This window comes from Callospermophilus lateralis, chromosome 7 (assembly GCF_048772815.1).
Source record: "Callospermophilus lateralis isolate mCalLat2 chromosome 7, mCalLat2.hap1, whole genome shotgun sequence".
NCBI lineage: Eukaryota > Metazoa > Chordata > Mammalia > Rodentia > Sciuridae > Callospermophilus > Callospermophilus lateralis.
The window spans coordinates 42,216,007-42,360,185 of record NC_135311.1 but is presented as its reverse complement, the minus strand read 5'-3'; the positions used below and the strand labels follow the sequence as shown (position 1 = coordinate 42,360,185).

The 144,179-nt window shown below is 43.3% G+C and overlaps 3 pseudogenes; 2 read left to right on the top strand and 1 right to left on the bottom strand.

Moving 5' to 3' along the window:
• The first annotated feature begins 48,640 nt into the window (after positions 1-48,640).
• On the top strand, positions 48,641-53,636 carry LOC143404226 (kinesin-like protein KIFC2; annotated as a pseudogene).
• An 845-nt stretch (positions 53,637-54,481) lies between these two features.
• On the bottom strand, positions 54,482-55,990 carry LOC143642009 (forkhead box protein H1-like; annotated as a pseudogene).
• Positions 55,991-69,104: 13,114 nt separating this feature from the next.
• On the top strand, positions 69,105-94,593 carry LOC143404225 (ruvB-like 1; annotated as a pseudogene).
• The last annotated feature ends 49,586 nt before the right edge of the window (positions 94,594-144,179 follow it).

Genomic DNA, 144,179 nt, shown 5'->3' with positions numbered 1-144,179 from the left:
TGCTCTATCTGATGTGTGAGGGGTAAAGATTTTCTTCCAGGACATAGGCTGTCAATTCACCTCACAGATTGTTTCTTTTGCTGAAAAGAAACTTTATAGTTTTAGTCCATTGGATTTATTCATTCTTGGTTTAAATTCTTGCCCAACAGCAGTCTTATAAAGGAAGTTGGGGCCTAATCCCACATGGTGAAGATCAGAGCCTATTTTTTCTTCTATTAGATGCAGATTCTTTGTTTTAATTGCTAGGTCCTTGATCCATTTTGTGTTGAGTTTTGTGCATGGTGAGAGATAGGGGTTTAATTTTATTTTCCTGCACATGGATTTTCAGTTTTCCCAGCATCATTTGTGGAAGAGGCTATCTTTTCTCCAATGCATGTTTTTGCCACCTTTGTCTAATATAAGATAATTGTAACTTTTTGGGTTAGTCTGTGTCCTCTATTCTGTACTGTTGGTCTACAAATCTTTTTTATGCCAATACCATGTTTTTTTTTGTTTGTTTGTTTTGTTTTTTGTTACTATTGCTCTGTAGTATAATTTTAGGTCTGGTGTACTGATGTTACCTGTTTCACTCTTCCTGCCAATGATTGCTTTTGCTATTCTGGGTCTTTTATTTTTCCAGATCAATTTAATGATTGCTTTTTCAATTTTTATGTTGTGGATTTTTTTCTTTAAAACAATATTGTGTTTACTCCTTCTTCTGACACACTGCCTGATGTGAATTACATTAGGTTTTCTGAGAGCACTCGGCTTAAACTTCTGAATGTGCCTTATTCTGTCTAAATGATACTTAACATATAGTTTGTGTCTTTCTATGATATTTAGGCATCCTGAAACACATGTGTGTTTCACAAAATAACAGTAAACATCAAATAGAAAATTAAACTTCATGTTGAGTTTCTAAATTAAAACTTTGAAATATAAAGGGACAGTTCTCATCCTGCTTTTCTTACATCAGTATTTTTGCTCATCAGAGAACATGGGTTCTTGAGTCCTTAGTGCCTTCAGGGTAGCATAATAATCAACATTAAAATCTATAATCCTCTTTTCCTCCCTGGAGAGACTGGAATGCTCCAAGAGTGAAAAATTTTCTTAACTGTCATAAACTGAGTATTTGAAACCCAGTGTTATTTCAAGTTAAACTCAGGTAGTGTACAAAGAACTTCTGAAAACATTTAGTGGAAGCTACAAAATGAGAAATTCAGACGACAGAAAAGTAGACATAGGGAGATAGAGATGCAGATGGAGAAGGAGATGGAAAGAGAGGGAGAAAAGAGAAAGAAACATAGGTGAATAAGAGGAAAGGAGAGAAAGAGGAAAGAAGAATTAAAAAGAAGTGTGTGTGTGTGTGTGTGTGTGTGTGTGAACTTATTTGTGTACATCCTCATAACCTCATGTATTTACAACAATGCTTCTAAATTTGATTTAGAAACATGTAACTTCATATTGAAATTATCATTAATTCTTATCGTTTTTGCTTATGTGAGCTGCTAACAGGTAAAGTCCATGCCTCATTTATACTATCACAACAACTGAATTCATTATGCTGAATAAGTAATTCTTGAAAAATAGCTCAACTCTAAATTATGGGGTTTTAGTTATATGTATTTTCCTTTTGTCTACATAGTGCAGCCAGAAGAACAACACTGACCGCCTATTTCACTCTACGGCTTTCCAGTTGTGAGCATGGGCAACTTGATAAACTATTGTTTCTTCTGAACACCATTCATAAAGTGAGGCTATTTCTGGGTGCATGAGTGCACACCTGTAATCCCAGAAACTCTGGAGGTTGAGGCAGAAGGATCACAAGTTCAAGACCTGCGTCAGTAAATTAGTGAGGCCCTAAACATCTGAGTGAGATCCTGTCTCAAATTTCAAACAAAAGTAAAATGAAAAGGTGTAAAATTTCAAATAAAGTAAATTTAATAGTAGAAAAAAATGTGTGGGGATGTGGCTGAGTGATTAAGCACCTCTGGGATCAATCCCCAGTACCCAAAATTAATTAATTAATTAAAGTCTATTAGAAAATTGTATTTTTTAAAGAGAGAGAGAGAGAATTTTTTAATATTTATTTTTTTAATTTCTCAGTGGACACAACATCTTTATGTTTTATTTTTATGTGGTGCTGAGTATCGAACCCAGTGCCCCACACATGCCAGGCAATCACATTACCGCTTGAGTCACATCCCCAGCCTAAAAATTACATTATAAAAAATAAGGTAATTACCCTGTTCAACCTGAAGAATTGACCTGAAGATTAAAATAATATGTTAGCCTTTAGAACAGTAAGTGATTATTAAATACTGTTACTATTAAAAACAACATTAAAAATTAAAAGCAAATTAAGCCAGTAAATAAAACAATTATTCCTGTTCATAATGATTATTTCTTCTTTGTTAATTGAATAATGACACAAGTAATATATTGAATTCAAAAATTATTCTTTAATTATTCAAGTCTGTTAATTTTTTTATTATATTTAATAATTTTTTATAACAACAAAACCATACCATCAGTCTCTGAAATGCAAGCTCTGTGACAGTGTTGGATGCACAGTAGGCTTTCCACTGCCACTGAAAGAACAAAAAGACACCATCTCTAATGCACATAAGATTTTATCTTTAATAACAAGAAAATATCATGATTTGTCACTTGAAAAATGTTTATAATTTTCCTGGCACCTTAAAAAATATTTTTAGATTTTTTCATTTAAATATTGATATGACTTTCATGAGTAGATATTTAAGATTCCTAAGGTGAAAAAAAACTTCCCTGCATTTATATTCTTAAATGTATCACTTCTATTTCCAATTACATAAAAATTACTGTCACATGTTTCCATTGCCACATGTCACTGTTTCAATAGGTTCATAATTTTGCAAGATATCAAAACTATGATAATTACCTTGCTGTTGTTCTTAATTTGCATATTCTACAAATTTTAGATTTTGCTGGCAAATGAATGCAGTTTCATCTACCCATACGTATATTAATTTCCTCTTAATCACAATATTATTGAGGATTATGAATGATCAACTGATGTTTCTGAAAAAGCATTCATTGATATTCTGTGTTTACCATATAAGTCATTCTGTTGGGAAGAAAAAAATATGACTTTTTATTATAATACAATATTTTAAAATGTTGTACATTGTGGAAAATATCAAAATTGATTTCTTGCAAGATAATAGCATATTTTAAAATATATGTCATAAATAATAAAATTGTACTTTATTAGCTTTTCAAATAATGTAATATGTGTAATATGACCCTAAAAAATATTTCTTTTTAGCATATTGTTGTGAATATAAAAAATATTTATTTTAGGAAATGTAAAAACTTCAGGAAGACATCACCAGAAAACAAAAAATCTCCCCAATTACAGTCAAATATAAAATCAAATTTATATTTTGTTATAACCCTTATTCTATTTTTGTTTTAATATATACATATGTAAGAGGGGAGGGGAGGGGGGAGGGGGGATAGTAGAGGATAGGAAAGGCAGCAGAATACAACAGACTCCAGAATGACAATATGTAAATCAATGGTTGTGCAACTGAAGTGATTCTGCAATCTGTATATGGGGTAAAAATCGGAGCTCATATCCCACTTGAATCAAAGTGTGAAATATGATATATCAAAAACTATGCAATGTTTTGAACAACCTACAATAAAAATTAGTTAAAAAAAAAGTTACTGGAAAAGCAAAAAAAATATATATATATACATATGACAAAAATAAATTTCATAAACATGCATAATATGTAATGATTATATATTTACTCTTTAAATTTGATATTAAATATTCCCCCCTTACATTTTGGCAAATGTGTTTATTTCTGAGAAGGTACCCACTGACCCCCAGCTTACCCACACTGTGAGTACTGCAGAATGGGTTATGTTATGGAACAGTCAGAAGTGGTGCCACCTTCACCTGTAGGGACTATCAAAGGGTCAGGGGTTGGAAGAAAAGGCATCATCCAAACAGGGTATCTATTTTGGTAATGATAGCATGGTTGTGCCTCTTTGTTTCTTCATCTTGTTGCTTTGCAATTTATCCACTTTCAGGTCTAGCACATGACCTAGCTTAGCCCCTTCAATGAAACAGTCTTCTTCTTAGGCCTTGTAAAATCACAAAATAATTTTTATTGGATTTTCATGCATTAACCTAAGCATTTTAACATAGAATATGACTTTTGAAAGAACAGTAACACATTGGTTGACTTGTTTTAAATGAAACTTTAATGACTACAGTAGTGTTATAATTCCAGGAGCAGTGTGATTTAGTAAAAGTTAATACTTATTTCCCATGCACATTGAGACAAATAATTTAATTATAGTCAGTTTCCTCCTCTGTAAAATATTAATGTCAACTTTGTAGAATTCACTTTTAAAAATTAAAAAAAAAATGGCTAGGCATGTTTGTTCACAACTATAATCCCTCTAATTTAGGAGGCTGAGGCAGGAGAATAACAAGTTTAAGGCCAACCTCAGCAACATAGTGAAACTCTAAGCAATTAAATGAGGTCCTGACTCAATAAATAAATAAATAAATAAATAAATAAATAAATAAATAAATAAATAAAAATAATTAGAAAAATTTAGGAATATAAGATCCAAGATTGTATGGTGATCCTTTTTCTTTCTTATATGTCATTTGTGCAGCTAACACCAAAGTATTTTCTTAACAAGCATCCCATCTATGTTCCTATCAGCCACAACAAGAATGAAGGGAAGTAATTCTCAAGAATTCATGATGCTTTGTTTGACGTTGAAAACAAAATGAGCCCTTCCATGGCCTGGGAAGAAGTAGAGACAGATTTTTTTTATCTGCTTCATGGTACAAGCCACTGCAGAAACTTTGAGACAAGTAGCCTAAGAAAGATCTTCTGATACCCTATGTTGAATTGGGTATAGAACTGGTATAATATTTCCATAAGTGTATTGATAAATTAAGAAATAAAAGTGGGATATTTTGTCTGTGTGTGTGTGTTTGTGTGTGTGTGTGTGTGTGTGTGTGTGTGTGTGTGTGTGTGTTTTGCCTTGCACCTCATTTTTTCTCCCCGGCGATCAATAAAGAAGAAATGAAAGATTTTAATTATATAATAATGCAATTTTGAAATTGAAATTTGAACTGACTATTGAATGTAAAGAGAAAATATTAATACATTAAAACAATGACTATTATCCAACAGTATTAGGAAATCAAGTATAGTACAGCCCTTTAAGATCTAATCACTTTATTGCACACAGGAAATAGCATCAATCTATTATTGTGCACATGGGAAAAGCGCATGAGGCTGCTTTGCCCTGAAGCCTTGACCTGCTTCTTAGAAAATTCCTATCTAATCATGTTTCTAGTAAATGTAGTCACTCTGTACCACACAGGACAATTACTTTTCTATTAGTATTATTGTATACATATATAAATAATCAAATGAGCATTTGTAAATCCAACAAGATATATTAAGAATGGATCATTTTCAATACTTTAGTAACCCATATTCTGCTGACTGTGTTAAACCTAATCGTTTTTTAAAATTTTATGTTTAACTTTTCTTCCTCTCTCTCTACCTTCCTCTCTCCCTTCCTTGCTCTCCCTTCTTTAGCTCTACTGGGGATTGAAACATGAACTCAGGGGACTCTACCTCACTGAGTTACATTCCTGGTTCTTTTTATTTTTCAGTTTGGAAACAGGTCTCCCTCAGTTTTCCAGACTTGTGTTTTTTTTTTTGAGAAATATGTGAATTGAGTACCAGCACCGAACCATTGTAAGCTGAATAAAGTGACCATGTATTTGCTTTTTATTCTTCTGCTGGTTGCCAAAAGTTGAGAGAATATCTTCTTCTTATCACTATGGACTTCACATTTCCTATGGAACAGATATGACAGAAGATGAAGCAAAGGAGGTCTCATTAAGACTCATTAAGACTAATGAAAGTGTCTGAACTGATGTGACTTACCCTTATGATTTTTATGACATCATCAGCAGTGACAATATTAGAGATGATTTCTGTCTGATCCTTAACACCAGGGATAACTTTGCTATTTATTGCAGTACACCTGAAAAAGCCCAGTGTAATTTGTGCAAAGTGAGAAAGATCTTTGTAGGCAAAAAAGCAATCCCTCATCTGGTGACCCACAATATTCACATAATTTTAACCCGGATTTTCTAATGGAAGAAAATGGCACTGTTCAGACTGATTTGAAGTACTGACAAGAATACTAAGTCCAAGAAGTTTGACACTGGATTTCTGTCTATAGTCCCTGAAGGTGTTAACCCTTGAAGTCCTGATGTGATCAAAATAGAGATACGTACTGGCTCTTTTGTTTTATTAATTTTTATTGTTGGTTGTTCAAAACATTACATAGTTCTTGATATATCATATTTCACACTTTGATTCAAGTGGGATATGAACTCCCATTTTTACCCTGTATACAGATTGCAGAATCACATCAGTTGCACATCCATTGATTTACATATTGCCATACTAGTGTCTGTTGTATTCCGCTGCCTTTCCTATCCTCTACTATCCCCCTCCCCCTCCCCTCCCTTCTTCTCTCTCTACCCCCTCTACTGTAATTCATTTCTCCCCCTTATATTTTTCCCTTTTCCCTTCACTTCCTCTTGTATGTAATTTTGAATACTCCTGAGGGTCTCCTTCCATTTACATGCAATTTCCCTTCTCTCTCCCTTTCCATCCCACCTCTCATCCCTGTTTAATGTTAATCTTCTTCTCATGCTCTTCATCCCTACTCTGTTCTTAGTTACTCTCCTTATATCAAAGAAGACATTTGGCATTTGTTTTTTAGGGATTGGTAGCTTCACTTAGCATAATCTGCTCTAATGCCATCCATTTCCCTCCAAATTCTATGATTTTGTCATTTTTTAATGCAGAGTAATACTCCATTATGTATAAATCGTACTGGCTCTTTTGATATGAATCATGTGAGTGATGCCACCTGACTTGTCAACATTTTGTTATTGACAAATGCTACAAACCATGGATTTTTCTACCCCAAGGAACAGCAACCCTTCTGCCCATTCTTAAAGAAAGAGACTGATGGCCAAATAAAGCATTCGGTAAAATGATTTCTATGTGGAATGTTGGAGAACTTGCAATTTAAAAATAATACAGTATGATTAACTGCAATGATAAAAAATATATATATTCCTGAGAAGAAGCCAAAACAATACTTACCCCAAGCCCAAAGCAAAATTTTATGCATCTCTGTGTGTGTGTGTGTATGTGTGTGTTTGTGTGTGTGTGTGTGTGAGAGAGAGAGAGAGAGAGAGAGAGAGAGAGAGAGGGAGAGAGAGAGAGAGAGACTGTAAAATTGCATAGCTTTATATTAGCTAAAAATGATCATGGTTTTTACTGTAAAGTTGCACCATCCCTTAAGGAAAAAATTATAGAAGAAAAACAGAACATTTCACTACACAGCCACCGTAATTCACATATGAAAGTAGCAAGCATAGCTTCATTCAAAGAATTTTATGCTGATGCTCAAAATTTCATAAGTAATAATAAAATTAATATAAATGGTTCTCTATTAAACTTTAGAACAGAACTTTGAAATAAATTGTCCAAGAAGTTTTGTGCATGTGATGTTTTCTATTGAATAGTTTGGCATCTGCCAATATTGACTTTTCTCTACCAAGGAAAACTCTGCCACTCCTGAGAAAAGTGCCCCATCCAGAGCCAGATCAACCTATTTTCTTTGTTAGATCAGGTCATAATTCTTTGCCCTTAAGTTCTATGATTCTCATTTTCCCCTCTGGAAAGTGTATTAGTGAGCAGTCCACCCACACCAAGAACAGTGCTCCACTAAACACTGTTTCTCAGAAGGGGAATTTTCAGATCCATAACCATAAAGGATGACTCTGTTTATTAATTACCACACAGCACCATCTTCAGAGGATTCTGTTGCCAGAATCAACTAAGAGCTGTTGATGGAATTCTTTGTCCATTAATTGATTACATGACTTGTATCACATTTTGGTCAACAAATAATGGCTTTGTAAATGTTTGAGGAGACTATTATTATTGTAATAATAGTTAAACATTAATTTGGTGGGCACTTCTTATATGCCAGATGTTGAGTTCCTTGACCTTTTAAGTACTGCAAACATAACCTTTCTAAGGTTGCTGAGGCACCATCTCCTTCCAGTTGACAACAGGTTTCCAAAATACTCCTTTGCTTATGGAGTTAACAAGGGCATTCTTTGTTTGGCTAAAGCTACTGGCCTCAAAGGATTCATAATTCCTCTTCACCCAAAGGTTGAAAGTTTCTCTAAAATATCTTAATTACCTACTTGAATGCCATTAATTTTGTCACTGAGAGTCCATTTCTATCCTGCACATATCAGCTAACAGACCACTATCTTTACAAATTAAAATCTATTCCAAACATTTACCAGGATATTTATGATACTGAGTGCATTAATTTAGTTTTTCTTAAACCAAGACACTGAAAATTGTTGTAAGAGGCTGGGATATAGCTCATTTGGTAGAGTGCTTGCCAAACATGCACAAAATCCTGGGTTCAATCCCTAGCACCACAAAAGAATTAAATAAAATTGTGCTAAGGACAAAGCATTTTTTGTAAATTAGAGGATCATGAGGAATTGATTTGGGATACTCATAATGAAATATAATTTATGTATCTTTACAACCTTTAATTTGTAAATGCATCTGGGAAAAAACTATTTTAAATGTGTTAATTGACAGATCATACTCATGTATAAATCAAAAGCTCAGAAAAGAGGGCTGAGAATGTGGCTCAAGTAGTAATGCGCTCACCTGGCATGTGCAGGGCACTGGGTTCAATCCTCAGCACCACATAAAAATAAAATAAAGATGTTATGTCCACTGAAAACTTAAAAATAAGTATTAAGAAATTCTCTCTCCCTCTCTCTCTCATTAAAATAAAAGAAAGAGGAAAAAAAACAGTACTTTCCTCTCATAAATGATTACGGGTCACACTTATTCCCTTTTAGGACAATTTACTACTTTATTTATTTATTTCATTTTTTAAAGGGATAATTTGTTACTTGCTTCTTGTTTTTTTCTAAATTGTTGTTGTGGGAATTTTAAAAATATGAAGTGGGGGATTTGTATCAGTATAATTTAAAGAAGAAAACTGAAATCATACAGTGAACTTAAAACAGAGGCAATTTAATGCCAAGAATTGGTTGCACTGGAGAAGAGTTGAAAGCAAAACCAGACAGTGAAACAAGCCAGAAAGTAGCATCATTGGGGATCCACAACCACCCAGATGGGAGGGAGAGCATGACATTACCTAAACACTGGGCCAGTGTGGTGGACAGACTCCTGGAGGAGATTGTGTCCTGTACAGGAAAAAAAAAGAAACCCAGTGACTTCTTCATTTTGTCACTGAATATTCTAGCAGCTCCAGTTAGAAACTAGCTTATGGATAAAACTGGGCAATTCAGACCTCAGGGTCAGCCTACCAGTGAAACAAGGGAGAGTAGAGGAGATGCAAAGAAAGCTTCTGAGGTCTTACAAGTCAATGCCTTGTGCAGTCAATTCTTATTAACACTGGATACCCTTCTATTTATTTCCCATTCAAATAGATGGATTAAAGAAAAATGAGGTGCTATCTTTGACTAATATTAAGAATGCCTCTAAACAAAATAAGTTCTTGATGAAAGTATACAATATTTATTGCATCAATTGTGGGAGAAAAAAAGGCTGCCATCTTTCTTTCAGGCACAGTGCTAGGCAGAATTGCGTAGTGGAATTGACTGTCAAAAGATGATAGGACAGATTTGGAATCATGAGCTAAGGTTTCCTGGCATTGAAAAAAAAAGAAATGTATTTCAAGTTATATATCAAAACACAACTGTCACTTCAATGCCTCCTTGTTGTCTTTTATATGTGTGGGTTTTATAAATTTAAATCTTCCTTGCTAGATTCCTTACATATTTTTGAAATTTACTAGATATTGGAAATTCACTTTCCTCCTCCTGCCTCATATAACTTTAAGAAGAAGTGCTCAGGAAAGGTGACCTCTGTCCAATGCTTTCAGCCTCCCAGTCCTTAGGTGAGTGGCCCTTCAGGTGCTTTGCTCCCATACCACAGAAAGCTCTTGGCTTGCCTGGATTAAATCCACATCTGTGTCCCTGAGAGGGAGGACTAAGAATTTCTTAAGAAAAAACAAATAGTGCTTCCTAACCACTGGGAGAGAATCCATCACAGGTGGGTATTTCTTTGCTCATTCTATGGCTGGGAGCTTTCTTTCTTCTGTGCTGGAAAGTCAGAGTAAACCTGAAAGGAACAGATAGAGAGAAAGGACGGACAGACATTTCAGGAGGATAGAAAGGTTATTATAATGATTTTTTGTTATTCCACTTTTGTTTCATTCTGTTTCAGTTTTGTTTGGCATCATCTTGTTGGGTTGTATTATAGTAGAAATATGGGATCAAAAATTAGTAAAAAACAAACTGAAAGAGTGTTACAAGTAAATTGTTAGAGGAAGGAGGCATCCCAGTAAAATCAAGAGCATTCAGGGCATATGTTGATACAATACAAAAATGTAGCCCATGGCTTTTTAAGGATAATTTGTTAAATATATCACAATGGAACTATCATGGAGAAGATTAAAAAAAAATAGAAAAGAAAAGCCCAGGGACTCTGCCAGTTGACATACTGCCATTGTGGACGTTCTTATCTTGTTTGCTTAGCCCAAAGCCTTCAGTACAGACAATGGTAGACGAAGGAGAAGACATATTGATTCAAGTAAAATAGAAGGTCTCTCAAGTTAGTCAGACAGAGAAAAGATTCAAGTAAAAGAGAAAGTCTCTCAAGTTAGTCAGACAGAGGAAATGATTCAAGTAAAAGAGAAGGTCTCTTGAGCTAGTCAGACAGAAAAAAAAATTCAAGTAAAAGAGAAAGTCTCTCAAGATAGTCAGACAGAGGAAAAAATTCAAGTAAAAGAGAAGGTCTCTCGAACTAGTCAGACGGAGGAAGAAGGTTTAGAGCATAAAAAGCCATCAGGGGAAAATTTACAACAGGAGACTGCTACTAACACCTTTCAATCACCAGAGGGCATAAGTGTTCAACCCACAGCACCACCTCCATATGCTGGGAGCCATTATATAGTTGATAGATGGGATCCTGAGACAGAACCTCAAATATTAACATGCCCTGTATTTGAGTAGGCAGGAGTGCAGCAAACTCACCATGCTTTAGATTTCAAAACAGTGAAGCAGCTAAAAGAGGCTGAAACAACCTATGGTCCTCACACACCCTTCACTGATAGCATGGTTGAATACATTACCAACTTGAACATAATGCGAGCACATTGGACTAGTATGTGTAAAGCTGTGCTAAATAGAGGACAATACCTTTTTTGGAAGGTTGCTAATGAGAAATTTTGCAAGGAGATGTCTAGGCAAAATGAAACAGCTGGTTATCCTCAGAGAAATTTAGATATGTTGTTAGGAAAGGGACCCTATGAGCATCAGCAGCAACAAATTGCATATGATCCTGCCATATACTCACAAATTGCTGCAGATGCGGTTAGGGCATGGAAGATTTTACAAGGACATGGAGGTTTACAAGGTCAATTATCTAAGATAATACAAGGAGCTAATGAAACTTACACTGAATTTGGAGATAGGCTTATTTAAACAGCTACCAGAGATTTTTTGAATACAGAACAAGCAATGCCATTAATAAAACAACTGGCTTATGAGCAAGCAAATCGTTGGTGCAGAGAAGTAATTAGACCATGGAAACATGAAGATTTAAACACATATATTAAATTATGTAGACACATTAATGAACAAGGGCAAGTCTTGGTAGCTTCAGTACAACAGGTTTTAGATGCCAGGCCAAAAACATGCTACAATTGTGAACAAACAGGATATTTTAAAAAGAATTGCCCCATAGGAGGAGGGTTTAACAAAACTAGGTATCAAAGGAGTGGAATACTGGGTATTTGCCCAGTATAACTTTTTTCAGGTAAAATCTCCATTGCAATGTTTAAAAACTCTATTATCAAAAAATAGAACTGATCAGTAAAATATTAACCAAGGTCTGTATGAGCTCAAAAAACAAAATAGAAGTTCATGATGTGGGAAAGGGCAATAATAAAATAGATATTGAAAAAAAAATCCTGCTTCTGTCGCAGATGTAAAGATAGCCAAACTGGAGTTCTGGATATCAGCTGTTATGGATTTGAGCCAAATCATCTTCTTTTTGGTCTGTAGACATCGCTTTAGTTAATCTCTCTGGAATCCAAATTGGCTGCTCTTCTCCCTGTGGAAACACACAAACAGACCCTGAATCCAGATAATTACTGCGTCAGGACTTTTCCATTGTCCTGTTAGAATATCCTTCCATAGTACCTTAGGCTTATGTACATTTTTTTGACACATATGCCTTTCTGCAGCACTAAGCCCTGATGAATCCAAATTTAAAAAGTTTAGAGTAAGAAGGGTTATTTTAAGTTTATCTTTGGGGAATATATATCCCCTTTCCCAATTCCCTGTTTTTGCTTTAATAAATACATTTTAATAGTTTGATGAGCTTTTTCAACTGTGCCTTGTGGATTGTATGGGATTCCTGTAATATGAGTAATGCCAAATGATGAGCAAAATTGTTTAAAAGAGGTAGAAGTATTACCCGGGCCATTATCTGTTTTTAACTGTTTTGGAATGCCCACAGTGGCAAAATTTTGTAAGCAATGAGCTATAATATCTTTAGTTTTTTCTCCGGCATGAAGGGAGCCCATCAAAAATCCGGAAAAAGTATCAACTGTAACATGCAAATATATTAATTTTCCAAATTCTGGCAAGGGTGTAACGTCCATCTGCCAAATATGGTTAGGTATAAGTCCTCTAGAATTGACTCCAAAATTAACTTGTGGTAAAAAGGTCACACAATTTTGACATTGTTTTATTATTTGTCTAGCTTGTTCCTTAGGTGTTTTAAAACTCTTTTTTAAAGTATTAGCATTGACATGGAACCTTTTATGAAAATTTGTAGCTTCTTCTAGTGTAGAGAAAATATGTATGTCATGTGTAGTTTTATCTGATAAATCTTTGCCCAAACTAAGGGCTCCAGGAAAAAAGCAAAGAGAAAACAGTAGAGGAAAAGTAAATTCTACAAGCATCTTCAAGGGATACTATAGCATTAACTATACACTGACTACCGGAAAATAAATTAAATACAGAATCTTTAAACATCACTAAAGCTTGTAATACTGCATTAAACTCTACCTTTTGAGCTGATTGTTTGGGTACTAAAAATTGAAAAGTTTGATCAGGTTTAACTATTGCTACTGTACCATTATTTGACACATCAGTGAATATATTTGGAGCATTCATGATAGGTGTTTTTCTTGTCATTTTTGGAAAAATTACAGGATGCAATGACCAAAAAGACAATAAAGGATTAGATGGTAAGTGGTTTTCAAATAAAACATTAGATTTGCATATGATTATTGCCCAAGTATTTAACTCATTAGAAAACTCATCAATTTGATCCATAGTATATGGAGTAATAATTTTATTGGGAGAAATTCCAAACACTCCCTTTGCTGCTTTTATTCCTTTGACTATTAATTGTCCTACAGCCTCAGAATACCTAGTAAAAATAGTGTTAGGAGAATAAGATAAATTTATCCATAATAATGGACCTTCTTGCCAAAATACTCCTGTAGGAATATTTTTTAATGAAGGCACACTTATATCAATTATATCCAAATGCATATTTTTCATATATGTTTCAATGATTTTTAATGAGTTTCTTGCTTCAGGTGTTAACACTCGGGTTGAATTTGGATCTGATGGAATTTTAGGATTTCAAATAAAGGTCCCAACTCTCCTGTTGGTATGCCTAGATAAGGCCTTATCCAATTTATGTCTCCTAATAACTTTTGAAAGTCATTAAGTGATTTGAGTTGATCTACTCGTATTTGAATTTTTAGTGGACAGACCATCGTTGAGGATAATAGAACTCCTAAATAATTAATTGGAAAATTTAATTGTACTTTGTCTATTGCTATCTCTAGATTATAATTTTTTAATAAGTTTGTAAGTGTGGCATAACATTCTAGCAATGTGTTTTTATCTTTGTGTGCTAATAATACATCATCAATATAGTGAAATATTTGTAGTTCAGGATTTTGATTTTAAAGTGGCTGGATTACTTTGTTAACATAAATTTGACACATAGTTGAGCTGTTAGCCATTTCTTGAGGGTGTACTTTTCATTCATATCTCTGATCAGGACCTTCATGATTCAGTGCAGGAATAGTAAATGCAAAACCTGGACTATCCACAGGATGAATTGGAATTAAAAAAAAATGTTTAATATCTATAGCTAAAACATACCAGGTTTTTGGCAAAGCAGACAATTTAGGAATCCCCAATTGAGCAGGTCCCATAATAACCATCTCATTATTACTGGCTCTTAAATCTTGTAATAATCTCCATTTACCAGATTTCTTTTTGATGACAAAATGGGAGTATTATGGGGAGATACAGAAGGTGGTATATGTCGTTCTGCTAATTGTCGTTTGACCAGGTCATGACACGTGAATAAAAAATATTTCTGTTATGTGTTGTATGTGTAATATTATGTGTGCACACTTGTGTTTTGTGCTATATTTTTGTATGTACATATGTCAATATATCACATATCATGAGCGCTTATGAAAAATGGATCCAAATATTTTTTATTCACGTGATTTAAATGATTTAATTTAAATTGGGTAAACAGCTTTTGAGGATTTTTTAAAATATAAACAAAAAGGAGGTTGACAGATTTGATGGTTTACTTTCACCTTTTCTTTTCATTATATTTAATAATTATGTTCAAGGTAATATAAATTGTTCAGAAAAATTTTTTCTATTAGTGCCTTCTGGAATGTTACATAATTTTTTCTTTAGCCATTATTGCCAGAATTCTTATCTTTATCCCAGTGCCAGTGAAGACAAAGATAAAACCAATCTATAGCTTCTCCAATAGCTATCACTGAACTGCTTGCAGAATTTGCCTCGACTATGTATCACTTTTATGCATTGTGAACTCACTTTTATTCACTGTGAACTATCTGTTGGTGCAGCGACTTGTGGTAGTGTTGGGGTATTTTTGCTGATGGTGTCATCGGTGGTACAATTTTTCCAAAAGTAGCTGTCAATTGGCTTGGTGTATCCTCCCCCCTTCTGCTTGTGATGGCCATTAAGCTAAAATTTGGGGGCCAACAGAGGTGAGGCAAAGAACCTCAACCTCCCCCTGCTCGTACAAAGACCTATCCACAGGTGTGGCTGTATGCTGGGCCTGGTAGTCAATGATGGGCAAGATCAAATTGCAATGTTACCAACCTAAGACAGGAGGCTGACACCTTGAAGTCAGCTCATCCGATGACAGGTAAGGACCATATGTAGTATTGGGCAACCTAAGGCAGGCATGGTCCCTAAGCCACATGCTTGTTGTTTAAACAGAGAGGGGGAGATGTTGAGAGCCACAGCCAAAGGGGCCCAAGCAAACTTCCAGCTGCCAGCAAACGTTCCAGTTACCACCTGATGATTGGCTCACAGTGGCCCCAGCAAACTCTCAGCTGCTAGCTGATTGGCTCCTCTGTGGGGATGCTCATTGGGCTTTTTCTCCACCCTTTCAGACCACCGAGATGCTCATTGGGGGACTTTTTTGCTTCCTCCCACATGACCCAGCCAATTGGCCTCAAGAGCAGGAGGAGTGGGCTGGTTGTGAGGCTTGCGGGAAGCCAGTGGTGGCAGTTGGGCTTTGAGGGAATTCCTGAAGAACTCGTGTGGTGTGGCATGTGTGTTCTAAAAATAAAGTTTCTTTCTGCTTGATAAGTGGCTCATGAATTGTGCCAGCCAGACTGCAGCAGCAGCTCTAACCCAGGCAGGAGGGAAGCTGAGTAGAAAATGGGCATGAGAAGATGTTGATTTCCAGAACTCTCATAGCCTGCCAGAAGCCAGAGAAAAGGGGACTCTGAACTAACAGTATATGAATACTTATTTGTTGAACCCCAGATCACACACACATGTTAATTTTTAAAATTATATTATTTCAAATTTCTAAAAAGAGTTTAGAAGTGTGGAGGTGGGAAACAAATTCCAAGCTTATTTAATGGATCCATGTGATTTGGGACAAACTCTTATGTACATGTTTTCTAAAATGATGGAACAGGGAGTTAAAAAGTACTGAATTCAGGTCTTGATTCTATCCTCCTACTGGTGGTCTTGGATTATGGACTGTACAGTCATCCCTGTCTCATAGCAGAGCTGTGTGGTATAATTTGACTTTGGGTATTGCAAGTCTCTCACCCTGTGTCTGGTGCTGAATAAATGCTAAACCTGAAATATCAGAAAAGAAATGAAGGAGGAAGTGTGGGAAAAGTAGAATGACAGAGATGGAGAAGGGAGATGAAGAGGAGGAGACATTGCTGAAATTGTTAAAGAAAAGCAAATTCATGTCAAACAAAGTAAAATTCTGCTAATCATTCCAGAAAATTCTAGCTAGCTACCTATCGAAAAGGCAAAATCTTGTTCTTCACATAGATTAATTAATTATTAAATCTCTAGTACTCATCTAATGAAGGGATGGAAAATTCTATTTAAGAATATAGGACCAAGAATAAAAAGATATAATAAATCAGTAAGAGGAGTTTAGAAGTATTGTATGCCTACACAGTTGACAATTCAGATGAAGTGAGCAAATTTCTTTAAAAATATATGAACAAAGCTGACAAAAAAATAGATGATATAAGTGGCATGATTTTTCTTAAAGATAATAGAACCACTGTTTTAAAACAACCAAAAAACAACAACAAAAAACTCACAAAAAATTTAGTGATGTATTTCAGTGAATTCTTCCAAACATTTAGAAAGAAATACAAATTTAGGGAAAGTCTTTCAAGGAATGTAAAATGAAAGCAACCATTCCCTACCTATAACTTTTATATGTTAGTCTTCAAAGGTATTATAAGAAATATAAACTATTATACAGAGTCTCAGGTAAATATAGAAGTAACATTTTAAAGTAAGTTATTACATCATCAAATTTAGTTACACATCTAGGATAAAGATGCTATGATCAGATGGATTTTTTTTCATAGAAAAAGTAACTTAACATCAGAAAGTACAATGAATGCAAATAACCACAATAACAGGAAAAGCAATTGATATGATTAATTGTTAGTACATGATTAAAATTATCTATATGTGAACTAAAAAAATAGTGAGATGATCTAACAAAAAATGCCTGTAAAAAATCACAGCCATGGGGCTGGGGATGTGACTGAAGTGGTAGCGCGCTCGCCTGGCATCCTCAGCACCACATACAAACAAAGATGCTGTGTACGCCAAAAAATAAAAAATAAATATTAAAAAAAATCACAGCCATGCATCATATTTAATGAAGAATTTAAAAAATTTTACATGGACTGGGGATGACAGGAGGGTACCATTATCACCAACTGAGTGCGGCCCTGTTCTAGATGTCTCCATCACTGCAACTAGACCAGAAACAACTCAGGAAAATTAAATCATGTGAGGATAAGAAATAAATAAATCTTCTATAATTTATAATTTGTAATAATACAAATTGCTATCATAATTTGTTAAATTGTGGTGTTGGTGTAATGCTTGTGTGATTATAAAATTTACTCAAATGAATAAACAATTAATTAGAGAAATTAGGAAACTATGTAATTAAGTCTATTCCTACAAATAACAGAGTGCAAAATAAAATACAAATACATATAAATTTTATTAAGGTTCAAATACCTAAAATAAACATAATGAAAGATGTACAACTTTATGAACATAAAATACAGCAATATTGTGTGTGTGTGTATATATATATATATATATATATATTCCCCCCCCCCCCCACCTTGGGAGTGTTCTGAAGATTTACCCCAGGGTCACTCAACTACTGAGTCGCATCCTACTCTTTTTTTTTTTAGAGTGTAAAGTAGAGGCTTTATTAAAGAACAGCAGAAAAGACTTCTCCAAGAGGTGGAATCTGTAGAAGGGTGATTTCTTCCCCTTTTTATAGGTAAGGTCTTTATATAGTTTTCCCCATTCCTGTCCTTTGTTCTGTTATCTTTCTCTGATGGAATGTAGGTAGGAAGGCCTGAAGGGTGGGGCACAGGTGGGCCAAAGAAGTAATGTGGGCAGAAAGGACTTTTAGGTGAGCATCTTCAAGGTTGCTGGGAGCTGTTTCACTGACATTTCTTTGGGATGGGCTCTGGGCTTGGGAACATTAACATTCCAAGAGTTTTTTTGCTTTTCCTGGACTTCATTCTCAACATGGCCTTCATTTTTTATTTTAGTCAATATTAGACCCAATTTACCTAACTACCTATTTTTAAATCTGGCTTCATTCCCCCCTCTAATTTTGGGAACTCCTTACTGCTATAAGGAAAGGGGGTGAAGATCATTCTTACTTCTTCAGGCTGAAAGGAGGTGATGTTGAGCAAGCAGTTTCGAGTCCCCTTTTTAAAACTCAGGTCTATCAAGTGGCCCATGATAGAAGTCCGATTGAGGAGTAACAGGCTGGAAGGCCATTTGAGTGATGGGTAGTTTCTGTGTAGATCTCGGTGGGACCTCCAATCTGTTACCGTTGTTAACCAGTGATGAGTACTTGCTTCCCCAATGTTGAAGAATAACACCAGAGGAGCATGCCAAGGCAAAGTTAGAGTGAAAAGTAGAGGTTTTATTAAAGGACAGCAGAAAAGACTTCTCCCAGTAGAAGAAGAGAACACAAGAGGTGGAATTCCCTACTCTTTTTTTTATTAGAGACAAGGTCTCAGTGAGTTGGTAAGGCTGGCGTGGAACTTAAAATCCTCCTGCCTCAGCCTACCAACCAGCTGGGATCAGAGGTGTGAGCCACCACAACTGGAGTTGAGAGAAAAATGTTAGACTACAAACTAATGAATAGATATCCCATATATGTGGAGTAGAAGACACAATCTGGTTTTTCTATTTAAATGGACCATTCCAATTAAGGCTCACAAGGAGTTTTTGTTTTTTGCAAGTATATGGATTTTGAGAAGCTGAAGTTAAAATCAATGTGTGGCAAAGTCTCCTAGAGGAAGCTTTATAATCAAGAATATGGTAGTGATCACAACACATGAGAATTAGTACTGCATTTATTTAGCCTTATCACCTCAATTTTTTTTTGTGCCCAAAAGACATAAAAAAAACTCTTACCACACTGTGAGAAACAACAGTGTAGAAGAGAAATAAATTCTAGTAAGATTTTGGCATAAAAATGTGTCTTAAAGATCTTTGTCAGAATGGGTGTGGTATTGCATGCTTGTAACCCCTGAGGCTTGGGAGGCTGAGACATGATGATCTTGTGTTCAAAGCCAGACTTTGCAATTTATTTATTTTTTTATTTTTTTTATTATAGTTGTTCAAAACATTACAAAATTCTTGACATATCATATTTCATACATTTGATTCAAGCAGATTATGAATTCCCATTTTTACCCCATCTATGTATTGCAGATTCACATCGGTTACACATCCACTTTTCTACATACTGCCATACTAGTGTCTGTTGTATTCTGCTGCCCTTCTGATTCTCTACTATCCCCCTCCCCTCCCCTCCCCTCTCCTCCCATCTTCTCTCTCTAACCCATCTACTGTAATTCATTTCTCTCTCTTGTTTTTTCCCCTTTCCCCTCACTTCCTCAAATATGTAATTTTGTATAACAATAAGGGTCTTCTTCCTTTACCATGCAATTTCCCTTCTCTCTGCCTTTCCCTCCCAACTCTCATCCCTGTTTAATGGTGATCTTCTTCTCATGCTCTTCCTCCCTATTCTGTTCTTAGTTTCTCTCCTTATATCAAAGATGACATTTGGTATTTGTTTTTTAGGGATTGGCTAGCTTCAATTAGCATAATCTGCTCTAGTGCCATCCATTTCCCTGCCAATTCCATGATTTTGTCATTTTTGAATGCAGAGTAATACTCCATTGTGTATAAATGTCACATATTTGTATCCATTTATCTATTGAAGGGCATCTAGGTTGGTTAAACAGTCTAGCTATTGTGAATTGTGCTGCTATGAACATAGATGTAGCAGTATCCCTATAGTATGCTCTTTTAAGGTCTTCAGGGAATAGTCCGAGAAGGTCAATAGCTGCATCAAATGGTGGTTCTATTCCCAGCTTTCCCAGGAATCTTCATTCTGGTTTCCAAATTGGCCGCAGCAATTTGCAGTACCACCAGCAATGTACAAGTGTACCCTTTTCCCCAAATCCTCGCCAGCACATATTGTTGTTTGACTACAAAATGGCTGCCAATCTTACTGGAGTGAGTTGGTATCCTAGGGTGGTTTTGATTTGCATTTCTCTGACTGCTAGAGATGGTGAGCATTTTTTCATGTACTTGTTGATTGATTATATGTCCTCCTCTGAGAAGTGGCTGTTCAGGGCCTTGGCCCATTTGTTGATTGGGTTATTTGTTATCTTATTGTTTATTTTTTGGGGTTCTTTGTATACTCTGGATATTAGGGCTCTATCTGAAGTGTGAGGAATAAAAATTTGTTCCCAGGATGCAGGCTCCCTATTTACCTCTCTTATTGTTTTTCTTGCTGAGAAAAAACTTTTTAGTTTATCTAAGTCCCATTTGTTGTTTCTTGTTATTAACACTTGTGCTATGTTTGTCCTATTAAGGAATTTGGAGCCCGAGCCCTCAATATGTAGATCGGAGCCAACTTTTTCTTCTATCGGATGCAGAGTCTCTGATTTGATATCAAGCTCCTTGATACATTTTGAGTTAACTTTTGTGCATGGTAAGAAAAGGGGATTCAGTTTCATTTTGTTGCATATGAATTTCCAGTTTTCCCAGCACCATTTGTTGAAGATGCTCTCCTTTCTCCATTACATGTTTTTGGTTTCCTTATCAAATATAAGATAGTTGTAACTTTGTGGATTAGTCTCTGTGTCCTGTATTCTGTAACATTGGTCCACCGACCTGTTTTGGTACCAGTACCACGCTGATTTTGTTACTATTGCTGTGTAGTTTAGTTTGAAATCTGGTATTGCTATACCGCCTGATTCACACTTCCTGCTTAGAATTGCTTTTACTATTCTGGGTCTTTTATTTTTCCTTAAATATTCCATGATTGCTTTATCTATTTCTACAAGAAGTGGCATTGGGATTTTGATTGGCATTGCATTAAACCTATAGAGAACTCTTGGTAATATTGCCAATTTTATGATGTTTGTTCTGCCTATCCATGAACAGAGTATATTTTTCATCCTCTAAGATCTTCTTCTATTTCTCTCTTTAGGGTTCTGTAGTTTTAGTTGTATAAATCTGTTTACCTATTTTGTTAGGTTGATTCCCAGGTATTTTATTTATATTTTTTGAGGATATTTAAGTGCGGTGTTTTTCCTCATTTCCATTTTAGAAGTTTTGTCGCTGATACACAGAAATGCCTTTGATTTCTGTGGGTTGATTTTACATCCTGCCACTTTGCTGAATTCATTTATTAGTTCTAGTAGTTTCTTTGTAGAACCTTTTTAGTGTTCTAGGTATAGAATCATGTCGTCTGCAAATAGTGATAATTTAAGTTCTTCTTTTCCTATTTTTATGCCTTTAATTTCTTTTGTCTGTCTAATTGCTCTGGCCAGTGTTTAAAGAACTATCTTAAATAGAAGTGGTGATAGAGGTCATCCCTGTCTTTTTCCAGATTTTAGAGCAAATGACTTCAATTTTTCTCCATTGAGAATGATGCTAGCCTGAGGCTTAGCATAGATAGCTTTTACAATGTTGAGGTAAGTTCCTGTTATCCTTAGTTTTTCTAATGTTTTGAACATAAAGGGATGCTGTACTTTGTAGAATGCTTTTTCTGCATCTATTGAGATGATCATATGGTTCTTATCTTTAAGTCTATTTATGTGGTGAATAACATTTATTCATTTCCATATATTGAACCATCTTTGCATCACAGGGATGAATTGTACTTGGTCATGGTGCACAATTTTTTTTGAAGTGTTTTTGTATCTGATTAACCAGGAATTTATTCAGGATTTTTGCATCTAGGTTCATTGGAGATATTGGTCTGTAGTTTTTTTTCTTTGAGGTATCTTTGTCTGGTTTTGGAATCAGGGTGATGTTGGCCTCACAGAATGAAATTGGAAGAGCTCCCACTTTTTCTATTTCCTGAAATAACTTGAAAAGTATTGGTATTAATTCTTTTTTAAAGGTTTTGTAAAACCTCATTGTATACCCATCTGGTCTTGGGCTTTTCTTTCTTGGTAGTCTTTGATTGCTGCCGCAGTCTGCCTGGGCACAAAATCACGAGCCACTCACATCTTTGTAGATTCAAACAGCAATTCTTTATTCCTGATCTCACACCGGCCTTCTACAAACATGATCTGGGGAAATCCACGTTCTCTGCCCAAATCCACACCTCCACTGGGCTTCTGTCTCCCAGAAATACTGTCTGAATCCCGTGAAAACTCAAGGGGAACTCAGGCAGCAGGATATGCCCTATTTTCAGCAGGAATAACCTTAAATCTGGAACCGCCCTAAACCCGGATTGTCCTAAACTGGGAACACCCTAAATCCAAAGAGAGCCTTAAACCCTGATCCGCCCTAAACCCGGATCCACCCTGGTCCTTGAGCAAGGTCACCTTACATGTAATGTCACTGCAAAATGTCCATTCCTTCCTCTAAGCAACATGGGGTCCATTTCCACAAGTCCTTTCACTAAGCAACATGGGGTACGCTGGCAAGGAAATTGTAATACCTACTTGGCTAATGGCTCTCAGCATCTCTCTCCTTCTGATTAATTAAACAACAAGTAAGGTGGCTTAAGAATCGTGCCTGGTAGGTTGTCCAATTCAACATATGTTTCTTACCCATCATGGGAAAAACTGACCTTTAGGCGTCACCCTCCTGTCTTAGGTTGATACCACTGCAATTGGATCACACCCGTCACTGACTACCGGTCCAGCATATAGCCATTGGCCCCCAAATTTTAGACCATCACTAGCAGAAAGGAGGAGGATACAGAAATTCCATGACACCAAGCCAATTGACAGCAATTTGGGAAAAATTGCATCACTGGTGACACCATCAGCAAAGATATGCCAGCACTACCACAATTAACATGGGCTGTGCTGGAACGGAAATAAAAATTACATCACTGGTGACACCATCAGCAAAGATATGCCAGCACTACCACAATTCGTTGCACCAAACGATAGTTACATAGTCCAGCAAAGTTCTGCAAGCAGTTGAAAGCGGAGGAATCTATCAATATGTTCGTTTCCTCCCAAAGTAAGTTGACTCCTTGATTGAGAATTACTTGTTGAGTTATATTCATTGATGCATCAGTTTATACAGTTTATTGTGATAGCTATCATAGAAGCTGTAATTTGGTTTTATCTTTGTCTTCACCGGCACTGGGATGAAGATAGGAATTCTGGCAATGATGCTTAAAAGACATTATCCTGAAAAGAATTATTTAATATAATGAAAAGGAAAGGTGAAAGTAAACAAACAGATCTGTTAACCTCCTTTAAAAACAATCCTTAACAGCTGTTTACCTAATTTAAATTAAGCCATTTAAATCCCGTGAATAAAAAATAATAATTTGGATCCATTTTTTCATGAGCGCTCCTCATATATGATATATGGACATATGCACACACAGACATACAACAAAAAACACAAATGTGCACACAAACGTGCAATATATAACACAATAATAAAGGACTTGTAGCTTTACCTAGGTGAAATCTCCATTGCAATTTTTAAAAACTCCAGTCAAAAAAATAAAACTGATCAGAAAAACATTAACCTAGGTGTGTATGAGCTCAAAAAATAATATAGAACTTTATTATGTGAGAAAATGCAATAATAAAATAGATATTGAAAAAAGTATCCTGGTTAATCACTTTCACAGAAGTAAGTATAGCCAAGCTGGAGTTTTGGGTATCAGCTGTTATGGATTTGAGTCAAATCATCTTCTTTCTGATCTGTAGAAATTGTTTTAGTTAATCTCTCTGGAATCCAAATCGGCTGCTGTTCTCCCTGTGGAAAAACAGAAACAGAACCCCGACTCCAGACAATCACTGGGTCAGGACCTTTTCATTGTCCTGTCAGAATATCTTTCCAAAGTACCTTAGGCTTATGTACATTTTTTGGATATATATGCCTTTCTGCAGCACTAAGTCCTGATGAATCCAAATTTAAAAAGTTTAGAGTAAAAGGGTTATTTTAAGTTTATCTTTGGGGGGTATATACCCTTTTCCAAATCCCTCTTTTTGCTTTAATAAGTACGTGTCTGTATCTAATAGTTGTCTTAGATTTTTGCATTTTCTATCTGAAATACCTTTACTTGACATTTTCAACCATTTTCTATCTTACTTCTATCTTCTAGGTTTTTCCCCCCCCTAAGGTTTGTACATTCACCCTTAGTTGCTTTTTTTCCTCCTAGTTTTCTTTTGTTTCCTATTTTGTGGGTTTAAAATTTTTGTCTTTCTACATCTTCTCTACCTTCCTACATCTTTTCTATCTTTTTACATCTTCTTTATCTTTTTTTTCTTTTTAACTTTCTACACTTCTTTTTTTAAAATATTTTTATAACACCTTAATTCTTTTTTTTAAACATTTATTTTTTAGTTATAGGTGGAAACAATACCTTTATTTTATTTTTATGTGGTGCTGAGGATCGAACCCAGTGCCTCACGCATGCTAATTGAGCACTCTTTCCTCTGAGCCACAAACCCAAGCCCACAATACCTTTATTCTATTTATTTATTGTATGTGGTACTGGGGATCAAACCCAGGGCCTCACATGTTTTAGGCAAGCACTCTACCACTGAGCTATATTCTGCCCAAAATACTCTATTCTTTATCCCCATTATTTGATTTCCCAGCAGAATTTGACAAAGTTAAACCTTCCTTTGGAAATTTGCTTTCTTTTCTGGGCTCCCAAGACATTCACTCTAATAGTTCTTTTCTTTCACTGTCCATTTCTACTTTTTTTAAAATTAATTCTTATTGTAGGTTTTTCAAAACATTACATAGTTCTTGATATATCATATTTCACACTTTGATTCAAGTGGGATATGAGCTCCCATTTTTACCCCATATACAGATTGCAGAATCACATCAGTTGCACATCCATTGATTTACATATTGCCATACTAGTGTCTGTTGTATTCTGCTGCCTTTCCTATCCTCTACTATCCCCCCTCCCCCCTCCCCTCCCCTCTTCTCTCTCTACCCCCTCTACTGTAGTTCATTTCTCCCTCTTATATTTTTCCTACTTTCCCCTCACTTCCTCTTGTATGTAATTTTGTATACCCCTGAGGGTCTAATTCCATTTACATGCAATTTCCCTTCTCTCTCCCTTTCCCTCCCACCTCTCATCCCTGTTTAATGTTAATCTTCTTCTCATGCTCTTTGTCCCTACTCTGTTCTTAGTTACTCTCCTTATATCAAAGAGGACATTTGGCATTTGTTTTTAAGGGATTGGCTAGCTTCACTTAGCATAATCTGCTCTAATGCCATCCATTTCCCTCCAAATTCTATGATTTTTTTTCATTTCTTAATGCAGAGTAATACTCCATTGTGTATAAATGCCACATTTTTTTTTTATCCATTCGTCTATTGAAGGGCATCTAGGTTGGTTCCACAGTCTTGCTATTGTGAATTGTGCTGCTATGAACATGGATGTAGCAGTGTCCCTATAGTGTGCTATTCTTAGGTCTTTAGGGAATAGACCGAGTAGGGGAATAGCTGGATCAAATGGTGGTTCCATTTCGAACTTTCCAAGAAATCTCCATAATGCTTTCCAAATTGGCCGCACCAATTTCCAGTCCCACCAGCAATGTACAAGAGTACCCTTTTCCCCACATCCTTGCCAGCACTTGTTGCTGTTTGACTTCCTAATGGCTGCCAATCTTACTGGAGTGAGATGGTATCTTAGGGTGGTTTTGATTTGCATTTCTCTGACTGCTAGAGATGGTGAGCATTTTTTCATATACTTGTTGATTGATTGTATGTCCTCCTCTGAGAAATTTCTGTTCAGGTCCTTGGCCCATTTGTTGATTGGGTTATTCGTTATCTCATTGTCTAATTTTTTTAGTTCTTTGTATATTCTGGATATTAGGGCTCTGACTGAAGTGTAAGGAGTAAAGATTTGTTCCCAGGATGTAGGCTCCCTATTTACCTCTCTTATTGTTTCTTTTGCTGAGAAAAAACATTTTAGTTTGAGTAAGTCCCATTTGTTGATTCTAGTTATTAACTGTTGTGCTATGGGTGTCCTATTGAGGAATTTGGATCCCGACCCCACAGTATGTAGATCATAGCCAACTTTTTCTTCTATCAAACGCCATGTCTCTGGTTTGATATCAAGTTCCTTGATCCACTTTGAGTTAACTTTTGTGCATGGCGAGAGAAAGGGATTCAGTTTCATTTTGTTGCAAATGGATTTCCAGTTTTCCCAACACCGTTTGTTGAAGATGCTATCCTTCTTCCATTGCATGCTTTTAGCCCCTTTATCGAATATAAGATAGTTGTAGTTTTGTGGATTGGTTTCTGTGTCCTCTATTCTGTACCATTGGTCCACCCGCCTGTTTTGGTACCAGTACCATGCTGTTTTTGTTACTATTGCTCTGTAGTATAGTTTGAAGTCTGGTATAGCTATACCGCCTGATTCACATATTCTGGGTCTTTTATTTTTCCATATGAATTTCATGATTGCTTTCTCTATTTCTACAAGAAATGCCGTTGGGATTTTGATTAGCATTGCATTAAACCTATAGAGAACTTTTGGTAATATCGCCATTTTGATGATGTTACTTCTACCAATCCATGAACAGGGTATATTTTTCCATCTTCTAAGATCTTCTTCTATTTCTTTCTTTAGGGTTCTGTAGTTTTCATTGTATAAGTCTTTCACCTCTTTTGTTAGGTTGATTCCAAAGTATTTTATTTTTTTTGAGGATATTGTGAATGGGGTGGTTGTCCTCATTTCCATTTCAGAGGATTTGTCGCTAATATACAGGAATGCCTTTGATTTATGCGTGTTGATTTTATAGCCTGCCACTTTGGTGAATTCATTTATTAGCTCTAATAGTTTCTTTGTAGACCCTTTTGGGTATGCTAGGTATAGAATCATGTCATCTGCAAATAGTGATAATTTGAGTTCTTCTTTTCCTATTTTTATGCCTTTAATTTCTTTCATCTGTCTAATTGCTCTGGCCAGTGATTCGAGAACTATGTTGAACAGAAGTGGTGAGAGAGGGCATCCCTGTCTTGTTCCAGATTTTAGAGGGAATGCCTTCAGTTTTTCTCCATTCAGAATGATGCTAGCCTGAGGCTTAGCATAGATTGCTTTTACAATATTGAGGTATGTTCCTGTTATCCCTAGTTTTTCTAGAGTTTTGAACATAAAGGGATGCTGTACTTTGTCGAATGCTTTTTCCGCATCTATCGAGATGATCATATGGTTCTTATTTTTAAGCCTATTGATGTGGTGAATAACATTTATTGATTTCCATATATTGAACCAACCTTGCATCCCAGGGATAAATCCTACCTGATCATGGTACACAATTTTTTTGATATGTTTTTGTATCCGGTTCGCCAGAAGTTTATTGAGGATTTTTGCATCTAGGTTCATTAGAGATATTGGTCTGTAGTTTTCTTTCTTTGAAGTGTCTTTGTCTGGTTTAGGAATCAGGGTGATTTTGGCCTCATAGAATGAATTTGGAAGTTCTCCCTCTTGTTCTATTTCCTGAAATACCTTGAAAAGTATTGGTATTAGTTTCTCTTTAAAGGTTTTGTAAAACTCTGCTGTATACCCATTCGGTCCTGGGCTTTTCTTAGTTGGTAGTCTTTTGATGGTATCTTCTATTTCCTCAATTGATATTGGTCTGTTTAGGTTGTCAATATCCTCCTGACTCAATCTGGGCAAATCATATGACTTAAGAAATTTATCGATGCCTTCACTATCTTCTATTTTGTTGGAGTATAAGGATTCAAAATAATTTCTGATAATCTTCTGTATTTCTGAAGTGTCTGTTGTGATATTGCCTTTTTTATCCCGTATGCTGGTAATTTGAGTTCTCTCTCTTCTTCTCTTCATTAGCGTGGCTAAGGGTCTGTCGATTTTATTTATTTTTTCAAAGAACCAACTTTTTCATTTCGATTTCTTAATTTCAGCTCTGATTTTAATTATTTCTTGTCTTCTACTTCTTTTGCTGTTGTTTTGCTCTTCTTTTTCTAGGATTTTGAGTTGAAGTATTACATCATTTATTTGTTGGATTTTTCATTTTTTAAGGAATGAACTCCAAGCAATAAATTTTCCTCTTAGAACTGCTTTCAATGTGTCCCATAGATTCCGATATGTTGTGTCTGTGTTTTCATTTATCTCTAAGAATTTTTAATTTCCTCCTTGATGTCTTCTATAACCTATTGATCATTCAGTAACCTATTGTTCATTCTCCAAGTGATGCATGATTTTACCTTACTTCTTTTATCATTAATTTTCAATTTCATTCCATTATGATCAGATAAGATGCATGGTATTATCTCTACTCCTTTATATTGTCTAAGAGTTGCCCTGTGACATAATATATGATCTATTTTTGAGAAGGATCCATGTGCTGCTGAGAAAAAAGTGTAACTGCTTGATGTAGGGTGGTATATTCTATATATGTCAATTAAGTCTAGGTTATTAATTGTGTTATTGAGCTCTATAGTTTCCTTATTCAACTTTTGTTTGGAAGATCTGTCCAGTGGTGAGAGAGGTGTGTTGAAGTCTCCCATGATTATTGTATGGTGGTCTATTAGACTCTTGAACTTGAGAAGAGTTTGTTTGATGAACATAGCTGCACCATTGTTTGGGGCATATATATTTATGATTGTTATGTCTTGTTGGTGTATGGTTCCCTTGAGAAGTATGTAGTGTCCCTCTTCATCCTTTTTGATTAACTTTGGCTTGAAATCTATTTTATTTGATATGAGTATCGACACTCCTGCTTGTTTCCGAAGTCCATATGAGTGATATGATTTTTCCCAACCTTTCACCTTCAGTCTATGTATGTCTTTTCCTATCAAATGCGTCTCCTGAAGGCAGCATATTGTTGGGTCTTGTTTTGTGATCCATTCTACTAGCCTGTGTCTCTTAATTGGTGAGTTTAAGCCATTAACATTTAGGGTTATTATTGAGATATGGGTTGTTCTTCCAGCCATATTTGTTTATTTATGTTACTAAACATGGTTTGTTTTCCTCTTTGATTATTCCCCCCCCCTTTACTGTACTACCTCCCGCTGTTGGTTTTCATTGATATTTTCCATTTCCTCTTCCTGTAATATTTTGCCGAGGATGTTTTGAAGAGATGGTTTTCTAGCTGCAAATTCTTTTAACTTTTGTTTATCATGGAAGGTTTTAATTTCATCTTCCATCCTGAAGCTTAATTTTGCGGGATACAGAATTCTTCGTTGGAACCCATTTTCTTTCAGTGTATGAAATATGTTATTCCAGGATCTTCTAGCTTTCAGAGTCTGTGTTGAAAGATCAGCTGTTATCCTGATTGGTTTACCCCTAAATGTATTCTGCTTCCTTTCTCTTGTAGCTTTTAAAATTCTCTCCTTATTCTGTATGTTGGGCATCTTCATTATAATGTGTCTAGGTGTGGATCTCTTATGATTTTGCACTTTCGGCGTCCTGTATGCTTCTAGGATTTGGGATTCTGTCTCATTCTTCAAGTCTGGGAAGTTTTCTCTTATTATTTCGTTGAATAGATTGCTCATTTCTTTTGTTTGGACCTCAATACCTTCCTGTATCCCAATGACTCTTAAGTTTGGTCTCTTTATGTTATCCCATATTTCTTGAATGTTCTGCTCATGGTTTCTTAACAGCTTTGCTGAGCTCTCTATGTTCTTCTCCAATTGAAATACTTTGTCTTCATTGTCTGATGTTCTATGTTCTAAGTGTTCTACTCTGCTGGTAGTATTCTCAATTGAGTTTTTAAGTTGGTTTATTGTTTCCTGCATTTCCAGGATTTCTGTTTGTTTGTTTTTTATAACCTCTATCTCTCTGAATAATTGATCTTTTGCTTCTTGGATTTGTTTATGTAATTCATTGTCGAAGTGGTCGAAGTGGTCTTTCATTGTCTGATTTTGCTCTCTAATGTCTTCCTTGAGACTCCAGATCATCTGAAGCATGTATATCCTGAATTCTTTATCTAACATTCCATCTGCTGCAGATATTATCTCTTCTAAAGTTGAATTGACCTGCATTGCTTGTGGTCCTTTCTTTCCTTGTCTTTTCATACTAATCGCGTTTCTTTCTGCTTGGTGAAACTGTTGTGTTATTGATTTATCCCCCTATATATTTATATTGCTCTTGTATAGCTGCAACGTCTCCCTTGCAGGCTTTGGCGGTGGTTCTGCCCCTCCTTCAATTGAGGCAATGTGTGTACCACGCTAGGAGGCCGCTGTGCCTGTACTTTTGATGGGCCTGTTCTTTCGGTGGTCACAGGTCCGCCTACCTTGCAGGCGTGAGCAGCGGCTTTGCCCCTCCGCTGGCCACTAGGCCTGTTCTGTCTGTCGGTTGCAGGTCTGTCTACCTAAAAGGCGCTGGTGGCGGCTCTGCCCGTCCCCCAACTGGGGTTATGTATCTGGCGGGCCACTGGGACTGTTTTGTCGGTGGTCACGGTTCCACCTACCTTGCACACGCGTGGAGCAGCTGTGTCCCTCCGAGAGTTGCTGGGCCTGACCTGCCGCTGGGGTGGCAAGTGCACCTACCTTGCAGGCGCAGGGGTGGCTTTGCCGCTCCGTGGGTCACTGGGCCTGATCTGCTTGTGAGTTGCAGGTCTGCCTAACGTGCAGGCGCCCGGCGGCTCTGCCCCTTCCGGAACCGGGGCGGGGCGATGTGTCTGGTTGGCCGCTCGACCTGTTCTGTTGGTGGTCACGGTTCAGCCTACCTAGCAGGCACGTGGGGCAGCTGTGTCCCTCCACAGGTTTTTGGGCCTGACCTGCCGGTGGGTCGCAGGTCTGCCTACCTTGTAGGCTCGGGGGGTGGCTCTGCCACTCTGTGGATTGCTGTGCCTGTTCTGCTGGTGGGTCGCGGGTCCGCCTACCTTGCAGGCACCCGGCCGCTCTGCCCCTCCCCCAACCGGAGCTATGTGTCTGGCGGTCCACTGGGCCTGTTTTGTCAGTTGTTACGGTTCCGCCTACCTTGCACGCGCGTGGAGCAGCTGTGTCCCTCTGAGAGTTGCTGGGCCTGACCTGTCTGTGGGTGACAAGTGCGCCTACCTTGCAGGCCCGGGGGTGGCTCTGCCGCTCCGCGGTTGCTGGGCCTGATCTGCTGGTGATTCGCAGGTCTGCCTAACTTGCAGGCGCCCAGCAGCTCTGCCCCTCCCCCAACCGGGGCGGGGCAATGTGTCTGGCCGGCCTCTGAGCCTGTTCTGTTGGTGGTCAGGGTTCTGCCTACCTAGCAGGCTCGTGGGGCAGCTGTGCCCCTCCGCAGTTTGTTGGGCCTGACCTGCCGGTGGGTGGCAAGTGCGTCTACCTTGCAGGCCCAGGGGTGGCTCTGTCGCTCCGCGGTTGCTGGGTCTGATCTGCTGGTGAGTCGCAGGTCTGCCTACCTTGCAGGCACCCGGCGGCTCTGCCCCTACCCCAACCGGGGCGGGGCGATGTGTCTGGCCGACCGCTGGGCCTGTTCTGTCGGTGGTCAGGGTTCTGCCTACCTAGCAGGCTCGTTTGGCAGCTATGCCCCTCCACAGTTTGTTGGGACTGACCTGCCGGTGGGTGGCAAATGCGCCTACCTTGCAGGCCCGGGGGTGGCTCTGCCGCTCCGCAGTTGCTGGGCCTGATCTGCTAGTGAGTCGCAGGTCTGCCTACCTTGCAGGCCCCTGTCGGCTCTGCCCCTCCCCTAACCGGGCCGGGGCAATGTATCTGGCCGGCCTCTGTGCCTGTTCTGTCGGTGGTCAGGGTTCTGCCTACCTAGCAGGCTCGTGGGGCAGCTGTTCCCCTCCGCAGTTTGTTGGGCCTGACCTGCCGGTGGGTGGCAAGTGCGCCTACCTTGCAGGCCCGGGGGTGGCTCTGCCGCTCCGCGGTTGCTGGGCCTGATATGCTGGTGATTCGCAGGTCTGCCTAACTTGCAGGCGCCCGGCAGCTCTGCCCCTCCCCCAACTGGGGCGGGGCGATGTGTCTGGCCGGCCGCTGGGCCTGTTCTTTTGGTGGTCACGGTTCAGCCTACCTAGCAGACACGTGGGGCAGCTGTGCCCCTCCGCAGGTTTTTGGACCTGACCTGCGGTAGGTCGCAGGTCTGCCTACCTTGTGGGCTCAGGGGGTGGCTCTGCCGCTCTGTGGATTGCTGTGCCTGTTCTGCTCGTGGGTAGTGGGTCCGCCTACCTTGCAGGCACCCGGCGGCTCTGCCCCTCCCCCAACCAGAGCGATGTGTCTGGCGGTTCACTGGGCCTGTTTTGTCGGTGTTCACAGTTCCGCCTACCTTGCACACGCGTGGAGCAGCTGTTTCATTAGTGCCTGGGCACACTGTCTTTGTTTGCCTCCCTCAGGCCCTAAGTTTGTAGAGCTTGGGGCTGAGAACCCCCAGCCAATTTGCTTACCTTCTGGTAGCCACGCCCCCGTATCTGGTGCAAGAGACCTCAGTTGTCAGCACTCGTGGGAGCGGTAGCTGGGAGTCCCGCGCCGCGCGGCTCCCGCCGGCTCCTGCACCAGCGCTGCCTCCAGGGTTTCTTGACTACCATGCCGGCAGGTCGCTGGGCCTGTTCCGGGCGCGGGCGGCGGCTCTGTTCGGCCCCCGCTCTAGCTGGGGCGACGCAACACCACGCCGGCGGGTCACTGGGCCTGTTCCGGACTCCGGCAGCGGCTCTGCTTCGCCCCTCTGGCCTCCACCGTATTCAGCAGGACCTGGACCGAAAAACAGTTTCCGCGGGTTCTTTATCCCTGGGCCAGAGCAGTTCCGGGAGCCAGAATTCGGCCTCTCCGGACTTGGTGCATGCTCCGACAGGAGCAGGCTCCAAGAAGCAGTTTCCGCGGGTTTTATAGCCCTGGGCCAGAGCAGCTCCGGGAGCCGGAACTCCGCCACTCCGGGCTCGGTGCGTGTTCTGATAGGAGCAGGCTCCAAGAAGCAGTTTCCGCGGGTTATTTAGCACTAAGTCTGAGCAATTTGTCTGCGAGACGCAGACAATTGTCAGCCTGAAATTACCTGTTCTATAGCAGAAAGAGCTGCAATCAGTAGAAAACAAGGATGGTGATGTCAGCTCTACAAGATGGTGGCTGCTGGCTTCCTCCGTGGTCTGACCGGTGTGGAGAACCGAACTGGACCGTTTCCTTCCCCCGTCTCCAACGCAGAATTCAGCTCCGAGCTCAGCAAATGCCTAGCTGGCAGGAGCCCACAGAATCAGCATCGCTGTATCTCTGCGCCACCAGCCTGTCATTTCCCAGAGCGCGCCGCAGACTCCAGCCGCGGGGTGATCTGCCGAACAAGCAGCGCTCCATACGGACAGATCGCTCGCGTTTAAGCCCCTGAAGCTGATCCTAGTGCGATGAAAATCCTTCCACTAGCTTTTGGAGCATCCCAATTTTGCTGGAAATTCCTAACAAGATAGCTTTTAGCCGTTCTAACTCATCATTTTCCCTCACAGTGACGCAGTACACGGAGTTACTGCACTCCCTTCGCGGCCATCTTGCCTCTCCCAACTTTCTACACTTCTGTCTTTAAAGTTTTTCACTTTAAATTTTTAATCTTCTTTATCTAAATATCTTTTATCCTATTATCTTCCCAATTATATGTTTTTTTTTCATGAAGGCATCTTAACCACCTTCAATTTAACCTTTTAAAGCCTTCTAATTATCATCTATACTGTACTTTTTAATGTACTTTTTCAGCACCTACAGCTTCACTCTTTTAAACGAGGCTTATATTCTGTTTCAATCACTTCAATGTTAGTTTACATGGCTGCCCTTCAACTAAAGGCCTTTTTTACTCCATTAAGAAGCTTTGTCTCAATATGCCATGTACAAATACCTTTTTTCTTTTTTCTACCTTTCTTAAGCTTTTAAAGTAAGTCTAGTTTCCTCAAAATCTTTTTAAATGGCATTTTACAACTTTTTACTTAACCACACAGAGATTATCTCATCTAGAAACATTTCTTTTTCTTTTAACCTTTTATATTAAAATATATTTCCACATCTTGAATCTTTTTATATCTCTTTTTTAACCATTAACCTTTTTTATAAATTCACATTCTGAAACAACCCTTATAAAATTTCTGAATTTAGACAAATTACTCCACTTTAATAAGATGAAATACTTTCATGTTTTTATGGTACTATAATACTGTAATTGATACCCAACTGAAACTGGTTATACTCTTTGTATATAAATTACACATGATAGAATCTTAACTCTTAGTTACCTTGTTTCAGCAAAGACACAGACCAAAGCAATATTAAACTTTTTTCCATTTACCAATTTATGAAAACACACATAATGTTTAAATATATTACCTTATGGAACTTAATAAGTAAAGAGTACTTGATTTTATATTTAGTGGTTGATACTTTAACACTTTAGCTTTTTAAATTAATTAGATGTCTGTAAAAACCAAGATCTTAGACAATTGTAGTAAACAGAACTAGCCATCTCTTTCTTGTTGAAGAAATGTCCTTCCACAGGATACCATGATGGTATATTTAACAACTTCTCTTTAAAAAGACATGGGCTACATTTTTGAATTGTATCAACATATGCCCTAATTATTCTTGGTCTTACTGGGGTGCCTCCTTCCTCTAACAATTTTTCTTCCTCGGAGGCGAACAACTTCAAACCTTGAGTCAACTATTTTCCCCAGTTTGCCTGAGAAAGCTCTAGGACCAGGCAACTTGAAATAAAAACAAAATAAATCACAACAAGAACACATTGTTTTTTAAAATGGTCACCTATTAATTCGCCCTCCTTAGGGGCTAGTAATTTCACTTACCTCCTCTTCAGATGTTCCCTGCACAGGGCGTCAAATGCCGCAGACTTGCTGGGCACAAAACACTCACATCTTTGTAGATTCAAACAGCAATTCTTTATTCCCGATCTCACACCGGCCTTCTACAAACACGATCTGGGGAAATCCATATTCTCTGCCCAAATCCACACCTCCACTGGGCTTCTGTTTCACAGAAATACTGTCTGCATCCCATGAGAACTCAAGGGGAACTCAGGCAGCAGGATATGTCCTATTCCCAGCAGGAATAACCTTAAACCTGGAATCACCCTAAACCCGATTGTCCTAAACCTGGAACGCCCTAAATCCAAGAAGAGCCTTAAACCCTTATCTGCTCTAAACCTGGATCCGCCCTGGTCCTTGAGCAAGGTCACCTTACATGCAATGTCACTGCAAAATGTCCATTCCTTCCTCTAAGCAACATGGGGTCCATTTCCACGAGTCCTTTCACTAAGCAACATGGGGTACGCTGGCAAGGAAATTGTCATACCTTCTTGGCTAATCGCTCTCAGCATATTACTTCTTCTATTTCATCCAATGATATTGGTCTGTTCAAATTGTGTGTATTCTCCTGACTCAGTCTGGGCATATCATATGACTTAAGAAATTTATCGATATCATCACTATCTTCTATTTTATTGGAACATAGGGTTTCAAAATAATTTCTAATTGTCTTCTGTATTTCGGTAGCATCTGTTGTGATATTGCCTTTTTCATCCCGTATGTTAGTAATTTGAGTTCTCTCTCTTCTTCTCTTCGTTAGCATGGCTAAGGGTCTGTCGATCTTATTTTCTTTTCAAAGAACCAACTTTTAGTTTTTGTCAATTGTTTCAATAGTTTTTTTTTGTTTTAATTTTGTTGATTTGTGCTCTGATTTTAATTATTTCTTGCCTTCTGCTACATTTGTTCTTGTTTTTCTCTTCCTTTTCTAGGGCTTTGAGATGAAGTGTGAGATTATTTATTTGTTTTTTTTTTCTTTTTTTGAGGAATGACATCCAGATGATGAATTTCCCTCTTAAGACTTCTTTCATTGTCTCCCATAGATTCTAATATGATGTGTCTGCATTTTCATTTATCTCTAAGAATTTTTTTATTTCCTCCTTTATGTCTTCTGTAACCCATTGATCATTCAGTAACATATTGTTCATTTTCCATGTGATGTAGTATTTTTCCTACCTTCTTTTATCATTGATTTCCTGTTTCATTCCATTATGATTAGATAAAATGCATGGTATTATCTCCACCCCTTTATATTTACTGAGGGTTGCCCTATGGCATAATATATGGTCTATTTTTGAGGAGGATCCATGTGCTACTGAGAAAAAGTATATCCACTTGATGATGGTTGATATATTCTATATATGTCAGTTAAGTCTAGGTTATTGATTGTGATATTGAGTTCTATAGTTTCTTTATTCAACTTTTGTTTGGAGGATCTGTCCGATGATGAGATAGGTGTGTTGAAGTCACCCATAATTATTGTGTTGTGGGCTATTTGATTCTTGAACTTGAGGGGAGTTTGTTTTATGAATGTTGCAGCACCCTTATTTGGTGCATGAATATTGATAATTGTTATGTCTTGTTGGTGAATGGTTCCTTTTAACAGTATATAATGTCCTTCCTTATACCTTTTGATTAACTTAGTCTTGAAGTCGATTTTATTCGATATGAGAATGGCCACCCCTGCTTGCTTATATGAGGACAGTGTGCGTGGTATATTTTTTCCCAACGTTTCACCTTCAGCCTGTGTATGTCTTCTCCAGATGTGTCTCCTGAAGACAGCATATTGTTGGATTTTTTTTTAGTCCATGTTACCAGGTTATGTTGCTTTATTGGTGAGTTTAAGCCATTAACTTTTAGAGTTACTATTGATATACTGTTTTTACTTCCCGCCATGCTTGATTATTTATCTTTTTTTTTTTTTAATTTGGTTTGTTTCTCCATGATTAGCTTTCCCCCCACCCTATGGCTTTACTGAGGGACCTCCCACTGTTGGTTTTGGTTCTTGTTTTTCATTTCTTACTCGTGTAGTGTTTTGCTCATGATGCTTTGCAATGCTTGTTTTCTGGCTGAAAATCCTTTTAAATTTGGTTTATCATGAAAGATTTTTATTTCGTTGTCATACCTAAAGCTTAATTTTTCTGGATACAACATTCTTGGTTGGCATCCATTGTCTTTCAGTGTTTGAAATACGTTGTTCCAGGATCTTTTTGCTAATCTGGGTGTCAGCCTTCTGCTGTATAGACATGTTTTCTAGTAAGGGCTTAACACTATTTTGATATGTTCAAAGATCACTTTACTTTCATCTGTTTAGAAATCTATCTGATAGCATTGGGATTGTTCTGCTTATGAAAACTGTGTCTCATTTTTTGTGAATATCGATTATTTTGATCAAAACTGTGTGATTTCTGAATAATTTATGTTTTGTACAATTCATGATAAGTTGGAATAGAGGATAAATTAAAAACCACTATTCCATACTCAAAATTCCAAAATTAAACTCTGCAAACTAACTTTTAATTGCTACTCTGAAAAGTAAGCATTGAATCTCTTCATAATCACAGAAGCTAAATATTCTGTTTTTCCTTACTGTGGCTGTGCTCAGATGAACCTAAAGTGTGGTCTTAATTTTGCTTTAACAATCTGTAGTTAAAAGGTCAATCTTGGTCATTATAATATGAGTATACAAGGAAAGAAGATACAAATATTATAGAAAATAATATATACATTCATATCAAATTTTTTGAATTAAAACTGAGGATTTCTTCTTTCAGAAAAACACTAAAGAAACAAATTGAGTGCTGACTGCCAGAGGACTGTTTCTTACCTCTGAAGCTATTGACAGATCTAGTATTCCAGTGATGTGCCCTAAAGTGAGCTCTGGACTCATTGCCTGGATCATTTGCATCTGCAACAACTCAGTCCTACAAATATGACAAAAATTCCCATTTGGGTTTAATTGGATATATATTTTATACTACCCTCCTAGGGATATAAGAACTGTTAACATTTTTCTACAAATAATTTATATGAAAATCAAATTTCCTCATCTTCTCTGACATTATATAGCTTCTAAAATTATTAAATGTCATTCTCTCTCTCTTCCTCACTAGACCTTTTGAAATGCAAAGCTTCTGGGTATCTTAAAGAAACCAGAAAGTTCAGCCTTTGGGACTTTAGTCCACAGAAGTCACCAATGATACAGTAATTGTTTTATAAAAGGGAATGTTCCTTTAATCAGAGGCTTTGATGGTCTCTGCTCATTGAGAGGATCTAATATAGAATTGAATCCATGATCCTATGGTTTCTCAGGCAAGCTTCTGCTCTGAGTTCTGCCTATATCTAGGGTGTACTGTGATAGAACAGAAAGTTTCTTCTGTCATGTATTATTACTCATCTCTGAAAAGCCTTTGGAGAACACTAGAATATAAGTTTGGCCAGGACTCCTGGCAGTCGCACATACTGGGGCTTGAGGGAGAGTCCCAGGTGATGACAAACTGGGACACACTCGCGTGTGGGTTGCATCTGAAGACTTGGAATTGGCTGGAGCCTAGGAAGAGAGGTCACATGTGAACAAAAGAGGGGAAAAAAATGACCCACGGCTGAGTCGGGAGGGCCCTTCCAGTGCACAGTGGGGAGATGAGGTCCAGCTAGGGAGAATGAAACCCGCTACTGGTGACCCTGCAGGGCAGGGGCCCAGGGGGGAGCAGTGGTGGCTGTGAAGTGTGGCTGATTGACACACTGACCCTGACCAGGCATGGGTGAACAGTGGGTGCAGGACCACCCACCAGGGCCAAGGCCCTGATTCTTGATCCCTGCCCTTCCTGCCTTCCTTCTTCTGTTTGTGGCTCCCAGAGCATCTTCACTCAGTCACCAAGCTGTTTCCCACCTTCAAATCGCCCCTTTGCTCCTGAGGGAAGAGGCAGGGGCGTCTGCTGGAAAGTGGCTCAGCCCATGGTGCAATTCCAACACAGGGTTCCCATAGGTGAGCTGGTGCTGTGTGGGGGTGTTTCCTCTTCCCCGTGAGGGATGTGACCCAGGGAGGAAGGCCGTGTCTTTGGACGTGTCTCAGTGGCCTCTAGGCGCTCCAGTTCAGCGGCTGCTACCCTCCCTTCTAGATGCTCGGGCTAAAACCTCCAAGTCCTCCACCACCGCCCTCTCACCGCACGTCCACCCACAAGTAGATCCTACAGGCTCTGCCATCAAAAGGCCTCCAGTGCAGCCCTCTGCCTACCACACCATGATTTCCTGTCCCCTGCAGCCACCCTGACCCAAGCCACCTCCCACATGTCCAAAAATTTTCCTCTGGGCTCACCTCCCACTTTGCCCCACAAGGGTAGGTCTTGTCACTGCTCCAGGGCCTCCACTGCCTTCCCATCTCCATCAGAGCCTCCGGGGCCTCCACTGCAGGACCCCAGGCACCTACGCCCTCCTCACCGCCACCCCATGCCAACTGCAGAAGTCTCTTCTTCCAGAGCTGCACACACTGCCCTCACTTCTCTGGATCTCTCCTCAATGTCAAAAGGCCACTCAGCACCACCACATCCGCCTGGACACAGCAGGCCACCTCCCTTCCGGGCACCCTGGCATCCCCCTGCATCACTTCCCTGAACATAGGTGAATTTGCTTGTTTGTGTCCTTTAGGTGTCCCTCTCCCCTACTGCAATGTGAGTCAGACAAAGAGCCTGACTAACCCATGCATTGCGCATCTACCCCTAGCTGCAGAAGAAAACCTGCCATGGACTTCCAGTGTTGAGGTCAAGTGCAAGCACATTAGATGATTTGGGGATGAGCCCTCAACCAGCATTTGTCAGAATCTAGGCATTTTATTGTGGAAAAATATTTCTGTTAGCAACTCAAAATAAAAATGCTGAGACATGTGTTCTTTCCCATGTTGACTAGAGTTGAAATTTAGTGAGGACAGCTCCATTACCCTGTATTCAGTCAGCTTCTTTACTGATTCACTAATTCAATTCATAAGGATGCCTGCAGAGCCACTGAGAACCTGCCAGGAGAAGCAGCTGGGGATTGTGTGGGAGTGAGACTGGCCCTGATAATACCTTCCTGAGCTTCCAGGCTAACAGGTAGGAGCAATTTGTAAGACTCACAAAAATACATTCCTGATTGCAAATTTTGCTGAGGGACAAGCAGAAAGAGCACCGGATGCACAGAGGGAATTGATAAGGGGAGCTCTCTCTGAAGAAAAGTGTTCAACCTGAGATCCCTGGCGGTCCACGTCCCACTGCCACCTGGGCCCAGGCTGCAGTCTGTCACAGGTGCTTGCCTAGTTGTGCCTTGCAGCTCATTTCTGGGTCTCTGGATGTCCTTTGCCTGGCTAAGGTGGCACTTGGTTCTCCCAGGACTCTGCTGCAGAATCCACTGCAGCCACCTTCTCAGAGTAAAAATAGCATCTCCCTCTGCTTATGGAGTTGGGTTGATGAGCAACCTGTTTTTTTTTTTTTCCTTTTTCTTCTTGAATATCCTTGTACACTAATTTTCATTGGCCCTTTTTGGTAATTAGTCAGAAGGGGCTGATTGGTCAGGGAAATCTGAAAAGTCACCGCAGGCAAGAGCACAGAAGACCATGATCTCAGGGGGAATGGAAAGACTCCTACACAGGCGTGGGCAACCCCAGCAACTGTGTGCTATTGAAGGCCCTGTCCCATGGCTTGTGTGTGAAGGTGGGCTGACAGAGGACTCCAGGCAGGTGCACCCTCTGCTCTGGAGACTCCTAGATATCTGTCCAGAAGGAGTTACTGAAACTGAAGACCAGTGGCCATGAATTGTCTCTTTTCTCTAGCCTTCATCTGTTTTCTGTCTTTGTAAATGCACATACCTGCTTGGAAAGGACGAGAAGCTAACGGTGAAGACCTCCCTCCCACCCAGGGAATACTCTTAGAAATGGATGAAGGGCTACAGGAGACCAGTGCAAATTTCATCTCCCTCCTCAAGCTCAGCTTTCAAGCCCAATAATTTACCTGTAAAGCAAACTGCAAATTCACCTTTATTCTGTGTATCCTGATACTCACAGTGGGTCACTGGATAACACAGCCTCTGTTAGTAACCCAGCCAGGGTGTGCTAACAAGGCTCTGGTTAAGGTCAGAGTTGAACTGAGACCTGGGCTGCCTCTCATGGACAGAGATTCAGTCACAGGCCACTGTGGTTGTGAAGAGTCAGCATCCAGTGAGAAAGCCAGGGCCACAGGGAAGAAGGGTGATTTAACCCCTGCAGGCACTACCGCTGAGTCCTTACTCCACTGTCAAGCTACTTATCAATGAGTGGATGGTTTCGATGAATCTGTGGGGACTGGGCCCTGTCACTCTTGTGTCCCCAGTGTCTGTCCTGATTCCCAGCATGAACTCAGTGTACCCTAAGTGTCAGGCAGGTGAGTGAACTCTGCACCCCACTGCAATCAAAGAAGCGTCCTTTCTCCCTGCTCTGAACTCCACGCTGGGCATCCCCCAGATCCACTTTCCAAAGCAGTTCATCTAAAACAAAATTCAAAGCCTGCCCACCTCTCTCCTCTGTTTGGAAAGCCCAATAACTCCCTGAACACCTGGAAGAAAATCGAGCTCCTTAGAAAAGTTTTAGTCTGGCCTGGCTGCCCCCAGCCCCATCCCACTCCTGGACCCCTGCCCCATCCCATCACCCTCTTGAGGTGCCCTGATGGTCGGTACAGTGGAGCCCCAATTCTCCTGTCTTGTCAGCCCCCAGGTTCTAAGCTCCTCCTGCCTTGCCCCACCCTCCAGGGATCCTCCTTATCCTGCAGGAGATTTTGGGCTGTGTCCACCCTTCCCAGTGCATGTGCCACTCTCCAGAGAGGAAGGGCTTCTCATTCCCTTTGTACCCTCCACCAAGCCAGCCCCATCACATAATTAAAGTTGCCCCACAGAGGAGAGCTGAGAGCTAGCCCCTGCTGAGGTCTGAGCACCTAGAGCCCTTTGTGCCTTCCACTGTCCAAGTTCCTGCCCAGTCTCTCCACCACCACAGAGCATCGTCTTTGTCCCCACGACATTTGTGTGAGCTGCAGGAAACGGGGATCAATAATTATTTACAAATTGGATAAAAACAAAGCTGTACCTCCTAGCCAGCTGCCTGATGGCAAGCACAGCTCTGCTCTCCGAGCTCACCATCCACTCAGACCTCTGCTGAGGAAGTGCCCTCCATGCTCATCCCTGCCCACCGCTGCCTGCTGTGCTCTGGCTCAGAGAGCCACCGAACACACACCAGGATTGGAACCTGCTTCAGGGCTGATCATGAACGATGCTGGGTGAAGGGGCATCTCCTTCCATTTCTGCTCCAGGATGATGGTCCCCTTTGGTCCTGGCCAGCTGGTTCTGTGACCAGGTGAAACTCCATCCTGAAACCTCCATCCTTCCCATTTGCTCCAAAGCCCTCCCTGAGTCTCTCCTTACAAGGACAGGTCCAGTGGTAGAGCTGGCTAGCTGAGCACTGGGGCTTGTGCCCCACCCAGGGAGGGTAGTTCTAGGATGTGCTGCCCACCAGGGACCATATTCCTGGCCCCCTTGTCATCCAGCACTGGCCTCCTCTCTGGATCTTGCCAGTGGTATGCAAGGGAAAATGCCAGGGCCTAGACCTGAGAGCAGGTGAGCCTTGCTAACCCTCTACCCTTCCACACTCTGGGTGCAGAGAACATCAGGTCAGGGGGCAGTGAAGCTGTGGAGGAACAGGTCTGGGAATTTCCAGGTGGACAAAGCTGCACAACAGGTCTTACACTGTTATGTGGACCACAAAGAGTTCCACTGTCCGAGCCTTTTCTCTGTTGCCCATTTGTTGCAGCAGCAAGGACCATCGTGTCTGACATGCCACCAAATTGAGCAGTGCACAACACAGACGTCATTCCCAGCGCCCTGCCATCCTGTCAGTCACTCATCACCAGGTCCTTCTTTCCTGAGAAAAACTGAGGTGGATGAATGAGAGTCACACGGTGTGGGTAGATTAGGTGGGTTTCACTTTTACATGATTGTAGAGGGAGTGTGGGTTTTTGTTCCTGGGCATTGGGAGCCCACTGGAGATTATTCATCAGTGGAGTTTCATAAGGTTTCAGCTTTTATAAATGCAACAACTTTTTGAATGCTTTGACTACCCTGTCAGGGCACAAGAGCAGGTAATATGGTTGGAAGTAGTAGTAGTGGGGACCGAGAGATGAACTCAGGATTTATTTGGGAAACAAAAGGGAATGGGACTTACCTTTAAGAATCAAGTGAGATAGACACAGGAAGGAGAGATCAAGGACACTGCTGGAGTCTTGGTTAAAGGTCGAGAGGACACTCCCGATATGCACAGGAGAGGGAGAGAGAGGAAGAAAATGGGGGCAGGGGACAAGCAAGTGTCCCCTCTGGCACACCTAGTGGGAGTGTTGATGGGACACTCAGCTGTGAAGTAGGAGTGCTGGATAGTAGCCCGTGGCTCATGAAAAGAGGGAAGGGGGGAGTGAGATGTGGGGATTCTTTTTGAATAGACACTTAGAAGCCTTCTCTGGCTGAGGTCTCTGTGGGAGACATGTCTATGCAAAAGGGACTGGAGATGCAGCCTCTAAAGACCAGAGGACACAGAGCAGCCAGGAGGTGGCAGGAAGCAGGAGGATGGGGTGGCACAGACCCAAGAGGAAGCAGCAGGTCAGCTGAAATGCCACTGAGAGGCCAGGGGACAGTGATGCTGGCCCTGGATTCAAAAGAGGGCAGTCACGAAGGCTGTGCCATTGGTATGGGGAGATGGATGCCTGGCTGCTTTGGAAGCTGAGACATGGACCAGGACATTGGAGGGACCTGGGAGGAAGTCCTGCTGAACATGAGATGCCAGGGCCTCGTTCAGTGCCCAGTGGAGGCCGCGGCTGCAGGGCTCCTCCAAGTCAGAGTGAAGGGGAAGGAGCAGGAGGGGCTGGGCAGGGCCAGGCAGCGATGGGACACAGACCCCATCTTTCCCCACCAGGGGTGCCCGGGGACCTGTGGGTCAATCTCAGATGAGGAGAGTGAGTGACAGGTTCTGGGTAAGAAGTCACCACAGCTGACCTTGACAACTAATTGTCGACATGTAGGACACGAGGGCTTTACATTTTTAAATTGAAGTCCCACCAGTGTTTTCACCGGCTCTCAGCAATACTGTGGTCCCTGATTCAGTACTTAAGGAGCCTTTTGCAGGTGCCAAGTTTCTCTGGATAACCAGGACCTCCAGTTCCTTACTGTGAAACAAACAAACAAAAGAAACTTGAGTAAAGGAAGTGTCTTTGACTCCTGACATTTTCTCTGAGTCTGAATATCTCACTTTCTACTACCTTCCCTTATTTTTCTCTCTTGGTCCTTCCTTTGTGTACAACCATGGAATCTTATCCAAAAAGTGTTTAATCCAAGATGAGTCATGCTCCACCCTCCTCCTCTCCATCCACAAGAAATCTGTCACTTTCATAGACTTTCCACAAATGACATCTACAAAAAGTAACTAGGCCAACTACTTAGGTGTGTCTTTGTCATTTCACTTCTTCTGTCCCACATGCCAGAGTCCTTTTCTTTTCTGGATAGGGATATTCCATGGCTCTCATTATTTTATCCATCACCCCTTGTCCCCACCAGTGCCCAGTTTCCCAGCTGCCCTGATGTGGATGGGTAGTAAGTGCTTACAAAGAGCCAGCACCCTGAAGCCACTCAGAGCAAAACTTTTTCCTTTACAACATGAGTCGTATTTTATAATAAAACCTAACTGATTTCAACCAACTGAAAAAAATCACTTGAAATATTGCATATTTTAAAGTAGTGAAATTTATCATACTCATGTCTATAAGTTCATTCAGTTGTTTTAATTAATAGTATTAAATTGTCAGTCTTAGCTTAAGATCACACACACACACACACACACACACACACACAATTAAAAGTAACTTGAGTCCTTAACAACTTTGATCTTTTAATCTCTCTTTAAGAATTATCAAAAATCTTCTCTATAGGTATTGATTTTATCAACACTTTTTATTAATTGTTAATGGTATGGTCATATTTTAAGTCTGCAACATGTGCAGACATGAATGCATTGAAACATAATAACACATATGTGTATGTTTTAAATAACAATTTACAGGGGCCTAGAGGCCCGGAGCCTGTGGGGAGTAGCCGTCTCTGAAGGCTGAGACAAGAGGATCTCAAATTCAAAGCCAGCCTCAGCGATGGTGAGGTGCTAAGCAACTCATTGAGACCTTGTCTCTAAATAAAATATAAAATAGGTATGGGTATGTGGCTCTGTGGCTGAGTGCCCTGATTTCAATCCCTGGTACTCACCCAACCCCGAAAAAAAGAAGGATATAGAAATGTGTATCTTCTTTTTGCAAGTCACCTTTGAATAATTTTTGGTGCTAAAAATTAACCAATGTGCTGACATTTTTATATATTTCCTATTTTATTGCCTATGAGATGCCATCACCTTTAACATTCATGCCATCACCTTAGAACATTCTTATTCTATGTAGCACTCAGAATAAAAATTGCTATGTGGTTACAACATGTCAATTTTAAGATTCCATTCATCTGAGATGTGCATCTTAAAAATCAATGAAATGCCTTAATTATAAACCACAGAATTGTATGGTAAATTATTTGTTTCCCTTCTAGTTAACTCTTATGTCTCTCAAATGTAAAATTCCATAAAGGCATGCATGTTTTGTCCATTTGAAAACATATCCTCCATGCTTAGAAACTGGAACATTTTCAATATCTTTGTAATTCATTATTTATTTAGTTTACTTGGGAAAATTTGAATATTAAAAAATAAAGATTTTTAATAGTATTTTTAACAGTACTGACCTCTTTTACTCTGGAATATTTTACTTGCTCAAAATAAAAAAAATAATTATCTTCAACTTGTCTGACTTCTCAGGTCAAAGAGATTCAATATATCTCTAGACAACTGAAAATTTATTCTCTTCCGAGAAGTCTTTCCTTACATGTTTGTTTCCACAGCACCTTTCAATAGTAATAAGCAACACACACCTTATTTTTTAAAAAATCAAATTAAGCATTCTTTTTAAAGAAGTTGAAGAAATTTTTATTACATTGTAGCTAGCTTGAGCTAAACTTTATTTTAATTCTTCTCTATCATAACTAGCAGTTTTTCACATGAAAAGATAATTTGTAATGTTCCATACCATGAGGACTGGTATATGTACATCTATCTACATTTTCCAAATTTGCTAATATGAACACAAGTATAAAGGGTTATTTTAAAACTGATTGCAACTGGGTATGGTGCTGCTTCCTTGTAATCCCAACAATTTGGGAGGCTGAAGCAAGAGGATCCCAAGTTTGAGACTACTTCACCAGCTTCATAAGATCCTATTTCAAGAATGGGAGAAAGGGTTGGAACTCAATGGTAGAGTGCCTCTGGGTTCAATCCCTAGTAACCCACCCCTCAATGTGATGACACGAAGGTATATTCTACTCAACTCAGACCTGGTATCGTACACACTGCTGTTACTTCACAAGTCTGTTCTCACATCAAACAGCTATAATGATTCTAGTATTTAGTTGTCAACATTTTTAATTTGAACTCCCATTAAACACAGACCAAATTTTCTGACAGAAATCAACCTTGCCTCCCAAGATTCTACAATAATTGACAAAAGTGTCACTAACCAAGATCATGTCCTTTCTTATATATCAGACACTTCAGAAAAAAATAATTTTCCCAAAAATAAAGTTGTTTGGCACCCCTTTCTTGTTAAAATTAAGTAGATAATGGATAAGTCCTTAATAGTATTCTCAAAGAGGTAGAACAGTCCTTAAGGAAAATTTTTAGTTACCAAAGAGATTGAGGGACACCAATTTAGTGTTTGGGGGCATTTAGTATTTGAGGGCCAGGATCTAGGCTTCACACAATGTTTGGGTGGGATTGTTCTGTTTCATCAAGATTTACCCTGGTCACAAGAATTTTGATCTTAAAATGGTTTAATCAAGCCCACTTTAAATGAGCATTACTTTAAGACACAATATTTAAAAGTTTTTATAGGAAAACTCCTTGCCTCTAATTATGTAAGACAAAGTAATAAGGGATGCTTCAGGAGAATAAGTAAATTGTCTGAAAATTAGTGCTCATTTCTTCACACTACACATTTTAACTCAACATAAATTTAAAATTATAGTGAATATACATAGACTAATATATATGCTAAGAGTATGAAATTGCACATAAATCTTACCCCAATAATCCAAAAATTTTAATCTTGTTAATTTTTACTTGTTATTACTATCAACTGAAGGAATCCATTACTGTTCTTTCAAGTAGCAGTACCTCGAAGCACAAGACACAAAGAATGTGCTCCAACATGGTGGGGAAAAAAAGGGATCCATGCAAGGGTCATAGTATGACCTTGGTAGACTGAGGCAGCCTGTAATTGACCTTGGCATGTTATCCCTAGTTTAATCTAGCCTCTCCTTTTTATTAGCATAAATAAGATTGTCCCAATACTAAGTGTTTTCTCCCTAGTTTCCATCTTCATCTCACTGTTTGTTTTTCTTATTTGAACTAGATCCTAATACTTTTTTTTTTTAACCAACTCAAACTTCTTCATTAGCAGCAGGTGCAAGCACTTGAACACATGCTCTCTTAAGTGGGACAGCAATGCATGTCATATATTGTCTCCCTTTATTTCTCTTCTACATGTTAGTGAAAGTATCACACACACTTTCACTTATGTGTGTAGGCAGGTTCTGTTGTTCAGGAACCTCACTGCTCAGTAGCGAAGTGGGCTTGATAAACATTCAACACCAAGGAGGAGCCTTGGTTCTGGGGTTAACAACCAACTCTTCCAGACTAGAATCTCATGCTTCAAGGGGAATCAAACTTTCCTTTGCCTGAGGCAAGGCTGCGGTTTGGCTCCAGTATTCCAATATTGTTGGGCTAGTGTCCCCACACTTGATGTACAAGGGTCACTCTAAGCCCACCAATGCCCTCTCCTACAGGGCCAATAGATAATTTAGGGGTGGAAGACCTTTTGGGAATCAGACAAAAGGCATGGGAAAAAACCTGTCCCAATGAACTCACATACCATGCTGCATCCAATTTCACAGTTGGTCCCAGACACACCCTGGGCAGCCACACCAGGACCCAAGGGTACAGGCTGCGGGCACTGCGGGGAGAAGGACTGGAGGAAAGGAAGGGGCGCAGGCCTGCATAGGTGTTGGAAGCCTATCCCAGCAGTGTGACTTTGGGCAGGGCTCTGCACCTCTCTGAGCAGTCAGAGCATGGAAACGCACAAGTTAATTGCCTTTCACACAGCAAAGTGGAGCTGCCATGGCCAGCAGCACAACCCGTCCACCCTGGGAAACTGAGGTGTGAACTGGGGTCGCTGCCGAGTGCGAGGTCTGACTGGCCAGGGGGGCGGACCTTGCGAGGTGCGGTAGCGGGAACGCCTGTTTGAGTGAAGCCCGGACCACACGCCTGCCCCTCAGCCGGCCTTCCGCGCGCGCGGGATCTGGATCTTGGGTGCGGCCGCTGCGAGCATGCGCATGGGCATTGCGGCGGGCGAGTACGGAGTCCGGGCGCGGGGACACCTGACAAAGGGCGGCGGGTAGCAGGGTCCTCTGCCGCGCGCCCAAATACACCTTCTACTTGCGTCTCATCTACATTATCTACAGCCTTTTCCGCAGGGATGGAGGTGCTAAGGCGACCGCAGACCCTGGGGACCCCGCCCAGGTGATCAGTGTGGGCCTGCAGCACCGGTCGCCTCCCACCAGGACATGGGATGGTGGCAGGCCTGCCCACCTTACATCCTCAGGACGCTGACCCTGAGGGACTCGGCGGTGCAGAGGACCCTTCTCTGAGTCCGGGCATTGGGAGCTTAGATCTTGGCACCAACCATTCTGGCCCAGTTTGGGGAGAAAAGGAGCCCCACAGGGTGTCTGCCTCCTTCTCAGGGACGCCCCCTGCTCCCTTCCTAGAGAGTCCACTGCAAGACCAGGGGTCGTCGTCGCCCTGACCAGCTTACGCCAGAACTGTGGACCGAGCTGACAGGCCTGGCCGGTAAGTGCAGGCCGGAGTGTCTCTGGGTCCTGGAGGGATCCTCGCTGTCTGAGAGAGGGAGGGATGCCGTGACCCCATTGGGAGGGAAAAGAGGCCCAGTCTCCAACGATGACTTGAAATGCCTCCTCCTTCTACTACCTGGCCTAGGGGGCAGCTCCAAGTCTGAGAATGGACCTGAAGGGGGAGCAGAGGACCGCCCAGCCCAGGTGTCCCTGGAAGGGGCACTTATGCGCCTTGCTGAGTTCCTCTCAGTCCAGTTGGGGGCAGAAGAGAGCTGCAGGAATCCTTCTGAGTTGGGCAAGGTGAGCAGGGCAGAGGAGCTCTCCAGCAATCACTTCTCTTTCTTTAGCCCTGTGACTCCCACAGTCCTGCCCCATTCCATTTCTGCTCTTAATCTGCTTTTCTTGGTCCAGGGGACTGAACCTAGGACTCTCCACGGATTAGCTGCATCCCTGCTTTTTGTTTGTTTGTTTGTTTGTTTGTTTGTTTTAAGACAGGGTCTTACTAAACTTCTGAGGTGAGTTTCAAACTTGCCATTCTGCCTCAGCCTACCCAGTATATTGGATTACAGATGTGGGACACCATTCCAATTTTCTTGCCCTGATTCTTATCTCCTCACAGCCTGGGGAGTTCCCTCCACTGTTGACAGTGACCAGTCAGCTCTTGGCTCTTCTGGCATGGATTCTGAGCCCCAGGGGGAGGCAGGTCCTGCCCCAGGGGACTCATCCAGCCTCCAACGTGCAGCCCCCAACTCCAGATGGTTTGTAAAGGGTATCTTCTTTAGAGGAAGGGAATCCCATTAGAATGGTGGCGTGCAATCTGGGATTCCTAGCCCAGCTTTGCTTCCCAGAATTCAGGCCACCTCAGTACTAACTGAGCTTGCCCCTCTCCAGGAGCCCTTTCTCAAAAAGACAGCCCTTACCAGGACAGACACCATCCAAGGGGAGATGCCAAGTGGTGAGGTCCAGGGGCAACAGTTGCCTCAATTGGAGGAGGAGCGGAGAGCTTGGTAGGGGCTGGAACAGCTCATCCTTGGACAGGTGAGGGGCCCAGAAGCATAAGGGACTGGAGGGGGTGAGACACAGAAAAGGAGTTTCATCCCACTCTTCTGCAGCTGGAAGAACTGAGGCATCAGCTGGAGCAACAGGAGGAGGAGCTGGGCACACTGCGCCTGGGAGTGATGAGGCTGTTGGAGCAGGGGCTGGGAGAGGGCAAGAGGTTGCAGGACTTTCATATGGTTTCTAAGTACAGCTATCTCAGGGGGCAACAGACTCAGAGAAAAGGGTTCAGCATCTCATATTGGAGAATGGGGCCCTGAAACAGAGCTTGAGCCTCACTCGGTACCTCCTGCTGCATTGGGGCCCAGGCCTTCCCACCAGAGCCCCACAGGTATCCTGCTTCTTTGTTGCTCCTCTTTGTATACACCTGGCATCAGCAACAGTGCCCAAGCCCCCTTAGGTCTTTGAGTTTGCTGAAGCAGTGGGCTTTATCAGGGAGTCATCTCTAACAGGCAGGTCCTGGGGTGGTCTATGCAGAGCAAGTCCTTTAGAGAGGCTGATGCATCTGGGAGAACCCCCACTTCATAATTCTCTGAGTGACCAATTCTAGGGAAGTAGAAGGACTAGGGAAAGGAGTTCTGCCTGGAGTTGGGAGGCATGAGTTTGTCTGTGCTTGCCACTCTTGACTTGTTTTTCCATCTGTGAAATGGATCATGGAATACCCCTCCCTGAGTTCACACCTGACTTAATGGCCTACCTGGCTCCCAATTTCTGCAGGAGGAGGCAGAGGCACTGTTGGAGCTCCAGGGCCAGCTTTAGGAGGCTCAGGACACCAAAGAACCCTTACGAGTCCAGGTGGGCTCGGGGCCCAGGGACAAGGAGGGCTGGGACACTGGGAAGGGGGCATCTGGGACAGGGCCTGGTAAGTGCCTGTTTCCTTAGTGATGGGGGGGGGTTCGGTAGGGCAGCTGGGGGTGCAGGAGGTGCAGCTGCAGGGCCTTCAAGGGGCCCTTAAGCAGCTTCAGCAGGATACGGAGCAGAACTGCAGATGGGAACTACAAAAGATGCATGGGCAGGTAAGGTTTGGGAGCATGTGGCTCATGGAAGACCCTGGGTTCTGAGCTTTCCCTCTCAACTGTTTTCCCGCGTCAGGACTTCAGACCCAGATGGCCAGCCTGCACCAGGGCTGTGATGACCTCAGAGGACTGGTCAGCACCTTTACCCAGAGCTGTCAGGGTTTGTTGTGTGAGGCCCAGGGCCAGGACAGGAACCCTCTTCTCTTCACATCATCTGTCTTTCTGGGTAGCCTGTTCACTGTTCTTCCAGTGGAGTTCCTAGTATTTCTAGAGCTTCCTGGCTCTAAGGAATGCTCATACTTGAGGGTCAGTTGTAGGCTCTTAGACTAGAAGAACTCATTTATGACTTATGATCTCATGTCTATCCTGTGCAAACTGATAGCTGCTGAGAAGCCTGGAAGGATAGATATGATTTCCTTGTCAGGCCAACCAAAGGATGTCCCTAGGGAACCAGAGCCACTGAAAGTTGTAAATCACTACAGCTGGGGGCTACAAGGGCTCTTTATTGCTCCCAGCATTTCACCCAGCTTGGAGACTCTGGGACACCTGTCTTTGTCATCCTCAAATCCATGTTCCCTCAGTTATCCTGGGCCTTGGAGGCATTGTCAGCTGGAGGGGCTGGGACTCAGCTCCCTAAGGGGCAACAGAGGGCCCCCAACTGGATGCTGAGGGTGGCTGCTGGAGTTTAAGTGTATGGCATACTTGGGGAGCAGAGCGGCAGGGAGGCCGGCTGGAGAGAGTGGAAGCTTTTTATGCCTCAGTGGTGAAAAGTCAATCTGCTGACCTGATCTCCACTGCAGGGAATATTTGGGTGCTATGTCAGCTGAGACCAGGTACACCCTGCAGCCGGGTGAGTGTGGAGGCTGTACCAGGGGGTACAGTCACCACCTGCTATTGAGGGCGCCAGCATCATTTCCACCTGGACTGGGTCTTCCCTCCAGATGCCAGGCAGGAGGAGGTGACAGCCACCCTTGCAGGTATTCTGACCCTTTCTCAGAGTCTCCTAGAGTCCAGAAAAAGCTCATTTCCCCTTCTAGTCTGTCCACCTATAGAAGGGAGGGTGAATCAGTTTTAGCCTAAAAGGGAAGGGAGCAGCTGGAGGGTTGGGGAGTGGCAGCCCATCTGGATACTAAGAAAAATGAACCTATCTGAGGTTTACAGTTACTGCTCATGTAGAACTGGCCACAGAGTACAGCTGGGTGCCACAGTGTTAGGAACAGTGCCATGACCCACAAGTGATGCCTCCTCTAAGGCTTCCATGAGAGATCACTGCTCCTCCCTGGGGTCCAGGCTCTTTCCAGCTGGGATTGCATTAGCCCTCCTTGCTTTGTGGCCCTAATGCAGGTGGGGGGCCATGGGTGAGCAGGCCAGTGTCCAGCCCCAGCACTCCCCGACTCCCTTGCTGAGATCTACTATTTACCCTGGCCCAAGACTCCTGCTACCCTAGAATCCTGGAACCAAACTCTTCTGGTCTCCCCAGGGACCTTCTGGCCCCAGGACCTCCAGAGCACCTAGCTGTGAGGCAGGGCCCAGCAGGACAGGGGGGAATCCAAGTAGCTGGCCTCATTAACTGGGACGGGCCCCAACCTAGAGACTTTGCATCAGGTAAAGATGCCCTCTAAGGCCCCTCCTCTTGCTCCCATCTGGGATTGGGGACTGTGTACCAGCCGCGCCTCATCCCTCCTAACAGATGTTGAGCCTGGGAAGAAGTAACCGGGCCACTGCCGCCACTTCCATGAACCCACGCAGCTCTGGATCTCATGCTCTCATTACACTGACGCTGTGTGCAGCTTCTCCACCGCTGTGTGCAGCTTCTCCACCGAGCGCCCCAGGCACTGCAGATAGCAAACACTGCAATGCCTGAGCTTTTGCAGGGTTTCCAGTGTGCCTGAAGTCTGGCCTCCCTTCATGTCGGGCTCGCTCACTTTTGCAGGCACGCTGCACCTGGTGGACCTGGTGGGATCTGAGCGTGCTTGGAAGGCGAGGGCTACTGGCACGCAGCAAGGAGATCCCAACAGTGCCCAGACTATCAACCGCTGGCTGCTGGCGCTGGGAGGCGTGATGTCTGCATTGCGTGCCCGCCGGTCCCACATGCCCTTCCGCGATTTGCAGCTCACCCATCTGTTGCAGCCTGCGCTTGGTCGGGGTATCACTGTTGTGCTGCTTCTACAGGTGTGCGCCATGGCAGCAGCGGGTGGGGTGCAGGAGGGTCATTTGTGTGTGAAGCACTGCCGGCTGCCCCACAAGCACTTTTCGTCCTCAGATCTCTACGCGGCCTGAGGATCTCTGGGAGACCATCTGCTCTCTCAAGTTTGCGGAGCGAGTAGGTCATGTGGAGCTGGGACCAGCCTGGCGCCGCAAGGCACCACGCTCCTCCCTCAGTACCGCTCCTCGCTCAGTACCTACACCCCAGTTACTTGGACCCCCTGCACTCCTACAAGGTCTCCTGTCAGGGCTCCAAGCCCCATCCCTGACAGCGGCTCATGCTCTGCCCTAGGGCCCTCAGGGGACCTTCCCCTCTAGTCTTGGGTGGAGGCCCTGCACAAGAGACCTGGGGATATAACTCTGCTGGCAGAGGCAGCAGTACAGTTCCTACATCGGGTCTCCCAAGACAATCTTCTGGACTTCTGGGGGCCTACTTCTCTCCAAACTTCCAGAGTTGTTTCCCAAAACCCCAGCCAGAGAAGATCCTGGAGAATTGATTTTGCCTCACCCCACTGGGTCAGAGGCCCTCAACTCCCTCCTTATCACCATTTGCCATTATCACAACACACAGCAGGGGATCCCAGAGCCACAGTAACCAGACATGACTCTGGCCAAGAAGTTTCCCAAGTCACCACCTCTGCTCCAAAAATAAGACTAGGCATTAAAATGCTGTAAATTCTTTTAATGTTACACCACTACCACCACTTCAAGTCTATGTAGGGTCCAGTCTTTATTCCCTAACCCTTTATCCAAAAGGTGCTACCTCCTCAGACAGTTGAGGGATGGCAGGACTTCAGGCTGGACCAACCATTAGGTGCTCCCTCCCCTAGCCTGGAGCCAGGAGGGAGGTGACAGATGGTGATGGATGAATAGATAGATGGGCTAGGCCTGAAGATAGAATCATGATTTGCTACTCCAGGTTGAGTCCTGCTCCTTTAGCATTGCCCCTGGGTGTAGGGGGAGACAGAGAGGCAAGACTGACCATGCCCAGGTTGGCGCCCAGCTGAGTGGCAGCTTTTTCTGGAGCAGCCCAATAAACATTGTGGACTCTCATTAAGCAAGGCTGGAGCCTGGTGTTAAGACTATTGGGGCTACAGACATCTTCCTACTTTGGTTCCCCATCAAGGAGGTGAGGAGAGAAGCAACCTCTGCTCTAGAAAGCTTCAGAGGCTGTACCAGGAGAGCAGCCAGCCTGGAGCAGGGGCAACCATGTCACGAGGGTGGCTGACCCACACATCATAGATGCTCTTGTTGAGTGACACTCCCTGGAAGAGAGTGTCTAGATCCCAGAGCAGCCTTGGGGACCCTTGGGATTCAGAAGCCACCCCCACCCCCAGTATGCTGGGCTGGTTGAAGGTGGACACCGGGGACAGGAAGTGGATGGTAGTGGGGCTAAAGGCATTACCACATTGGGTGTGTAGATGGGCAAGTAGGAGGTGGGCAACTGTCCCCACAGGGAGGCCCTGCATCCCCCACTGGACAGTTGGAGGCGTTGGAGGTACTTTGCAGGGAGTGCAAGGGCCAGGTGCTGGGCTCTGGGGATAAGCCTGAGGGCCCAATGATTGTCCCCTGGGATGTCTCCCTCTCCATTCCTGTGGGCACTGGGAGATGGCAGAGGGGCCATAGAAGCCTCTCAGAGGAGGGTAAGTGTGGAGTAGGCACCACCTCCTCCCCACTGCAGCTTCTGACTGCCTGAGTTGGGTTGCTCTGTCCAGCCTGGCTGGACTGTTGGGGCCAGGGTGCTCTCTCCCCGGGGTCCCCTAACAGGGACTTGAAGCCTTCGCTGGGTGGTGTATGGAGTGTGGGCGGCTGGTACGTCTGGCCATGCATCACGTAAGGGCTCAGGTCTTTGGGGTATGCTCTGCGGGCCTCTGGGTTCTGCAAGCGGTACCACATGGCTGTGTTCCGCAGGCGTAACGCGTCTGCTGGGATGAGGCTCACATCCACCGCCCAGAAGTTGCCCTTGGCCTGAGGTTTCGCAGGGTCCTTGGGCACCTGGGGGGTGGTAGGTTTGGGTGGGGCCGCCCAATTCAGGATGCTTGGGGCTTACTCGCCCGCCCCGCCCCGCCCCCGGGCTCAGACCTTCAGGGTCCCACCTTTTGGAAGCACGGATTGGAGGAAAGGTTGCGACGGATGGAGTCCTTCCAGCCCTTGTAGTCATCCCTGAAGAAAGGGAACATGGCCTGGACCTGACAGATGATCTGAAACCGGGGGTTGACCGGCGCAGTGAGCCGAGGCAGGGGCAGCACCCCACCCCTCCCTCAGAGCCCTGCTCAGGGGCACCCCCCTCAGAGGAAACTTATGCGCCAAGGGAGATGCGGTGTGGAGGGTCCGAAAGAAAGGTCGCTTTGAGTTCCTGGGCTTCCATGACTGGTCCCACTGGCAGAGCTGGGTGGGCCAGGTTGGGGTGGAAGCCACATCTGAGAGTGAGAGAGTTGGGGAGCCAGTCTGGGAAAAGGCCCACTGCGGGGCATGAGGAAGGCGGGGGAGCCTCTCACCTGGGCCAGCTTTAGCCTGCGGGAGGGTGCAGCCTGGATTACTAAGGCGATCATCGCCAAATAGGTGTAGGGGGGCTTGTCATGCCGCAGGTATTTCTTCTTTCTTCTCTTGGGGGGCTGCAAGGCTGGCTCTGGATCCTGGGGCCCCAGGCGGGAGTTGCTACAAGGCCCCATGAAGGGGAGATTGTAGGCGTGGGTAGGGGCCTGGCCTCCTGGATGGCCATCCCACAGGATGGAGCCCCAGCTGCCGGCAGCAGGGACTGGCTCAGGGGTGCAGGCTCCAGGTGCCGGAACCATCTCCACGCAGCAGTCTCCGTGGGCCTCCGATCCAGATGGGCCAAAGGAGGGCAAGTGGGAGGCCAGCCTCAGCCCTTGATAAGGCTCTAAGCAACTCAGCGATTCCCTGTCTCTCAGGAAAGAAGAATCAGGGCTGGGCTGTGGCTCAGTGCACCCGGAGTCAGTCCCTGGCTGCATCAGATTTGCTCCACGTGGAGAGGGAGGCAGAGACCGGAATGTTGGGGCCGCCAGCCCAGGGCCAACTGGAGCCCCAGGAGCTGGGAGGAGCAACTGTCCCTCTTCCTGGTTGTACTTTGGACCTGGAGCATCCCCTTCCAGCCCAAAGGGCGCATGCATTGGAGTGGCCCCTATTGAGAGGTTGCAAAGCCTTTAAGAGGTGGAGCCTGAGCGGAAATAGGTCACTGGGGGCGTGGCCTAGATTATGGGGACCCCTCCCCCATGCACATAAATGTCCTCCTGGCCTGGGCTTGCGGTGAGGGGCCCTCTTGTCCCTGCATCTGGGGCGTATAACCATGGCTGAACTCTCCAGAACTGTCAATCAAGGTGAACCTTTTTTCTTCATAATGCGATGGTCTCAAGTGTTTGTCACAGTGACGGAGAGCAAACCAAAGGCAGCTCCCTTGTCCAATCCTCCTCCCTGACAATTTTTTGTACCAGGGATAGAAATCCAGGGCCCCTGGAACCCTGAGCCCCACCCCTAGCCCTATTTGGCATTTTATTTAGAGACAGGGTCTCCCTGAGTTGCTTAGGGCCTCGCTCTTGCTGAGGCTGGCTTTGAACTCTGGATCCTCCTGCCTCAGTCTCCCAGGCCACTAAGATAACTGGTGTGTGCCACCATGCTGACTGACCCCTGACTTTTGTCTGAATAAAACAGCATTTCAAAAGGCCACTTGCCCTGCGCAGTGCTAGCCAGTCATTCCCATGGCTCGGGAGGCTGATGCAGGAGGACTGCAAGTCGGAGGCCAGCCTCAGCAATTTTTCAAAGCAACTTAGCGAGTCCCCTGTGTCCAAATAAAATTTAAAAATGGGCTAGGAGTTTATCTCATCTGCGAAGTCTTTGCTTAGGATGTCCAGCTTGCTGGGCTCAATCCTCAGCCCTCAGGGTGAAAAAATAAATAAATAAATGAAAATAAAAAAGCGAACATTTTTTCTGTGCTATAAATGTCACACCCAACAGGCTGCACTTTTCAAAGTGTTGCCTCCTCTGTCAACTCCTAGCTCAGTCCCCAGCCACAGCAACCGTGCTAAGATGGATGGGTGACCGCATGGGACGAGGCCATGCAAGGTGCCAGCCTCGTCTGGGCTCCTGCTCCGGGGTCCTGGATTTACCTTTCAGATCCAAAGGGGCCCCTCGAGGCGCTGAATGGAAACAGTACCTCGCGCCCCGTGCCGCCACGCGCAGCCGGCCAAGTGCTAATGTGCAGCAGATGCCCGGCTCAGCGAAGGCCCTGATTGTGGGACCCAATTCATAAGGACTTACTTTCCCTCGGCAATAACAACGCCATTAAACCCGCCTTTACAAGCAAACGGGATTCTGTTTTCTGTCCTCTCTTTTTTTTTCACAGACTGAGTCCCAAGAGGGAGTCTCGCTGCCCCAGATGCAGGGGAGCCTCCGCCCAAGGGGGTGCTGAGCTCACAGGGGCTGCAGGACAGGAGCACTCTAGGCTGCAGGAACCACTTGGGTCTGATTGGCACTTGCTGGGAGCAGATGTGGTCCTTGGGGTCCTGGATCAAAGAGAGGGAACAGTCCCTCCCTGAGCCTCCCAGAGGGATGGGGAGGGGCCAGCTGGATCCAGCTCAGCTCCTGCAGGAGGGCAGGGGTGACCCCGCTGCGGTCTGTATCCAGCAGAGCAGGACCTCCTGTCGTTGGAAGGCATCAGGCACCCGGCGTGTCACGAGGGGATCTGAGGCTTGGCCAAGCCGCCCACATTGGGCAGCAGCTGAGGGAATTTTGCATCATGGGGTTGAAGGTCTCAAAGCCAATTCGCCAGAGGTACCTGGGGCATTAAACATTTAGTCCACCTCATTCTAGTTCCAGAACATTCTCAGAACCCAAAAAGGAGACTCCATCCCCAAATCACTCCTCGTTCCCTTCCCCCAGTCCCTGGCCACCTCAAACCTGCTTTCCGACCCGAATCTGCCCCATCTGGATAGTTTGACCAAAATGAAGTTGGGTGTCCTTTGGTGTCTGTTTCTCCGCGGAACATCCGGTTTCCAAGAATCTCCTACCCTGTACCAACCAGCAGAGACCCATTCCTTTTCATAGCTGCATAATATTCCACTGTGTGCATGGACCACAATAGATTTATTCATGGATGCCCACTTTGACCATTGTGTGTTCTTGTGGTACAAACCTGGGTGTTCCAGTCTATGCTTTCTTTGTGTGTGTGAGACAGTATTGTGGCCTTGGTCAGTCCCCAAATGAATGATCCACATAATTGCATGCCCATTTTTAACCATAAAAAAAAAAAAATCACTATAAATATGTTTGGACGGGTCATCTGTGACCTCGAGCTTCCCTTCCTCTTGGGCACATACCCAGCAGTCGGACGGCCATCACATGCAGTAAGTGTATATTGAACTTCATGTCCAGTTTCCCATGTTCTCCAGTTTCATGCGCCATGTTGGATCTCCACCCAGAATCATCCCAGTTGGTCTGTTTCCTGGTCCACACTCGGTGTTGTGTGTGTTTCCATTTTAGCCATCCATGTGTGTGTGTGTGTGTGTGTGTGTGTGTGTGTGTGTGGGCGTGTTGAATTCCCATTTCCCTACAGAATAGGGACACCAAGTGTCCACCATCCACAGTCATCTTCAAAGAAGAAGCTCCTCAAATCCATTGTTCAAATCTAAGGGTCACGAATGGATGTTCCATTCTTTGTTGTGAAACGTGGATAGTTTGAAGCTACAGATTTGCATGACCATCTGTGGCAAAGATGGTGGTTTATTCTAGTTTGGTGATGATGATGGTGATGATGATGTTGATAATTGCTTTAGAGTCTTCCAAAGAAAAGCCCACTCCATTGAATTTCCACAAATACCTCCCAAGTGGTGTGGTTTGGGTCAGTCCTGTTGCACAGGTTACAGGAGAACAAGGGGACTTGGTGGCTCCCCTGATTCCGGCCATGCCTCTCAGTTGACCAGACATTTGGGGAGAAGTGTTGGGTTCTGGAGGGAAAATTAAAAAAAAAAAAACTTGGGAGGAACTTGGCCTTCATGGCAGGTAGAGGGGTGGAGAGAGAGAGAGAGAGAGAGAGAGAGAGAGAGAGAGAGAGAGAGATGTGTCCTGAGATGCTTACCCCCAGGGGACCCGCGGTGGCCTGCAGGCAGGGACAGGCTGCTGAGATCTGCAGAATGCCCACCCGCTGGGACCGAGTCATTGAGTCATGGGAATTCAAGCAGCCCAGGGACATGGTGGGGAGGATGAATCTTCCCATTGACATTCGCAGGGGCAGAGTCAGCCGAGGAGTGGCACAGGGCATAATCTACACTTCTCATAACGTTGCAGACAATTAAAATAAAGATTCCATAAAACCAGGGACAAAGGACTCCAGGGACCAAAGGGCTCCGGAGCCCATGGGGGGTCAGCCTGGGTAGTTCAGGGTGGATATGGCACAGGTGCATCTGGATCAGGGGGAGGCGGTCCATCCTTCACCCTCCCTGTTGGTGGGTGATTGACAGGCCGATTACAATAGAGTCTTGCAAAGATGCCACCAGATTAAAAAAAAAAAAAATCTACATAGGAGAAGAATAACAGGATCTAAATGTATAAACTATGCAGGATATTCTGGGGGTACGGTCCTGAATGTGTCCCGGGTCCCCTGAAAAACCACTGAAAATCCCCAGCATAAATGCAGAGTTAGAGAGACAAATTGACCCTTAAAACAGATACATGAAACCATACTGGAATTTGAAACAGGTTGGGAATTGTGAACAGCCTGGAGAGGCCACATTTTTCTTCCTTCAGGGGAAGTGGGAGAGACTTTGAACTGCCTGTTGTTATGTAAATTAGAACTGAGACCTCCCCAAGCAAGCCTGATTTAGTGTAAGAATCTTACTTCCAGGCCCTAAAAACTGGCACCCCAGCCTGGCAGAAAACAAATTTTCCCTTGCAGACAAAGTGGTAGGAACCCAAAGTGGCTGGAACCACACCTCCCCCTTCCCCCCAAAAATACAAAATGGCTCAGAGAAGGGATAGTACAAGCACCTGCTTTATCTAGGCTACTGGTTTGATAAAGTTGATACTTTGTTGGGGGTTTTTCAATCTCACCTTGACCCCTGACCTGCCCCTCTCAAGAGTTTGTGAAAGATGGATGCTGCTATTTCTCCCTGAGATTTGTGAATGTACAAGTTTCTACTTTCTTTGGGTTTAATCCCCTTCTTGAAATGAATCCTGGCTTCCTTCATTTCCCTAGCCTTTTTTTTTTTTTTTTTTTTAGCTGTGGGTGCCTGACATTTCTATCTTATCAGAGTTTTACTTACTTCCTTAATTTTTTCCCCTTTAATATCATTCATTTCAAAATGTAGTACTGCGTTAAAATGATAATGATGATGATGATGATGATACTAACAATAGGCTGGGGATTATAGCTCAGTTGGTAGAGTGCTTGCTTACCATGCACAAGGCCCTGGGTTCAATCCCCACATGCTCTCTCTCACACACATAATAATAATAATAATAATAATAATAATAATAATATCTACTTTTCATTGGGATTTTTGTTGCTTTGCCTCCTGTTCTTTTTATTTTCCTTTATCATTTAAACACTCATCTATTTTTATGGTCCTAGGGGTGGATGGAACTCATGGGAATAAGGGAACTGGATGAACCACCTACATCCATAGGCAATGTTGGTGTCCCCCCTCCTACCCACCCCCCTAACCCCCACTGTTGTTGTTATTTTGGAAGAGGGGTCTCTTGCTGAGTTACCCAGGCTTGCCTTGAACTTGAGATCCTGCACATTTAATTTAGATTCTGAAGATACTCTAATGTCCAGTTTATAGGTGTATGCCACTCTGCTCGGCTCACAGGATCCTTTAAAATGTGCTTCTTTGCCTTCTAACATTTGACGGTATTGATTGTTATGTGATTCATTTTTTTTTTTTTTTGCTTTCTTTCTTTCTGTTTTTTATTTTTTTTGGGGGGGGTTGGGGGTTGGGGTGGGGGTGCTGAGGATTGAAACCAGCCCTTTTTATTTGATTTTCATTCTATCAACACTATTACCAGTACTCTGCCTAATACTTTACGGCTACTGATACTCTTAATTTTTACACCATGTCTTGATCAGTTACCAAGAATCTCACTAAATTGCTGAAGTGGGCTTCGAAAACTTGGAACGCTTCTGCTCCACTCAACCTCCCAAGAAAGGCAGTGGCCAACATGCCTAACCACCAGCTTACTTTTGTGGTGTTCAGAGAAGAGTTGTGGTGTGATTTCATCTTTTAGACTTTGTCGAGATTTGGTTTATGTTCCATTCTATGGTCAAGTTTGGTAAACATTCCGTATTCACTTAAAAAGATTGTCTACTGTGTAGTGGTGGCCTTGCAGTGTTCTGAACATGCCCATTAGATGTGGGTTGTTCGTTATGTAGTTCTGCTGTACTTTGTTACTGATTATTTATTTATGGCCTATGTCATCAGCTGCTAAGGAATGAGTGTTCTTGTCTCTTTGCCATCATTGATTTATCCATCTTTTCTTTTAATTCTCTCTGGTTTTCATGTAGATATTTATTTATTTTTTTCTAAACTTTTATATTTTTTTAGCTGTAGATGGACACAATGTCTTTATTTTTATTTATTTATTTTTATGTGGTGCTGAGGATTGAACCCAGGGCCTCACGAATACAAGGTAAGCACTCTACCACTGAGCTACAATCCCAACACTCATGTAGGTATTTTGAGGTTATTGAATGACTTGCACACTACCTTAAGATTGTTTAATGCTTCCTCAAAGATCTGACTGTTTATCAATGTGCTATGTTCCTCCTACGCCTGGCAGTGATTGTCTTGTGTGTACCTTGAAGTCATACTGAAAATAAATAAGTGACTGGGTTCAGTGGCCTATGCCTGTCATCCCAGAGGCTGCTGCTTCTTCTTCTTCTTCTTCTTCTTCTTCTTCTTCTTCTTCTTCTTCTTCTTCTTCTTCTCTCTCTCTCTCTCTCTCCTGAGGCAGGAGGATAGAGAGTTTAAAGCCACCCTCAACCAAAGTGAGACACTAAGTAACTAAGTGAGACCCTGTCTCTAAGTAACATACTAGATAGGTAGGGCTAGGGGATGTGCCTCAGTAGTCAGTGAGTGCCCCTGAGTTCAATACCTGGTTACAGGCCTCCTCCAATAAATAAACAAACAGATAAATAAATAAATATCTTTATTTTGTTTATGTAGGTGATGATGATGATGATGATGACTTTAATGTGGTGCTGGGATTGAACCCTGTGCCTCATGCGTACTTGGTAAGTGCTGTACCACTGAGCCACAACACCAGACTGACAACACCATGAAGTGCCCTTGCTCAGACTGTGGTCTCCTGTGTGACTAGGGAGGGCAGGGATTGGGTCCACTTAGGGCTGCTGCTTCTTAGATAAAACAGTGCCAGTGCGTAATATGTGCACACAGATAAAAATGAAGGTAGAGATGGCAAGCTTTCTCCACCTTTATTTATCCCAGAGCATGTGGTGTTTAAGTCTAGGGCAACAGACCATGCTTTTTAGCCAAGGAAGCCTCTCTTAGAGTCCTGTTAAAGCTTCTTATTACCAAGTGCCTAAATGTAAAATTTGGCTGTTTGACCCAGTGCAAAATGACTTGTGGTTCAAGATAATGTTCATATTTTAGGAATAACAACAACAATAGCAGCAACAAAAACATCCCCCTCCCCTCCCACCCAAAAAAGGAAATAGATAGATCAATAAAAATAAAAATACAAAAAAAGATAAAATGGCCAGACAAAATAGAATTCCACAAGGAAGAATCCTTTTTTTTATTATGATTAGTATTCTTTTTTTTTTTTTTTTCTGTTTCATAGTAAGTTGTCGGTGGACAGCACACATTCTAACGATTTGTTCCTTTTTGTATGCCACTCTAAGGCTCAAACTCTGTGCTAGGCCAGCCCTCTGCCACTGACCCACAGAACAGACAGCCCTTAGACAAGAAAGGATTCTCAGAGGCTGCGTCAGGCCCTCTCTCTTGGAAAACCCCAGATCCCAGCCGAAGGTGACTCGGGGCAGCGCGGGACAGCCCTTCCTGGTCATAGCACTGCCTGCCTCTTGCCCACAGCACAAACTGCACTCAGCCACCATGACCACAGGGACCCCAGGACAGAGACTCCTGGCAGCTGGCAAGCAGAGCCATCTACACCTACAGGCCACCTGTGTGGGGACCTTCAGCGAGCACTATACTGAGCCCTCTGGAGTCGGGGACTCAAAGTTCTACATCACTCTTAGCATGTGTGTTGTGGGAGGTCACAGTTGAACCCCCTGTAGAGGGAAAGTGTGCAGGAGCCTCACGGGGTTATGCAGGGAGTTCCCATTCCACCAGCACCTCCAGCCTAGGTATGTCCCTGAAGACCCAGAAACAGATGCTTGAATGAAGACGTGTGTGCACATTCACAGCACCACTATGCACAAGGGTCAGAAGGGAGAAGTGACCCAGTAGTCCACTGAGGAGGAATGGGGAACAGGATGAGTCCATCCACATGATGGAATATTACTCAGCCCTGAAAAGGACTGCAGCTCTGACATGTGCTTCAAGTGGGATGGACCTTGAGACATGGTGCTCGGTGAGAGAAGCTGATACAGAGGGTCACATTGTGTGGACTCCGTGGGCAGGACCTATCCATAGCAGGCCATCCAGATACAGGCAGTGGGCAGGTGATGGGGCTGGGCAGGGAACTGGGTCACTGTTGGACTGCAGGTGCCTTTCATGGGTAAATGGGCTGTTTGGAAGTAGAGGCGCTTGGCGCCCAGTGCTGTGAAGGCACCTGATGTCCTGATCGATCCTTAGCAGATGGATTTGAGCACATCCAGCACAGCTACAGCCCATGCTCAGGTTCCAGCTCTCAATGACCCAGCACCAAGTGGAGGCAGAGAGGCCAACCTCAGAGACACCAGTGTCGGCCACATGTTCTGGAGGCTTCAGGTGACCGGTGGGGACTTTGGAGTACACACGGGGGCATTACAAGCTGAAGCTGAGTGACCCTGGACAAAGTGTGGGGCGGTCCCTGGTTGGGACCGCATCCCAGGGCCGCAGCTGCAGAGATGACTTTGAGGTGGCCACATTTATTGTCAGCTGTGAACAGCGATCAGGCAGAAAGCGCCCTGCCAGAGCCGAGCCTGGCTTGATCCCAGGGACGGAGGCCTGGCTTTAGCTCCGCTGGATGGTGGGGTCCCCCAGCCAGCGAAGGGGTGGGACGGGAGGCCCCTCACCCCAAGGCCCATGACCTGTGGGAGGAGAAGGTAGAGGTGTGTCCCTGGGTGTGGCTGAGTCTCCCGGCAGCGCCAGCCACAGCAGTGCCAGCCACGCCAGCTTCTTAAACCTCCTGTAAACGTCTCTGTGCACAGCAGGGCATGTGGGGCCTCGGGAGGGCTGTTTTCCAGGTGGACAGATGTCCCCATGGATGCTGCCAAGCCCGCTCCAGTCCCGGAGGTCAAGATGTGTTACACCTGGCACAGCAGACATGGCCGGGAGCCAAGATGACCCTGGCAGGGAGATCCCACTGACTTTGGAGATGTGTCCAGCCTGCGGCTCCAGCAGCAGCTGCTCTGAACTCAGGCTGTCGCCTGCAGAGGTCACGCACAGGTTGGAGTAGTCAGCCCCGCCCCCCCGAAGCAGCAGGACGTCACCCTAGACACTGGCATCTCCAGGGTGCACAGGCGCGTCCCTGAAGCCCAGCCACTCGCCTGCTGCAAGATCCCAGGTGGCCGGACTGTCCCCACTCCCCAGGGGGGCCCTGGGCCTGCTGGTTCTCCCTGGCACCTGCAGCACTTGATCCCCAAATCTGCCCTACCTCATGCACTTCAGGGGTCAGCAGGGCCACCTGGAGCCCAGGAGCTGGAGAGGCAGGAGGAGTCTCCCTGGAGCTAGTGGAGGCAGCTGGACACCATGGTAAGAGGTTGGTCCTGTCCACATTTGCACCCCAGAACCTGTGAGTGGGTGAGTGGGACCTGGTGTGGGAACAGGGTCTCTGCAGAGGTCATTAGTGAAGGGTCCTGAGATGGGCTCCTCCTGGGTCAGGGGGTCCTCATGCAATGGCAGTGTCCTCCCAAGAGACAGAGGAGGGGACATAGACATAGAGGAGGAGCCCTGTAGAGACAGACAGAGACTGGAGTGAGGGGACACCACCCCAGGGCCACTTGGAGCCCAGGAGCTAGGAGAGGCAGGTGGAGCCACTTTGGAGCCAATGCAGGGAGCTCAGCCTGGGAACCTGGTCCAGCCTGCGCCTTCCAGGGTGGGAGAGGACAAGGTCCTGTAGTTTTCAACTGCTAGTTTTTGGTCATTTGCTACATCAGCCCCAGTGTTTCCTGCACTGGCAAAGTGCTGAGGGTCCATTCTGGCACTCCCGCCATCTGCACAGGTCCCCCTGCAGCTGGACAAGCATGTGGTGCTGCCCTCCCACTCCTGGACCGTACCACATAGCACCCCATGGCCCCTCCTTGACTGACTGCCCTGTGCGCATAGCTGTCTTGGGATCCATGTGAATCACCCTGCCTCCATCAATGCAGGCTATGCAGAGTGTCCCATGGTGTTCACGTACAACCCATCTGGCATGCCTTGCTCTGGCTCCAGTTGGCACATCAGCCATGGGTTTCCTGCAGCAAGAAAGACAGAGGTGCATGGCCCCTTGCTGCCCAGACAGGAGATCACATAGTGTGGCCTCAACAACTGGAGGGATTTACTGACCAGGTGGGGCATCTGGGACCACAGGAGGGGACTCAGAAGGGTGCAGGAAACTGGCCACAAAGGCCCTCCTTGGTGAGGGTGTGGGGGGCTGGCCACAGAGACCCCACTCAGGGAGGGCCTGCAGGGATTGCCAAACAAAGTTAGCTGGAGGATGACCTGGCCATTCAAACCCTCTTTCTGGTTTTTTATCACTTGTTTGCTTCAAACCCAAATGCCCAAACCCCCGCTCAAAACTGAGTGCTTTGCCCCCCTGCTCAAGGCTGAACACTCAACCTGACACTCAAGGCCAAACACTTAACCCTCTTGTGCTAACAAGGCAGCTTGCAGACCCAGAGACCCCATTAGATTTGGGCACTAAAAACTCCCTCCTGATGGGCCTCTCTCTCTTTCTCTCTCTCTTGCATGCTCTTTCTCTTTTTCTTTTTCTCCTCTGTTCCACTGCTGCAATAAAGCTCTCTTGGTCCCTCTGAGTGTTGTGGTCATGTCCCGTCCGGCAGGACACATCAACGTGGGCAGTGAACCTAGATGGGGAGGAATGAAGGGACAAGAGACACAGAGAGATGACAGCAAGACAGTAGTTCTGATCAAGCTGCAAACTTTTATTGTTCACACAGGGGTATTTATGGGCTGGGGATGGGGAAGCTGTCTTATCGGCATTTGCTAGAAGTCTTCATAGGGTGAGATAACGCAGGATGCTTCAGGAAGACAAATGGCCATAGGATGTCTCATGGAGATAGATGGCTGCAGGGGTGTCTCAGGCAAGATGTCTCTCAGGGTCTGCTTCTTGTAACTGTCAGGCTATTCTTTGAAGGAGAACTCCCTTTTGGTCCCTGGCACTGTCAGGCTATTCTTTGAAGGAGAACTCCCTTTTGGTCCCTGGCATGGTCACTTCCCTTTCAACTGGGACCTTGCTTCCTTAGAGAGCCTCCAAGGTCGTGGCCAGTGCCCGGCCAGGCATCACTGAGACTTCTCCATAGGGCTATTCAGCCCTTCTGGGTTCTCCCCTCCACAGGCGCTGTCATGGGCAGCGTGAAACTGTGCTCCTATCCTACTGCAGAAGAGTGCCCGCTTGCAACTGGGAATCCACGGGGGCTCACCCAGGCAGTCTCACTGAGAGCACAGGCTTGGGCAGGCAATTCAGAGGGGGGGAGCAGGGGAGGCCCTGGAAGCTGTGGGCAGGCACATGGGGTGCTGGGCAGGGCTCTACTCACAGGCATCCTGTAAAGAACAGACTGCTGAACCCCGAGCTTCACCTGCTGACCCGACCCAGCCTCGCACACCTGGCCTTGTCACCCAAATGTTCACAGGCATCAGCGCCCCCTCCCCGCGTCTTCTGCCCTCTGAGATGGTCTGGGCGCCACTCCTCCAGCGTCCTGTAGGCTCCTCCAGCGGCCTCTGCCCACGTGTCACTCCAACGACTGCAGTGGTGCCAGAGGCCCTGCGTCTCTTCTGTCACCACTGCTTTCTGCCAGCAGGATTGCCAGGGAACTCGGCAAGGAGAGGATTTTCGCGGAAGGTGCTGCTCTCTTACAGGCTTATGCCAAGGGTTCCTCCCACTGTAGAGGAGGGCGGTTCGGGTGTGGGGACCATCCCCGGCACATTCGCCCCAACTCAGTGTAACTTTGGTGCCCAGAGTTGACCCGGGGGTGCTACCTGTGGAGCCACACTGCGGTCCTTTTTGTGTTTATTCTGAGTCAGGGTCTGGCTGAGCTGCTGAGGCTGGCCTCGACCTTGCAGTCCTCTTGCCTCAGCCTCCAGATTCCCCAGGATGACAGGCCTGTGCCACCGCGCCCCGACAGCCATCCTTTTACCAGTCAGGTCTACTTTTGTTAACTGGCAACTGTACCAAGTCCCAGCACTTACAGTATATTTTATTATTATTATTTTGCAGGAAAAAAATGGCTCATCCATTGGCCACCGAGTTTAGTAATGAAAGCTGGGGGTTTGCACTCCACTGCCTTTAAGCTGCTGGACCCTAGAGTCATGGCCCATGGTCTCTCTGGAGCCTGAGCAGCTACAGAAACCTGCAATTTATATGAGCTTGTGACTGTGGCCTCAGAGCCACTTATTAATAGAAAGGGCCAAAGAAAAGCCTCTGTGCCGCAGCCTGGCTGGGCACAAATCACCAAGCCACCACAAAGCACTTGTATGTTCAAACAGGAAACTTTAACTTTTTTTTTTTAAAGAGAGAGTGAGAGAGGAGAGAGAGAGAGAGAGAGAGAGAGAGAGAATTTTTCAATATTTATTTTTTAGTTATCGGCAGACACAACATCTTTGTATGTGGTGCTGAGAATCGAACTCGGGCCGCACGCATGCCAGGTGAGCGTGCCACCACTTGAGCCACATCCCCAGGCCCAGGAAACTTTAACATAATTGCCAGAACTCCACCAGCACTCTATGCACACTCCCCAGGAACTCTCTCTGCTCTCCCCCGGGTTCCGTGCCTACCCCACTCAGACCTCACACCCCTGAACTCCAGGAGAAGTCCAAAGTAGCAGGCTGGCGCTGGAGACAGCAGGAACCCTCTCCCACCCCCCCCCAGCCCAGCCACCCTATTGCCAAACAGCAGGGGTCCATATACATCTGAATACACAGCTTAACATAACCATCATCATCTCAATGGCTCCCTGGCATCACCTCTCAACCACTCCTTTCTGGCAGAATGCCATGAGTCATCCTGACTCTGCTGTGGCCCTCAACACCTCTGGTTTCTTGTCCCTGTCTCTTTGTTTGGGGTGGGGTATGCCAGGGATTGAACTCGGAAGCCCTCGACCCCCTCCCCAGCCCTATTTTGCATTTTATTTAGAGACAGGGTCTCTCTGAGTTGCTCAGGGCCTCACTTTGACTGAGGCTGGTTTTGAACTGTCATCCTCCTGCCTCAGCCTCCTGAGTCCCTGGGATCACAGGTGTGGGCCACTGTGCCCGAGTGGACTTTTCTCTCTTGCCTCCACTGTCGCAGCACCCAGAGCTGTGCCTGGAGGGTGCTGGCACTCAGGGTTGGTTGGACAAGTCTCTGTGTATTATTTGGACCAGGGACTGCATTTTTTTCCCCACTGAAACACAGTAATAGTGACCATTTCTCCCATCTGTGCTGCAGGCATGTGGTGTCATAGTAGAGTTCATCAAAAGCAAGAAGATGGCAGGAAGAGCCGTGCTGTGGGCGGGACCTCTGGGAACTGGAAAGGTCCTTGTGTTCTCATTGATTTCTGCTGCCCAAGAGGAGGATCTTCACTTGGATCCTCATGAAGCCAAATGGAATTTACATCTTAACTAGTCTTTGTTTAGCGACATGGGTCACATGTTTGTTTAAGAAAGGAATCTGATCTCAAACTCATACTTCTAGAATGAAAATCATCCTGGCCAGAGAGTGGGGAAAGTCCTGAGAGGGGTCTGGTCACTGGAATGGCCCTTGAACTCTTTCAAGTCTCCTTTGCTTGGAAAATGCATCTCTTTTCCTTTTTTTTTCTATTCTTTTTTTTTCTTTTTCTTTTCTTTTCCTTTCTTTTCTTTTCTTTCTTTCTTTTTTTTCTTTCTTTCTTTCTTTCTTTCTTTCTTTCTTTCTTTCTTTCTTTCTTTCTTTCTTTCTTTCAACCAGTGATTGAACTTGGGGGCACTCAGCCAATGAGTCACACCCCTATTTTGTATTTTATTTAGAGCCAGGGTATCACTAAAGTTGCTGAGGGCCTTGGTAAGTTGCTGAGGCTGGCCTCCAACTTGTGATACTCCTGCCTCAGCCACCTGAGGGGTAGGATTATAGGTGTGCACCACCGCACCCAGCTGAAAATCCATTTCTGTTGATCCAGGGCCTTGTAAAAATTTGTGATGGGCTGTGGCTGTGGCTCAGTAGTAGAGTACTCACCTCACATGTGAGTGACCCTATGTTCAATCCTCAGCACCACATAAAAATAAATAACTGAAATAAAGTTATTGTGTCCAACTACAACTAAAAAATAAATATCTAAAAAATTTAAACAAAGATATTATGTCCATTCACAATTAAAAAATATTAAAAGATCTTCTGTGGCACATTATTGGAGGGGTAAAAATGAGTCAGCCAGTATTTTTTCCGAATGCAAACTTTGCCCATCACTATTTTGGCTACAGGCATTATTGACAAATAACAGAAATGCACTTTTGATCTTCAAGGGGCTTCTAGTGTTTTCCAGGCAGAGAAACAGGAAGTCTCCTGATGGCACAAAATGGCTCAGTTGAGTCTGAGCTTCAAACTGCTGACTGATTTTAAATGCTGGAATTGGGCAGAGGGTTTGACAATTCCCCTTCACATTTGGGCTTTCCAGGGGACAAAAGAGGACACATGGTGGAGTTTGTTGGGATATACAAGGGGACTGATCAGATCCTCAGGCTTCCTAGAACTCCTGGTCTGAGCATGGCTTGTTCTCTGGAAGGGCCTCTTGGCACAGGAGAGTTGGAGCCTGTGCTCTTGTATGTAAAGAAGTGGGCTCTTTCCAGGTGTGGTGGCCTCTGCCTGCCTGTCATCTCAGTGACTCTGGAGGCTGAGACAGGAGGATCACATGTTGGAGGTCAGCCTCAGCAGTTTTACCAGGCTCTAAGTGACTTAATGTGACCCTGTTCAAAAATAAACACCTTAAAGGTCTGAGCTGCATCTTGGTGGGTATTGATTGATCAGCTGGGAGGCCTGGGGCAGGCTCCTGACCTTTCAGAAGCAGAAACACAATCAGCTGTGAAATAAAAGCTTGAATTCTAATTTTGAAGTTGTACATATGGTCTTGTCAGGGTGTGTTGTGTTGGTTACTGATGGTGGATGGAGAAGTCCTGTGTCTGGGGGAAGGTTTTTGAGGCTGAAACACCAGACAGTGTGCACTTACAGGAACATTAGCTTGTCCAAGTCGTGTTCCATTTTTTTTTGGTGGGGGGGCTTGCTAAGAATTGAACCCAGGAGCTCTCGACCCCTGAGCCCCATCCTCAGTTCTTTATGCATTTTATTTAGAGACAGAGTCTCACTTAGTTGCTTAGGGCTTCACTTTTGCTGAGGCTGGCCTCAAACTTGTGATACTCCTGCCTCAGCCTCTTGAGCACCTGGGATAACAGACATGTGCCACTGCACCAGCATGATAGCTGTTTCCTTCAGTGCTGTTTTTCTCAGTGTTATTTGGTACTTTTTGTCTTCCAGTGTTGCTCTTTAGAAGTCTCATTTTCTCGGTTGGAACCTTTCTTTCTGGATGTTTTGGAGGTACTTTTTGATAGGGTGCCCTTCCCTGATTTCCCTTTCTTGATGTCCACAGGGCTTTCTGAGTCCACTGTTTGGTGTCATTGGTGTGGACACTCACCAGCTCTGAATCCCTGAGCTGTGAGCTATTCCTGTTCTCTGTGTGCTCTTTCTGGAAGTCCAGTTAGGTGAGATTAGCTCTGCATTGATTTTCAATCTGGGCTGGTTTTGCCCCCCAGAAGATATTTGCCAGTATCTGGAGAGTCGTCTCTTGTGGTTTTCAAAACGTGGTGGGGGGGAGTCTAGTGTTAGAGGCCAGAAATGCTGCCAAGCAACCTGAACTGCAAGGCTGCCCCCAAAACCAGAGGAAAGACTGAGAAATCCTTTTTTTTTTCTTGGGGGGGGACTAACAGAGATTTAACTCAAAGATGCTTAACACCTGAGCCCCGTCCCCAACCCTTTTTATTATTTATTTAGAGACAGGGACTCCCTGAGTTGCTTAGGGCCTTGCTAAGTTGCGGAGGCTGGCCTCCAAATAGCCATCCTCCCACCTCAGCCTCCCAAGCTGCTGGGATGACAGGAATGCACCCCCACAGCCAGCTCTCATTTTCTTAATCCATAAAATACAAGTTAGTGGGCTGGGATTGTGGCTCAGTGGTAGAGGTCTCGCCTAGCATGGGCGGGACCCGGGTTTGATCTTCAGAACCACATAAAGATAAAGGCATTGTGTTGTATCCATCTACACCTAAATCAGTTATATCTGTTCAGTCACCTATAACAGTTCAATATTTATTGCTAAGAGGAGGAGTGCTTAACTTTATAATGGCTTGATTTTTGAGCATTTTTTAAGATTTATGTTCTTCCCCTAATTTAGGGCTGGAACAAAATTAAACTTGTTCCAAAGGAAAAAAAATAAAAATAAATATAATAATGTTACCCTGTTCAAAAATAAACAACATAAAGCTCTGGGATGCATCTTGGAGGGTATTGATCGATCACCTGGGAGGCCTGATAATATTAAAATATTTAAAAAAATACAAGTTAGACTTTCAAGATGACAGGCTATGGGAAGATCAGTGAGATCTATAGAGCTCCGTAGGAGAGGGTAGGTATATGTGCTTTTCTTCTATAATTTTTTTTGAAATATCATATTTTTTTAGTTGTAGTTGGACACAATACCTTTGTTTTATTTATTTATTATTATGTGGTGCTGAGGATGAAACCCAGGTCCTTGCACATTCTAGGTGAGAGCTCCAACACTGAGCCCCAGCCCCAGCCCCAGCCCCAGCCCAGCCCCTTCCATGAGCTTTTAATTGGAGAAAGCTGGAAAGAAATGGAGCCATTCTTAACCAAGTATTGGTCCTATTTGAATGGAAGGGTAATGGTCACCCCTTCAGAATTAGGTGGAGGGAGGCAGGAATGCTGTTCAGTGGGACGTGGTCACTGTCTTTGACACTGGAAACTGAGAATGAAAAGTTGGGTACTCTGAAAGAACAGGGAAGAGACATTCTGGGTAGAAGATGGACATAAAAACCAGGCATTGTGGCTCACACCTCTAAACCCAGCAAATCAAGAGGCTGAGGCAGGAGGATCTCAAGGTGGAGGCCAGCCTCAGAAGCTTAGTTTGACCATATCTCTAAATAAAAAAATGCTGGGCATGGGTCTCAGTGGTGGAGCAGCTGCCTGGCACATACAAGGCTCTGGGTTCCATTCCCAGAACCATTAAAATAAAACAGGTGGGCAGAGCCACCTGTGGCCTCCCCTGGGCCTCGTGGTGTTGGAATCGCATCCCTCTGTCTTCTGTCCTAGACATTTTCCCTTTGCTATTAGAATACATGCTTTGGGCTTCCAAACTCAGGTGCCTAAGCATTCAGGCAGCAATGTAAGCAACGTGACTGGCTCAAGCCCAAGGATGTGGTGCCCTGTCACTAAAAGAGGGCCACTGGCTCCAGATCAGATTTTTCAAAAGAAATCAAATAGCTAGATTTCTACACAAAAGTTCCTAGGGTTCAAAAAATGTCAAGAGCTGGGCAAAGTGGCACATGCCTTTAAGCCCAGTGACTGGCTCAGGAGGCTGAGGCAAGAGAATAACAAGTTTGAGGCCAGCCTCAGAAAAAGCGAGGCCCTCAACAACTCAGGGAGACCCCGTCTCTAAATAAAATACCCTATAGGACTGGGGATGGGGCTCAGGGGTTGAGTGCCCCTGGGTTCAATCCCCCTACAAAAAAGCCAAGTTTAAAGGCACATCTAAGACTACGTAGTCCCAACAAAACCATCCTGTGGGCAGCGAGTTGGCTCCTTGTAATCTAAACAGTATTTTAATTCGCCAGGTGAAGCCATGCAGCATTAGCACTACTGTGTGCTCAAGACCACACTGGAAAACAGAGAGAATATCAAAACTAGAACCAGCCTCTTCCCCATGGGCTAGTAGATTTTGCCAACAGTGTTCACTTATCGTCCCCCAGGTCAGCTGCTCAGAGGTGTCACCACGAGGGCATTGAAAAGAAAATCTAAGGGGAACCTTCCCTGCACCATATTTGAAGCAGTAGCTCCAGCTGGCCTTGTCCCAGCAGCTTGGGAGGCTGAGGCAAGAGGATCAAAAGTTGGAGGCCAGCCTCAGCAACTTAGTTAGGGCCTCAGCAACTCAGGAGGCTCTGCATGGCCCACACACCTGGGGTCTGACCTCATTCTCATTTCAGAGATGAGGAAGAATAAAATGGCACTGAGAGGCCATGTCATTTCCCAGTCCTAGGCCAACTTGAGAGCATTTGCTTTCCATAACTTGTTATTTGACCAGATGTCTGTTCCATCTGGTTCTCTTTAGTATCTGCCAATCAAAATTAGGTTACTGAGCATCAATTTATAGTTGATCATAGGGCACGGTCAGGGGGACCTTGTGCAAACCAACGCACTGCTTCCAGATTTGGCCTCATGTATCATCCACTATTTGCTAGCCTTTTAACATAAAATGAAGTCATGTAATAAATCCTTCCTGATTTGTTAGTGTTATTTATTTATTTATTTATTTTGTTCCCAGGGATTGAACCCAGGGGTGCTTACCCCCTGAGTACTATCCCCAAACCTTTTATATTTTATTTAGAGACAGGGTCTCATTGAGTTGCTCAGAGCCTTGCTAAGTGGCTGAGGCTGGTCTCCACCTTGACATCCTCCTGCTTCCGCCTCCTGAGACTCAGGGATCACAAGTGTGGGACACCATGTTCAATCTCTTCAATTATTTTTTTATAGATGTCTTTGAATTATGTTTTCAATACTATAAAATGAAAACCTTTCCTTTCTTGCCTCTGTAGGCAGCCCCGGCCCTGGTGATTGCTCAGTAGCTGGGGAGTAAGGTGCCTTTCTGCCCCATGGTGGGGAGCAAAGTTTACTCCATGAAGATCAAGAAGACAGAGTTGCTGATGAAGTACTTCCACAAGGCCATCGGAGTGACAGATGGCTGTTGCTTCTCAAGTTATTTGAATCCTTTCATCTTAAAAATGCTCATGTTCTTTTGGTGCTGTTGACAAGACAGGCAAGAGTAACCAGCCATCCCAGCAGCTTGGGAGGCTGAGGTAGGAGGATCACAAGTTGGAGGCCAGTCTCAGCAATTTAGTGAGGCTCTGAGTAACTCAGCAAGACTCTGTGTCTGAATAAAATATAAAAAGGGCTGGGGATGGGGCTCAGTGGTCGAGAACCCCTGGGTTTCATCCTTGGTCCCAAATAAATAATAAATAAAAAATAAATAAATAAACAAATAAATAAATAAAAAGACTAAGAAGTCTATTTGGGGAGCTTTTGGTTTAATGCTGAAAGAAAGAAAATGCAGCGGGAGGGTGAAGCATTTGGAAGTGGGGAGATGTCATGTTTCACCCCCCACAGCCATCTGATTTCCTGGTGGCTGGTACTCTGTCTTCCTGTGGTGCCTCTCTTGGGGACTAGCTCTGCCTCTTTATCTTCCCCAGCAGGTCCCTGTAAGCACTCAACTATGGGGCTCTTTCTCTTTCTCTCTCTCTCTCTTCATGTCTCTCTCTCTCTCTCTCTCTCTCTCTCTCTCTGTCTCTGTCTCTCTCTCTCTTTTGGGACTATGGCCTCTGAGCCATCCCCAGCCCCTATGTGACACTATTGCTGAACTGAAGAGTTCTAATTCTGAACTTCTGCCCAGAAGCTAAGCTTTGTGTCACCTTGAACTTAGGCTTTTTATTTTTATTTTTTAGTACCGGGGATTTAACTCAGAGGCACTTAAACCCTGAGCCCCATCCCCAGCCCTTCTTATATTTCATTTAGAGACAGGGTCTCACCAAGTTGCCAAGACTGGCCTCCAGCTCTCAATCTTCCTGCCTCAGCCTCCTGAGCTTCTGGGATTATAGGTGTGTACAACCACACCTGGGTTTTACTGTCCCGACCGGCAGGACACATCAACGTGGGCAGCGAACCTAGATGGGGAGGAATGAAGGGACGAGAGACATGAAAGGAGACAGCAAGACAGTAGTTCTGATCAAGCTGCAAACTTTTATTGTTCACACAGGGGTATTTATGGGCTGAGGATGGGGAAGCTCTCTTATCGGCAGTTGCTGGAAGTCTTCACAAGGTGAGATAATGCAGGATGTTTCAGGAAGACAGATGGCTTCAGGATGTCTCAGGGAGATAGATAGCTGCAGGATGTTTCACAGGGGGGCTGTCAGGCTAAACTTTGAAGGGAATTTCCTTCTAGCCCCTGACATCTCCCACTTTCTTATATAAAATATTTGACCATACCTTAATGGCCATGTTTTTAGGGGGTGATAGAGGCTCTGTTCCTCTAGGAGGCCTTAGAATATTTCCTGATCTGAGCGAGCGTCTTCAGTAGAAGATTTTGTGGTGGCCTTGGCATGTTTTTGGAGGAGATGGCTTTGAGGGGTGGAGCATGCCAACCGCCATCACCAGAGCGTGTCACTCAGAGGTCTTGGGTTTTGGGATCCGTGGATCCATCCTCCTGCGGTCCTTCCTGCACCCTCTGCTAATATGGCCTAAAGTCTTCACTCCATGGGTGCGCCCCCAATCGGAGGGGCCCATGGAGGAGGGAACCCTTATGGCAAGGGCAGAAGATGGTTGGTCAGAGCTGATACTTATACGTTTATATAAGAAAGAGAGATCTGTGGGGATGTAAACTTAAGAAATAAGCCTGAGAGAAGGGTAGAACATTCTTTTAAATGTTGGCAGCACCGTCTTCCATCTCCAAACGATGATAGTGAACCTGTATGGGCTAAGAGGTCAAAATATTAATCTCTTCTTTAATAAATTGTACCAGCCTCTTTATATTGCAGGGTCCTATGGACACCATTAAAAGTAAACCCAACAAAGGGCCTAATAGTGGAATAAGGTATGGTAGAAATCCATTAAGCCCAGTCCAGAGGGGATTTTCAAATAGTTCCCTTTGTCTCTTTTCTAAATTTTCTTGAAGCTGCTTAATTTTAGTCCGTACTATGCCTGATTTATTGGCATAAAAGCAGCATCGTTCCCCTAAGGCCAAGCAAATACCTCCCTGGATAGTTGTCAGAAAATCTAAGCCTCGTCTGTTCTGAAGGACCACTTCTGCCAGGGAGTCTATTTGGTCCTGTAAATATTTAATGGTTCCTGATAGAGTTTGTACATCATCTATAAGTTGTTGAGATAGGCAACGGTAAGAGTATATAGCCATGCCTAAGCCAGCGGTACCTGTGCCCACAGCAGCTGTTATTCCAAGGCTGGCAAGGAGTGGTAAGGCCTGTATTGCCCGCCTGTGTCTTTGACTAAGGTGTCTAGGCTAGGAATGGGTAGAGGTTCATCTCCTGGGACAATAGTTATATCAGAAAGTAATAAGGCAAGAACACAGTGCTTGTGCTGTGGCAGTTTGAGGCAAGAAGGTTGTTGGTGGGGAGGAGATGGAAGTGGAGAGAAGGATGGTCCCACTTCTCACTGTGTCCCCATAGGTCGACCCTCCCAGGGCTGCGGATAAAGGAGGCCAAGGAGGTCTACGAGGGGGAGGAGACTGAGCTGACACCATGTGAGACCGAGAACCCCGTGGGCGGCTATGGCAAGACCATCAGCCACGTGATCATAGGGCTCAAGTCAGCCAAGAGCACCAAGCAGCTCAAGAAAAGTCCTTCCTGAGCCCTGTCCTCAGCATTGTGGCACCGGGCAGGTTGTGTGACATCTGTGTCCCTCTTTCCTTGGCCTCTGCACTGCTGATGCCATATGGGATACTCGGGATAACACTGTGTAGTGTAAAGGGACACCTCATGGAGGGCTTGGACATAGGTCCCTTCATGAGGTAGCTCTCTCTTTTCTCATTGCTCCTGGGAGTTGTGTGGTTAAGTCAAGAAATTGCTTCTGCCATCTCGTCACCCACATGATGACCATTGGCCAGCCAGGCACAGTGGAGAATGCCTGCCATCCCAGCAACTCAGGAGGCTGAGGCAGGAAGGATCACAAGGTGGAGGCCAGCCTCATCATCTTAGTCAAGGCCCTGAGCAGCTCAGGGAGAGCCTGTCTCTAAATAAGATAAAAAATGTGGCTCAGGATGGGGCTCAGATCTAAGTCACCCCTTAGTTCAATTCCCAATACTGCCCCCTCACCTCCCCAAAAAGTCAAAGTGGACATAATTTTGTTTCTTTTTCTTAATGTTTATACTCATCCACTGTTGTTATGATTGATTCACACTAGTTCTGTACCTGTTCCCTGCTACAAAGATAGGTCCCGTGCTGCTGGCTTGGGGAGGTGTTTTACATGTGGCTCCTCACAGCTGTGTGCCCATGTGCACAGGCACCTTGAATCTAATTTTTCCTGTTTTTCAGATCAAGGCCTCAGGCTCAGGATGAGGCTCCACTGTCATCCTGCGTCCACTGCTGGTTGAGGGGCAGGGTGACTGCAAGTCCTCTGGTGCTCGGTGACCCCTGTGAGTTCTGTGAGCTCTCTGGGGCTCAGTTTTTTATCTCTAAACCACTCTCCATCCACCATAGAATCTCTCCATCTTTCCCCCTTTCATAATTTGATTGTTCTTTGATTCTCTGAGGTAGTTTCTTGGTCACTGCTTTATGGAGATCATGAAAATATCACTTCTCCCAAGAGCTATTTTTCTGTTTCCCAACAGGGCCTTTATTGATAGACTCAACCTGATCTTTTCTTAAAATTGGGAGCCATCTTGCCACAAAGCAATGAAAAGATAATTTCGGCTTTACTATAAATTACTGCAAATTCTGAACCTGCTTGGAATGCCTGCCCATGCCTTGAACTCACCCATGCCTGGCTCTCTGACCAGATAGCAGCCCTCTCTAAAACTTAGTGACACCTCATAAATATTGGCCATCCCTGGCCAGACAACGACCCTCTCTGAGGCTCTAATGGTCCTCATAAATTCTGATGTTGGGGCCAGCAAAAAAGAATGTAAACTATCATTAGTGTGATGCTTGTCAGAGTTCTGTTATCTGTAACCCCACTTTGTGTAACTTTCTGGGCTATAAAGCTGGGCTGACGGAAAGCTGGGGTCACTGTCTTATTCCCACGGTTTTGAGAGAGAGAGGCAGCCCAGCCGGTTGAAATAATAAGCTTTCTTTAATTTGATTTTAATTGGAGTCAGTGGTCTTTTTTTGAGTCCTGGTTTAACATTCATCTCAGGAGCTTGGTTTCACAAACCTCTCTCTCTCTCTTTAATCTATCATCACATCCTGTCCACCCTGGATTAATGAGGTTCTGAGAAGGTGGCCCTTTCTCAGGAATAACACCTTGAGCCAGTTCATCTGGAAAATCAACCGTATAAAAGTGCCTGAGAGGAAAAGAGAAAAATTGTCCTCTTTCACGTTGGAGAGAGAACACAGGAACAAAGTGGAAACTTGAGCCATCCATGAGTCTACTTTGACCAGCTTTTCAAAGAAAAAAGCCTAATGGAGAAGAGGAAAATTGTCTTCCAAATCAAAGGTGGTACCCACCTCTGATCCCAGCAGCTCGGGAGGCTGAGGCAGGAGGATCATGAGTTCAAAGCCAGCCTCAGCCAAAGCAAGGCTCTAAACAACTCAGTGAGATCTTTACTCTAAATGAAATGCCAAATAGGGCTGGGGATGGGGCTTGGTAATCAAGGGCTCCTGAGTCCAATCCCTGGTACCCCCAGCCCCCCCAAACCCAATTCCTTCTGGGCAGTCTTCCAACATGGATGAGATATTGGGATAGAAGGACATCAGGTGCATTGTGTGGAGTAGTGAAGTGTCTGAGTTTGAAGGAGACTTACGAATCTTGGCCAAGGGGCTCCCCAGCCCTGTTCCTCTGCACAGTGCCCCAAGGAGGCCAGAGTGGCTGGGCCCTGGCAAGCTCCTGGCAGATCTGTTGGGGTGGAGTTGTGAACATGATCCACCAATTTTAAGTGTGTGTGGCCCAAAGGATTTTCATGCATGACATAGTTTACACTCACCATCTTAATTCTAGAACATTGTCATGACCTTCCAAGGAACCTCATTCCCATGAATGGCCACCTACTCTCCCTCCCCCTGGCCTTTGGCCAATGCATACCCACTTTGTTTCTGGATTGGCCTTTTGGGGTCCCCCTCCTGCAGAGGGAGCCCTGCAGTGGGTGTTAGGCTGTGTCGTGCCCATCGCCAACCCCCTTTGACTCTGGACTCTGTCTGGGACAGAGCTCAGGTGTGTTTCCACATGGTGGCTGTCTGTAGCAGCTTCTCTGGAAGCTCAGCCTCAGGACCTGTCTGCAAGCCCGGTCCTGCAGAGGCTGCTGTACTTGCCCAGTGCACACCCCTGGGGAAGAGCAAGGCCTCTTAGAGCACTGTCACCCTGAGATGTGTGTGCACAGCCACGGAGGCCAGAGCTGCTAGAATTTTCTTTTTTGTGGTCCTGGGTCTCAAACCCAGGCCTCTGGCCATAGTGAACTAGTGCTCTGCCACTGAGCTGTGCCCCAGCCCCAGGGCCTAGCTATGTAGTCTAGACTGGCCTCCACCTTGGTGATCCTCCTTCCTCAGCCTCCTAACCCAGACAGTTTGAGGGGATTCCAACTTTTGTTTCCCCTTCTGAGTTGGACTCCTCTCTGGGTGCTTCTGGGTGCTGTCACATAGAGGAGGAGAACAAGGCCCAGAGAGCCGGAATCACGGGCCACGTCAAATGCAGCCTTAGGTGGCTAAGCAGGAAGCTCTGGTGTCCCTAACGCAAGGAATGGAGGTGTAGTGGTGCTCCTGGGGTGGCCATGGGGTGTGGCCATGAACACATATCCCCTCTAAGGGCAGCCAGGTCCCTGTGAGAATGCTCCTAAAACATTGCATCCCCTTAAGTCAAGGCAAAGAGGAGTAGTGGTGACCTTCTCTTGTCCCCTGCAGGCAGACACAGTCACCCTCAGGTTCATCTCCTAATGTGCTAAGCCCCCAGTCCAGGCTCTTGTGTCCTGCCACATACCCTCATACCCACCCACTTCTAGCGTCGCTGGCTACCTCAGGTGTCTGTCTGTCTGTCTGTCTGTCTGTCTCTCTCTCTCTCTCTCTCTCTCTCTCTCTCTCTCTCTCGTGTTTAGTCCTGTGAACTGAACCCATGGTGATTAAGCAGGGAGCCAGAAGCCTGCCCTTTTTATTTTGCTTTGTATTGTTTTGAGAGAGTCTCCCCTTACTAAGTTGCTGAGGCTGGCCTCCAACTTGGTGATCCTCCTGCCTCAGCCTCCCGAGTCCCTGGGATGACAGGTGTGCACCACTGTGCCTGGCCCCCCAGGTCTCTTACGTAAAGCTGCCTTCCCCTGGGGTCAGAAGGAACTGGAACGTGCATCATGGTGGTCTGAGTCCCCCTTTGTCTGGTTTGGTTTGGTTTTTGCTGAACCCTAGCATTTTTGAAAGTTTTAGAAAAAGTTGAGTGGAGGCTAGGGACGTCATCTACATGGAGGCCAACAGCGGGGCTGTGAAGGTATGCTCCCCGGAGACAGCGCCACGCCTGAGGGTCTGCCAGAGGGAGACCTGGGTGACCAGGACATCACTTTGATCAGCGGGGATGGGTGGGGGAAGGTCAGCAGCTGTCCCTTTACCTAAGTCAAATTGGCTTTTTACTGTCTTCCTCTTCTTGTGACTTCAGCAGGCAGAGTGTTCAAGACCCAAACCCTGTGGGGGATAGGGACCAGACAGCCTTCGTCCCTTCCCACTGCACCAGGTGGCATGTTCCATCTTTCCTTATCTCTCTGGTGTCCCTCCCTGAGTTCTGAGTCTGGGGACAGCACCAGGTGGCTCCTCCTCTTTCTGCTGCTGTGTCCCATGGTGGCTGCACCTCCCTGGTTCATGGATGAGCCTAAGGTCTCGTGTCACCCATAAATCACCACCTAGAAGAACCCGGGCAACCAGCTCCAGTGAGTCCCCTGAATGCTCCTTTATCAGGAGTGAAAAGAAAGGGGAGAGAATCTTCCAGAAATTCTCAAGTGTTGCCTGGGCAGGTCTGTGAGCCCAGCGTGGCACCAGGCCACGGGGCTCAGGTGGAGGGCACTGTTGGGGGCCCTCTGTGGGCAACAGGGACCTTTCTGTCACTGAGCTCTGTGTGGTCCCAGTGCCCCATGGTCTGCTGGCAGAGGCAGCACAGGTGAGACTCCTAGGCCACAGAGTTCGGCCTGGAGGCCAAGGAGGACATGCCCTGCCCAAGGGCAACATGCACAAGAAGAAGGAGGTCATCTAGGACAGGACGTTGCATGACCTGGATGTGGCCCATGCCAGGCATCAGGGGCAGGCCCTGCTGGTCCAGCGCATGCCCAAAGTCATAGGCACCAGTGGTCAGGGCCATGCTGTCCTTCTGGAGGCCCTTTGGGAGGCTCAGCAATGAGCGCAACATGAGCTTCGGCCCCTTTGTCCCAATGTCCAGATGCCATCACCGCTTATCTCTGGGCATTGTCTGCCCCTGGCCGCCTGCCAGCCTGCTGGGGGCTGCTCTCCGCCCCGGGCTGGGGGTTCCTGGCAGAAGCCTTCACAGGGCTTCAGGCAGCCTCACAGAGGCTCTGTCCTTTGCAGAGCCCGAGCCCTGAGTCTTCCACGTCCCAGCTGGCGCTGCTCTGGGCCCCGCTGGACAGAGAGTCAGGTTTGCTCTTCATTCTGATGGGGCCTCCTCCTCCCAACCAGGAACAGGCTTTCTGCTGGGAATCTGGTTTTTCTTTTGACCCTTGGAGCTTTGCCTGGGAGAGGCCAGAGACTCTTGGGATTGAAGTTTCTTAAAGACATGTGCCACCACACAGGACTCTGCTTGATTCTTGCAGGTCAGGGGAAACCTTGAGGGGATCCCTCTGAGTTCAGGAGCCCTTCATCCTTCCCAGAGAGCTGTGCTGGGCTTGTCCACCTCAGGCTTCCAAGTTGAGTGACATCAGGGACCCGAAGGAGGCAGGAAGATGGGCTTTGGTAGCTGCCTTAGAAAGTCCTCTCTCCTACAGGGGGGACAAGACGTCATGTCCATAATGGGCCAGTTGATGAAGCCAAAGAAGACAGAGATCACAGGGAGGATGTGTGGCAAAGCCTGAGCCTGGAGCCAAGTTGGGGCCCTGCCTCTGACATGCTCCTGGCTCTAAGCGCACCCCCACTGTGTGGCTCTGAGTCTTCACTTCCTTTAGAAACCATTGCCACACTGCGTGCCCTGGCTCTGCTGAGGCCAGCATCTTCTTCCTTTGAGGTCCCAGAAAGGTACCAACTTTGACACCAGACTGTGGGTCTCCCTTGCTCCTTTGTGGACTTTTGTTTTTTTTTCTTTTGATGCTAGTGATTGAACTTGGGGGCCCTCGATCACTGAGCACCATCCCAGCACTTTTATTTTTGATTTAGAGACAGGGCCTGGCTGAGTTGCTAAGGCCCTTGCTAGGTTGCTGAGGCTGGCCTCAAACTTGTGATCCTCCTGCCTCAGCCTCCCCAGATGCTGGGATGACAGGCATGTGCCATCGTGCCTGGCTCATCTCCAGTTTTATGTCCTTCTCAAGTCCATTACCACTTTACTCCCTGAAAATGTAAGTTCAACATGAATCCACTGTTGCCTTGAGGCTTCCCAGCAGCCTAAGCTCCTCTGTGAGTTGCCAAGAGCAGATCTGTCTCTGAACTCGGTTTTGACAGCCCTGCATCATGGCTCTGGGTGAGCATCAGATCCTGGTTCTTTGGGAACAGCTCCATCCTGATGACAGGGGGCACTGATTTGGAAGGTGAGGGCTGAGACCTGAGGTGGGTTTGCTGTTCTGTAAGGGCTGATGTTTCTGGGTCCAAGGCTGGGCCTGCTCTGACCCTCCTTGCTCAGGTTTCCTGGGGAGAGAAATCTATCTGTACTTGATGGAAAGTTAATTAACCTGAGCATTGTCACACAGGGCCCCCAAAGGGCTCCTTGACTGAGTGCAGCAGAGGAGAATCTGCATATGAAAACACATCTCCTTGGGGCTCCGAAGTGGAGTATCTTGGCATCAGGCTTTGGGATAGATGGGGCAGCTCCTGGACACTGCACCCCACACAGCACCATGGAAGGCTTTTTGTGGCATTTGGGGGTGATGATGCCTGTTTTCTTTTTTTTTTTTTTTACATGAGGGTACAGGGATTCAACTCAGTGGCCCTTTACCCCTGAGCCCCATCCCCAGCCCTATTCTGTATTTTATTCAGAGACAGGGTCACAACTCAGTTGCTCAGGGCCTTGCTAAGTTGATGAGCCTGGCCTTCAGTTTGTGATCCTCCTGCCTCAACTTCCCAGGCTGCTGGGGTTATATGCATGTGCCACCACACCTGGCATAATTCTTGTTTTCAAATGATGACACCAAACCTGGAATGGGTCCACTATCCAGCCTGGGGTCCAAGAGCCAGTAGGAGAACCAGGCTGCAGGTTTGGGTCTACAGGGAATTGAGGTGGGGAGAATAGAGCAGGTGACATTTGGCTTGGACCCTGTCTGAGGTGAGATGAACAAGGTGGTGAACAAGTATGTCAACCAGGGAGTGTCCAAGCTGGTCCTCAGCGTGCTGTTTGCTGTTTGTGAATGAGGTGGACATGCTGGACATCGAGGGCTTCACCTCCCTGCACCGAGCTCTGGAATCTTCCATCACCCCCATCGTGATTTTTGCCTCCAACCGAGGCATCTGTGTTATCAGATAGGTGCTGCCAGCTGTCCCTGCTCCCCGGGTCTGTCCCCACCCATGATGTCACAAGTCAAGATGGAATGAAGGGAGTGCATGTTGCTCCTGGGAGGAGACATCAGGGGGACTGAAGGCCATAGCTGCCCTATCCCTGATTGGCAGGGTCTCCGTGGGATTCTGAGGCTTGACATTCCTGTGGGGAGCAAAGGCCTGAGCAGGTGGGGCCGCTCTGGTGACCTGAGTGTCAGCTCCCTCACACTGGCTCCCGGAGGCCAGCAGAGCCTATTTCATCTTTAATGAGGACACTGAATGACATTGCACCTTGTTCCTTGTCATAGGTGGGAACACAGGTTTGTCTCTGAATTTGTTCTTCTTAGCTCCCTATGAGAACAGCGTGCATCCCAAATGTCACTTACACGGGGTGTGATTTTTATTCCTTGGCTGACCCTGCTGTGGGGTGTCCCCGGTTGTGTTCCTAAGTGAACATGGGAAAGTGGCGTCCATTCATCCCGTTGTCTCTTCCAGTCCCTCCCCTCCCTTCCCTTTGTCTCATCCAATGAAATTCTATTCTCTTCTCCCCTATTGTGAGTCAGCATCTGCATGTCAGAGAGGACACTTAGACTTTGGTTTTTGGATTTGGCTTACTTACTCAGCACGATCCTCTCCAGCTCCTTCCATTGACCTTCAAATACCATCATTTTATTCTACTTTATGGCTGAGTAATATTCCACTGTGTATAGGGACCACAGTTTCTTTATTCGTCCATCTGCTGAGAAGAACCTAGGCTGGTTCTGTAGCTTGGCTACTGTGAGTTGAGCTGCTCTAAACACTGAGGAGAATGAAGGTCTCTCCAGGAACAAAACCAGTAAGGACAGTAAGATCTTCTGGGAGACACAGTGGGGCCTCTGGCCCCTGCCTGGCCTCAGCCTGCCTTTGAGTATAGCTGCTTCAGGCCGTGGGGAGAAGGGGACTGGTGCAGAATGGCTTGGACAGATCTTTAGCACAGTGGCCCTGCTATCTGCACCACAGCTCAGGGACACTCCTCCCAGGGCCCCTATGCTGGAGGCCTCCCAGCCTCCCCTCAGGCCCAGCACCTCAGTGGGCAGGTTGTGCCCTTGGGGTTTTCTGTCTTCCTGGTTCAACAGGAGCTGGGCCTGGGCCTCATCAGCACAGTTGGCAGGAGGGCCTCTTCCACCCCAGCAGCCGAGGGCCATGGGGACGACTCCCTGAGAATGCATTCTAGGGTAGGAATTAGAAAAGAACCCTGTGGTTCAAGTGTCTCAGTATGGCTGCAGTCAGAAGTGACCCCCCCATTTGCCCAGACTGGCTGCTGAGTGACAGATAGTGAGAAATTCAGTGGTTCTCGATGAGAAGCCCTATCTCAGGAGCTAGGGTATCACAGCACCAGGCCACCCACAGGTCCCTGCCACTGGCTGCTCCCTTGCCCTTGGGATCTGAGACAATGACCCAGGCTCATGGGCAGCATTGTGTGGTTCCCTCAAGTCCCCTGATGTGACTGAACAAGATCAGGGTGAAAGTGCCTCCCACAGCCTTTGGGGCAGCTGGTGTCAGCCTGGCCAGCTGCTGGGGGAGCTCAGGGCACACTGGGTGGCATTGGGGGCCGGGGGCACTTCAGCCACCACCTGATACTGTAGGAGTCCTTCACTGGGTCCCCTTACTGGACCCCCTCACTGGGTCCCCCTCACTGGGTTCCCTCACTGGGTCCCCTCACTGGGTCCCCTTGCTGGGTCCCCTTGCTGGGTCCCGCCTGATTGGTCAAGGGCTCCACATGGATACATGGCACCCTCTGCTGGGGAGCCCTGCTCACAGCCCCCCAGGGTCCCTGGCCTGGCCAGCAGGTGTCTTCAGAGGGTGCTGCTCTGAGCCACAGAGAAAGCTCCATGGGAAGGTGGCTCTGACCTGAGAATCCGCCTGTGGGGATGGAGCCACGTGGTCTCCAGAACAGGACTCTGGTACCTAGTCCCTGGGTCATGGTTGAGCAGCACTGAGGGACGTGACTGCTGCCCCCTGACACCAGGAGCAGGGGCTGTGCTGGTGTCCAGGGAGTGCGCAGTCCAGAGGCAGGCTGTGCTGTGACCAAGGCTGGACTGGGCCAGGAGCCGGGGCTCTGGGCAAAATAGGGTTGGGGTGGGGGCTGAGGAGTATCTGGGACATGGGCACACTGTGAGCGACTCCTGACCTGCTGCCCACAGGCTGCTCCCAAGGGGACCTTCCAGCTTCCTGCCCTGCAGACCCACGTCTGACCCTGGGGCTCATGAGGGACAGGGGGAGAAGGGACAGTGTTGGCTGGGGGCTTCTTCTTCTGGCTTTCCATGTGGGCCCTTAGGGGCAGTGGGATGTGCTGAGAGCCCGTGGGACTGTCCTGACTCGGGGACCTGCCCAGTACAAAGCCAGCAATTGTTCGCCCCAGCAGCACCTGGCTTCAAGGCTCACCCTCCACCCAATGCATTTAGAGACAGAGTCTCACTGAGCTGCTTATTTAGCACCTTGCTTTTGCTGAGGCTGGCCTCCAGCTACGATCCTCCTGCCCCAGCCTCCCAAGCTGCTGAGATGACAGGGGTGGGCCTCTGCATCATCCAGTCATTTTAAAAAGTCTTAGGTGGTGAGTTTGGATGGCAGCCTTGGCCTCTTCATTTCCTTCTGTGTGGGGCTAAGCAGGGAGCCCAGCGCCTCCCGTGCTAGGCCAGTTCCAGGCCATAGGCGTCAGGCCGTAGGCAGTGGTGTGGCCTGGTCCCAGTTGGAAGCTGTGGTCCGGTCCCAGGTGGGGCTTTGAAACAGCCTCTGGAGATGCAGCTCCTACACCCTGGAAAACTCCAGTAGCACTTAGTGTGTCTACAAAATCCCAAAACTGCCACCACAGTCGGTTTTAGAACGCTGCAATCCAAATCCCCCGTTAGCTGTTCACAGTCCCTCTGCTGCTGTGTCCCATCCATCACCCTGATCTCAGGCAGTGGGAGGCTGCTTTCTGTCCCTTAGACTTCTGTGGCTGTGGGTGGGGTGTCACTGACAGGCTTCACCCCTGTCCTCCAGGCCCTTGAATCCCCCATGGCTGAGGAGCACCCACTGCATGGGGCCTTTACCAGCTCATGGGTCTGTGCACTTGATGTCGGGTGGTTTGGCTGTTGGAGTGATGCTGTCGCAGATGTGTGGGGACTGCAGTTTCTTTCCTTTGTGTCTGTGTGGAAGGGTGGAGCTGCTGTGTCACATGGCACCTCTGACCTTCCAAGGAACTGCCAGAAGAATGGCTTTATAGCCACACTCCTACCAGGAATGTCTGAGGGTCTTGGTTTTTTCATGTGTCACTTGACATATGTTACTGTCCACCTTAGATGTCCTGGTGCGTGTGTGGTGGCCTCTCACTTGATTTGCATTTGCCAAGGACCAGCGAGACTGGATTTTTTGTGTCTTACTGGCTATTTGTATATCTTTGAAGAAATATCTCTTTGAATGTTTGGCCCCATTTTATTCATGTTATCTTTTTATTATTGAATTGTAAGAGCTCTTTATATATTGTGGATACTAGACCATTCCATGTGTTTGATGTGTGAGTATGTTTCATTCTTTGAGTAGTCTTTTCAGTGTTTGAACAGGGTCTTTGACATAAATGAGTTTTGAATTTTGATTTAAAATTCCAGTTGATTGTGCTGGAGGTGTATGTGGCTCAGTGGTAGAGTGCTTGCCCAGCATACCTGAGGCCCTGGGTTCCAGCGCCAGCACCACATACATATACAAAAAACAAAGAATTGTAGTTTATCTGCTTTTTGTGTGTGTGTTTTTGGCCTCATATTTAATACATCATTGTCCAGCCAAGAGCAGTGGCATACACCTGTAATTCCAGAGGCTCAGGAGGCTGAGGAGACTGAGGCAAGAGGATCATGAGTTGGAGGCCAGCCTCATCAAGGCCCTAAGCAACCCAGTGAGATCCTGTCTATAAACAAAAATTAAAAAGGGCTGTATCTGGGGCTCTGTGGTGGAGCCTCGCAGCAACAAACAAAATCAACCAAATAGGGGTTTTCTGGGGCCACTTGAGTGTCAGTGTATTACCTGTCCCTGGCTCTGCTTTCCTTGGGTCACCCCTTCTCTCTCTGTGGCTGTCAGTGCCCCCTTCCCAGTTCCCAGTGTTCAGTGTCTTGTCTCAGACAAGCATAGGTGATAGGACTCCTCTTGGCCTTCACAGCGTCACCGAGGACATCCCCTCTCCCCACGGGATCTCCCTGGACCTGCCGGACTGCGGGATGATCATCCACACCCTGCTCTACTCACAGCAGGAGATGAAGCAGGTGTGCCCCTGCCATTGTCCCCTCCCACCTTCACTGCCAGCCCCTCACCACCCTGGGCAGCTCCTTTTACCCAGAGCCTCTGTCCTCTCATCTGCAGGGTGGGTTGATTACAGGAACATTGTCTAGTGTCCCAGAACCTCCGTTCTCCTGGGTCTTGCCTGTTCTCACTTTTAACCCCCTTTGATTAAGTTTGAGGGAAAGAATAAAAAACAGGGACCTGACAACAACCAGGGACTGAACCAGGACCTTCGACTCGGAGCCTGTCCCCAGCCCTGTTCTGACTTTGATTCAGAGACAGGGTCTCACTGAGCTACTCAGGGCCTCACTTTTGCTGAGACTGGCTTTGAACTCAGGATCCTCCTGCCCCGGCCTCTCAAATGCTGGAATGACAGGCCTGTTCTCTTAGCCCTGCTGAAAGGCTTTGCTGGGGCCCCTTGTAGCAGTGGTGGCCTGCTTAGAGGGTCGCTTCCTGGAGTGCATGCTGACCTGGTCACCTGGACCCCACCTTGCTGGTCTCGCAGGTCCTCTTCTGTGTCCAGGCCCCAGCATGCTCGTCCTCCCTGGATCCCTAGCTCTGTCCCTCTGGACAGCCGGTGGGCGGGTTTGGAGATGGCTGTCCCAGCACCTCTCGTGAAGGCTGCAGGGAGGACTGGGTGTCCCTGGTCCCTGCACCTCCACCCCTGTAGTGTTTTGATGGCTGTAATTGAAGCCAGGACTACTTGAGAGCTTGTTAATAGAGCTGCCAGAGTGACAAATCCCTGTTGTGTATGAGGCTCAAAGCCCCAGTGACCTTGGCCACACCACATGCCACCTCATTACCCAGCCTTTATCACCTAGTCCCCACAGGACGAGTGACAGGTGTCACCATGACAGATGGCATGGCCCTGCTGATGCCATGCAGGCTTCCAGGTACTGGGGACACTTTCTGATTTATTGGACTATCACGTTCACCCTGGCAAATAAAAATTTCTCCTCTAGGTCCCAGGCTGTGGAAGGAGGCTGGAGACTTGGGGCCAGGGTGCTGGGACAGAGGGGCACACCAGGTACTCTTTAGTCAGTGAGCCAGACACTGGCTGTGCTGGTGGCCCGTGTCCCCTGGAGAGTACAGCCAACCTCCTGCTCCCCAGTCCACCAGCATGAGATGCTACACAGAGTCATTTTAAAGCACTGTATAAAGGGGATATTTGGGCCCTGTCACTTTTTTTTTTTTGGTACAGGGATTGAACCTAGGGTCACTTAACTCCTGAGCCCCATCCCCAGACATTTTTCTATTTTATTTAGAGACAGTGTCTCACTGAGTTGCTCAGGGTCTCGCTAAGTTGCAGAGGCTGGCCTCTACCCTGCAATCCTCCTGTCTCACCCTCCTAATGCTGAGATTACAAGCGTGTGTCACTATGCCTTGGGTCCGGTCACTGTTGATCATCTTTTTTTCTCCTCTGAAGGATAATTAAGATCTGACCCAGATGGAGGGGATCCACATCAGTGAGGAGGCGCTCAACCACCTGGGGGTGACTGGCACCGAGATCACTCTGAGGTAAGGTGGTGGCCTCTTGGGCCCATGTGGAGGCTGCCCAGGGCTTAGGCTGTCTCTGGGTTTCCAGGTGTGACAAGTCCTGGGACACTGTGGCCTAGACTGCTGAGAGGCTGTGGTGGCTTGTGAAAGTTAGATTGAAGATAGGGGTCCCTCTTGTCCTGAAGTTAACACTCCCTCTGCAGGAGGTCACTGATCCTGACACCATCCTCTGGGACAGGAGATGTACAGAGCCAGAGCCTGGGCTCCGTGGGGGCCTCACCTGCCCAGACCCTCCCCTGGCTCCTGGTTCCTATCCAGATGCATGAGGACAGTGTGCTCTCAGACCAGGGAGGGTGTCCCCAACAGTCTGCAAGGCCTGTGACCCATTTCCTTACCCACCACATGTACCTGTGGTCCAGCTGAGCCTACAGCTGAAGCCACCTTGGCTGGGTAGTGGCTTCACTGACTTTTGACCGCTCTGAGCTGGAGACATACCGGGACCTTGATTTTGTTGATTTATTGTGACATGGGGCTGAGGAGCAAATCCAGGGCCTCACAAGTGCTAGGCAGGCGCACTACCACTGAGCCCCATGCTCAGCCCTCTTTTGCATTTTATTTAGAGGCAAGGTCTTGATGAGTTGCTCAGGAACTCACAAAGTTTCTGAGGCTGGCCTCCAACTTGCTATCCTCCTGCCTCAGCCTCAAGAGCCCTTGGGAAGCCACTGTACAAGGCTTGGGGAATTTCTAGACTAGGGTTAAGATGTGAGGACCAGCACTTATGTCACGCTGGTGGCCTCTCTGATAGGGCTATGACTGTGATGTTTCCACTCATGGAAGCTCTGTCCTTTGCTGGCTCCACAACAACCAGCCAGAGCCTGGAGGGGGCCCAGCTGTCAGAGTCCTGCTGCCCTTGGACCTGTGAGGTACTTCCTCTGAGCCCGGCTTGACTGATGGCCCAACTGTCCACTGCAGGTATTTGGTGCAGCTGCTGACCTCAGCCAACATGCTGGCCAAGATCAATGGGAAGAACAGCATCGAGCAGGAGAACGTGGAGGAGATCAACTACCTTTTGTACGACACCAAATCCTTGGCTAAGATCCTGGTTGACCAGCAGGACAAGTCCATGAAGGGACCCGTGTGGCAGTCGACAGGATACTGCGTCCCCCTGAGGGGAAACGTGCATGGCCTAGGACTGGCTGGCCCCTCACCTGTGAGGTCTGCAATGTTGTCTGTTCTATCTGAAGAGCATTGTTTTTAATTATAATTTTTGGGATTGCTTTAGTGGAATCCTCCCTCCCCAGAGGTGTTTTTAAATAAAATCTTAAATGTCATTTGGATGACACAACCCATCCCCTTCCATCTCCCTCCCTCTCCCTCTTTTAAACTTTTTTTTAGGGGCAAAGAATAACTGGGATTAAAGTCAAGGGCATTTTATTCAGAGACAGGGTCTCACTGATTTGCTCAGGGCCTTGCTGGGTTGCAGAGACTGGCCTCCAACCAGCGATTTTCCTGCCTCAGCCTCCCAAGCCACTGGGATGTCAGGTGTGGGCCACCATACACAGCTGGCCATATCTTAATTATCTACTATTGTTATATATATTTCTTCCAACATGGCCTGGCTTGAGGCCAAAGGTGTGAGTTCTGGGCCCTGTCCCCAGGAAGGGTGCCTCTGTGTCCCCCACTCTGTGCTGTTGGTATTTCTCTCAGGTCAGGCCCTGGGACAAGCTCACTGTGACACAGGGGCCAGCAGGGCCAGTGTGAATCCCGAGATTTACCTCCACCTCTGCCCACCATTTCCTCATCCACTTGGTCCCATGTACCCACACCTTGGCATCTGAGGTCTTGGGGGCCAGAGTGCAAGGACAGAGGGGGACACCAGGTACTATTTATTCAGTTCCCCGTGTGGGGAAAGCCTCCATGTGCTCATGCACACTGTGCTCAGCCTATTGGGGAGGAACCTTCTGGAATGATCAGGTTTCAGGGGCTGCCCCTCCCACTCACGCAGTAGCCCTATAACCCTGAGATGATCAGTGATGGGGATATGCTGAAGGGACCAGGAGCCAACAGAAGGCTCTCAACAACCCAGATGGACCAGCCTGAGCAACCAGAGAGAGTTGTCCTGCGTTGTCACCCAGTGCACAGTGACATTCCCAAGTCATGCTGATGTCAGAGGAACTTGGTCACAGGGGGCTGGGCTCTGCCACCTGCGGGTTCCAAGTCACTGAGGTAAATGTGCAGCCACCGAGCCCAGGACACCGCCCTCCACAGATGGACAGGAGAGGAAGAACCATGATGGTCTGAAGCGTCCCCTCAACCCAGCCAGGAGTTGGAACTCAACGCCAACTGGACGCATCCACAGCGAGCACATCTGCAGACACAAGGGTAAGGTGGACTCCCCACACCTAGGGTCCCAGTCAGGCCATGAGCTCAGCTGAGGGACATGAGCAGAGCAGCTTATATGTCCCCCCCCCAAACTTTTGAGGTCATCAAGAACAAGGGCCATTGAAGAAAAGGTCACAGCCCAGAGAAGCCTCTTGAGATGGGATACCAAGGCCCCTGGCTGGGATTTTAGAACATAAAAAGGGGCATCAGGTAAAATGGAAGATGGTGGTGCATGTGGTGACTGGGTGTCAACTACAAATGATGATGGATGACACACAGGAATACACTGCCACCGTCACACTGCTCTGCAAATCTAAAACTGTTCTAAAATTCTAAGTTCCCCCCTTGTGGCATTGGCTATTGAACCCAGGGCCTCACATGGTTGTAAAAAATTCCAAGAAGCCATGTGCAGTGGGGCCGGCCTGTCATCCCAGAAGCTCTGGAGGCTGAGGCAGGAGGATCGCAATTGGAGGCCAGCCTCAACAATTTAGCCAGGCCCTAACCAACTCAGCAAGACACTGTCTCTAAATAGAATATAAAATAGGGCTGAGAATACAGCTGAGAGGTTAAGTGACTCTGGGTTCAATTCCTGATACCCCCCAAAAAAGATGGAAGCTGACTGGCCATGAGAGCCCAGAGCACCCTTAGCCACAGCACCTCCCTTGGTGCATGGAACTGGCCTCACTTGAGTCCTGGGTATTTAGAAGTCGCTGCACATCTTCAGATTTGACTTCTAGGGGCAGGTTTCACCCAGACCCCTCCTCTGACCCAGGCCCCAAGCTTTCCCATGAACAGGCCAGAGGCAGCAGTGACAGCAGGCCCCAGCTGAGGGTTGGGACAGAGATGCTCTTGTGACCAGAGAGGTCTTCTCATTCCTGCTCCTGAGGTGTGGCCCACTGGCTCTGGGCAGAGGTGGCCCTGGATGGGCAGGTGGGGTGGCTGAAGGGCCTGATGACCAAATTCATCTCCTAGAGAAAGTTTTGATGCGTGACCCATCGCCCAAGTCGGCCATTATCTTCATCCATTAGGGTCAGGACAAAGCCCGGGCGGGAGCAGGGGATTTGTCACATCTTATTGAGCTGACACGCCATCTAGCGGCCATAACAGCACCCCCAATTTTTGCGCCATTTCAGCTTGAGCCTGAAAAATGGTTGTGATGTTTAGGCGAAGGGGGGGTGGGCTGGTCCCTGGGAGAGGTTGAGGTGGTCACAGCTGGGGCCAGGCTTTTGGGTGCCTCTCAGCTAACGGATTTGGTGGCCCATCAATCCCATCTTCCTGCCGGCTCCCAGGGGCCCCTGTGGGAGTGAGAACCCAGGAAAGGAAGGGCTTTTCTTTTGGCACAAGGTACTGAACCCAGGGTCCTTTACCCACTGACCCCCGTCCCCAGCCCTTTTTATATTTTATTTAGAGCCAGGGTCTCACTGAGTTGCTCAGGGCCTCTCTAAGTTGCTGAGGCTGGCCTCCAACTTTCAGTCCTCCCACCTCAGCCTCCAAAATGCTGGGATGAAAGGTATTTGCAATCCATCCAGGCTCCTTTCTGTTATTGAGCCATCACTCTGCCTGCGGGCAGATTGGCACCATAAGCGTCGCATGGTTCATGGGAACACTGGCGGCAATGGGGAGAGACATCACACGGGACCCTGTGCAGGACACAGGCGAACAAGGGCGGTTGTAGGCCTGGGGACACGCAGGGGGACCCCTAGAGCTCGGCACCCACGTGGTGCTCATCCAAGGTCCCAAGGGACTTCAGCAGGGGTGGAGACGGGGGCAGGAGCGCAGTGACAACCAGGAAGGCTTCCCAACTCCACCCCTACTTGCTCGAGACTCAGCCACCATCCTTTTCCCTTGTGGACCCCTTTTCCCATTGCCCCAGCCATTGGAGAACCCCAGATCCCAGCCAGGGTGGGATCCCCTACAACTACAGTAGCATCAGGCTGAGCTTCAGGCCAAGCCCCTGGCTGGCCATGAAGGAGCAGGCAGCAACACTCTACGTGGGTTCGGAACCTGCCTCTTACAGGCCCACCCTCCTCTAGGCCAAGTTCCTTGCACTGTGGGTACCGTTATGAGAAGCCACACTTCTCTTTCCACAGGAAAAGGCCCAGAAGGTGAACTCACTGGCCCTCTGTATAGCCTCCCTGAGCTGCTTCTGAGCTGCCAGATGGGGCCTCTCCTGGGCTGGCCACTTGTCCCCTGCAAGTCTTCCTGTCTTGAGGACAGTGAAGGAATTAATTGAAGTGTTTAGGACAAAGGTCCACCAAAAAGGTGTTGGATATTCCCTGGAAATTCAAATCTGGCTGGGGCTCCTAGTTTTATCTACTAAATTCAGCAACCATTACGCTAGCAGGGTCTTCATATGTATGTCCCTACTAGCATATTGGTACATTGTTCTGTTTCTATTTTTTATTTTGAAAAATGTCACCCATCAAAGTTGAAATAGCACCATGAACCCCTGAGTTCCCTTCATATGATCCCAGAGTTGTTCTTGTTCTGCAAAATCTCTCTTTCTCTCCTTTTTTTTCTCTCTGCATACCCCTTTTCTCTCTCTCTCTCTCTCTCTCTCTCTCTCTCTCTCTCTCTATATATATATATATATATATATATATATATATATATATATATGTTTCTTCCTTTTTTTCTTTCTTTCTATATTCTGTCTGTCCCCATCTCTTTTCTCTCCTCTTTCTCTCTTCTTTATCTGTTTGTTTCTATTTTCTGTCTTCCCCCTTATATCTGTCTATCTCTGAGTCTCTCTCTTTCAATGTCTTCTTGTCTCTGTCTGTCTCTTTTTCTTTCTCCCCCCTCCCTTCTTCCCTTACTACCTCAAATTTAACAATATCCCTCCATTCACAGGAACAGGAGGTAGTATCTTAACACTTCTTTCTTTGAATCCAAAATTTTCTCATTTTTCTACATGCTTTTCTGCATTATTCAGGTCAATGAGTGCTGAATTTGGCTGGGCATGAATCACAAACCACTCAAGCAGGAAAAAACTTCATTTCTGAACTCCCCCAAACGCTACCCATGCGGCCCTTCCAGGGACACCACACACCAACTGGAACTCCCTCCACTGGAACTTCACTAACCAACATGAACTCCCCAGGAATCCCCATGAAAATTTTAAAGTAGCCAGTGCCAGAGGCAGCAGGAGTCTATATGCAATTGAATACACAGCCTGTTTCAATCCAGCATCATCCAGTCACAGCAATTATACACAGCATTACTTAGTTATCATTATCTTAATGGCTTGCCTCTCAACCAATACTTCTGGCAAAATGCCAGGGGCCACCATTCTGACTTGGCTGTGACTCTCAACATCTCCCCCCTTCTGTTGAATTAAACACAAGCATGTGGATTAGGGACTGTGCCTGTCTTAGGTTGTCCAATACTACATATGGTCCTTACCTGTCATCAGATGTGCTGACCTCAAGGCGTCAGCCTCCTGTCTTAAGTTGGTACCATTGCAATTGGATCTTACCAGTCATTGACTACAAGCCCAGCATATAGCCATACTTGTGGATAGGCCTTTGCACCAGTGAGGTTCTTTGCCTCACCTCTGTTGTCCCCCAATTTGGCCTTTGAACCAGTGGGGGCTGAGTTTCTTTGCCTCACCTCTGTTGGCCCCCAATTTTACCTGAATGACCATCACAAGCAGAAGGGATGGGAATACAGAAATGCCACAACACCAAGCCAATTGATGGCTCCTTTTGGAAAAATTATACCATCGATGACACCATCAGCAAAGATACCCTAGCACTACCACAATTCGCTGCACCAACAGATAGTTCACAATGCATACAAGTGATACATAGTCCAGGCAAGTTCTGCAAGCAGTTTAAAGAAGAGGAATCTATTAATATGTCCATTTTCTCCCAAAGCAAATTGACTTTTTGATTGAGCATCACTTGTTGAGTTACATTATTCATTGATGCATCAGTTTATACAGTTTGTTATAATACCTATCACAGAAGCTATTGTTTGGTTTTATCTTTGTCTTCACTGGCACTGGGATAAAGATAGGAATTCTGGCAATGATGGCTAAAAAAAATATGCAACATTCCAGCAGGCACTAAAAGAAAGCAACTTGCTAAACAATTTAGTATCCTGAATAGAATTAGATATAATGAAAAGGAAAGGTGAAAGTAAACAAACAGATCTATTAAGCTCCTATTTTGTTCACATATGAAAACAATTCTCAACGGTTGTTTACCAAATTAAAATTAAACCATTTAAATTACGTGAATAGTAAAAAAAAATGGATCCAGATTTTATGAGTGCTTCTCATATATGATATATGGACATATGCACATACAGACATACAACACAAAACACAACTGTGCACACAAAATACAATAAATACAACACATAACATAATAGTAAAGGTTTTGTAGCTTTTCACAGGTGAAATCTCAATTGCAATGTTTACAAACTCCACAGTCAAAAAATAGAATTGATCAGAAAATCAATAACCTAGGTATGTATGAGCTCAAATAATAAAGTAGAACTTTATGATGCGGGAAAGGGCACTAATAAAATAGATATTGAAAAAAGCATCCTGGTTACCACCTGGGTTTGACTCTTCTTTTGATATTCCATCCTTCTTCCTGAATTAGAGCAGATTATGCTAAGTGAAGCTAGCCAATCCCTTAAAAACAATGCCAAATGTCTTCTTTGATATAAGAAGAGTAACTAAGAACAGAGTAGAGACGAAGAGCATGAGAAAAAGATTAACATTCAACAGGGATGAGAGGTGGGAGGAAAAGGGAGAGAGAGGGAAAATTGCATGGAAATGGAAGAAGACCCTCAGGGGTATACAAAATTACATACAAGAGGAAGTGAGGGGAAAGGGAAAAAAATATAAGAGGGAGAAATGAATTACAGTAGAGGGGGTAGAGAGACAAGAGGGGAGGGGAGGGGGAGGGGGATGGTAGGGGATAGGAAATGCAGCAGAATACAAGAGACACTAGTATGGCATTATGTAAATCAATGAATGTGTAACCGATGTGATTCTGCAATCTGTATTCGGGGTAAAAATGGGAGTTCATATCCCACTTGAATCAAAGTGTGAAATATGATATATCAAGAACTATGTAATGTTTTGAACAACCAACAATAAAAATTTTAAAAAAAGAGAAGAGAGAGAGAGAGAGAGAGAGAGAGAGAGAGAGAATTTTTAAATATTTATTTATTTTAGTTTTCGGCGGACACACCGTCTTTGTTTATATGTGGTGCTGAGGATCGAACCCGGGCCGCACGCATGCCAGGCGAGCACGCTACAGCTTGAGCCACATCCCCAGCCCCAAAAGTTCTTATTCTAATGAAAGCTACAGTTCAATCCGACAGCAAGGCTTTAAATGCACAACTAAACAATAGATAATCATTTTATTTCTTTTAGTTGTTAAGGAAAAAATACTGAGTACTGAGGGAATAGCATAACTGGCTGGGGATGGTGCTATGTGTATGTGTTTCAAGGTCTTAACTACAATCTCAAAGATACTTCACTGCCAGTCTCTGGTCTACTGCACTATGAAGAGGCTGCTGATGACTATAAAACTCCAACATTCTGAAACCAGCCTGTGGTCCTGGCTACCTCTTCAGTTTTGCCATCAAGGCACACTGTAGAGTTCTGGAAGCAGCATCACACCTGAGGCTGTTGGTACATCCTACCTAATGACATTTGCAAAGCTTTTTTTTTTTAAACTGGGATAATGGCTGGCTTAGCCATAAAATGAAAACAAAATTAATAGTATGTTCTAAACATGTATCTATAAATGCATTTATTCTGTAAATATATCATTCTATACCATGGACAGGGATACATGGGGTTTATGTAACAACACCCAAATAGAAAGTCACAGGTAGGAAAGTAAGTATACATGCATTTCCATTAATGCTCAAGTAATTTTGAATGATTTTTACAGAAGAAGTTTTCCATTATCATGGAAAGAAAAAATGGGCCCAATTTCAGTGATATTTTCCTATTGTCTACTGAAAGAGTAAGCTATAGGACTTACACTGGAGTCATTATGTAATGAAACATATATATATATATATATATATTTACTTTTCCATTAGCCTATAGACATAAAATTTAAAATAATGACAGATAAAGAGAAAGTACTTTGCCTTGTAATGAATTCATAAATATCAAGAATGCTATTTTCCTGATTAATATCATTAGAAGCAGGGGTCACACAGCCTGGTTCCATGTTCAGTATACTGAGTGCAGCAGTCCAAGACATTGGAAGTAATATGGGGTACAGTTGGTTGGCTGCCATGATCCCCTCCCAAAAGAATGAGAAAAAACAATACATTTACACCTTAAAAGTTAATATTATTGCCACAGTCTGGCTGGAAACAAAATCACGAGCCACTCAAGCAGGAAAAAACTTTATTTCCAAAACTCCCGTGAACACCATGCTCGCGGCCTTCTCCCTGTACACACCACACCAACCAGCAATCCCTCCTCTGGAAATCCCTCCTACCGCACTTCCCCAACCAATGAGAACTCTCCAGGAATCTCCATGAGAACTCCAAAATAGCAAGAGAACTCCAAAGTAGCAGGCGGAGGTGGACAGTAAAGGTCTAATACACAACCAAATCAATCCAGCATCATCTTAATGGCTTGCTGGTGTCACCTTTCAACCACTACTTCTGGCACAAATGCCATGCATCATCTCAACTTGGCTGTGGCCCTCAACATCTCCCCCTTTCTGTTTAATTAAACAACAAGCAATGTGGCTTAGGTATCATGCCTGTTAGGTTGTCCAATACTACATATGGTACTTACCCGTCATCAGATGATCTGACCTCAAGGCATCAGCCTCCTGTCTTAGGTTGGTACCATTGCAATTGGATCTTGCCCATTATTGACTACCAGTCCAGCATACAGCCACACCTGTGGAGAGGTCTTTGTACCAGTGTGGGGGGGGCGGTGAGGTTTTTTGCCTCACCTCTGTTGGCCCCCAAATTTTAGCTGAACGACCATCACAAACAGAAGGGAGAAGGATATACCAAGCCAACTGATGGCTCCTTTTGGAAAAAATTGTACCACTGATGACACCATCAGCAAAAATACCCCAACATTACCACAAATCGCTGCACCAACAGATAGTTCACAATGCATGCAAGTGAGTTCACAATGCATACAAGTGATACATTATTATTTTTCACATGTCTCAAGGTGAATAAATTTTGAAGGCCTTGTCACATTGTCAGTTTTCACATGCCAAACATTTCTCTCTGCTTTGATTATTGTGGTGAGGATTAAATGTTGACCTTTTCTTAAAGGAATGATACAATGGTCTCATATGTAGAGCTTCTCTCCAGTGTGTTTTCTCTGATGTCTAGTAATGTATGTAATTTAAAATTTTTATACATTCTCTACATTTGTAGGTCTTTTTTCCAGAATAAATAGTCCAGTGGTGAAAAAGTTTTGATTTCCTATTAAAAGCTTTGCTACACTGTTTCCAGTTGTAGGGGTTCTTTCTATATAAATTCTGTTATTAATAAGGTTTAATTTTTCTTTAAAAGTATTATCACTTTATTCACATTTTGAGGCTTTCTTACCAGGGGGACTTCTGCTGTGCTGAATAAAGTTTCATTTTTGATTAAAAGCTTTGCCACATCATTCACATTTGTAGGGCTATTCTCCAGTGTGAATTCTCCTGTGGCAAATAAGGGTTGATATTTGAGTACAGACTTTGTCACATATTTTGCATTTGTGGGGCTTCTCTCCAATGTGAGTTCTTCTGTGGCAAATAAGGTGTGGCTTTTTGACTAAAAGCTTTGCCACATCTTTACATTTGTAGGACTTCTCTCTAGTGTGCATTTTGCTGTGGAAAATGAGTCCTGCTTTTAGATTGAAAGCTTTGCCACATTCTTTACATTTGTAGGCTTTCTCTAAAATGTGAGTTCTTCTGTGGCAAATAAGGTCTCTTTTTGACTAAAAGCTTTGCCACAATCTTTACATGTGTAAGGCTTCTCTCCAGTGTGAATACTGCTGTGCCATATAAGGCCTGCTTTTCGACTGAAATCTTTGACACATTCTTTACATTTGCAGGGCTTCTCTCCAGGGTGAGTTCTTCTGTGGCAAATTAGGTGTGTTTTTCAACTAAAATCTTTGCCACATTCTTTAAATTTGTGGGGCTTCTCTCCAGTGAAAGTTCTGTTGTGTTGAATAAGGTGTTTTTTAATTAAAAGCTTTGCCACGTTTTTTAGATTTGTAGGGTTTTTCTCCAGTGTGAGTTCTGCTGTGCATAATAAGGTCTGGTTTTTGACTAAATGCTTTGCCACAATCTTTACATTTGTAGAGCTTCTCTCCAGTGTGAGATCTGCTGTGGCAAAAAAAGTTTGATATTTGAGTAAAATCTTTGTCACATTCTTTATATTTGTACGGCTTCTCTCCAGTGTGAGATCTACTGTGGCAAAGAAAGATTGATATTTGAGTAAAAACTTTGTAACATTCTTTACATTTCTAGGGCTTCTCTCCAATGTGAATTCTTCTGTAACAAATAAGGCCTGTTTTTCAATTAAAAGCTTTGCCACATTTTTTAGATTTGTAGGGATTTTCTCCATTGTGAGTTCTGTTGTGCATAATAAGGTCTGGTTTTTGACTAAATGCTTTGCCACAATCTTTATTTTTGTAGGGATTCTCTCCAGTGTGAGATCTGCTGTGGCAAAGAAAGGTTGATATTTGAGTAAAAACTTTGTCACATACTTTACATTTGTAGGGCTTCTCTCCGATGTGAAGTCTGCTGTAACAAATAAGGCCTGTTTTTTAATGAAAAGCTTTGCCACGTTTTTTTATTTGCTTTAATTAGTTACGAATGACAGTAAAATGATCTCGACATATCATACATTTGAATCAAATGGGGTATAATTTCTCATTATTCTGAGTTTACAGGTTGAAGAATCACATTGGTCATACAGTCACATATATAAATACAGCAATACTAGTGTCTGTTTTATTCTGATGTCCTTCCTATTTCCCCTTCTCCTCCTCTCCCTCCCTATCAATTCTCTCTACCCAATCTAATGTGACACACTTCTTTTTCCCCCCAACATCATCATCCATGTAATCTGTATAACGATGAGTGTCTCCTTCCTTCTTCTATGCAATTCCCCTTCTCCCACCTCTTTCAACCTCCCTCAACCACTCTTTGTCTGCCCCAGGTGATATGGGCAGTGGCTCCCAGGCAGAATTGACAGCATGGTGTGTTGCTAGGGCACCATGGGATACTTTTGAAGTAGGTCCAGTGGGAGGTCTTTCATTCTCTTTGGTGTGGACCCTGTTCATCTTCTTATGGAAACATTTGGCTGCATGAGTTCATTCTCATGGTCACTGTCACTGATTTGTCAGTTCATTCAGGTACTTCACACCTTCTGAATTCTTTTTACCTCCTTCATCCAATATGTGATCACCAGGGAGAAGAGCTCTTCATGCACTTCCTTCCTTTGATGGCACATCCCAAACCACCTGAGAGGCAGGGAGGTTGAAAATGATAACTTCAACGTGGAGAACAGATTATCAGCCTCCACTCTGGAAGTCATATTATAGCAATCTTTATTGGGTTTTAATGTTCAGCAAACTAGTTCATTCTGATTGTTGAAGACTCAACTCTGTTCTTCCTACCTGCTCAGTGAATGAACTCCTGAAATGACACCCCACATCACACTTCATTATTTCACCACGAAAGCCTTATTATTGATTTATCATTCAGAAAACTATGATCTTGGTAATACCTGATCACATAAAAAGCAACAAAACTGTATGAGCTAGATTTTAAAACTAAATGCTCTCAGTTTGAATGCTTTCTCACAGATTAAATGCAACTGATCTTGTGGTCTGCCACATTATCATAGAAAGATATACACTTACTTCTTGAAATAATCTACTCTAGTGCAGATAACACTGAAGGAAAAAAGGGAATACAACTTTCAGTAACTCTGAAAATAGGCTTAAATTTACAAATTATGCAAGTATTCATAACTTTCTCATCATTATTGGCAAACAGCAGGAAATTTGACAAAAAACAGAGGCAGGATTGAAGGGTAAAGTTGTATTGTGAAGTAATTCACTACATGACATTATTGGAAGGAAACATTTACCTAACTCAAGTTTACATTTAGATGGTGGTGTGGCATGGTTTTTAACTGACCTACCCAAAATAATTGTTTACCATTTTACACTTGGAATGTATTCAAGATTTTGAAGTGTTTGACTGACTCTCAGATCTTTGGGTCTAACTTAAAGGCAGCTATGATACTGAAGGCAAATTAAATGAGAGCATAGCAGTGTTAAAACAAAGCTTAACTGACATGACTTCACAGCTGCTCCCTACATATGCATTGTGGCTATGTTGCTAATAGTTTTATGATGACTATAGATCACTTTCACTTCTCCATGCTTAGTAAAATATAGAAAGGTCAAAAACTGCCAGTATTTTACTGAACTTTCATAGTAAATTTGGATCATCATGCCAGCTATGGTAGAACATACCTGTAATTTCAGTTACTCAGGAAGTTGAGACAGAAGTATTAAAAAATTGAGTCCAAACTATGCAATGTAGGAAAACCCTGTTTCACAATAAGATTTAAGGGAGGCTCGGGATACAGGTTGGTGTCATAGCACTTGCCTAGCACGTGAGAGACCTGGGAGTCCCCAGTACTGCAGGGGAAGAAATCATTATTATTGTATAAAAAGGATATTGAATCCTAACATTAGGTCTAGATTGTTATTAAGAAACATAGACAGTCCAAAAATGTACTTCTGTGAGCCCGTAGTCACTGATCTAATGACTACACACCAGCCTGTGCACAGGGTGAGTGGGTGAGAGTCTTTTTGCTATCCTGATAGGAGCTGGTGGAAGGATTGGGGGACACCCCACAATAGGACTTTTTACCCCAGTTTATACCACAATTTTACAAAGTCAACTTGATATTAATTGTTTTGAACACCTGATATATTCAATGAGAACTAAAGCTGTTTACAAATATGAATTCATTAATGGATTTAATCATAGATTAATCAGATATTTATTAGGTATCCATTAAAGCAGAAAGGCTTATTTACATTACCTTTAAAATATATCTACAGTTCTCTGATGAATCACCATAAATTGATTTTTAATAGTTTTCTATCAACATAAGAACAATTCTTTTTTTCACTGTTTAAGAATTCTACTTGCTGGAAGATAAACGTTCCTAGGATTTAATTGTGATTTTATACAATGCGATCAGTGACATAAATCAACATTACAGCTAATTCATTTAAAGAAAAATAAATGTCTGATTTTCAGTGCTTTTCAACATGCTGTATAAGTAGAAATGTACAGCTTCACATGACAATGGTATCTTTGTTTATGATTTTTTTTTAAGATAGACACAAGATCTTTATTTATTTTATTTTATGTGGTTCTGAAGGTCAAACCTAGTGCTTCTCATGTGAGGGGCAAGTGTTCTACCACTGAGCTGTAACCTCAGCACTGATAATGATATCTTGTTGAACAAAGATTTAAAGGGTAAGCACTTGTAATGTTGTAAACTAAACATGCCTGTTTATCATCAATCCCAAAACTTTTTCTTGAGTGTACTGACCTGAATTTAGAAAGCATCTTTGATCTTGATAAAATTAATTAATGATAAATATCAAATTAAGTTGTCAGTGAATATTAGTATCCTCATAGCACTGGTATCCTTTGTAATAAATGTAAATACACTGATAATTATTGAAGTTCAAAAAGGTACAAGATAATCTAAGAAATCAAGTATCTGAGAATTTCTTCCTGTGATATGGTGTTCATAATTCTTTTTGTGCTTGATGTACATTTTGAGCTATTTTAATTTCATGTGGAATATAACAATGTCTCATGTAAATTTTATTTATATTAGGGATCAAACCCAGGGGAACTCTACCACTAAGCTAAATCCCCACACTTATTTTATTTATTTTGAGACAAGATCTTTGTATGATGCCTAGGCTGCCCTGAACTTTCCATTCTCTTTCCAGTAACTGGGATTGCATGATAGTATACATGTTAAACTTCACCCAGTTTAATTTTTTTTTGAATTGATAATTTAACCTAAGGATACTTTACCAAAGAGCCATATCTCCATCACTTTTTCTTTTTTTTTTTTTTTTTTTTGAATTTTGAGACGTGATCTCACTAAATTGCTTAGGGCCTAAGTTCCTTAACATGCCCTTGTACTTGTAATTCTCCTATTTTAGCCTCCCAAATCACTGAAATTATAGGCATGTGCCACTGTCTCTAGCAAAATGAGAACTTCTAATGATCATTGCACTAAAATATTTTGCAGTCTGAAATGTTTCATATAGATATTGAGTTTTGAAAATGTTTTATTTTTATTTTTTTTAATTATACTTGGAAACAATATCATTATTTTATTCAGTTTCATGTGGTGCTAAGAATTGAACCCAGGGCCTCACATATGCTGGGCAAGAACTCTACTGCTGAGCCACAATTTTAGCCCAAGTTTTCAAAATAAGTAAATTAAGTTAATTTCCCTCTCTCTTTACAGGGCTGGAACTTGAGCCCAGGCCCTTGAACACACTAAAAAATGTTCCACATTGCCAGTCACTATGGTGTGTGCCTGTAATCCCAGCAGCTCAGGGAGGCTGATACCAAGTTCAAAACCAACCTTAGCAAAAGTGAGTCACTTAGAAACTCAGTGAAACTCTCTTGCTATAAATAAAATACAAAATAAGGCTGGAAATGTGGCTAAGTGGCTGAATGCCCCTTAGGTCAATTCCCAGTACCAAAAAAAGGGCTCCATATCCATACATATTCAGCACTCAACTTGAGTTTTCTATGTATTACTATGTACACTGTAGGATTTTCTGATATACAGGTCCAAAAACTTTTATCACTGGAAAGTTTCCTAGTCGCAGTTTCCACAATTCTTTTATTACATGATGTATTCATTTTGTTTGTTACATACAAACCACTCTATGCAGCTATAAGTTATTGTTAATTTAGACTTGAATAAAAAATATGTTAAAGTAATGTTATTTATAATCTCAGAGGACATTTTCTAAAATAACTTGTAGAAATCAGATGTGCTACTCATTTCTTAAAACTTTGTCATATTGTATTAAATTGGGTTTGGCCTGAGGACTACTCCACCCTTGAATCTGGGATCTGCCAATGAAGGTAGTGCTCACCCTACCTAATAAAAACCTAGTTCAGAGGATACTCCTAACACAACAGAGTCTCAGAAATGGCAGTGCTGAGCATGTGAATTATGGAATCCTAGGAATGGTGTTCTGAATGACCTGGGGAGCTGTCTTCAGCCTCACTTTTCCCATTCATTAGCGCTGCCCTGCCACATGGGAGGCATAAATGTTGTGAAGCTATAGAAGTCCTGAGGCTGAAAAATAAGTGGGTAATTTGTTTCCATTTTCTTTTCCTTGCTTAAGAAACTCTACTAAATGTAAATATCTAAGGAGTTTTCCTTTAACCTTAAAGTAGGGAATGAAAACCAAAAGCTTATTAATTGTCATGTAATTATGAGTCTGACATATTTACATTTAAGATTAATTCATATCTTGAAGAAATCCAATATTTAAAATACAACAGTGTTTCTTATCAATGCTTGTGAAGCCTAGTATGCTCTCTGAGCTATAGCATATAAAACTATTAGTAAAATTTTGAACAAAAGTTAAAATACAAATACAACAATGGGCTAGGACTACACTCTGAGGATCTCCTGAGTATGACAATTATTGTAATTTTTTGTTTTGTTTTGTAAAGATGAAGCCCACGATGCATACCTCAATATTATGTGTCTGAATAATTCATTATCAATAATAAAGTGAATTTTCAAAGAAAATATACATAGTAGTGGTATTCATTATGCCATATTTGTACATGACATAATTTGATCAATTTCATATCTTTTCTTCCCTTTCTCTCTTTCCCTGATGCCTTGCTCTATCTACTTGTTTCCCTTATTTTGTTACTTTTTAAATTAATGCATTATAATTACTTATAAAAGTGGAATTTCAGTATGGTATATTCACACATGGACAAAGCATTATTTGGTTGATTTTGTTTTGCTGTACTTCCCAATGCCCTTTCCTTCTACCTCTCTCTCTCCTTTTCCTTTCTCTATACGTGACTGTTCTATTTAATTGAGATTCTTTTTTTTTATTCCGTTTTTATTCTTTGTAGTTTTCACATATAAGAAAAAGCATCTCTTGACTATCCAACCTGGCTTATTTCATTAAGCATGATTCTCCAGGTCCATCTATTTACAAAAAAAAATTATGGGCATATTATAAACATATATTTTATGTATATAATACATAAAATATGTTTCAGAAAAATAAAGTTTGCATGATAATTTAACTCAAATTATAGCAAAAGTAGAAATCACACTCTATTTCTCTGAAATTTTTCATGGAAAATATGAACAGAGAAAGCAGAATTTCTGCCAAGCAGTGGATACTGATAGAAATGTAACAGAAAGTTCTGTCTACAAAGATGAATGGGTGATCAGTTTCCAGAGATGAGCAGGTGCAGGTTACAGAGTTAGCTCTTGAAGAGTCCTGAGTGTGTGGGCAGGAGGGCTCCAAGTGCATCCTACAGGGTCTTGGGGAAGTTCATACAGGAAGCCAACCTATAGGGACCCAGTTAATTTGCTGCCCACTTCTCCCTGTTCCAACCCAAACCTGTCCCCTGCCTCAAAGGAATCAACTTAGAAGACTCAATACACTCCCCTCACCAGAGGAATTGAGGTCCAAAGTGTCAAGGGCCCGACCCATACAACTGATTGCCACATGGATGGATTAGAACAGAATGTGCTGCTGTGCCCCTTTGGATGACATCCTGTGAAGAAATCTGTGTGATAGTCACTTGGATCTATGAACTTGAGGGGACTAACAGTCCATGTTGGGTTCAATATGACTGGGTGTCTGGCCAGTCTACATGGACATATGTTTGGTCAAGTAGCAGCTAGGGTGTCATCTGGCAGAGCTGCTCAGATCTGCTAATCTGTCATATGGGCACAGAGGTTTGGGCATGAGGGCTCAATGGATGTGGAGTTATCAGGACCTGAGACCCAGAAACAGCCCAGCAGCTGGAAGCATAGGTTGTATCTATACATGCAGGTGGGCACTCTGCAGTGAGCTGGGAAGACTAACGAGAGCAAACCTGTCACTGAGGGGCTTTCATGGCTCCTTTTCCTGAACAACAAATCATAAATGAGTTTTAACAGGAAACCCTTTTGTGTATAGTCAATAATATGATGTTGTAAGGCATCACCAAGAATGCATGGGCATGTCAATGACAAAGGACCTTTTCAACAAAGGGTACTGAATCAACAGAAAAACATTTAAAAAAGAGTGGAGTCATACTTCCTCCCTCACTTCATATACACAGACATGTACACACACACACATGTATACACACACACACACACACACACACACACTAACCCTCAAAATATATCACAGAACTCAATGCAAAGCTAAAACTGCAAACTCTTAGAAAAAACATAGGAATACATCATTTTGGCCTTACATTTAGTAGTGGTTACTAATATAAGGCACCAGTTAAGCAACCAAAGAAATAATAAGTAACTTGAACTTTGTTGAAAACAAAAGCTTTTGAGCACCAAAGAAAGCACTAAGAAATTTAATTGACAACTCACAGAATGGAAGAAATTATTTGCAAATCATAGATTATAACTCAGAAATTACTGTTACCCAAAATATCCAAATAATTGTTACAACTAGGCAACAAAGAAAATCCAAAAAAAGTGTCCAAAGACGTGAATATGCACTTCTTTAAAGATCATTATGTTTACAAAACAGTCACCATATATCATTAAGGTATTGCAAATCAAAGTCATAAAAAGAGACAACTTAATGGCTAGAAGGATGGCTACAATCAAAGACATGGACAATAGCATATGTTCTCAGAAAAAAAAAGACACACAGTTACCTGAGGAAGGAAATATAAAGAATGTGGCTACTTTCTATCACAGTCTGGCAACTCCTTCCATGTTAGACAGAGACTTACTAAGTGACCCAGCAATCTCATTCCTAGGTATGGGAAACAAAGTTAGACATGCACACAAAAGTTGAGGAATATTGATATCTCATCAGTGTTACTCAAATAGCCAAAAAGTACAATTGACTCAAATAACAAAATAGATTAATATATACAGTATATCTATCTAATGGAATGTTGTTCTGCAAGAGAAAGGAATGGAGTACTGATAACATGCTACAACATGAGTGAACCTTGAAAATATTAGGCAAACTCAAAGAAGCCAGTCACAAAAAGACAGGGTCTAACTAAAATGCTGAAGGTCCTGATTTTATCCTTGATGTAGGAAGGACCACTTGGCAGTTTGTCCCATGTGCAGAAAGCCACTCACCTCTCCAGGCACAGCTAGAGACAGGCTTACTGATAAGTTCCTAGGAGAAGCCAAGTTTCACAGCATGCTTTTCATGGTTCCTCCCCCAATTTCCCTGGGGCCACAATTCCTTTCAACACCTGTTCCTCCAGCATGTCATCCAGACAGAAGGCAGCAAATTCTGGAATATTCCTTGCCATACTATTCCTTTTCCCTTCCTAGACTTCTCCATTCCTGCCTTCCTCTGAACCTCACCAGAGAGTCACTATCAAGGTTACTCAGGGCAGAGCTCATTGCTCTCAGGTAACAGGCACTGCAGTTTCCAGGAGATGCTGTTCGTAGAGGCATGGGCTAATGTAAGAGAGGGGACTCAGGAAAAAGTGCATCATGTAGTTTATATCACAGAATTTTCCTATGGGTAACTAAAGTATACTTATATTTTGAATAGAAGTTTACATGTCCCAAAGGAAGTTGTCATTTATTATTTCCAGGAATCTGTCACTTTAAAGCACTCTCAGAATAGAAGGCCTCATTTGTCATATTTTTGATCTTCATTAAGTTGTATGTTGAAAAAAAAAGACAAAAATAATTAAAAGTTGCAAGTTGTTCTTTTACCCAATATTAATATAGCTAATGGCATAATGACTCATTCATCCAAAATTTCAGGCAAGGATTTATGAACAGCATTCCATCACCAGCCAATCCCTCCCAAATGAATCCTCAAATGGATATCTCACCAGACTGGATATCCCAGGATGTGGCACCACCTAAAACACCTATTGAAATCACCATCCTCACTGAGAACCTACCTAAGTGAAAACACACAGCTCCCCCATTGGCACCCCTCAGTTGTTTGTTTTCCACTTTAAAAGGTTTATTGTGGTTAAAATATGCATGATGTGAAATTTGCCATGTTAACCATTTAAAAAAATATTTTTTTAATTCTAGATAGACACAATACCTTTATTTATTTATACATGGTGATGAGGATCAAACCCAGGACCTTGCAGGTTCCAGGTATCACTGTATTGCTGGGTCAAAACCCAAGCCCTCAATTTTTTAAAAATACTATCCTTTTATTCAATATCAGTACTCTCAGGTCCATAGCATATTTAAGGAATATTGATATTCCTGGGTATATGAATATACTTCATGAACTTAATTCTACCATACCTATTTCCTCTGTTGTAGAAGGGTAAATGCTGACCAAGTTCTAGGAACCATTTCAGGCCTTTGATAAAACCACTATAGAATCAAAGAATCTGTATTATGAGTAGAACATTAGAAAATAATTCAGGTCTAATTATTGTTGTTATCTATTTTTGGCTTTATTTCTTTGATAATAGAGATATGCCCATTTCCTTTTTAGATTATTGTTAGTGGTTATTAAAACATAATCATGGGCTAGGGTTCTCACTCAGTAGCAGAGCACCTGCCCAGCATGTGTGAGGCATTGGGTTTGATAATCTGTACTATATATGAGTAAATGAATAAAGTAAAAGTCTATCAACAACTAAAATTGTTTATACATAAGACACTTAATCATATACCTATTAGTTTCCTTCACTGGTGCTATATTTCTCCTCATAAATCATGTAAAAAAGACTATTTCTTTAATTATGACAGCTCAAATATCAGGAGCAGAACTCTTCTTTTTTTAATGTTTATCTTTAGTTGTACTTGGACACATATCTTTATTTCACTTATTTATTTTTATGTGGTGCTGAGGATTGAACCCAGGGTCTCACATCTGCAAAGCAAGCGATCTACCACTAAGCCACATCTTCAGCCCAAGACTTTTCTTTAGTTATGAGAATTTTGATTTTTACAATAAGAGCCCAATTATTTAGGTAAAGTGCATATAAATATGTACTGTGTGTATGATTTCATTTTCGGGATTAATATTTCCTTATTTTTCTATGAATTGCCAATTTTTAATATTGTTATATTTTATTTAACTTTCATTTTCAGAGCTTTAAACAAAGTTGTAACCTGATTCAATAAATGGTGTCATATTTAGAAGGACCTTTCAGGTTTCTCTTCTGAAGCTATAACTTTTTATAGGACTGTATCAGGGTATTTAGGCATTTCAGTTCTGTTTTCAACCTGAAATTACCTTGTTTTCAGTTTCTTGGGTTAAAACATGAAATATGCAGGCAACTATTCTGTAGTAGTTAGGGCAGAAGTAATTCTGGATTAACAACAGTGGGGGGATCATCAGTCCATTTTATTAGATCATGAATGCAGACTTGTCTTTCACTCATTTAGAGTGAGTAATGTGTTATGCTGGAGAGTAAAAATTAAAGGATTGATTTAACAACCAGTGTTACTCTTGAGGGAAAACATATTAGATTTATTGAACTTTAGAGTTTCTTTTTCAATGCCCAACTTTTTTTTGCATTTAAGTTAATTGTGTGCTCAAGTATCATTGAATGTCTTCACTGGTCATCAATTCTGATAAAGCTGCTTCTTATATTTAATAAGAAAATTATATTACTACAATTATATTAGACTTAAATGTATACTCTTTACAAAAATCTAAAGAGCATATTTAATACTTAAAAAAAAAAGCTTTAACCACTAATTCTTAATTAGGGTATTTTTAATATATGTTCTTTCTTTGTCTCTATCAGGGAAAAATTGCTCAAAGCATCCTCTCAGGACTGGTGCAGTTTTGTAAATTGTTATTTATTTGCAATAATATAGAAATTGAGATTAAGGACTTTAAACATTTATGGTAGATTAGCAAAGTCATTTTATGACTATTGAATCTAACAATAACAACATTTGGAGTTACGTCTTTGTTTCTTCATTTCAGGGTCCTAATAATTCATTTTTATTTTACAAATTTCTCTCTGAGAACAAAACAAAGACTACTACACTCCCCATATCAGTGAACCAGAGCAAAAATGGATATAAAATGAAGAAGATGTAAGGGAAAACAAGGACAGAGTAAACTTAAATTATGGTTTTCAATTTCTACAAGATTTCTGAGAACTGATTTTTTTATATATTTGAAATCTCCTATGTCCATGACATATTTATATGTGTTTTCTGAGTTACTCTTAATATGCTCTAGGGTATTCTTTTCTTATGGGAAAACTAGCTGATTTTTATTATCAATGCCAAACAAAACTTTAAATAAATTAAAATATTTCATTAAGCATGAAGTTACTTTTACATTTGCTACAATCACAGTAAAAATGTTTCTTTGTATAAAGGGACAGCATTTGTTTGAAGTTTAAAATATCCCCAACTGCAAGATTACATATATAAAACTCCGTTTGTTGCTCATATAATAGTGCATTAATCAAATTAAATGTCATAATCTTTAGGATAAGATAAAATGAAAATAATTCACTCATAGGATTCATATTTAAACCATCTTTATTTACAAAATACTTTCCTAAATATTATATTTTCATTAAGCTTTAAATGGAGCAAAAGTATAATCACTTAAAATAAAGCAGTTACTTAAACTAAAAATGAGAGATAAATTATTTTGAAGACAGATAAAAAATATTGTCAGGTTTTCTGTTGTGCTTCTGGATGTGCAGTACAAAGCTCATTTGAAGGTGGTCTTAACCCTGAAGGGAATTCAGTTCTACTTTCAGAATGCAGGGGTGGGAGGTGGTGGTAGATAATGAGGAAAACACTATGGTACCATTGAGAATGGAGCGGGTGAAGGCCCAGTGGATAATATTCTTGAGATGCTCCATACATGTTTCCTGGAGGAGGTGTAGGAAAAAATGGTCATCTTCTCATGAACTGACTACTCGGATCCACTGGAATCAATGGATGTCTGATTGGATGGAAAGGTGAGAAAGCAAAGCTAGAGCCAATTGCTTTATTTTCAGCAGGGAGAGATGAATCAGGCACATTGAAATCACCAAGATCGACTTTGGTATCATTTCTACTGAATTCCATATCTGAAGATGGAGGCCCATCCATTTGATCCAAAAGCATCATAGTGAACTTTTGAAATATAGTGACCGAGATGGTCTACCATTATTAGAATAACATCCACCTTGCCTTTGTAGAGGAAGCTGTAGATCAGAATATGGTTGGCCTGGTGGAGGGATCATTATCCTATGGGCCTGTTGACATGGAGGTGCCAGAGGCCCAGTTTCAGACAGTGCACTCTGAGGATCAGTGAATATATCACAGTTTGCTTCTCTTCTTTCATTGCTAGTTGGATGGTCTGAAGGATTCTCTGCGCCCCTTGAGCCTCTTCCTTCTCCCATTGGCACCAAAGGTGAGAGTCTGAGTGAACCCTTCTTTTCCAAAAGAGAATCTCTCACTTCAGATGAAGGTTAACCCAATGGTGAGGGACCATTTGGGGAATACTGTCAGGACAGAAGCTGTATTTAAAGTATTAAATGTAGATTGATCGTTTTCTGCAAGTTTAAATTTGAATTCCATTTCACTTAATTTTTGTCTGTTGTGAGCATTTTGTTCCCTTAAATCGTTGAGGTATCTTTCAGCACTCTGAGCTGCCAACTCATTAACGTGGTTTTTTCAGATAGTACATAACATTCCCCTGATAAAAATGAATGTTTCTTTCCAATTTTTCTTCAAGATCTTTGGTTTGCTTTCTATAGGTCTCCAGTTGTTCACTTGTATGGTTCATCTTTTCTTCCACTTTGGAAAGTTTCTCCCCTTTCTCTACCTGGAAATTTTTCTCTTGTATTAATTTCCTTTTGAGTTCCATTACGTTTTTTTGATATAGTTCCATCATGACTTTAAGTTTCTGCTGAAGATTCTGATTCTCCCTTTCAAACTGGGTATTTTCTGCTTGCAAAGATGCTTGTTTTGTCTTAAGATATTTAATATGTCCAATAATATCTTCCTTTGTTTCAATTACTTCAGATAATAAAGTAGAAATTTGATTTCTTTCTCTTTCTAAAGTTATAAAAGAGGCCTTTAACTTTGCAACATATACCAGTTTTTTAAAAGCCCCTTTTGGCTGATGTTCTAAGTGAGCACCAATGTTTGATTCACTCTCCATTTCCAACTCTAAGTTACCATCATTAGTTAGGACTTTTGCAAGCACAGGAGCCCAGTCTTTTATTGGTAGCAAGTGTTCAGTCAGAGACTTAATGTGATTTTCTTTTTCTCTTAGAACTTGTTCTGGATGTACTTTAGAGTGTTCAAATGTCATTTTCTGTTTATTGAGGCCATTAACTTTCTCTTTCTATACCTGGACTTCTTGTAAAAGTTATTTCTGACTTTCCTGAAGTGGGTAATTTTTATTCAAAACCTCTTTTATTGCTACTGTAACTGCTTCTTTATTCATTTTAAATATTCTTAAGGTTATTATAGCTTGAGATTTGAGGGATTTTGATTCATCTTCTAGGGACTTAATTATTTTTAATATATTCACCATCAATTCACCCTGTTGAAAATGTTTAGTTTTCTCTACTTTTAGCTCATTTTCTAGAAAGAGTATTTCATCCTCAAGTTTAGATATGGACCTATCCAGGTTTTCATATATGGTCTCCAAATTTTCTGCTTCTGTCGACTCCTTCTCAAAAATGGCATTCTTTAAAAATGACTCTATGCCTTCATACACTTTTTGAACAAAACTACCTTTTCCAAGTAGTTTACATTTTTCTTCAATTAGTGCAGAAAAGTTTAGACCAAGCTTTTTTCTCTTCTCATTTAACACGTGCTTCTCACAGACTGATAACTTCTCCACAAAATCAAGAGAACAACAAAAAAATCCAATAGCTGAACATATCAACAACTCCCTTGGTGAGCCATAAGGACTAGGATGTGTTTCCATTTCTTCAGAAAACCCACACCACAATCCTGCTTACTTTTTCCAGGACCAACCCAAAATAGGGCTGAGGGGCAGCTGTTGACCCTTCATCACAATAAGGCTATTTTGGCTATTCCCTCCACAACCACACCATGCCCAGCCATGCCAAAACAGGCAATGGACACTCAGGCCTTTGGTCAGAAACAAATCTGCACCATGCAATGGAGCAGACCATTGTGAACCAGCAGGGGGTGGGGAGTGCTGTGAGCATGGGCATGAAAAGCCCTGGTCATGTTCTCCCAGGGGCCCAGCACACTCACACTGTCTCTCAGAGAATTTGTGGCCCCTTCACTATGCTGTACTTCCTGAAGTAGCACAGGTTCCAACCTGTCTCAATCAAACCAGGGATGAGATCTCTCCTGGTCACCCACCCGTTTCTTTGTTATAGGCCAGGCCAAGGCAGAAGTGATTATGTGCCATTCTGTAATGTCATAATATCACCAAGTTTGATGTAACAAAAATTCTAAAGCTCTGTAAAAATTTTAAAGATCTAGTATATCATATATTTACATTTGTACCACTTGTCCTTTTGTTTTAATGATTCATTCCTTTCTCCCTCCTCCTGTCCCTTATCTTTTTCCTTCCTTCCTTCCTTCCTTCCTTCCTTCCTTCCTTCCTTCCTTCCTTCTTTTCTTACTATCTTTGTTCTTTCTCTTTTTTATTTTCTTGCAGGGTTAATGGTTGTATTTCAAGGCCTAGTACATGCTGAGCAAGATCTCTAGCACTGAGGTACATCTTCAGGCCTGTTCACACTTTCTATAGAAGCAATGTAAATTATTGCCATAGAAAAGCTCTTGCGTTCTTTTCATTCTCATAGTATGTAAATACTTCTAAGCAAACTGATCATTATATATATATATATATATATATATATATATATATATATATATATATATATATACATATATATATATATAATCAATGAGATGTATAAGATATGTGAGTTTTTGCATCAAACAAAACAGAATAAAATGTTGCATGGGATTCTCAAACCAGAAAATTCAATAGGAAGCAGTATTTATTTGTATACATCCAGCCTCAGTGGATTCTTATCCAAAGGCTGAACATTTAGTGTAGGGAGTGATCCCTTATATATTCTGGTTAGTTTTGTTTTACATACTAGCCTTTGTCTTCATATAAGTTAATACACATTCCTGTTTGGGCATTGTATTTCTATACTACAAATTATCAAGCATATTCAAAACTGGTTTCTGGAGGGCTCACAATGATACAGATGGCATCATATTCACTTTCCTTTGTTCTGAGAAATATGTACCACAAAATGAAGCTCAGTGGTAAAGCACCCCTGGATTCTATTTCCAGTACCAAACCAAGTGAATGGCAGATGCACTGCATTTAGGGGAAAGAATTTAGCATTATAATGAGTTAGAGTGAGCAAAGTTTATTCTGTATCACTTAGAAGAGGAGCTGGGTATCTTTGACTGACTTAAGCTGGTTCTTCCAGGCCTTTTCTAAAGATCAGTTTCTGAAACAAAGAAACAACTTCAAGTGAAGTTACCAGTGAGCAGGTTTCCACCTGCAATCACAAGAGTTCCTAAGTTCCTGCCTGGCAGCTGACCACTCTGCAGACTGTTTCATGGTGGGGATAAAAGTATAAAGGGGGTGCATATCTTGACATCTGGATCCCTTGGGGGATCCTCTTCCTTTTAGGCTATTCTAACCAACTCCATGGCAGCACCTCTAGTATCTAAGATGCAGAGAGTTTGAATGACCTCTGAATCTAGGGTATTGATCCCTGATCCCAGGCCCTTACCTCACTCCATATCCCTAGGTTGTGGTTGTTTTCTAGGGCACCTCAAGGCCCTAATTTTGGAAAATTTCACTTTCATCCCACCTGTATGCCCTCCAATTCAATGAGAGCTTTGATTACAGTACCTGGAATTGAAAAGGAGTTTCTCCAGGAAGGAGACTCAGCCTTCCAACCAGGCTGTCTTGACCTTGACTCTACAGAAGGCAGTGCCCTTGAAGCTACCCAGTATACCACATTTGGGCTGTAAGTTATGGGGTTAGTCTTAGCAATTGTTGCCAGATAGGCATTTCTCTCTTCTGCCCATGATCTCTCTCTCTCTGAGGTAGTACTTACACATTGATTGAGGCTGAAGGCTATCTAGGTGCCAGCCACTCACTTTTTAAACTTCCTCTACCCACTGGTATCAGAATCAGGTTTCTTTCTCTCAGCCTATTGCCCAAGACTGAGGTGACCCAGGAGGCTTTAAATATTAGTTACATTCTTCAAAGGGAGACCTTTGTTCTAAGAGGCTGCAGTAATAGGAATCACCTGCATGTTTTCTTCTAGACCATTTTGACAGTGGGGTTGTAGTGAGTGCAGTAAGGAACTCCTTTAAATTCACTGTCATTTGGTGCTAGAGCCTGACCCAAAGCCTGTTGTCCTGGGATAGAGAAAGCATATTTGGGCACACTGTAGAGAAATTTTTGGTTAGGGGTACAAAGGGTGTGAGGAAGCTTTAAAACACCTCAGAACACCTTCCTGGAACACTTGGTGAGAGGTGCCAAGGAGAGAGGCATGGCTCCTGAACCAGCAGCTCATAAGCCATTACTGCTCAATAGCCATAGATTAAAAGCCACATCTTCATGCAGTGGTGACTGCTTATTGGTGACAGAAGCACAGTAGGCCAGAACAGTCCAGGCCACAGATTGGTATGAATCAAGAAGTGGTAGCTAAGCTCTCCAGGCCCTGAGTGTGGATAAGGGCAGATATACAATCTCATACAAATAGCTCCTTCTTATTCTGAGACTTCTGTTTCTGAGTATCATAACTGGATTCTTTCATGAGCAAAATCATAGGTAATAGAAGAGAAACTTCACTGAGAGATGATTAGTGAGTTGTACATGTTACACATCTCAGGAGTTGGTCAAACCAGGTTGAATTCAGGCATTGTCTACTGACCCAATCCCTCGCACACTCAGCTCAGGGAGCTGCTGTCCGTGGTGGGTCAGCAGCTCTAGGGGATGATCCTGGTGACCACTGTGTGCTGTCCCCAGTGGCAGGATTTTGCATTTACTGTGCTCTGCCATCCTCCTATGGACCTTGGTAAAGGTGATCTGCATTGTAAAGGAGATAAAATAAAAGCCCCAAGATATCCTGGGATTTGGCAATGAGCACACAATTAGTAAGCATCAAACAGGGACAAGATCAGGGCATCTACAAGCTCTTTCTTCATGGGCCTGGCCTCATGACTTTTTATGGATGGGGAAGCTCTCAGAAATCAGGACTAGATCTGCCCGTGTGGGAGGGAGATGGAGGTGGAAGGTGAAATCTGACCCAATTCCTCTGTCTGCAGCACCTGTGAGGTTGGCTTTGATTCCAATGAGTCATGTCCTGGGGTCAGATGGGGAACCCAGTATAATGTTTTTCTTATCATTTTGATAGTACCATAATGAGAAGTTGCTTAAAATTACATTTTTAATAAATATTTAAATTATTTATTGATGCTGGGATCAAATTTAGGGTCCTTCTGCATGCTGTGTGCAGACTCACCCTGAGGTACTTGCCTAGCTCCTGATCAGATTTAGGAGAAAGTTTTTATATTTGCAGAGGTTAGTCAAGACGAACTTAATGAATAGAGTCAATTCCTGGGACTTATGGGAAAAGTATTTGCAAAGAGTAAGGTGTGTAAGTTTTCTCTATCACTGCCAATTTCTGTCTTCAGAAGGCTAATGTTGATGTACAACATAGCAGTGTGAGTTTAGAAGAAGCCCTCTTGATTGCTGTTAATGATCTAGAGAGAATTGATGTTTCTAATGTCTTGCTGCAGGGAACACCAAGTTGTTGTGTAGTGATAGGACTTCTAGTCAAGGGCTTCTTCTGTCTCCAGGCTGAAGAAAGACTATTAAGCCTGTCCAAACTGTTGCATACCAACATTGATGTCACATACAATGGAAGTGAGAAACTAAGTAAATGAAGTGGAAGAAGCCAAGGACACTCTAGGTCCCATCGTGTGGGCCATATGCTGAATGGTGTGGTCATGAGAATAAGGAGAATGTTCTGCTCTCAAATGGCTTATCTGATTCATTTGGACCATGAGGGTACTCTCCATAAGATTGATGAATTGTTGGTAGTTATTTCTGAGAAGTCCCCTCACAACACTATCGGATCAATGTTTGACTGGTGAAGCAGGAGATGGGAATTTTAGAGAGCAAGCAGTTCATCTTTACAATTCTGTCTACTAGACATCATGTCATTGAATTATTGGGACATCTTTTCAGGAATATTATTATTCTCTATTTAGACAAATAAGCTGAGGAATGAACAGGTGAAGCCATAATTTCACAAAGCTTGAAGTGGAAAAACCAGGGTTTAAACTCATGAAGCCTCTTTCCAGAGCTCACAGTCTTAATCATTGCAATGTGTGCATGAAAAATGGCCAACATTCACTAGCAGGGGGACTGAGAAAAAGGAACACAAAAATGAACAGGAATGAGACATGAATGGAAAACAGCAATAGCCAATGCCAAGTCTCGTGCCATGTGCATCTGTCATCTCACTTTATCCCCACAACTACTCTAGGAGGTGTTAATATTAAAGTATGAGTGAGTTACAAGTCAGATTTATCTGAACGTCAAGCACAGACCACTGTAACCCATTGTGGTGTGCTCCTCACCTCCTCTTGGAAGCCACCAGAATCCTCTAGCCCTTTATCTGGGTCAGCTTTGTGTCTGAGATCTCAATCTACAAGAGGAGTTGGGGCAACAAGACAGTGACCTCCATCTCCCAGGTTGTTTGTGGGTGAAGTTTACTATCATGTCCACCTTACTCTTTTGTTATTAATATTTTTTTTAGTTGTAGATGGACATGATACCTTTATTTTATTTGTTCATTTTATGTGGTGCTGGGGATCACACCCAGTGCCTCATGCATACTACGCAAGTGCTCTACCACTGAGCCAAAACCACGGCCTCTCCATTTTGCTCTTTATTTCCTTCCCATTCACAAAAATGGAGTCATCATTGTTTAAAACTTTTGGAAAGAGAGAGAACCAGGAGGTGCACTAGCCAGAAAAACACAAGCAAAATCTAACAACAACAAATTATGTGAGATTTGAGAGCTCTGATTTATTAGACACCAGTATGACTGTAAGAACAAGATTCCCATAAAAGGTAATTTGCAGACACTAAATCAGTGACAAATACTGATAAGCAGATGCCAGAAAAAACATTTTGTTATAAAATTGTGACAAGTAATCCTGTAAACATAATTTAATAAGGTCATATAACCTTGCAATGTGGGTTTTCTTCATCTTACCTTTTCCCATTAACTGAAACCACCAGTAATCAAACCCAAAGAGCAATTTATTTCACTCTGGCACCATATTAGAAGATGCACAAAAAGATTTTGTCAAATAAAAACATATTTAACTCAAGCCATAAAGAGGATCTTCTGAAAAACCACGAGACGTTTGCACTAGATTAAAATCCTGGTAAATCCATGAGGCAAAGCACTCATAAAATGTGCTAGAAACATAGATGCAGTTATTTTTGCTTCATTAAATTATAATTTTGCAGAATAGTGGTAGGAATGTAGCACTTTATCCTGGTATTTTGACTCAGCATTTGGAGGCACTCTCTTTAATTGATCCATTCACAGATTCAGACTTAGGCAATATTAGCCTGCATTTTAATTTAAAACTTCAGGTTAAGCAAATAAAGTATTACTGTCTTGCTCTCCTGGCCCAACATGAAACTGTATAGAGAAGCAAAAAGGAAAGAGTAGGCATCATGTCATGAAGACACATCAGAAAACAAAGCATCAATTCACAACACAATCACAAAACTGCAAATGGGCCATGCCATGATCTCATTTTGCAGATGAAGAAACTGAGGCTAGCAATATGACATAATAGTCTAAAGGTTACAGACTACATTTTTTTAAATTGTAGTTGAACACAATTGCTTTATTTTATTTATTTTCACAAGGGTTCTTGGAATCAAACCCAGCGCCCTGCACATGCTAGACAAGTGGTCTACCACTGAGCCAAAACCCCAGCCCCACTGACTACTTCCTTTTAACCTTAAAATAAGCTTATTATCATGAAGTGCCAGAAGTCAAAAGTCCAAAAATAAGTCTTGGTTAAAATTGGCAGAGATGTTTTCTTAAAAGTCTGTGTCAGGCTGAGACTTCTGGCAAGGCTCACAACTCAAAAAGTGATGCCTCCAAACAGCCAGTTTGAAAAGCTACCAACTGAAACCTGTCAATTCCCTTCCTCCTCTCTTCACCTGGATCTGGAGATGCAGCTCAGATCTCTCCTCCAAGCCTCAGACCAGAACCCTACCTGCCTGCTAAGGATCATTAGGTGAGTGGCTCAAGAGTGACATCAGAAATCCCTACTTCCACACCAGAGAAAACCTCCAAGTCATTTGAGACACATTAACACCCTCCCATGAAAAATGGTACCATTATAAATGTACTCCCTGAGGAAGAAGTGGTGGCTTCCCACTACGTACTAACCATGTTTATAGATGCAGAAGTTGAGCATAGATAGAAACAAAACTCTTAAACTTCATCCCAGTCATATAGAAGAACTTTTGTCATTTCCACTTCACAACATCAGTAGGAAATCTGTAAGCGTATTTCACTTAAGTCACTAACTAGCAGAAATCACAGTGACCCTGACTGGGTAACTCTGGTACACAAGGCAATGCACAGAGGTTGCCAGAGAGAAATTGAGTCTAGTTAACTTCCCTTCTCTCCAGGATCTGCTCTTCTGAGCAGCAAATCTTTCCCAGCATCACAGAGGATTATTTGTGGAGTAATTTTTGTTGAAGATGTGGCTGATGTGGTTGTTGTTTTGAGTGTTTTAAGTTCCTATATATTCCACATAGTAACTACTTGTCACATTAAGAGTGTGCAAAATATATCTCCTATTATGCAGCCTGTCGATTCCCTCTATGGCAAATTTGCTTTACAGAAGCTTCTTAGTTTGAATAATCCTATTTATCAATATTTACTTTTATTCCTTGTACTTTTGGGGACTTGTGAAAAATGTCATTGCCTATTCCAGTGTAACAAGTTATTTTTTCTGTTTTTTTTCTTTTTGGTTTCAGAGTTTCAAGTCGTACATATGAGTTTTTGACCATTGTGTTCTCATTGTCATATTTTTGTTGTTGTTTTGTGTTACTGGAGATGGAAACCAGGGCCTCACACAGGCCAAGCAAGTGCCCTACTATTGAGCTACAACCTCAGTTCTCAAGCTGATTTTCATAGTGAGAAATAGATTTCCAATTTAAATCTCCCCCTTGTGAATATCCAGTTTATTGATCACTATTTACCCAAGACACTCTCCTTTCTCCAACACATGTTTTTGGCACCTTTGTTGAGAATGATTTTCCTGTAAGTACACAGGGTTATTTCTGACTCTTTTCTGTTCCACTGTTATGCATGTCTGCTTTTAAAGGGGTGAATTCTAATGGCCAAGAAATTCATGAACAAGAAGTAACAGCACTCAACTTATTTAGCCATCATGGCAAAAAGAATTAAAATATATTATCTCACCCCAGACAGAATCACTATTACCAAAAAGAAAACTAATTCTGGCAGGGATGTGAGTAAGATGGAACTCTCATACATTATTGATAAGAATGCAAACTAACACTGCCATATGGAGAACAGATGGAGATTCCTCAAGAAACTAAAAGTTGATCTACTATATGATGCACTTCTGGGTATATCTCCGTAGGAAATGAGATACTTGCCACCCATGTTCATGACTGCACTGTTAACAATAGCTGATATGAAATAAACCCAGATACCCATTAGTGGAGGAATGGATAAAGATACTGTGCTATATACACACAGTTGTTTATAATGAAATATTATTCAGCCATAGAAGAATGACATTATAGGGCTGGGCTTGTGACTCACCAGTAGAGCACTTGCCTCGTGCATATGAGACCCTGGGTTCAATACACAGTGCCACATAAAAGTAAATAAATAAAATAAAGATATTGTGTTCAACTACAACTAAAATAAATATTTTAAAAAAATTTTATCATTTACAGTAAAATGGGTGGAATTGAAGGATATTATATTCAGAAAAGTCAAATTCTGCATGTTCTTATATGTGTGTTTCTTTAAAAGTCAATCTAAATGTATAACAGTGATTACTAGAGTCTGGGAAATGTTGAGGGAAGGGTTAGTGGGAGTTTAGATAATGTGTACCAAAACAGAGTAGGTAGAAGTAATAAGTTCTGGTACTGTACAAAAGTGTCGGGGGCAATTGTTTGCAATAACCTATTTGTTTTATGTTTAATCAGAGAAGAGTTCAAAGGCCCCAATTATGATGAATGAGAGGAACAGAAATATTAATTATCCCAATTTGATCAGTGCACACTGTACACATATATTGAAATATTACACTGTAGCACATAAATATGTATAATTATTGTGTTAATTTTAAGTTTGAAATGTTTGAGGTGAAAATGTTAACTACCCTGATTTGAACATTATATTCTATATATATGCATCAGATTATCACATAGTACCCATGAATTTGTAAAGTTAAAATAATTCTATTTTTAAATGATGATGCTGGCAGTTATCAAGAATGCAAGCAATAATAAATGTTCACAAGGATATGGGGAAAAAAAGGTACACTCATACATTCCTTGTGGGACTGAAAATTGGTACAACCACTATAAAAAGCAGTATGGAGATTCCTCAGAAAACTTGGAATGGAATCAAAGTTGACCCCACTACCCCATCCTCAGTTTATACCCAAACGACTTTAAATCAGCACATTATAGTGATGCAGCCACATCGATACTTATAATAGAACAAATCTTAATACTATATGGAAGCCACCTAGGTGCTCTTAAATGTATTAATGGATAAAGAATTTGTGGTATAGAGACATAATGAAATATTTCTCAGCTTAACAAAGAATGAAATTATAATATTTTCTGGAAAATTGATGGAACTATAGAATATCATGCTAAGCAAAATAAGCCAATCTCAAAAAAACAAGGGTTGAATGTTTTCTCTGATATGTGGATAGTAATTCACAATAAGGGGCTAGGGAAGAATGGAAGTACATTGTATTATATAGGGCGAGTAAAAAGGATAGTGGGTGTAGGGGCAAGAAAGATAGTAGAATAAATCAGACTTCATAACCCTGTGTGGATATATGATTACATGACTAGTTTAACCCTACATCATGTACACCCAGAAAAATGAGAAGTTATAAAGCATGTGTTCTACTGTCATGTGTAACTAATTAGAACAAGTTAATTTTTTAATAAAGATGATAGTATATAGTGGTAACTAATGTGTCTCTCAGCCTCAAAATCCCAGTTTGAGCTGAAGAGGGCATCTCTTTTGACTCTTCAAACTTGAGAAAAAAATATTTTCCAATTTTCTCTGGTTTACTTTTTTAAAGGGGAAAAAATGAATAGCAAAGAAAATCAGCAGTTTTGGGGGGGCATGTTTGAGGGACTTGAATCTGTATTATTTTTCCCAGTATTTTAAAAGGAACAATCAGAATACAATTTTCATTTAGAGCAGAAAAATGGAATGGAGGGTCATGCTCTTATAAATCCCATGATGATGGCACAAAGTTTAGCCTGGCTACCATGCATTTAGATACTTAGGAATTGTAACAGATGTCCCATTACAGAGCAAAACCTCTACCCATGTGACCACTGCTCTGGGGCAAGTTGAAGTTCAAGAAGAATCTCTTGTCTGGAGCAAGAAAAAGAATGTAATCTGTCCATGCCACTCAGACCATCTCCAGAGAATGAGGTTCCCTGCCAATCAGAAGACTGCAGGGCACACACTAGAAACTTTCATTCTGCCCTCACCTTTTTCCTGGTAGAAGTAGTTGTTACCTATTGTTGGGACTTTCCCAATCCTACTTTCTAGAGTACAGACCTGCTATCCTACATTTATGGAAAATTCTGGTTCTTCTTTGTCAAAGGCTTCCCACCCACAACTAATTCCACTTCAGTTCACTCTGAACAACATCCCACTGCCAGGAACACATCATCTTTGGAAAATATGAGTTTTTTTTTCCTGATTTTCAAATTGAAATCATAATGCAATAACTCTGCATCCTTTCCGAGTACATGCAGACTTAACCCTGCCCTGTATTTCAGGAATTTATCTATAATGACATGGAAAAATAATTAATTCATTCATTAACTAGAAATATAACAGAGTGAATGACCTTAGCAATTCTGCATGTTATTATCATTTATCTCTCATAAGATATAAACACCCATTATATATGTATGTTCTCCATCCTTGTGTAACTCAAAAACAGCTCAAATACGGTTTATCATATTGAGTGCTAACATTTGAGTATGTGATGACATACAGGGGCCATTTCAGATACACAAAAACCAGAGTACCCCTCTCCCCACTTCACCAAGTTACAGTTGGCTCTATTACTCATGGAATCTGTATCTGTAAATTCACACTTTCTAAAAATTATTTGTAACCCCAAAACAACATTCAGAGAAATTTTGTGGCCATTGGTGGAAACATGTACTGCAGTGAAAACTTTGAGTCATCTGACCCATGCATACATTTCTAGCTGAGAAGATACATGGGAATGGACACTCTACCTTATTTTTCAGCTCTTGCAGAGAAGACTAGAGCAGGGAAGGGCAGTGCAGCACAGGTTACTAGGTTCCTTCCATTAGGACAGGGTTTGAATCCTGACTTTGACACAAGATAGTTGGCAGCATCACACAATTCACTTAACACTTCTGAATTGTCTCTTGGGTAAAGAAAACAGAACCTAACAGAGCAGACTGTTTCTAGTATTGTGATTAAAGCCTATGAGATGTATGTGTGTACTCTCTACACAGTGGTTCAGAGAACACATAATTTTCTTCATTTTTTTTAATTTGGGAAAGCAGCAGGAAATCCATCTGTATTACCCATGCTCTGTGTTTGCCAAACTGTTGGACCATCAGTCTGAGATGGGAGACTTTGCATTAAACTTCTTCCTTGTGACACCTTCTATAACCCAAGGACTGTGCCACTAAGTTAGAAGGAAAAAACACTACAGAATCAGATATTATGTTTCTCACAAAATTCACAGAATATATTAAAATTTCATATCAAAACAGCCCAAAAAACACCCTACTCAATTAAAATCTGAACATTTTATGTGTATTAGTTTTTAGCAAAGTTCACTCTAAGATACAAAAATCCCAAACAACATATTTCACCTTGAGTTTTTGCCAAATAGCTATCATGTATTTTTATTACATAACAATTATTTTCAAAGATATACTTATTTACCAATGACACTCTCCAAATATTCTGTATATTAGGTGTTGTATCCCAATGTTATGAATGAGAAACCTGAGGCTTAGGTTAGGCTGCTTCTCCAGTGATCACAGCTGGGAGATGAAGTGTGTGGGTTCACAGTGGTCTCTGCGTCAGAGGCCTCCTGGGTGCAATGATTTGCCGCCTTGGTGTGGCCCACACAAGGAAGACGTGGCTTTGGCTTTAGAGGACCATAGGCTGATGGGGAAAGGCAAGACCTAACTGCACATATGGATAACTTTAACCAACCTTGCTGAGAGATAATTTATAATTAATATAGTGCATATGTTTAAAGTGTACAGGTTATAAATTTGATGCTGTGTATATCTATGAAACCACCCTACACCCAGAAAATTCTTGTTGCCCTGAATGCCTTTTTTCCATCCATCACTCCCTGAGATCCTGGCTTCATGTAACTGCTGGTGAGCTTTCTCCACTGTAGACTACTCTGCATTCTCCAGAATTTTACTTAGATAGAATCACATGTGCACTCTCTTACTAGCTACATTCAGTCTATCCACACAACAAGGGGCTGTTGCTCACCTTCATTTGAGATGCCCATGACATCTCATGATGTAAGAGACTCTCTGTCCTTCATCCCCCACTGTTGGACCACCTAAATGTAGGGAAAAAAAAAGGAAGAAAAAAAAGATAGTCCTTTTTTTCTAAAGAAATCCCAGCCCAAATTGCATTCAGCAAAGTTAAATTCTACCTTTTTAGACAACCACTACCAAAATGGTGCCCCTTATCAAGACTATGCCAGCAAACAAGGCCAAAGGTTATGATTTGGTGCAAACACAATCATGTGCTTAACTATTAGATGTCTTCATTTAAGCATTAATCCATTCACAGGGAACATTTAAAATTCACCGTCAACACTTACAGTTTTAAATAACAGTCCTATGCTTCACATGCCTAGAAGGACAGAGTGTTTACCTGATGAGCCCCACAGCACATGGTGCTGCTAGAATCCTGAACAGTTGTGACCAGGGCCCAGGGCTTCTGGGGAGTAGCTCTGGATCATAGGTGCCTTGTGCTCATGCACAGGTGTTTGGATCCTGAACTTAAGTCTTAAGGGTGGGTATATAAATCAGTCATGTAAAAGACAAATATTTTTCAGGATAAGCATAGTCTCAGAAGGAGAGGAATACTTGAGGATAGAATTATTTGTGTTTTTCAAACTTGTTTTGAAACTACTTTTAGGGGGGAGGTACTGGGATTGAAGCCAGGAGTGCTCAACTACATCCCCAGCCCCCCCCTTTTTTTTTTCTGAGACAATGTCTTCTAAGTTGCTGAGCCTACCTTTGAACTTGTGATCCTTCTGCCTCAGCCTCCCAAGACACTGGGTTTACAGATGTGTACCAACACAACTAACTGAAAGTTTGTTTGTTTGTTTGTTTTTAAGAAAAGAAGGTTTTGTAAAAAGAATGGTGTAAATGTGTAAATTGTGTTAACTGTAAACTTAACTTGTGAAAATTAGAAGCTAAGAGTTTTTATCTCTGAGATTTTAGGATAAGGAGAAATGTAGCCTCCCACCACCTACTCCAGATCACAGAGAGGCCCACGCTGAAACCTGGAAGAGGGAAGACTTATTTCCTGCTGCCAAGAGATGTCTGGACACCCACATTCACATAAAAAAATGGGGGAGGTCTAGGAAATCAGAACCCAACCAGAATCAGAGAGGAAAGCCTGGTACTCGAACAGGCCTTGGTGGCCCAGTCAATCACCAGAATCCACTCCTTGATTGACTCTGAATTAATCTAACATAGGAAGTGCTGGTTGAATCCTGGCTAAAATTCTCTGATTCTGGCTGACCCTAAAACTACCCCCCAGGAATTCTTACTATAAATGACTTGCATGGCTACTACACATCCCTTGAGACACAGCTCCAACATCACCTGCTTCACGAAGTGACTACTGCTTGTCAGCCATCACTCTCCTGTCCCCATACCACTTTATACACAGCTTTAAAGGAATATATTCAAATAATGACCATTAAGGCTAAGGGTCAGGCCTTAATCATCTCTGCAGCTCTGGTACCTGGCAGCACAGTATGGGTTTGTAAAGTAACAAGATTAATGAAGATTTAATTTCCTTTGAGGCTTGAGCCAATGGCTTCTCAGGCCATGTCTCCAAAAGTTCAGTTGGTTGTGTGGAATGTTCACAGACTCTGCCACATCTTCACATCATAAACAAATTTCATTTCCCACTGGGAAAGACAGCCCAATGGAGCTTTGAATGCTTTGAAATGAGAGCAGGAGGAACTCTGCTGGTGGCCCATACCCTCAATCTCTCCACCTCTCCAACAATCCCGGAAGGAATTCACTTGCTGTAGGTTTATAATTTTCACAGACACAACCTGTTCCTATTCCTCCAGAGTACTCAGTTTGGAAATGACCTGTAATAGCCTAGTTCTGCCCACCCAGCTCGGCCCTCAGCAAGAATGCATCCATGAGGATTGGGATCCTTGCACTAAGTGCATCATTTCCTGAGGTACATTAAAGACAACCTGATAGTTATTTGTTTTAAGTCCCACTAAGTCTCATGTTTTGTACTAGAAGTGGCACACATACCATGCTTGAAGAAACTCTGAAGCAACATCTATAGATTGATTTGCAAGGCCAGAATTTGAATTTCAGACAGCTTAGCAGAGACTTCAATTACTAGGCAGTGGAAGAGCACTGCTGACCCCATTGTCCTACAAGAAGGCTATGCGCATGACCAAGGCTGTGCCCTCTGAGGAGCAGCACGCACCCCACACAGAAGGGGAGAGAGGTTCTAATTACAGACTGCCACAGTCTAGCTGCAGCAAAATCCGGGGGGGGGGTGGTGGTTACAAGCAACTTGGGTACATTGATACGGCAGGAGTGGGAGCCATTTATTGTAGGACAGGAGGGGTATATAAACAGTACACACATCTTATCTTAATTAACATAAACTAGATACAGCAGTCAACCAATAAAGAATCTCCACACTTAATGGTTTGCTGGCGTTACTTCACAAACTACTCCCTCTGGCAAAATGCCAGGTGCCATCTTGACTTGTTTACAGACCCTAACATTTCCCCCTTTTGTTTAATTTAAATAACGTCCATAGTGGTTTTTACACAAACACCATAAATAATCTGCTACAAGCAGAAAGGGAGGATACAAAATGCCACAACACCAAGCCAATTGATGGCTCCATGCAAGAAGCCCTTGGAAAAATTATACCAGCAATGACACCATTAGCAAAGATACCGAGTTACAATTTGTTGTAGATCACAGTGTGTTGTCTCAGTCCAGGTAAAGCAGTGTCTCAATAGATTTACTCACAGTCCAGGTAAATCACAGTCCAGGTAAGTTCACAATCCAGGGAAGTTCTGCAAGCAGCTAACTTAAATCACAGTCCAGGTAAGTTCTGCAGGCAGCTAGCCTAAGCTGTAGCAGCAGAAACAGCAACATCTCCAAAGTCTCGTCTGTTTCTCAGCTGAAGTTTCATCCGGTTTTCAGCAACACTGGAAATTCTTCCACCCTGGTCTTCACTGGCACTGGGATGAAGGCAGGAACTCTGGCAATGATGCTAAAGAAAATCCTGTAGTATTCCAGCAGGTGCTAAGAAAACAACCTTCTGAACAATTTAGTACATTATCTCAAGGTTTTTTACATTTGAAATAGGCCTTAATGGTGCTCATTACTCATTAGCCTCCAGGTGTGGGAGAACCATTGTCGCAGATGTAAGGATCTTTTTCTCTGTAGAAATCCCTTTAGCTAGTCTCTCTGGAACCCAATCAGTTGCTGTTTTCACTGTGTAAACACGCAAATAGACCCTGACTTTAGACAATCACTGGGTCAGGACCTTTAATGATCCTCCACCTGGCTGCAGCGCGTCTTCCGGCAGCCCCATACAGGGAGTGTCCTGGACTCAAACTGCCACCGGGAACAGGGAGCAAAAGCTTACGAGACTGTGCCTCCAGGTCAGGTCTGGATTTGGACTCTCGGCAGTGGCGTCCCAATCCCCAGGCAGGGGTGGGGAAGGGCTGGCTGCTGCCACTTGGAAACTCCTTGCTGTGCTGTCACCTGCTTGCACACGTGGCAGTCACCGCACTGATTCACGCACCCTCTTATAAGTATTTAGTAGTAGCCTTTTGCTGCAACTTTTTTCCTGATAATTCTTCCTCCTCTGAACTTTCTTCTTCTTTCTGACTAGAGTTCCTGGGCTTCCATCAACACATGCCCTCACTATTCTTGGTTCAACTGGGGTGCCTCCTTCTCTTAGTAATTTACTTCTCACCCCTTCCATATTTTCGTCACAAAGAAAATACAATACACTTAGACAAAACAAGACACAAACATACTGTATCAATCCTCTCCATTTTCTTGAAATGACCATATTTCCTCTCACCCTATCTAGGGATGAGCAGATTTGTTCCTGTCCTATCTTTCTAGGGATGGGCAGCTTTTTCTCGTCACTTACCCCTGAGTGTCCCAGGGTTCCCCGGACGAGCCACCATCTGCTACAGTCCGGCTGCAACAAAATAACTGGGGGGTGACGAGCAACTTGTGTACATTGACACAACAGGAATGGGAGCCATTTATTATAGGACAGGAGGGGTATATAAACATTACAGACAACTTATCTTAATTAACATAAACTAGATACAGCAGTCAATCAATAAGGAATCTCCACACTTAATGGCTTGCTGGCGTTACTTCACAAACCACTCCCTCTGGCAAAATGCCAGGCACCATCTTGACTTGTTTACAGACACTTAAAACAGACCCTAAATAGACAAACAAGTCAACAAAAACAAAAGCCTGGAGTATGGCTCAGTCAAGTATATCACCCCAAACAGCAAGTTTTCAGTAACAACAACAACAGCAAACATAAGACATGAAGAAGCATGTCTTAGCTCAGACTGCTACAAGAAATTTTGACAGATGGGATAATTTTAGCCTCATTTTTTTCTAATAGTTATGAAGGGTGAGAAGCTGGAAGCCTCAGTGCTGGCAGACATTGAGACTGCAGAGCTGAAAAGACCCTTCCTTGCCTGCACAGCCCTGCCTTCCTACTGTGTGTACATTGTCCTTGCAGGACTTGGCCTTGATGCATGCAGAGGGAGGAGAGGGTCTGTCCTCTTCCTCTTATAGAGGACATCAGCCCCATCATAATGGTCCCACCTTTATGACCTCATGTACACCTAATTATGCCTCAGAGGCTCACCTCCAAATATCATCACATTAAAGGTTTTGGCTTCAACACATGGATTTGATGGAAGGACACAAACATAGAATCTAGAGTAAACAAAAAAGTTTTACCCATCCACAGGGGGGAAATTCAGGATTCAGAAACTTCTTATGAGAACTCAGATGTTGATCTTAGGAAAGATTTGAAAATATTTAAAATATGTAATATATAAATATATACATATTACATGTTAAAATATATATAATCATATGTTTTTAAATAATAAAAGTAGAGTAATTTGATGATGTTTTAATAGTTAATTTAAAATAAGAAAATGACATTTTCTGAAAACATCAGAAAGCAAAACTATCTTTTAGAAAAAAAATCCAGAGATTAAAAAATAAAGCACAAAAATTGAAATAAAATAATTTAGAGAAGATCAAAGTATAGATTATGTGGACAGAAAGAAGTAGCCAAGCTGAGAGATTGATTATATATTATATGACACAAAGAACAAAGGAAAAGGCAATAAAGAAAAGTGAACAGAGCATTAGAGAAATGTGGGCTACTAAGCACACCAATAGACATATATTAGGAATTCTATAAGTAGGGGAATAAGAAGGAGCAGAAATATGTTTAAAGAAATAATGACTAAAACCATTTTAGACTTGATAAAATTATTACAGGTCGAAGAACACCACGACAAGTAGGATAAACACTGAGACTCTCACATTCAGACACATCACAGTAAAAAATTAAAAAGACAAAGAGAATACAATATAAACATCAAAAGAAAAGTTATTCATCACATACAAGGGAAACTCAAATTTAACAATGGATTTATCAGACATAATGGAGTCATCCAAAAGATTCAAAAGGAACTGTTAATCAAGAGTCATATAGGAAGCAAAATTATATTTCAAAAAAGAAAAGCAAAACAATTACATTCCTGAAAGTTCTTCAAGCTTAGAGCAATTTATCTATACAATACTTTGAACCTACATTAAAATTTTATTAAAAGTAATTGCCTAATTATAAAAGTATAAATGCATATTTGTTTTCCTTCCTTAAACTGATTTTAAAGGCAATTATCTCAAGCAGTATGTATATAATTGAACTGTTGGGTCCAAACCATGTAGAAATGCAATACATTGAATAACAGCAGGAAAAAGTAGGTAGATGGGAGCAAAGCTGCATGGAATGGGAGTCTGACACCAAAGACTGGAGCCACAGAAATAAACCAAATGAGCAAGCCAGGGTGATAAGTAAGGAAGTTACCTTAAAAATATATGTAATTATGGACCTAATCTCCTGCTATAAGAATCATAAAATTACATGATTATAACAATGCATTATTATTCAATGACATATTTAATATGCACAATAATAATATCACAAAGATGGATAAGAGTCATATGGATGTAATCCGTCTATGTCTCTTAAATAGCTGGATTAGAGGAGTGAGCTACACTCTCAGGCCTCCTTCTGTATCTGACAGGAATTATTTCTTACAAAATCTAAGTTGATATGGTAAGATGTGTATGAAAACCCTATAACAACTACTAAGAAATTTATCCCAAAAGAGTAAAAAAAAAATCATTAAAAGAATTAAAATATTTCATTAGAAAATAATCAGGTTTTGGAAAGGAAATTGGTAAAAGTGAAAGAGAAACCAAAACAACAAGAAAATAGAATGTGAAAAGTGTATGGAAGATGTAAATAATATATCAATAGAACATTCCTGTGAGTTGGTTTGACAGTCCAACAGAGAGAGAGAGATCTCTCAAACTTGACAGAAACAGGTCCCACTATGTGATGCCTACAGGAGAGGCACTTTATTTTCAGAGATTCACTAGATTGAGAGGAAAAGGAAGAAGCTCTGTCCACACCACTCTATGAAAGCTACAACAGCTATCAAAAGGATGGAAACTCAATTCTTTTAAGAATGGACATTTTTATTAGTAAAATTGTAAAGGTATTAGGAAAAATAGCAATTATAAACATTAGATATGAATTAATGAAATTGATCATAGAAAAATACAGAGAAAATATACACAGAAAAGAATTGGTACATTAAAAATAACAAAACAGACATGTAGGTGGGCTGGGGTTATGGCTTAGTGGTAGAGTGCATGCCTAGCATATGTGAGGCCCTGGGTTCACTTCTCAGCACCACATTTAAATAAATAAAAATAAAGGTCCATAGACAACTTAAAAAAAGAAAAAAAGAAAATAAAAAGTAGCCATTTAGTTAAACTGATAAAGGAAAACGAAAAGAAGCCCCAAATAACTAAAACCAAGAATGAAAGAGGGAACTTTCTTATTATATTTAATGAAAGAAAAATGGCTACAAATGAACACTATGAATGGTTGTGTGCTAACAAATCAGAACACCTAGAGAAAATGGTCAAGTTCCTACAAAGAGAAAAAAATGACTATAACTGACTCAAGGAGGAACCTAAAACATGTAGAGACCAGTAACAAGCTCAGGTGACATTGGTAATCACACAAAGAAAAATCTATGCCAAGGTGGCATCACAGCAAATCTACCAAATATTTAAAGAACTGAAAGCAAACTTTGACAAACCCTTTAAAATAATACAAGATTGTAAAATTATTCCTGATTCCCTCTGTTAGGAAGGAACCTAGTGATAAAATCAGGAGCAAACACCTCATTAGCCAGAAGTCCAGTTCAGGTAGGATTGTCCTCAGAAGAGGTATTCATTTTGCTCCAGATTCCTAATTATGGAACAGCAAAACATTTACAGAAAACCTGAATATAAATGGAGAGGAAAAGAGCCTGCCACTGACTACCAGATGCTGAAGGGTCTTTGACCAGTTAAAGTTGAAGCTGGGGTGTACCCTGCTTTGGGCCTTCTGTGGCTTTCCAAATCCTTTCAAAAATAGATACACAAAAGGCTTGGTTTTGCTTTGGGGGTTCTAACCCCAAAATTGGGGTCCATCTCACAGCCAGTAGCCTACTTCTTCAAACAATTAGATCCCAGTGGCCAGGGGTGGCTAGCTTATTTAACAGCAGAGCTACAACTGCTTTGCTGGTTAATGAGGCCCCCAAATTAACCTTGGGACAATAGAGGCTTAGACACTCCAAGCCCAGACAGCCTTAGGAGTCAAGGTCACATCCCCAGACCTCATGGAAGATGGACAGATATATCATGCCTTCTTATGGCTGCTACTGGCACATGATGCAGGTTTGTCAGATTTTAAATATGGTTACTCTACTCCCACACAGCCCCCATGGATCATCAATGTCAAGAGACTACTGAGAAAACTCCCTTAAGTGAGGGAGGACTAAGAGCTGTGTCTTCTAACAGATGGAAGCATGTCTCTACAGAAGACATCAAAGTTATCTCTTAGGCCCCAACACCTGCCCACAGCCCTGCAAGCATCTATCTAGCTCTGCACTGAGAACTCCCTGCACTGCCCGCACCACAGTGCTGGCCCTTCCTGTCTCCAGCAAGAGCACATGCCTCCAGTGTCAGAGGCAGGTGGTGTCCTCAGCTCAAGCTGCATCTCATCCCACATCATGGTTGTGTGCCCTCCTTCTCCAGGAGCCCCTTCCCAGCAGCCGACACTCCCAGAGAAAAATGAGGGTGAATAATAACACATAAAAGAAAACGAAGATGATTTCAGAAAATCCTGAGTCCCCTGGAGTCTCCATGCCTCCTCTGTAGCCAGTCTCCCAAGTAACACTGTGCAGCATCTCCCTGCTCACCTGTCATTACTCAGCCAGCCACTCATTAATAACACCTTCAGCATCCACATCCCTCCATAGCCCGGTCATGGCAAAGTGCCTGCAGACATTCCCACTGAAAACTCAGATGGGGGCTTTGGTCCACAGTTTACTCAGCAGGTTTTATGCTTTCAATAGTCCCCTTCTTGCCTTGGATTTTCATGTTTTCTGTGACATTGCTCTCTGATCTCTTTGCTTGAACTTCCTAAACAAGGTGGTATAGTGCTAGGAGCCTGGGGAAAAGATGCTGTGGTCATGGCCCTTAAGAACTGAGTCTGGGGCAAATTTCTGGAGATTTTCTGAATTCTTCAAGTTGCTTTTCTGCCTCTTAAAGACAATGAACTCAGAAAGGAGGAGGTTCCATAGACCTGGCCTTGGGGACAACCTGGAAGTCAAAGGAAGCTGAAGGTCTACCACCCCATCCTAGAGCTCCTGGGGAAGAAGAGCCAGGGTGTGGAGAGGGCAGATAGATATGGAGCAGTCAGAAAGTAAGGCACATAGGCATAAAGAGCAGCTTTGGAGCAGAACTCACAGAATACTCAACAAGCACCTTGGATTCAAAACAAAGTCTCCACCAAATCCCCAACCTGCCACAATCCTGTTGTGAACCCTTAACAGTTCTTTCTGTCAAGGCCTCTGTAGGATTTTTCCCAGAACACACCTCTGGGAAGAAGGCACCCACCATGTGTATGTGTGGACTTCATCTGTGACTGTGGGACAGTGATGCTCCTTAAAGGGTGAAGCCACAGCCCTATGGGTTAAGGAAGCTGGGTGGGATTAGCCTAGATTTTGATGTTCACAAGGAACATGGTGTGTTCATGATTAAAGATGTCTGCTCAGTAGGTGGAAAATGATGGACCCTGCAGTGTCCTCTTGCCCTGTCACCTCATTTGGAATGAGGCAGTGCTTAGTGTCCCAGGGAGTCAGGACTACCCTGGAACTAAGTGATTGACTGATGGCTTCCCTGGGGTTGTACCTTTGTACTCAGTAAGCATTTCTTAAATTGATGTTCATTTGACACATGCTAAGGTGTAGCAAATGGAGGAGTTTTGTCTAAACTTGGGACAAAGGTTGAAAAGGCAGGAATTCTAACCTCTGAGTCAGGGGCAGTACAGGCAGTGGGAGAGGCCATAGAAGAGAGCTGATGTGACATCCCTGGATGCTGCTTCCAGAGGATGCTCCCTTCACATTGGCCCTGAGGCACTGGGTTCCTCTAATTGCAGAGTGGCCCAACCTTGCACTCCCTCATGTGGTCTCTCCTCTGTCCTGGATGATGACTGTCTCTGCTACCCTTCACTCTTGCAGTGGCTGGTTCTGCTTGAATTCACCTGCTCATTCAGATTCAAAAAAACACACCTGCACACTGTGGAGGCCTCTAGCCCTATCCTATGAGGTTAATCCACTGGCAGGAAAAGCAACCTGATGACATAATTCAGGGACCCTGTCTTGTTGTTCAGGGGCAGAAGTCCTTCCCAGGCAAACATTTGCATTGCCATCTTCATCCCCTTTGGATCAGGTGGTGAGATGTTTTTGTGACAATGTCCCCATGTCAGCAGGAAGGTGTAGAACAAGAGACCTCCACCTTTCCTCTGCAAGAATGCAGAGAAGAAACTGTCCACCAAAGGGACAGAGGACAAAAGCACTCCTGGGCCTGGGTTCATGGCCTGATGGCAACCCATGAAAGCCTAGTGGCAGCCACCCTACCAGCATCAGACCTCCATGGCTGAGCCAGGTGCCCCATGGTGTTCTCTCCAGCAGTGGCTGGAACTGACCTTGGTACAGGGCAAAGTGGTGGGGTTGAGTTCCGCTGAGCCCATAGACACCCCACCCCTCAAGTGACCAGGCAAACAAACTCCTTTCTTGCTGGGAGAAATTAGCCAAGTAGGTATGACAATTTCCTTGCCAGCGTACCCCCATGTTGCTTAGTGGAAGGTGACCTTGCTCAAGGACCAGGGCAGATCCGGGTTTAGGGTGTTCCCGGTTTAGAATAATCCGAGTTTAGGGCATTCATGGTTTAGGAAGATTATTCCTGCCGGGAATAGGCCATATCCTGCTGTCTGAGTTCCTCTTGAGTTCTTAGGGTCAGACAGTATTTTTGGGAGACAGAAGCTAAGTGGAGGTGTGGATTTGGGCAGAGAACGTGGATTTCCCCAGAGCGTGTTTGTAGAAGGCTGGTGTGAGATCGGGAATAAAGAATTGCTGTTTTAATCTACATAGCTGTGAGTGGCTCGTGATTTGTGCCCAGCCAGACTGCGGCATTTGGCGGTATGAACGGGGAACATCTGAAGAGAAGGTAAGTGAAATTGTTCGCCCCTGAGGAAGAGCGAAAGAATGTGTGACCATTTCAAAAAACAATGTGTTTTTCTTTTGATTTATTTTGTTTTTTTTTTTCAAGTTGCCTGTTCCTAGAGCTTTCTCAGGCAAACTGGGGAAAATGGTTCACTCAAAGTTTGAAGTTGTTCACCTCCGAGAGAGAGAAATTGTTAGAGAAAGGAGGCACCCCAGTAAGACCAAGAACAGCTAGGGCATATGTTGATATAATACAAAAATGTAGCCCATGGCTTTTTAAAGACAAGTTATTAAATATATCAATGGGACCATCATGGTATCCTGTAGCAGGATTTTTCTTCAACAAGAAAGAGATGGCTAATTCTGTTTGCTACACTTGTCTAAGATCTTGGTTTCTACAAAGATCTGATTAATTTACAAAGCTAAAGTGTTAAAATATCAACCACTAAATATAAGATCAAGTACTCTTTACTTACTAAGTTACATAAAATAATATATTTAAACATTATCTGTGTTTTCATAAATTGGTGAATGGAAAAAAGTTTAATATTGCTTTGGTCTGTGTCTTTGCTAAAACAAAGTTACTAAGTGTTAGATTCTATCATGTGTAATTTATATACAAAGAGTATAAGAAGTTTCAGTTGGGTTTCAATTACAGTATTATAGTACCATAAAAAACATGAAAGTATTTAATCTTATTAAAGTGGAGTAATTTGTCTGAATCAGAAATTTTATAAAAGTTATTTCAGAATGTGAATTTATAAAAAGGGTTAATGGCTAGAAAAGAGATATTAAAAGATTCAATGTGGAAATATATTTTAATATGGAAGGTTAAAAGAAAAAGAAATGTTTCTAGATGAGATAATCTCTGTGTGGTATAGTGAAAAGTTGTAAAATGTCATTTAAAGAGATTTTGAGGAAACTAGACTTACTTTAAAAGCTTGAGAAAGGAAGTAAGAAGAAAAAGGTATTTGTACATGGCAGATTGAGACAAAGCTTCCGAATAGAGTAAAAAAGGCCTTTGGTTGAAGGGCAGCCATGTAAACTAACATTAAGCAATTTAAACAAAATCTAAGCCTCATTTAAAAGAGTGAAGCTGTAGGTGGTAAAAAAAAAAAAAGTACATTTAAAAGTACAGTATATGGGGGTTGGGGATGTGGCTCAAGTGGTAGGGCGCTCGCCTGGCATGCGTGCGGCCCAGGTTCGATCCTCAGCACCACATACAAAGATGTTGTGTACGCCGAAAATGAAAAAATAAATATTAAAATTCTCTCTCTCTCTCTCTCTCTCTCTCTCTCTCTCTCTCTCTCTAAAAAAAAAGTACAGTATAGATGATAATTGAAAGGCTTTAAAAGGTTAAATTGAAGGTAGTCAAGATGCCTTCATGAGGGAGGAAAGATTTCATTGTTTAAAGCCTAGTTAATCTTGAAAGAATTACTTAAATAAAAAACATGAAATGGGAAGATAATAGGATAAAAGATACTTAGATAAAGAAGATTAAAAATTTGAAGTGAAAAACTTTAAAGACAGAAATATAGAAAGTAAAAAACAAAAAAAAGATAAAGAAGATGTTGAAAGATAGAGAAGATATAAGAAGACAAGAATTTTAAACCCACAAAATAGGAAACAAAAGAAAACTAGGAGGAAAAAAAAGCAACTAAGGGTGAATGCATAAACCTTAGAAAAAAAAATAAAAACTAGAAGATAGAAAAAGATAGAAAATGGTTAAAAATGTCAAGTAATGGTATTTCAGATAGAAAATGCAAAAAGCTAAGACAACTATTAGATACAGACATTCAAGATAGAATTAAAACGTGCTTATTAAAGCAAAAAGAGGGAATTGGAAGGGGGTATATATCCCCAAAAGATAAACTTAAAATAACCCTTTTTACTCTAAACTTTTAAAATTTGGATTCATCAGGACTTAGTGCTGCGGAAAGGCATATGTATCCAAAAAATGTACATAAGCCTAAAGTACTTTGGAAAGATATTCTAACAGGACAATGGAAAGGTCCTGACCCAGTGATTGTCTGGAGTCGGGGCTCTGTTTGTGTGTTTCCACAGGGAGAACAGCAACCGATTTGGATTCCAGAAAGACTAGCTAAAATGATTTCTACAGATCGAAAAGAAGATGATTTGACTCAAATCCATAACAGCTGATATCCAGAACTCCAGCTTGGCCATTCTTACCTCTGCGACAGTGATTAACCAGGGTGCTTTTTTCAATATCTATTTTATAATTGCATTTTCCCACATCATAAGGTTCTATTTTATTTTTTGAGCTCATACAAACCTAGGTTAATGTTTTTCTGATCAGTTTTATTCTTTGACTGTGGTGTTTTTAAACATTGCAATGGAGATTTCACCTAGGTAAAGCTACAAGGCCTTTATTATTATCTTATGTGTTGTACTCTTGTGTTTTGTGTTGTATGTCTGTGTGTGTGTATGTCCATATATCATATATGAGGAGCGCTCATGAAAAAATGGATCCAAATTATTATTTTTTTTATTCACGTGATTTAAATGGCTTAATTTAACTTAGGTAAACAGCTGTTAAGGATTGTTTTTAAAGGTGGTTAACAGATCTGTTTGTTTACTAATTTAAATCAGGTAAACAGCTGTTAAGGATTGTTTTTAAAGGAAGTGAACAGATTTGTTTGTTTACTTTCACCTTTCCTTTTCATTATATTTAATAATTCTTTTCAGGATAATGTCTCTTTAGCATCATTGCCAGAATTCCTATCTTCATCCCAGTGCCGGTGAAGACAAAGATAAAACCAAACTACAGCTTCTATGATAGCTATCACAGTAAACTGTATAAACTGATGCATCAATGAATATAACTCAACAAGTAATGCTCAATCACGGAGTCAACTTACTTTGGGAGGAAACGGCTTTTGGGAGGAAATGGAAATATTGATAGATTCCTCCGCTTTGAACTGCTTGCAGAACTTGCCTGGACTATGTAACTATCGTTTGATGCAACAAATTGAGGTAGTGTGGCATATCTTTGCTGATGGTGTCACCAGTTATGCAATTTTTATTTCCTTGCCAGCGCACCCCATGTTAATTGTGGTAGTGCTGACATATCTTTGCTGATGGTGTCACTAGTGATGCAATTTTTCCAAAGGAGCTGTCAATTGGCTTGGTGTCGTGGCATTTCTGTATCCTCCTTTCTTCTGCTAGTGATAGTCTAAAATTTGGGGGCCAATGGCTATATGCTGGACCAGTAGTCAGTGACGGGTATAATCCAATTGCAGTGGTATCAACCTAAGACAGGATGCTGACGCCTAAAAGTCAGTTTTCCTATGACGGGTAAGAACCATATGTTGAATTGGACAACCTACCAGGCACGGTCCTTAAGCCACATTGACCTCACTCCCCCACTGGCACCAAGGCCAAATTTGGGGGCCAACAGAGGTGAGGCAAAGAACCTCACCACCCCCCCAACTGGTTCATAGACTTATCCACAAGTATGGCTGTTTGCTGGACCGGTAGTCAGTGATGGGTATGATCCAGTTGCAGTGGTATCAACCTAAAACAGGAGGCTGATGCCTAAGTTCAGTTTTCCAATGTCGGGTAAGAACCATATGTTGAATTGGACAACCTACCAGGCATGGTACTTAAGCCACATTACTTGTTGTTTAATTAATCAGAAGGGGGGAGATGCTGGGAGCCATTAGCCAAGTAGGTATGACAATTTCCTTGCTACCGTACCCCCATGTTTCTTAGTGGAAGGTGACTTTGCTCAAGGACCAGGGCAGATCCGTGTTTAGGGTGTTCCCAGTTTAGGATAATCCGAGTTTAGGGAGTTCACGGTTTAGGAAGATTATTCCTGCCGGGAATAGGGCATATCCTGCTGCCTGAGTTCCTCTTGAGTTCTTAGGGTCAGACAGTATTTTTGGGAGACAGAAGCCCAGTGGAGTTGTGGATTTGAGCAGAGAACGTGGATTTCTCCAGAGCGTGTTTGTAGAAGGCCGGTGTGAGATCGGGAATAAAGAATTGCTGTTTGAATCTACAAAGCTGTGAGTGGCTCGTGATTTGTGCTCAGCCAGACTGTGGCACTTTCTTTTGATGAGAAGATTGCCAAGGGGAATTGTGTCTCTGATTAGCACTTTTCCTTTGGATTTCTTTAAAGGTACTCACCACGCCTTTTCTTGGAGGGCAACCACAAAATGCTGGGAAGACCAGGTGGACTTGTGCCATGTGAAATAAGTGCATGCAACAGATCTACTTATGCAGGAAACTGATGGTTTTTCTTTGCAGTAGAATTATCTAAAGGGAGGAGTAATAGTGAGATGACTGCACCACTGTGTCTGAAAAATACATTGGAGGAGCATTTCAGGACCCCAGAAAACAGCCCACATTACTATCTTGACTCTGAGCTTCTCCCCAGCATTACACACACACAGCAGCCACCAGTTTAGGGAAAAAAAGTCCCTTGAGACCCCCCCTGCACCCTCCCTCCCTTGAGATTCCCCACAACAATTTCCTTTGTCCCCTTCCTCCCCAGTCAAATCCTGGGTCACAGGGAAAGTCCCCATCATGTGTGGAAGATGTTGGTAGCTGCTCATCTGACTGCCAGTCTCCATTTCTGTCCTTGCAAGAAAACCCTTCTGTGGTGGGAGGGGCCCAGCAGAACATCCAGCCACACACAGGAAGTCCTCAGTAGCCAGGGTTTCCATGTCAGTGATTCAACCCTCTGAGGATCAAAACTGCAGGAAATAGCTGCACCTGTCCTGCACCTGCAGTTCTCCTCCTCATTATGTCTGAATGATACAGTGTGGCATCTCTTCCCAGAGTCTGTGGGCTGCAATCAATATTATGAGTGACCAGAGAGGACTGAAGTCCACAGGAGAAGGTATATGGGCCCCATGCAATCCCTACTGTCCTACAGAAGGGCCTTGAGCATTGTGTGATTTTGGTATCCTAGGAACATTTTTGGGCACAGCTTCCCACAGACACCTACCAATGGGTGACCCACATTCTCCACTTCCCCAAGGGCAGAATTGAGAACAGGTGTGGCCTTGTCATTGGGCAACAGTCAGAGATATTGACTGACATTTCTGGAAGTGTGCCTTAAGGGAAGCAGACCCCAATGCACAAGGGTGTTTGCCCCATATCTCCATCCTTTCTTCTGAGTGAAGTATAAATCTGTTCCCATGACTGTAGCAGACACAATGAGAAAAAGACCAGAATTTTAAAATTCTTGATCCTCAGACATACTCAGTCTACCAGACTAACACCTACTTGTGTCAATTCTGGCTTTCAATATAACCCTGTATTGATGATGTCCTTGTTTTCTGGGGTTCCTAACACATGCAGCTTACCTTGATCCCTACAAAAATTGACCCTCAGATCACTTATGTTCAAGCCCCTCCAATCCAGATTTTGCTTCAGAGTCGGTCAAAACACCTTATCCAAGTCACTGATGGTATCCCTGGGCAACACCTCCAGGACAGCTTGTTCCTTTGCCTGCTCCCTCTGCAGTATGCAGCCTTCTGCCTCCTGGCCTCAGTCTCCTTCTCCTGGCTGTGCATGGTCATGCACTCCTGGTTCTCCTTCCACTTCTCTGCCATGGATTTCAGGACTGATCATTCATCAACCTGTTCAATGCAGAGTCCTTAAGGACTCGTTCATAAGCCATCTTTTATCCTCATGACTTTTACTGCAACAATCTCATTCTTTATGTTGCTTCAATTATTATCAAACTTCCAGATGCACCTAGCAGTCTCTAAGAAATGAAAGAATGTGCAGACAGGTGCATGGAGTGCTGCATACATGGCATAGTTTAAGGGCTCTGAGCTGCTGGCCACTTGCCCTGTATGCAGAGCCCTGGGTGTGAGACCATGTGTTGCACTCCCTGAGCTTGCAACTGTGGCAAGGACAATTAGCAGAAATTGCATTCATGGCTGCCTGTAATCTGCTTAGCTGTTCCTCAGTATATATCCATGGTAACTGCAAAGTAAAAATCAGTCCTGCTTCCTGCTTGGTCTCCAGATGTCTTAAGTAGGGACTCCACAGCCACACGCTTCTTTACCCTTTTCTGTGGACCACCTCACTGGATGAGAGCAACCACATGCCAGAGGTGAAGATTCTAAAAGTCAGCCACCATGCCTGATGGCAGGGGCACAGCAATAAAAAAAAATACCCAGCAAGAAGCAGCCAGCCAGGCTGTCACAAGTGAGTGCTGATCCAGGGGTGGCCCCTCCCCATGCCTTCATATGTTCAGTCCATTCTGACACAACCTGAGAGGAGGAGGCCACCAGCTCATCTTACACAGAGGAACCTAAGGTATGAAGAGCTGAAGGACCTCACCCAAGTCACAGCAGAGCCATAGCAGCCAGGTCCAGGCCCTGGGCACTGGCCTCTCACCCACACCAATGCTAACAAATGTCCAAGTTGGGGACAAGGCGTGCAGTGCCATTCCAAGGGCCAGTGAAAAACAGAAGGAAAATATGCCCACCAGCCTAGGACAAGGAGACAGCTCGCACCATAGGGTGGCAGCAGCTGAGTGTGGGGACAATCCTCATGGAGGTGCCCAAGGCTCAGACAGAGGCAGGACGATGAGTCTACACATGGCAACACCCAGCATGAGGTGAACAGGCACAGCCGCAAGTGGGTTGGCTGCAGGAGGGTGCTGGCAGGAGTGCGTGCTCTGTCTGTACTGCACTCTAGATTTTCTTTTATGAAGAAAACATTCACTGTATCACTTTTATATAATGTTTACTTTAAAAGTCTTCAGAAATAAGCTGATTACAAACAGAGGATTCACGTGATGTGACCCCCCATGTGAGTTACCACAGACATTGAAAACCACAGAGTTGGAGAATCACAGGTGGTGGCTGGGGGGGAAGAGGAGGTGGCAAGTTTCCCACCGTGGTATGTAAGTTTTCTATACATGAGAAGGATGGCCCTTGGAGGCCACTGGACAGAGTGAGAAAGGGCAGCTCCTGGAGGCAACTGGACAGAGTGTGGAAGGATGGCCCCTGGAGGACACTGGACAGTGTAGAGAAGA